This window comes from Lathamus discolor, chromosome 1 (assembly GCF_037157495.1).
Source record: "Lathamus discolor isolate bLatDis1 chromosome 1, bLatDis1.hap1, whole genome shotgun sequence".
Classification (NCBI taxonomy): Eukaryota; Metazoa; Chordata; class Aves; order Psittaciformes; family Psittacidae; genus Lathamus; species Lathamus discolor.
Window position 1 is genome coordinate 47,092,848 of NC_088884.1, and position 144,179 is coordinate 47,237,026.

The following is a 144,179-nucleotide window of genomic DNA, read 5'->3' on the forward strand; positions in this document are numbered from 1 at the left end:
AACTAACGTTATTCCCTTAACATGAAGTGGTAACATACTGTCAGTATGTCATTCCTGATGCAAATTCAGTTCTAATTAGATTTTGTGTTGGAGGTAATTAAAGTCCACAGATTATAAGTACGGATAGGAGCATTGTGCGAATCCAATCTGATCTCCTATAAAACATAGGCTATGGATTTTTTTTTATTAACTCTTGTTCTGTATTGGGACACATCCGAAGAACACTCCATTTCAAGTAAAATGTTTGTAACACTGGAGAACCTATAACAGACCATAGTAAAGTGGTCTATTTACATTATTCTCAGTGTTTAAAATTAATTCCTTAGTTCATGTATGAATTTTTCTTGCTTTGGTTGTATGTCATTAGATGCTTTTTTCTTCATTTCTATGAAGAAAACACAGTTTTTAAAAAAGTCTAGGTGAATAATGGGGAAAAATACAGTTTTGTGAGTTCACTTGCAGGTCTATCTATGTGACATCGTGATATCAAATTTTTTTTCAGCATTTCTTTTACTCCATAAAACATGAGCTACATATGAAAAGAAATATGGTAGGTCTCCTTTCAGATAATACACAGACTCAAAACAAAAATTGTTTTGTAAACTTTTTTTACCTCACAGTTAAAAACTTTTCAGTTTGCATTTAGTGTAAGATCATAAAGCAACAAAGCTTTACTAGAACACATTGTCTTTTTGTGAGCATAATAAAGTGAGCCTTTATGTCAGGAATGGAAACTACAGCATCCAAAATATTTAAAAAAAATTTCTGTGAAGCATCCATATGCTGTGTTTTCCTGAGATAGTCCCAGATGAAATCCTGATTCTTGACAATACTGGGTTTTATGAAAGTTTGAATCAGAGAATAATGTTGTGGTTCTGAGAATAGCATTTATCTATTTTGTAACTAGCTTAGTTTTTACTAAAGGTTCCAAGAGATGCAATATCTCTCAAGAGTACCTTACTTTAAATTTATCTTGCTGAACAGATCCAGTAGTATTAATGGGGTTATATTTAGGGACAGATAATTTGATTTAACTTTAATACTGCTTAACAGATCAAGTTTAGCACTGCTGTAGTTTCTTAAAGTCATGAAGTTTATACTGCTTTTATTTGAATTACTAAGTATTTAATGAAGGTTCTTTAAAAAAAAAAAAAGAAGAAAGAAAAAATGTAAGAAAAGGTTCAGGTTTGAGGCTGAATTTTAATTCTAATTTTAATAATTTTAACACAATTTAAAATCAATTATCATTAATGAATCACTACTTCCATTAGTAATAAAAGCTCAAAAATTCTCACAATCTGTGCAACACGTTTTAAAAAGATAGTTCTGTACTAGTAAGATCTCAGAATATCAAGTATTAACTCACATTCTTCACAGACATCCTGAATGTTTATTTGTATACCAGAACAATGAAGTCAATTAGAATTTTGAGAGCAATTTTAATAAATATAAAAGAAGGCTCTTTATCTGTCACTTCATGATACCTCAAAAGATACCAGCACTGTATTATAAACTTTAAACTATTATTACTGAACAAGAGAAACTACAGGAGCACACACTACCCAAGAAGTATACACTGCTACACTTTGCCAAAGACAGTAAAAGCAGAACGATCATTTCCAAATTGTATGAGCAGAGAAAATCACTATTGATTTGATATGGAGAAAATATTTTGTTGGAACTCAAAAACGAGTGACTGGAGTGTAGAGCAAGACACCCTAGCCAAGCAGCAGAGAGCTTTTTCAACACCACCAAAACCACCAGCTTGCCTAGTCCAGTATCACTTCTCCAGCAGTAGCATATCTCAGTGGTTCAGAGGATGGTGGGAGCAACCAGGAGGCCCTGATGCATGGAATTAATTACCAACAGAATAAATCAAATTAAACAGTGAATAAGTTTCTTTCTTAGCCATCTGCTGCTTTCATTCCTAAACAGCAAATGTATTCACAAATTAAATACTTAGCAGAAAAACAGCCTGTAGTCGCAGCAGTGAATATTGCTGATACACTCATGTAATTGCTGCAGGACATGATGTGTCATGCACTGGTTTATATCTTGCTTTATTTATGGCTTTCATTTTTACTTAAAAAGCAGTAAACAAGGAAAGGAGTCAACTGTAATTTTTCAAATATCAGATATATAATTTAAAAAAACATATAGCAACAAAGCATTCCAGTTGCTTCACATATTGTGAGACTAACAACACACATGCTCAGGACTGATGTTGAAAGCTGAAGGGCTCCAGATAACAGTATAATGAAAATCTGTATGACAAACACTGTATCCCATTTCATAGTAATCACAGAAAATATATTATTTCAGTGATTTTTTTTCCCTATAATATTTGCAGCATTGTAGAAGTTATGGAACCTTGAAGACAGTGAATTTGAAATGAATGTGGATTCAAAAACTGAACAGCTGATCAGTACCTAAAAGTCATTTACTGTTATACATAGGCCTTTCTTACTATTTGGTTACTAAAGAACTTTTTGCTAGCACAAGTTTGGCTTCTTTTGGGTTTGGACCATCTTCCACTACACAGGGGCAAGGCTCTGTTCAGATATTGTCCTATTCTGAAACTTTCCAATGATTCTTAAATCTATTCTCTTGGTTTCTATGGAAACTTTACAAAATTACACAAATTTGCTGCAAGTCACTCTTCAAAGCACGATTAGAAACAAAGTAAAAAAGCCTCAAATTTGGTTATTCCTGGCCAAAAAAAAAAAAAAAAAAAAAAAGAGTTGAAGCTGAATATGATTCAATAAACCCCAGTGAATATTATATATCATTCTTTCAGATCACTGATTTAAAAAAGATTATATAACTCTCCTACTTACCAATTATTCTTCCCCCTCTTGTATCTGAAATCTGAAAATGAAAACACCTAATTCTTACCATGACATCAGATTCTTCATCAAATTTTCTTTAAAATAATCACTCAAAATTTACTTTCTCTGCCACATTTTATGAATAACAATACATTTATAGGTGTATCAGCAGCACCTAAATATGGAGTAAAAATACTGACAATAGCAGAGCTCTACATCCATAACTTTATGTCAGAATTTTCTCAGTTCTAAGAAACATCTAAGAAAAGTCACAGATTTCAACAAGTGGACCCTGAATTCCCCATCATAAGCATGGGAAACCCTTCGCATAAAGTGTAAAGAAGCTTCTTTTCTTCCATTGTCTTCTTCAATAGAAAGATTACATTATCATATCCTGTTTGTTTCTCAGACTGGTTCACATCTTCATTCCAGGACTGTGCTTTATCACATTTTCATTACATTCATTATTTTTTTTCCTTCATCATTTACATAAAATAAAATACTACACTAACAATCTCAGTGTGATGATTATTCTATTGTGAAGAAATATTAACACAATTTAGTTCCTTGCCAAATATTAAAATTCACTTTTTAAGTAAGAACAATTAAAGGAAAAGTTTGCATTTCTAGCTTCATTGCCCAAATTTTAGTTTTGATGCAGTGGATGTCTGGATCCGGTGGAGTAAGGAAAACAAGATGACATCAAAAGGCATAATATCAAAATACTATAATTCTAATGGCTGTAGCAAGTTAAAGAATATGTATTAAATAATGAGGGGTTCAACACTAAATTATTATATTTTAAATTCTACAACAACGAAGTAGGCATCTCCTGCATAATTTTTGTCACTGTAATGAAAACTATCTCACCACTATTTACTTTCTGAAGCTCTTGCAAAGATCTGAGCTAATATGAAGATACATAAACTAAAAGGAAGAAAATCTTAAGAAATGGGGAAAAAAGTAAACTATTGTGGAGACTTTTTTTTTTTCCTGCTGTAGAAGTATGCATAAATAAGGTGCACAATTTGTATATAGGCCATGCTAATAGATATGTGAGCATATATTGTCTCTTTTGCTACAGTATGAGGGAGAGCTTACAGTCATCAAAGTGGAACATTCTAGTCAGGTTTTTATCAATATGCTTCAGCATCACAATTTTTCCACTGAGTCTGAATATTTTAGAAAATTGGGCAAAGGCATTAAAGTTGATTAATTTTTTATGGGGACAATAAAGCTAACATTGAAGAACATGAGTTTGGGATCTCATTGCTCTGCCATTGCTCCTGCTCACCAATTCCTCACTGAGACATATAACCATTCTGACATTTAACATAGTGTTTGGCTTAAAGGAATTTAACAGCATTGCAGAAGAAAACCAGTGTGAGTTTGAAAATTATCAACTATGAATAACCAAGTATTTGGAATCAGTAACAAGGCTTGTTTGGAATGTAATTTCCAGACATTCCATTGATGCTACTGTTATTTTCATTCCCATGAGCTTTCACTGGTATGAAAATCCATTAAAAAGATGAAAATAGCTTTCGTGGCTTCATCTGTTGGCTTAGTTTTGCTTTCTTAATAGTGAAATTTCTTTTACAAATATTAATCACATGTATGTGTGTTAAAATCAGTATAAATTAGCTTGTGACTTCCGTGGGAGTAAGATCTGGCCCTACCAGACAAAAAAGATTTTGATTCAAGAACAAAGTACATACTGTGCTTTTCAAGTAGAAGCTGTTTTTTTCCAGTATATCAGACAGTGAATAGTCTCTTGATGTATATTTGCTTGCAATGACAGGTCAGAGCCAAGAATTTTGAGTGGAGAGAAAGTTTTATTAAGAAGGTAGCTGCTGAAGTGAGGTTCCACTTGACCAAGTCTCAGTCATTCTGGGCCAACTTTTGAAATTTAGGTGGGTGGGTGTTTGACGTTTTAGAGTAAACCAAGCTCTATAAGAAACTAAGAAACATAGTTGCACTGAGAAAAATGGCACTGGGATAAGACAGCAGAGGTCATATTATGAAGTCAGATAGTGATTTATGCATTACTTTTGAAAAGTGGTTTAGCCTGTTAGAGCTCATGGTGGAGCAGGTTTGCTGGTAGGACTTGTGAACCTGCGGGTTACCAGGCTGCAGCAGTCTGCTCCTGAAGGACTACTTCCCACGGAAGGGACCCATGTTGGAGGAGGGGAAGTACATGAGGAAGAATGAGCAATAGAGACAACATGTGATGAACAGACCACAACCAATACTCCCTACCCCCCTGTGCCACTGTGTAGAGAAAATTGGGAGTAAAATTAAGCCCATGAACAAGGGAGGGGTTTAGGGAAGATGTTTTAAGATTTATGTTTTATTTCTCATTATACTACTCTGATTTGATTGGTAATAAATTAAATTAATTTTCCCAAGTTGAGTCTGATTTGCCCATAATGGTAGTGGTTGAGTGATCTCTTCCTGTCTCTGTGTTGATCCATTGTATATTCTCCCCTCTGTGCAGCTGAGGAGGGGAGTGATAAAGTGGATTTGATGAGCACTTGGTATCTAGGCAAGGTCAACCTGGTGCACAGATCAAGTGCAGAAGAGGCTGGAAGAAAAAAGTACAAACACAAGGGAAGCTGCATTACTCCATCCCGCTAATCTGAGTCAATGAACAAGATCGAACATGTGTAATTTCATTATGCTACTGAGTAGATATAGTTATTTTATAGTCATTCCTTTAGAATATTTGTTTCTGAGAAACATAAAATTTAATTTTAGTTATTACCCTAAATATATATTGAGACATTTATAAATATTCTCATTTTGTATTGATATATGCCTAAGAAAATAATTTTCTGTCCGCTTTTAGTTATAGTTCTACAACTTCTGCAGCATTAATCTGTAGTGAATATATTTTCAAAAACCACAATTCAGTTTTCTTTACTGCTGATTATTTAAGGAACAGTTATGGGTAAAATATTTGTAACACCTGATTTGATTTCTATTAAGAAATCATTGTATTTGAACTTGTTAATTCCCCCAGATAAAGCTGCTCAGAGTAACGACTGAAAAAGCATTCTGTTCTTCAACAAACCTACAAAAATACATGCCTGTCAAAGTAGGTCTTTTTTCAAATATCAGTGTACTGTTCCCAGGGTACTTACCAATTATTATTTCACTCACCTACACCTCTAAAGAACTAGAAATATCTATATTGTTCACACTGCAACTGCCATCTAATTAATGAATATTTACCTTTATATTTGAGCATTACAGAAACATAAAATCTATGCTCAAAATATTTAGATAGAAGAGAATTAAAAAATATAGGCAGACATACCAGTTTTTCTTTCCATGTACCTTTACATTCTCCGTTGATCCATGGCACATGGATTTACTCCAGTAATCTAACCCCTTACATTTGATGGCTTATATTTTATCTTTAACAGTTGTACTTGTTCTTTTTACTTTTAAAAAATGATTTTATATACTTACATGTTTTCAAATCAATTAATTAAATATAACGAGAAAATGCAGAAAAGAAAAAATATGAGCTAATTCACAAAACCGCATAGGAGACCTGGGTAAGAAGTAATATTCAAATAAACAAGTAGTAAATTCACTATATAGACAAGTAACAAGGGACACAGTCAGAAAGGAGGTAGCCTACAGTGAGGTGCTAACTTTGTTCATTGTAGACAAAAAAATCTATTCCGTGTTCCTTTCTGAGTGACTTGGAGCTAAAAGAGAGAAAAAATAGGCATAGCTCTTGGTGAAGTGAGCTCTCAGTAGAGGTTGTAAGCAAAATAAACTCCATTCCACTTGAAAGACCAATGCAACATATATTTTCCATGAGTTCTTTTTACCTTACTGAAATACAATTGTGAAAAGACCATGGAAAATTATGCTTTTACAAACTAAATGTTAACTCAGAAGCCATGCATTAACAAAGTCTACAGAAGGCCCCAGTTACAAACAAGTAGGAGAAAAACTAGGCACAGCTAAATACTTCTTCAGAATCTTCAATCTACTATCAACAAAAGTCTTTCAAGATTATCATTGGAAAAGTATTGTCACTGATTAAAAAAAAAAAAAAGTACGCCTCAGAGTTCAGTAATATGCTATTTTTAGCAGCCACGTCATATTTTTATAAAGACTTCTCAAATACTTGCTTGCTGTTAAGCTATGTAACACTTCAGAACTGAATCAACAGCAGTGTTGTAACATACAGGCAGGCCTTTATTTTCAAGTTCTTAATATCTCTCTGTGATCACCTTCTTTGCCTTGCTTGTGATCCTCAGAATACAGGCTGTAGGGATCCTGATTGTGAGTACTGTGCCTGGAGTGGGTGACCTACAGCACATCTAACCTGACCAACCTGTGCTGCGCTGCATGTAAGGTGTGCTGTGCTGTGTCACAACCAGCTCATTGAAATGGGAGAACCTGCAGTCAGCTCCTGCTCAGCACTGATTGTGCCTCCTCCATGACCTTGCCTTTTAAACAGTGCAGTAAGAAGTTCTCATGGGAAAATCTTTTTTATTTGACTGTAGAAATGGTGAAGATAGTTGTTTCCTCATGAGAAAATCCTATAATATCTTGAAAGGCCAAAAGGGGATAATCTCTGCCATAGAGAGCATCTGCATGGTGTGCTGCACGTGGATCAGAGTCTTGTTGCATGCTACATTACTCATGGCTCTCTTTCTAAGGGGACATAAGATTATCCACGCTATTCTCTTCTTCTAGTGTTAACTCTAATGAACAGCCTTTAAAATGATACTTTAAATCATACTTAAATCATAATGGGCAGCACCTCCTGGGGCAAAATTGACCTACCTAGACATTTTTTAATTTCAGTATTTCAAAATGTGATTGCCCATAGGATGTCTTTTGTCTTTTCCTGCAAACATTTTGAAAGCCCTGGGTCAACAGAATTTGTTCTGATTCAGAGTCCAGGTGAATAATCCAAGGTTTGTTGGGTTTGTGTTGATGTCCTGGCAAAGCAGAGCTATTCTTCTGCCAGCTGTAAAGGTGATCTCTTTCCATTAACATTTCCAACTAACTGTTTTTAATCTGTATAATACCTTATCAAAGCCAAAGCTGAGTTTGTGCTTGATTTAAAGTATAAAATAAATCTCTTATTGGCATGGTTTATATTCATTTCACAAAGCACACAGAAGGATATTTTTATCTTATATACTTACATGAACCCTGTTCCAGGCCTGCTTGAATCCCTCATAGCTAACCAGTATAAAATGCTGTGGCATCCCCCTTATACAAATTAAGAAACAAATCACAGTGGCTAGGTTTTATCCCACCGAACCTCTAGTATCCAAAAGACATGGTTCATTTAAAAGTTGTGCCAGTTTTGACTCCCTCTATAGTCACTGGAAAGAGAAAACTGAGAGAAAAGATATCTGTTCAGAAGAAAAGACACAGCTTAGGGGAAGCAAGACTAAGCTAGCAAGACTGCGAGGATGTAGGCACTGCAGGCTTCCCACTGTATCATGCAGATAGCATCACTGTACTGAACAGTGTACAGAACTCTGCATGAAGACACAGAATCTCCATACCACGATTAATAGCTTGAGGTCCAAGAGTGGATTCCACGTCAAACAGCTTATTCTCCCTTTAGCAAATAATGAATGCTTACGAAACTTGCTGCCTCACTCATCTTTGGATTCATAACCATCATCAGAGTAAGATCTTTTGGAACCAGCAGCCTAAAATTTTCTGTTTTAAACAACTATAAGACTAAGTGAGAAAACCAGAGCTTAAAGAGCTCTGAAGAGCTGGATAGTGCCTTAATTATCAGCTTTCAGGTTTATAAGGATTTTTTTATTCAATCTTTATTTGTAAAGTCATTCCATTATATATTACTTTGCATGTTTCATGTACCAAGGTAGAAAGGAAAGGAAGGACAGAAGCATGGGAACGTGTGGATAGAATGTCCTGAATAGGCAAAGAACTTCACTTCAGAACCTATTCCAAAAAATAGCATATACAGAATGGATAGATTGAAGAGCATGAAATCCTCTCTGTCTTCATTGGTATTCTCTTGATAAATGAGAGTTCAGGTGTTCTTAGGAAGCATCAAGAACTGTTTCCATTAGCTTTGGTGATTAATTTAAATATCATTTTGTTTGTCTGAAGAAAAACCTGCTCCTTGATGTGGATCAAAGCTGTTACTTAGAGATTTCTGAGAGGTTGAGTCACATAGGTTTACTCAATACAGGTTTTGGAAATGAAGGAAATTCTGAGTAAAACCATTTGAAGTCAAATAAGTAATCCAAGCAAAACATTAAGTTAGTCCCATTTGGTCTTGATGCTATTAAACTACATATAATATCTTAGAGTCTCTAGAATAGTTAATGTCAAATAGCAAGATATAGAACCACAGTTACTATTTGGTGGAATCATCATGAAGTTTTCAGGTTACATAGGCTTCATTATTTTACACAGAAAAGATTCTCTTTGGATGGAGGTTCTTATTCCCAGAAGGATTTGAGTGCTATTTTCTTCTCAGCTGAGTGAAAACAGTACCTTAGCTGTTACATCTGCAGGAAACAACAGATGAATAACCATGTATCCTGAACATGTTGCATTGCACACTGATTTTTTAGTAATGTCTTTTCATTTAATGTTCTCTTTCCATATACATAAGTGATATTTAGCCTTTTCAGACTAAATATGTTTCAGATGAAGACTATATTTATCTGTGAAAATTTTATTAAATTCAATGTTACATTATTTTTGCTTCAAATTGCTATGCAATGAATTCTCACCAGGAAGAAACTTATTCTGGTTTTGTCTGCACCCATCCCCTCACCCTGACTGTAATTATTAGGAAATTACCACAACATACATGATAGCCTTGACTAACTCTTCTGTCCCTAAGATGGAATTTGTTGGCATAACAGTGTGGCAAGTGTTCCTGAATTAGATACACATGCAGAAATCCGTGGTGTTCAAACCATTCATGATCAGGAAAGGGCTAATCATTTAACCAAAATATTCTTCCAGCTGCAGTTGTAATTTCATTTTCAGGTTACTATTTAATTACTGTTAAAAGTAATTAAGAAAATTTGTCTGAAGGATGCCATATCAAAGTCTGCTATAGTTGATGATAAGCATTGCAAAAATAGCTGACTTTTCAAAGGTGCTGGAAACCAGAATTTTCATTAATATGGGTGGAAGACCCTGAATTTAGTTCAGTTTAAGACTGTGTGAGCAGTTTTATAACTTCTAGATGGATCTATATTGAGCTTAATATCCTCCTGTTTCTAGATCAATTATCTATATTAGTGTTGCTCAGGGTCCTGATATGTTTGACTTTAAACTTAACTTCAGACATTTCCAGGAGAAAAAGTAATGTATTTGTTGATTAATTAAGTACTTTTATCTCTTTGGAAGTGGATGGAAGTCTGTAGAAAATTATTCTGTGATGGTTAAGCAAAACCATTAATTCCATCAATCAAACCCTTTATTCTGGGTATGCCGCTACTAGTGTGTTTGTTTAGAAGATAGATAATAGAGCAAGACTTTCTAATAGTCAATGATGCCTACAGATGATGCCTCATCCAAAAAAAGTCTAATATTTTGCTAGAATTTTATACAGTGGCTTGGACAATAGGACAAGCATTTTCAGACAATAGTGCAATATACTTGATCTATCAGTTTATGTTGTTCTACCACTTCAAACTCATTTGTTTGAAGGCATGTTTAGACATAGATGTAAGCATTTTATTCAGAGAATTCTGAGACTGTATAAAGCAAAAATTCTGAAATACATAAAAAGGGAGGAAAATATGTGCCTCGTTGCTTCCAGCAAGGAAGGCACAGAAGGAAGCTTTGTCTCTTGTATGAGGCTTTCTCATTATTATCTTTCAAGGGAATAGCTGGACATTCCTGATGCCACTAAAAAAAACATTTTTTTTTTTTTTCTTTTCTTCTTTAATGAACCTCAAAGGATAAGCAGGACACATTCCAGCAGAAAATTAGAATTGCAGCTGAGGCTATGGACACTTTGACATACCAGTGCCAGTGAGGGACTTACTACAGCTGCTGAACTACCTGCTCTCATGAAGCCAGACCTGAGTGCTGCAGTGCAATTATAGAATCATAGAATAGTTGGGGTTGGAGCGGACCTTAAGATCATCTAGTTCTACTCCCCCTGCCATGGGCAGGGACACCTCCCACTAAACCATGTCACCCAAAATGAGCATTCTGGTTCATTTTGTATAATACCATTTATACATGCAATAAATTAGTCATACAAATAGAGCACTGCATTTTTTTTTTGGTCACTATTTTTGTCTTATTAATACTTTTCTTGATTGCTGTGCATCATGGGTGATTTAGGCTTATTTGTTTGGCCACCATAGCATTTCTGCCCATAGCCAAAGATGGTTGTAGTGAAGAGTCTTTCTGCACTTTGGTCTCTATAAGCTCTCTTTATCACTGTCTGCTAGAAACTGCTTTTAACTGTTCACTTGAACCGTTCTTCCTCTCAGGAAAACATCTGTATGTGGATACTTGAAACAGTCAGTAAAAGACTTTTTTTGCCTCTCTTTAAATATGATACTTACCTCTCTTTGTGAAAGAGCATACCATTGAACACTTAACTTTTTGTATTGTATTTCTTATGCAGGGAGAGTTAAGTTGTTTATTTCCCGTTACTGTCAGTTATTTATAATGTGAAGAAAAAAAAAAGGAAAATTAATTTCTGGATTTTATATAAAAGTAATTGATCTCAATATAAGGTTGTCTGTCCAGTTGTAGTTATCCAATTCTAAAGTTCTCCAAATGAATAAATAAATAAGTAAACTGAATAGACATTGACGGGCATGGCAAATGTCTCTATGTCATGCCAAATCTTGCAGGGCTTAACTCAAAACTTTTTGTTGAAGTTCATAAAAGTCTAGAATAAGTCTTGAAAATCAGCCTGTTTGGAATGTGAATACCTTAATCACTGTCAAAAAGTTAGTGTTCTATCATTTAAAAAGGAGTCAGCTTTACTGTGGGGAAAGACAACACACATCCTGGAGTGACAGCTACAGAAACCTGCATCTTAAATAATACTGATCGAATTATAAATCAAACTAATTGTTTATGAAGATAAGGAAGATGAGGAAGAACAATCTTGTGACAGAAAAAGGATGTTGATGAGAAGCAGATACACTTAGAATGTTCATTTAAGGAGAATAAAGAGAAAGAAAAAATAAATAAAAATAAAAATGTTGTTTTTCTATTCTCAAACCAAAAAATAGTTGACATCCTCATAGAGGTAACTTGAATTTTCCATATAAATTACTCTTATTCATGCCCACTTTTAGAAGGGAAATAAAATATTAAATATTCTATTTCATTTTTATGGGGGAAAAAAGAAAAAAAAACCTCTAAAGCATCCAGATGTCCTTGTGGCACCTAAGCTGCTAGTAGGCTACTTTTATGTGCTTTCTAGTATTTTACTAAGTTGTTAATCAATGATCCAGCAGCTTGGTATGAATCCCTCGAAACATTCAGATATCTTTACATTAAAGAAACATAGAAATTCCCATCAGATCTGAATACTGATCTCGTGGTCGAAAAAGGCTGGATAAACAAGATTCTGGCTGGCCTCATCCTGTGCTGGTGCAGTGCTGCTGGGAGAGGGGCCAGTCAGAAGGCAGGCTGTGCTGGTGTTCCTTTGGAAGGCTGTGGTAGGAGTGAGCATGGATGAATGGTGAGCACAGCAAGAGGTTGGGGTTTACCTGGACTGGATCTGATGTATAAGTTCTTGGTGGACAGCATCCCACCAGCTTCAGATCCTCACCTGGGACTGTTTTTTCCAGGAATTACTTAGTGGGAAAGAGCTGCTGAGCTGCTCTCCATGGGGAAGTGATAGGCTTTGCCTTCCTTATGGCCTGGATCGTGGGAAGCTGACATGGAATTGATTGAGTGTCCCCGCCCATGGCGGGGGGTTGGAACTAGATGATCTTAAGGTCCTTTCCAACCCTAACTATTCTATGATTCTATGATTCTAAATTGAAATAAGTAGAACAGTAGAAGCTTAGCTAAGGTCCAGATATATAGCTTGACCAGATCAAAGAATAAAGCAAATAAGATGGCTTAATTCCAGTGATTTGCTGTCAAACACCTAAGTCTAAACATTTATCAGCTTCAAAAAACAATTCAAACACTTCAGCCCTAACCATGGAATGAGGGGTGGATGTCATCCTATTGAAGAGAAGAAACTGAATGCTTTTGCCTTATGTATTCTTAGAGACTTTACTGACCCTCAAGGGAACAGGAGGATTGACTATACAGGAGTCATTTGACTCTGAATCAACTTTCCAAAATTATCATCCTAAAGAAGGATTGAAAAGTTTTTAAACTGGAATTACAGGACAGAAAAGTTAGGCATCTGTCTCTTTGCTGTGTACCTGTTATCTGGGCACAACACTAAATGTCTGCTCACAGTTTGCTTCTGAGAGAGAGTGTCCTGTTCCATTAAAGGCATTTTTGCGAAGCTGAGTCTGAAGGAAGAACACCTGAGCTGAAACTTAAAAGCTACAAATGGCTGTTTCAGACATTTCTAACTAGCTCTTAGTCTTACACAGTCCTACTAGTAGATAAAACAGCATTTATGTTTGCAAGGTGGCTTTGTCATCACGGAAGACCATTAAGAGTTGCTTTTTCTTCAGCTTTGGTAATGGTATATCAACAAATCATTTTCCTTTCTGTCTTAGCTCTTTAAAGGCAGCAGAAGATGGTCCTGTTTTCCTTACAACCAAATGTGTCACAAAAGAGGTGAAAAAAATAGCTAGTAAACAAGTCATACACTGCAGATTTCTACCTGAGTGGCTTCAAAGCTTTCAAGTCTGGTATACAGTGATACAAAGATTGGAAACTATAGAATTAAAAAGGATTGAGAAGATATCATTATTGGATTCCTTATCTCTGTAAGTAAAAAACAAGCCTCAAATTGGTAATTTAAATTGCTCTCCAATGTATGTGTAGGAAATATTTTGCAGAATTAATGATGTAGAAAATTGTTCGGATCTGATAACTAATGATAAAAGGAAATTATTAGTCATAAATAGTCAGAATAGAGAATAACTGAAATTTTGTTTCAGGAGAGAGAAATCACCGCAGCTGAAGCTCTGCAGTTGAGAAACAGCATAAAGCAAAAATCTAAATTTTATTCAGTCTCATTCATTGCTTTAATCAAAAGTTTTATATTAAGATTTGCATATTAAGTAACTTCAATTGTCCAAAATTTGGGCATACTGAAGTTATTTATACTAGCTCACCAAATGAAATAATTTATTTCAGGCTTAAAGAGCATTTTTAAGATGTATTTGCTATTTTGCCTTGGTGAAATGATCTGATTTATAGTATTATTACCCCATGGAACAGTTGCATAGATGCATATTGCAGTCCAGTTCACAATGAAGCAGGTATATAAACCAGTTTTGCCACTGGACAAAAAGTTTATAAAATTACATCCTGAGGTTCTGAAAGCTATGAAGCACCCCTAACCTGTGTACCCACTAATCCAGCCATGTACAGACATGAGCCTTGTCAGTTCAGAACAATGTGTTGTATAAAGCAATTTTAACTAGGACACTTCTCCAATTTTTTTCTGTGTTCACCTACAATTTATAGTTTTTCCCTTTTGTGGTCTTGTTAGGTGCAGTAAGATTCTCCAGACAAATGCAGTGGGGTAGCTGTTGAAATGCTATATTTTTGCACAAGATATCTCCTAAAGACAACATCACTTTAAATATTTTTTTTAACTAAAATATGACTTCATAGTAACCTAACCTTGAATCTTAAGTGAATATCATTACTTGAAAGCATCAAGGAGAGAAAACTAAAGGTTTTAAAGTTACATATAAAACTAGAAAGTGTTAATGGTTTAAGATCAAATAAAAAGTCTTTAAGAGAAGATGGCACAAAAGTAATTTGTGCAGTTTATTCATATTCTGCTGGTCCCTTTACAGAAGACTGTAATGATAATGGTCCAATACTGGCTTTGTGAATAATTGACTTTTGGTTATTAAACTAAGTTATGCCTGCTTAAAATGTATCAGAGATTTTTCAGAAGACCTTCATATTCATGTAGAAGTTTGGCCACATATCACTCATAGTACAGGTCAATCAGCTTCTGAGATGACCACAAAAATCATAAACCACAAAACACTTCTCAGGTACATGACTTTTTTTTTTTTTTTTAACATCATCATAGCAACTTTTTATTTTTTCCTAATTTTTTTCCTAAGAAACAGCTAGCTGCTGAAAATTCTTACAAAATAAAAGGCTGGATAATTAAATTTTAGCAAATCTTCAGAAAAATTAAAATAGAGACTTAAAATGGAAGATATTTGACAACTTATTCTTCTAGTGTCCTTTCCAGTTTCACCTCTGTAAAGGCAAAAATAGGGGCAGGTTAGCAAACTTTTCTCTTACCCTAGTTTTATTTTCTGATTCTTTTATAAACTTTCTTACCATCAAGTAGATAAACATTACAACTTATCAGGTTCCCAATTACTTTAAATCTGGAGACTGGCACTTTTATTCTACGTAAATAAGTATGCCTTGTGTGGGATGGTTTAGTGTGAGGTGTCCCTGTCCATGGCAGGGGGGTTGGAACTAGATGATCTTGAGGTCCTTTCCAACCCTAACTATTCTATGGTTCTATGATTCTATGCGGTTTTGACAAGGAGTTTAAAATGCATGTCAGTCAAACAAGAGGATGGTATTTTTCTCAGTTACTTCCACTGTTGACATATGGCATGGGAAAAACAGATGTAGTACTTGTCATAAGGCTGCACATACGAGTGTTATCTGCTAAGTAACAGGGCCACAAACATAACTTCCAAAATACCGTGAATTTTCTTTGTTTCTCTTTTTGGACTGGGTGATCACACAGCTGTCGTGCTGTATATTTTACTCAGATTAATGTATACCCAAAATATGGCTAGTAATGTAGTAAAGAAAAACCTGACTTCATTAGAAAGAAATAAAAATTCCCTGTAAGTTAATTGGGATCAGTAGTCTATCTAAAAATTATTTGATTAACTTTTTGTACATATTAATTGTGTCTGGGAATGCAATCATATGCTGTACCTCTGCTGAAAGAAAAATAATAAAAAAATTTCCTAAGAAGCTTATTATCTAAAGATGTTCATTAGAGAAGTCTTTTCATAACTAAGTCAGTCTTAACCAATAACAAATTTTCATCTAAGAAAACCTGTACTGTAAGAAACTTACAGAATGACTCAGCTTGTCTTGGCCACTCTTTTATCTTGGACAGTGACCAATGGTGTATATTTAGAGAAAATGCAGAAAAATAAGCATGTACAGAGTGATTACTCAGCTCTTTGTAATCAGCAATTCAGGCACTTTCAAAGTCAGAATTTAAATCCATCTATGCTCTACTAACTTCTACAGACCTATTTTGAGTTCATATTTTTTTGTGTGTTCATTGCAACCTGTGGCAATACCCCATAAGTTTATTTGTTTCATAATTGACTCCTTTAGATTTCTATTTCTTGCAATAAATCTATCACAACACCTGATTAAATGAGCAGCTTGCTGTTTTGAAATAGTTTATCCTTTTCATGTCATCGTTTGTACAGATTTAACGATTTAATAAATGTCTGCCATAACCCTCTCCATTATATGTTTTGGGAGTCCTAACCTATTTAATCTCAACATAGATGGAAGCCGTTCCTTATTTTTGAATATACTGCATACTCACCCTTCTCTACTCTGTCTTCTTGAAATGAGGGGGAAAAAAGTATTCCTGTACAACTATTCTTTCTATCAGGCAAATGGAAAGATAAGGTGGATACAAACTATAGTGGTAAAAGAAATAATCACAGCAATACTGGACAGCACCTTGCTGTGATTCTCCCCATGTTTTCACAATTTCCCTTCTGTCTCCTATAAAACTAATAACATTTATAATTGTTAGATACATTCTTGCTCTTGGAGTTAGAAGTTACTTACGTGTGCTTTTGATATATTGCTTACTCTTTTGAAGGACTAAATATCTTCTCTTTTCCTGAAAAAAAAAAAAAAAATAACAGTCCTAAGGAACTTATTTTTGTAGCTGCAGAACAGCAGAACAGTTTTCAGGACTGGGAATACACAGAGGCAGTCAAACCTCTGTGGCTATTGTCAGATACATACATTTTTTTTCATGCATATAGATGTCCAAGGCCCTTAACTTGTGAGTGCAACTTGATTTAATTATAATAACTGCTTTCATTTGTATTGGAAATTCAAGAAGACAAGGGACCACCTAGTTCAAGAATACAGGAAGAAAAAACTATTTTTTCCTGCATTTTTTTAATTTTTATGCCAAATGTGGATAAACCAGAACAGATACTTTATCTAATTAGATATATTTAAAGAAATGCTTTTCTTTATTAAAGTCTTTAGAGCTAAGCACATAATTAGTGTATGCTGTAATTAAGCCTCCAGTGACTTATAGATCAGTTGGCCTAGAGCTAAGAGTGTTAAAAGTAGACTTAAAAACTAAACTTAAAAAAATGTAGAGAGGCTGAAAAGCTGAAGAACCTCTTTCTTGACTAATTTAATTGGATTTTAGTCAAATTAGAGTTGTCTATAGTCAACTGAGAATCTGAGGGGCAAGATTCTCAGTTGACCAAATGAGCATGTAATAGATGGATGTCCTTTGACATCAGATAACATGTTGGGTCAGATGCCTAGGACATTTGTAATGTAAGCCAAGTTCTGTTTTGTGTTTCATGGGTTGTGAGCAACTGCAAAATTATTTCCTGATTTAACATTACTGATTGAAGTAAAGGCACAAAAAGAAGGAACTTGCTACATGATCCTGAAGTATGCATAGTTTTATGTTACATAAAAAAAAAAAAGAAGAAAAAAAGAAAGAATGTAAGATTTAATGTAATAAACATTCATATTAAAGACAAAAATAGTCTTGGAAGCTGAAGCCATATTCAAGGTCTTCCAAAGTATTCTGCACACCGGAGTACAAAGTCACATTCACCCTCTAGTGCTTCCTCTCTGGTCCAGTATACCCTGCACATTTATCTGCCTGAGAACATCTTCACAAGACACACGCAGATTGTCTTCCCACACTTCAGGAGACTATTGTCTGGTGACTAGGACATGAGCTTTGAATGACGCAGATCATTGTTTTCAGTGAAAGGATAGAATTGAATCTGGGAGTCCAACCTGCTTAGTGGGTGCACTAAGTCAGCAAGCAATATGCAGTATAGGAAAAAAGGGAGAGGCTTCTCTTTGTCTGTGGTCTAAATCTGACCTACTTTATATATGTAGTGTGTGAAGAGAGTGGTCCTGCTATGTTCTATGGCCTCTGGGAGTGTTTACTGGGTTGAGTTTTTGGCATGATTCAGACTTCACTCCTCCTAGTTTCTCAATCTAAACTGAGCTCAGACATGATCTAAGTGCTGAGCTGCTTAAGCCTGCCAACTATAGGACAGTTCTGGGCACGTGCAGTGACTTAATAGGCACCTGAAGAGATTTAGCATCAAATGTTGAAGAGTTTATAGAGATTAGGTGTCTCCAGCTCAGAAGGTGAGTCAGGACTTAGCAATTACAATTTCCCCTCAGCAGCTCAAACTTATTTTATTTTAGTATCTAAATCTTGTACTGGAACTTGCCTTGAATGCCCTCTACATTTAAAATAAAACAAATACAATCTATCACTATAAAGTTGTAGGGTTCCTTGTTTACAGTAGTTAACTGCAGAAACATCTTTTTTTAGTGAACAAACCTTAGAAACACATTAAATGCTCATCAGTAGATGAAAACCTCATAAGCCAGGTTTCTGCACCTATGACCCCTCTGATCTAGGGAATAGCGATACTTACTCAATCTTTTTAAGAAGAGAAAACGTGCGCAGAATCAAGAACACATGAAGCACATGGCATTGAGAACAAATTTGTCTGGTAGTTTAAACAGCATTACTGACAATTAAACCCAAAGTTCCTCATCTAAATGCCATTCTTTTCTGAAATAATTATGACATGTTATAATGTAGATCTTGTCTGAAATTAGGTGAAATGAGTGCTGATCATCACCACTATGCATATGTAAAGGATTTAGTTGAAGGTATTTGAATTTTTATGTCACCAAGACATAGCCAAAGACAAGTTTCTGACTTGTAGCAGGTTAGGCCACTCGATCCTTAAAATCTATTTAGAAAAATTTACTTTCTAAATCAACTCCAAGTTAGCTGGAATATCTTTGAATGTTAGTTCATATGATCCAGAGGATGCAGGTAAAATGACTTTTATTGTTACCTCTGGTTAGGCACTAAAGATGAAACAAGCAAACAAACAAAACCCCAAAAATGTGTGTCTCTAAATTCTTTTGCTGTTTTTGAATGTCTTTTCCTTCTAAAAAAAACCATAAATGTGCCATTCTCTGTTGTGCTGAGTTCTTGCCACTGCCACTGGTTTCACTTCTATCCTGAAATCCATATATCTAAGTGGTTTATTCTGAGGTCACTGATATTTGGAAATGGTCAAGCTCTCTTTTGTGAAAAATTTACAAGAAAGACATCAAAATTAAACTGTTTAAATGAGTCGACAAGCCTTTATTAGTCGGTTTTTAGGGATCATACTTACTATTCTAGATATTATTGTACAAGAAGAGGGGTTTCTTCAAGCACTGAAGTTATCAGACAAAGCAGAGTCCCAGACAAAATCAGTGTTTATGTGCTTTTGAGTTTCTGGATTCTTGTCACTGAAACAAAGCTCAAATAGATAGGATATTGTTCCCATCACAGGTTCCTAAAGTGTCCTGGATCAAGAACATGTTGATTTAACTAATTGCATCATATAGGGAGTGCACTTTGGATAGCGTTCTTTGTTTAAGCTACACTTATCTGAGTCCAATAATACCTGTGATTCTTATAATTGATGGTATAAAATTTTAAAACGTGCTAACTCTTCTTTGACTCTTTTGTCACGTTGTTAGTTACCTTGGGATTATTTGGCTATAGTTTTTTCCATCCTTATTCAAGTTGAAGTCCACTGGGAAGGGAAAATGAAGAGCTGAGAAATCAAAAGGATCTGAATGCAGATAAAATAACATTTTCTTTTTAAGGTGTGTTTCTTTTTGTCTTCTTTTTAAGATCTTTACCACAGACTGATGGTCTCAAGCCACAGGCTATTGAACTTTCTAGTACAAAGATCCACCTGGTGCTGAATAATCACACACAACTTTTGTGTTTGATCTGTTCAACATGAAGCTTTTAAGTCAGGCTGCTGAGACCATTGCCTATCATGCTGACCAATACTGTGTCAGTTCCTTGTACTTCCCTGCCGGTATGCATTCATCTGGTGCCTCTTACCTTACCTTACATTCAATTACAAACTTTTTTGAGGCAGTAACTGTGTTTCACGGTTGTACTATATATATATATCTGAAGCCATCTCCTAAGTATTATTACAGTGCAAATACGGATTAATATCTATGTAAAGTAATTTATATTAATTTACTGCTTCCTTTTTTGCAAGAATAAAAAAAATGTATATCATGCTTCTGGCAGTGCACTTCAAGACCATAGATCTGCATTTGAAAGTAATTTCAATTATGCATTTTTTGAATATAATAATCTAAGCTCTTTAAATATTCAGCTCAGTGAGAGTTGGAATCAAATGGGTTTATTTTGTATGTGAAACTCTCAAAGATCAGTGAGTTGAGAAATTCAAACACAGAAATTAGAATCATAGAATAGAATCATAGAATAGTTAGGGTTGGAAATGACCACGAGATCATCTAGTTCCAACCCCTCTGCCATGGGCAGGGACACCTCACACTAAACCATCCCACCCAAGGCTTCATCCAACATGGCCTTGAACACTGCTGGGGATGGAGGACTCACAACCTCCCTGCACAACACATTCCACTGCCTCAGCACCCTAACAGAAAAGAATTTCCTCCTTATCTCCAATCTAAACTTCCCCTGTTTAAGTTTTAACCCGTTACCCCTTGTCCTGTCACTACAGTCCCTGATGAAGAGTCCCTCCCCAGCATCCTTATAGGGCCTCTTCAGGTACTGGAAGGCTGCTATGGGGTCCCCACGCAGCCTTCTCTTCTCCAGGCTGAACAGCCCCAACTTCCTCAGCCTATCTTCGTATGGGAGGTGCTCCAGTCCCTTGATCATCCTCGTGGCCCTCCTCTGGACATGTTCCAACAGTTCCATGTCCTTTTTATGTTGAGGACACCAGAACTGCACACAATACTCCAGGTGAGGTCTCACAAGAGCAGAGTAGAGGGGCAGGATCAGATCTTTCGCCCTGCTGGTCACGCTCCTTTTGATGCAGCCCAGGATACGGTTGGCTTTCTGGGCTGCGAGTGCACACTGCCGGCTCATGTTCATTTTCTCATTAACCAACACCCCCAAATCGTTCTCCACAGGGCTGCTCTGAATGTCTTCTCTGCCCAACCTGCAGCTGTGCCTGGGATTGCTCCGACCCAGGTGTAGGACCTTGCACTTGTCATGGTTGAACTTCATAAGTCTGGCATCAGCCCACCTCACAAGCATGTCAAGGTCCCTCTGGATGGCATCCCTTCCCTCCAGCGTATCAACTGAACCACACAGCTTGGTGTCATTGGCAAACTTGCTGAGGGTGCACTCAATCCCACTGTCCATGTCTGCGATGAAGATGTTAAATAAGACCAGTCCCAACACCGATCCCTGAGGGACACCACTCGTTACTGGTCTCCAGAAATGAAATTCTTTCATTGCTAAGTGATTCTGAAAAGTGACTACAGTTCAGGAAGTAGTAATATCTGTTTCTTATATAGTAAGGTTCCATAGGACTACCTTTCCTCAACACATGCCTCATGCCCTTCATTCTGACTCTTCCAGCAACCAGGTAGTCGCTTACTCAAGTGCAATCTATATTTTGAAGAAATGCTTCTCCTTGTTTCTAGAAAAAAACAGATATATGGTTAGGTTTTAAAAGCACTGCAAATATATATAATTGCTAGTTGTTGTGGATCAGACTAGAACATATGAAGAGTTACATTCTTTATAACGTGAGCTTAATCTGCTAGATAAAACAAAATTATTAATTGACGCTTGAAAAAAGACTGAGAAGAATCCCTTCTTTTCAAGTCATCTGCCACTCCACCAAATACATCTGGAATTCGGTATCCCAAAGGTTAATTATACCTGCAGAAAAATTAACCATTTATACACAATCTCCAGAAATTCTAATTCTGTTCTTCTATGGACGTGACTATAGAGCTTCATTAAATGGAATTATGGTCAAAAGAATTTCTCCTAAGCCACTTATTTTCAGTTAGAATAATTAGCAACATTAGTTTTATTAATACACACACGTGAGATTCTACTGGTATATATAAAGAGATCTATAAAGCGGTTATGTCAATTTACTATAATTTTCTCTTTAACTTATTGTGTATTCACTCTTTAAAAAGTTGTGGGTTTACAATCTTCATGAAGACTCAAACCTGCAACCTGAACATGAGATGTAGACTCAAATTGAAGGTAAGATGAAGTTGGTTTGTGTTGATGGAAAATGTTACAACATTAAAGAGAAGTTTTCTACAAAAGTTTTCACATATTCTACTTCTTATGCATTCACTCATATTCTTGTAATGCATAAAGGAATAAAGGAAATTATTCACTCAGTTTAACATACTTAGCATTAGTAGTTGTGCCTGAAACCTCAGACCACAAGCTGTGAACATTCACACAGACACATTAAGCTTTTTACCTACTTAAATAAAAGGAAGTCCCAGAGCCGGTTTGTGTCTCAAGATAAGAAAGCAAGGAAGGCCACTACCTCCTCAGAAGAAGCTGCAACCTTAGAAATAAGAGGAGAAACAGCCCACCAAGAGACAGTGAAGAGACCCAGAACACAGCAAGAAGACCCCAGACACTGTTATTATTGGACTGAACTGCAGTGTGAAGGGCAAGAATCTTAGATTATTATGATATAATTGTCCAGTGTTTTTTTGTTCAGGATCCTTCTTCAGAGGCACCTAATTCCTACGGCTATATCATTTGAATAAATTACATCATCAGATTTAAAGCATGGGACTCTGCTATGGAATACCTGGGTGAAAGAAGCATTGTTAACAAATGTTCTCTAAAAGAATGGCACTCAAGGGTGATCTTTCTATGTTCACAGATGTCCATATGCCTATACTTCTCCTATTAATTATGCCTGAAAACTAACAGTTCCAATCAGGAGCATTTATCTGTGTGCAGAGAAGGCTCCAGAGGATGGCAATTGACAATGCATATTACTAATATATGCTTGTTATTCAAAGGCAAAACAACAAATAATTAAATTAAGTAGCATGGCATTTCATCACACAATTGTTCTAAGGAGACAACTGTACGTGTTCTCTCTTCCATCAAACATCCCCTGGACTCTAAGAACAGTTAAATAGTTGTAGAAGAATATCCCGGTAGAGTCATTAGTTACACTATTCCTTTTCTTTGCAGCTACGTGGTCTGATCAAAAGGAAAGAGGATTAGCTACGCTTTCTGTATCCTGGCTGTGTTAATAGTTGAACTTTGTTACTGGCAATCAGAAAAATGGAACTAAACTGTACATTGGGTGGTAAAAGAGTAAGACAAAAAGAAGTGAGGTTGCTTAAAACTTCATTCTCTTTTTATTAGTTTTTATTATATTTATTATACCTTATTTAGACATTTCTCTCCTCACAGCTTCATTCATTTAATCCTCTGTTTTTCTTACATTTTCTAATACAATTTAATTCCATATTATTTTAGCCACAGGCTTTCATTTCTGTCCTATAGTTGTTAAGCTATGGCATTAGTTATTTATTTGAAATTAAGTCAGTCATTTTGAGTCAGATGGTTTATAACTCCAAAATGCAAAGTGGCTGTTGGATTTTGTACTATATACATGTATCAATTATTTTGGTAAAGTGGATACTGTTTATACTGTTAGAAGCAAAGGAAACACATATTTAATATGACATTCACATTCTCTATCTTCAGCCATTTAAAAGGGAGATATTCTTTTACCTTGTAGTCTTTCTCTCCAGATACTATTTTACCTTCTAGCCTTTCTCTACAGCATCTAGAGTGATGCCTCTGGAATATTATTCCCTCCACTGTAAAGTTCACATCTAATGTGGGTGGGCATAATGAATCATGCTTATTCCTGTTCATTGAGAAAACCTGGGTGATTAGGTAGGTTGGTGTTTACATTTTAGATGACTAAAATAAGGACTGATGATTTTCACCATTTTGATGTGAACCCAGCAAGAATATAAAGACAATCCTTAATATTACTATCTCTTGCTTTTAAGTAGGTGCCTACACTGGAGATATTCAAGGCCCGCCTGGACAAGTTCCTGTGTGATGTACTGTAGGTTACCCTGCTCTTGCAGGGGGGTTGGACTAGATGATCTTTTTAGGTCCCTTCCAACCCTTGGGATTCTGTGATTCTGTGTAATTATGATATTGTTTTACTAAGATTGGCTTCAAATACTCAATTTGGTTTCCCTTTTGTTCTATCAGTCCCAATTTTTGTCAAATGACAAGATATATGAAACATAGCTCGCCTTTATTCTTTCACCCCTGTGACCTCACTTTAAAAAGTGGCTACAAAAAATATTGTTTTGCTGTTCATTGTTTTCTAAGCAGTAAAGTCTGTGGAATATAAAACTCATAAAATGTTGTTTTATTCTTGCATTTGATGAGATGAGGACATTTAGCTCTTTCACTGATATTATGATGCTCTCCCTATTCTCAACAGTGTTATCTAAGTTTATCAAATAGTTCAGTTGTTTACCTTTTAGAGTCTTCAGTTTGCAAAAAACGAGCATAAAGTTGAATTAATGACACCAAATTTTAAACTAATCTGTGTGATTAAACTGTATATCTTGACGCCATATAACTTAAGGGAGACGAAGGGCTTTGAAGAGTTTGGTTCAGTCATTAGCAATTTAGCTGGGGAAGAAGAACCTGCATTGCCTGTTGCTGCTCAGAAATGGTATGTCTTTGTTGGTGGTAGTAGTATACAGAATTCTCTTGCATTACTTCCAGCCCATGAATAAAGAACTTTTCAAACCAGCTAAATGATTTTTTTAGTGTTTATGGTTTACTCATTATTTTATATTGCAGTGGTGTGCATAAAGGATCACCAGTTATTATATTTGATGACTAAATAGTACATTGCAGCCCTTACAGTTCATATCATTGTAAACCCATCACTTCAGTAGCATGAAATAGCAAAATGGCATTTTAAAAGTAGAGGTGAGAATAAACAGCACCCACCCTCCTTGTTTATACTTCAGCAGTCAGAGCTTATTATTGTTCTGTGTAAAATGCTAAGAAAACAATCATTTCCAGGCTGGATAAAAGCAATGTAAATATCAGCTAGTGTGTTAAGTGCTATTAACCCAGCTGTAAAGAGCTTATTTGCACAAAATGTTCAGGAAGAAACTCTTATTACTTGGCAATATTACTGGACCGTAATCTTTAAACAAACTCTGAAGCCACTAGCTAAAACCATAGACGTGTTGAAGTGGAAGCGAGTCTCTATGTACAAGAGCGCTAAAAAGCCTAGTAAAACAGCCTGAACAGAAACAAGCACCTTTCTGTTGCTCAGTTATAGCAAAAGTTAGAAACCTGTGTTGTGCAAAGTAAGTTTCTTTTGATGAAAGCTACACTATGGAGTTTCTTAGAGACATGAAAATATAGAGGCCTCTGAATACAAATCTGTTTCACAGCAAGGCACTTCATAAACTGAAGCATAGCTGGAAATTGAAGGAGTGAAATCAGAGTCATCAGATAGCTATCACTACCACTCTGAATTACTGATTGTCAAACTTATCTCTACTGAAATCAATAACAACAGGTTCACAAATAACATTTCTCACTGTCTGTATTTATACAGATGGAACTGGCCATAACTGAGTAACTCCATCTTGTGTAATTCCACTGTTGCTGCATAAGAAGTTCAGAGATAACCAACAGAGAATGCAGATAGAGAGCAACTGAGATTTTTCAAAGAACAGTGAACTGTTGTCCTGGGTTTACCAGGAGCCGTTTTGCTCCTTCTTAGTAACTAATGCAAGCTCTGTGTTTTGACTTCCAGGCTAGGAAGAGAGCTGATAACACCGATTGTTTTTAATAGTTGTTAAGTAATATTTATTCTGGCCAAGGACTTTGTGACTCTCATGCTCTGCCAGGGACGGGGTGGGGGAGGCCGGGAGGAAGCAGAGGCGGGACACCTGACCTAAGCTAGCCAAAGAGGTATTCCATACCACAGCACGTCATGCCCAGGGAGGTAACTGGGAGTTACCCGAAAGGGCACGGTCTCTCTTCGGGGGGGTCGAACTCTTTCAGTGGTGGTATCGTATTCTCTTCTCTTGTTATTTTCTCTTATCAATATTATCATTGGTAGTAGCAGTAGTGATTTGTTTTATACCTTAGTTACTGGGCTGTTCTTATCTCAGCCCATGGGAGTTACATTCTCTTCATTCTTCTCCCCGTCCCTGCGGGAGTGGGGAGGGTTGGCGGGGGCGGAAGGAAAGAAAGAGCGAGAAAGAGAAAGGTGGGGGGGGGGGGAGTGAGTGAATGAGCTTTTGTGGTTGGGTTTAAACCACAACAACTGAAGCAATATCTTTTTTTTGTTTGTTAGTTTCCTGTGGGAATGATCAGCTCTCTTATTAGTGGCCTTAACTGAAGGAAAGAAACAAAAAAGGAAGTATTGACTAAATGCGGTTCAGATTCCAGAACTTCTGGGGAAAAAAAAACAAACCAACAAACCCAACAAAAAAACATTTGAAGACATCACTGTGAGGAATGATGGAGAAATATATGTAACACTAATTGTACCAACATGCATATTAGCCATAACCAGTAGGCAAACGGCTCAACAACAGGGTAAACATACAAGACACTGAGAACAAATCTTTCCTCACAGATAGCAGAAATAAATGTTCACTTGGTATAGGTAACTCATATTTTTCCATTTGTATTATTTTGATACAATTTTTTTAAAGATTAAAAAAGTTAAGAAAAAATGAATTTAGCACAAATTATTCAATCTTGAACCTGTTCATTTACATTTTAATAAGATGCTTGAACAAACTACTCCTGAGTCAACCCTAAATCAAATATAAAGAATGACTGAAGTAGTAAATGTGACTGAGTGATGAAATTTCATCTTCTGCTTAAATATAATGAAATAGCATAAGGAATTACAAAACTCTTAATAGAGTGAAATTAAACTGTAGGTAGACATTGGGAACTGTAAATAGATGAAAATAGATTAAGAAAAAGACATTTAAAATCAATTTATATTCAAACTGTAATCCATTTATATTGAGATGAAACCTAGAGTCAAAACTTGCATGTTGCCGAATACAAGAAAAAGGAAAACAAAAGCCAAGAATAAAATGGATGAATGGGTAATGATGAGAAACCTGAGGTTTATATCTTGCTTCTGGAAAATAAAAAGGCAGCCAAAGGAAATACAAAATACTTCAACCTGAAATCTGACACACCATATTCCCTCTCAAAAAAAAATTTCAAAGTCAAAACAACCACAACCCCCCCTGAACTTGCAAACTGGAAACACATCTGTGAATATTAGAATTCATTCACTGTGTTTTGTATTTTTTTAATTAAAAAAAAAAATATTTCCGTTAGACAGCCTTTTATTTACAAAGGGTAGTTAAAGCAAGTCAATGCCCACTTCCAGCCACAGATTTCTTCATTGTTGCATTTTTTTTTTAAGCTATGTTGTCAGCTATAATTATATCAATTATCAGGCAGCTGTAAATAATTATAGAAAACCTGGAAAACTTCATAGGAAGACTTATAAGCAGGTCAAAGTTGATCTTTACCTGCTAGCTTCAACCATTTTAATCCACAAGATTTGACCATAAATTTTATAAGAGCAAGTACTTTCACAATAGTTGAAACAATAAATAAGTTAACAGAAATTATAATTAAGATCTTTGGTTTCTCTGAGTAATGTCTTTAAATTCCAACTTCAGACTTTGGAAATGGATTTTTCTTTTTTACTTTCCCCAACTTGCAAATAAGAAAAATGATCTTGAGTTGAAGCACAAAAATTCATGCATCTAAACTATCAGGCCCATTAGAAAAACCTTTTACCTAACAACAATAACATCTACTTTAAGAACAGGTAACTGTAAAGAGCACAAAACATAGGACTATATTTGTCATCAGCAAAAATAAGAGGAAACTGCAAAAGGCCAATTCCTTGTCTTTCTTTAGGAGTCAAGTAGAACATCTTAAGGTCAAAGGTTCTATAAAAGATATAGTTTAGATATTGTTACATCTTGACCCCCAGTACACCCAATTCTTCAAAATAGCAGGAGATAATTTTGACATGCAATTACCTACAAGAATTTGCTTAAGCAGTTAAATGTGGTTAGAAGCTATTTCCTATCATTAAAGCATCCACACTTGTGACTCCAGGAGGAATTTGAAAAATAAAACCTCTGTGAAATGATAGAAGCTAAAAGGATGCTTCAGAATCTCAGTGAAACTTTTTCTCTAATTTAGTTTAACAAGGAGCTGACAGTGACCTGAACTGGTTTCATCCATCTTTAGCTGCAAGAATATTTTTGTGCAGTATAATGTGCTCCTTTCAGTGCTGTTTTTCCCTTTCACTGACAAAAAAAACCCACCAAACCATTACTTTTTAAATGCATTTTGCAGAGCTATTGAAAACAACATATGAATGTAGAAAAGAAAAAAAAGTAGGACATTTCTATATATTTCTATATGTAAGCACATGATAAGACATTTCTGTTAGAAGAGGGCTTAAGATGGAAGGATTAAACTTGATCTGATACATATGACAATAAGAGGTTTGGTGTTTTTTTTGCTAGACTAGGGCTTTTTTATGACACTTTTAGCTAAGTCTGGCTCATATCTATATTACCTTAGTGTTCAGAAGACAAGCTAATAAAAGACAGATTGCTAGTAGGAAGGATACATATGGAGGAAAATTAGGGAAATAATAAATTTATTTCCTCTATCTGTAGTAAATAAACTTTTTTTCTGTTTAAAATTCCTGTGATATTCCTGTCTACATACAGAAATCTGCTTCCAGTCAATCATATGTAGGAGGTGCATTTATTGTAGTAAGATTTACTGATATTCTAAGAAAGAAATGAGAAAGGATTAATTCATATTTAAGTATTTGTTCTAGTCAATTACACTTTGGCATATTTGATATGATTATCAATGTTTTTACTAAATCAAGTCCATTATTGAGCTAGTAAAAAATCAGGCTTGATATTCTGGCTTTCCTGCTTAAAAACACATGTATTTTCTGAGTAGCAACATGCAAGAATTTGTTTTTCAGAGGTTCATATCTTTGTGGTAGCAAGGCTATTAGTTTTACCTCTTGATATAGCTAAGCACATGAATACACAAAGAAGCTAGAGAACTTGTTGCCTGCTTTACTGTAAAAACAACTCCCTTCAGCAAAGATGACACAGCCTTTCAGTAAAATATTTGTGTATATATTTTATTGTCTTAAAAATGTTAATTTCTTGCTTTGTAGAATAGAAGGAAGAATGAACAATCTCCATTTCGAAGTTTGTCTCATTCTGGCAATGGAAATGAGACTTGCAACATACCTGTTCTAAATGACATTAAACCACTGCACAAACACATAATTATAAATAGAAGCTTTCTTTTCTTGCAGTCAAGTGAAATCTTTATGTTAAACAAATGCACCTGTAATTCACATGAAATGTGACGGAGATGGGACCAAGATCTCACATTAAGGCAACAAGAACAACATGAGTATTATACAAAAAACAACTACTGCTCTATTAAAATTAAGTATTTAAACAACAACCAAAAAAAAAATAAAAAGGAAATTAAGTTATAAGAATTGCTGAAACTTTGCAGTGATCTGAATAAAAGTCTCTCCTCAGGTATGCAGAATCTTAAGTTCTAGTGTACAGAGGCAAGAAAATAACTCAGACAATTTTGGCTCATGATAAGAACAAACCAGCTCAAAAGAATTTCATTTTCTCTGTGCAGAAAGGACAATCTTTAATGGAAAGTGGACAAAGTGTATGCAATATATATATTGTCATGGTTTAAGCCCAGCCGGTAACTCAAAACCACGCAGCCACTCACTCACTCGTCTCCCTTCTTCCTCCCCCTGCTCCTGGAGGGATGGAGAGGGGAATCAAAAGAATGTAACTCCCACTGGTTGAGATAAGAACAGTCTGGTAACTAAGGTATAACACAAAGCTACTACTACTGCTACCACCAATAATAATAATGATAAGGGAAATAACAGGGGAAGAGAACACAACCGCTCACCACCCACCGACAGACACCCAGCCCAACCTGAGCAGCAATCTAGTCCTTTCGGGTAGCAGCTCCCAGTTTATATACTGGGCATGACGTGCTGTGGTATGGGATATCCCTTTGGTTAGTTTGGGTCAGTTGTCCTGTTTCTGCTTCCTCCCAGCTTCCCCTCCTCCCTGGCAGAGCGTGACTCAAAAAATCCTTGGCCGAAGTAAACATTATTTAGCAACAGCTAAAAACATTGGTGTTAGCAGCATTGTTCTCAAGCTGAAAGTCAAAAACACAGCACTGCACCAGCTACTAAGAAGGAAAAAAATGACTGCTACTGCTGAACCCAGGACACTCATAAACTTTTAGGTTTCTCTTGCATAACACTTTCTTAAGAGAGAAACATGCTATAGATAAGAAAACATTAAGCTGGATGGAAAACTAGTTTGAAAAGGAAAATTTTGATACATATTAAACCAATAGTTATTCACAGCATATTACAAAATTGGAGTCAGTTATCTGATAAGTGATTCAGAGCAGCCCTGTAGAAAAGGACTTGGAGGTGTTTGCAGATGAGAAACTGAACATGATATGGCAGTGTGCACTTGTAGCCCAGGAAACCAGCTGTACACCGGGCTGCATCAAAAGAAGTGTGACCAGCAGGTTGAAGGATGTGATCCTGCCCCTCTATCTGCTCTCTTGAGACCTTACTTGGAGTATTGTGTGCAGTTCTGGTGTCCTCAGCATAACAAGGACATGGAACTGTTAGAACAAGTCCAGAGGATGGCCATAAAGATAATAAGGGGGCTGGAGCACTTCCTGTATGAAGACAGACTGAGAAAGTTGGGGCTGTTCAGCCTGGAGAAGGGAAAGCTACTTGGAGACCTCATAGCAGCCTTCCAGTATCTGAAGGGGGCCTCAAGGATGTTAGAGAGGGACTCTTCATCAAAGACTGTAGTGATAGGACAAGGGGTAATGGGTTAAAACTTAAACAGGGAAAGTTCAGATTGGATATAAGGAAGTTCTTTACTGTGAGGGTAGTAAGGCACTGGAACGAGTAGACCAAAGTGGTAAATGCTCCATCCTTGGCAGTGTTCAATGCCAGGTTGGACAGAGCCTTGGGTGACATAATCTGATGTAAAGTGTCCCTGCTCATGAAAGGGGTTTGGAACTAGATGATCTTAAGGTCTTTTGCAGCCCAAACTATTCTATGATGCTATGATTCTATGACAACCACTGAAGTTTGTCTTGGACCAATACCATTAATGTTGTTAATGATTGTAGCAAAGAGATTTTTTGCAACATCAGTACAGAATGTTTTGCAACCAAATCACATAGCAAAATTTGAATGAGAATGATGAAAGCTAAGGCCCAGTTAGAATTAAACTTGTCTAGGGATGTTAAGGATAACAGAAAGGGATTCTATAGGTACGTAGCGAATAAAAGACAGACTAGGGACAATGTAGGCCCCTCGGGAGAGCTGGCTACCCTGGATTTGGAGAAGGCTGAGGTTCTTAATGACTTCTTTGCCTTGGTCTTCACTGGCAAAGGCTCTGACCACACCACCCAAGTCTTGGAAGGCAGACGCAGGGACTGGTAGGATGAAGACCCTAGGACCACTGTAGGAGAGGATGTGGTTCAAGACCATATTAGGAGCCTGAATGTACACAAGTCCATGGGACCTGATGAAATCCATCCGCGGGTCCTGAAGAAGCTGACAAATGAAGTTGCTAAGCCACTGGCCATCGTAATTGAAAAGCCATGGCAGTCAGGTGAAGTTCCTAATGACTGGAAAAAGGGAAATATAACCCCCATTTTCAAGAAGCGAAAAATGGATGATCCAGGGAATTACAGACCAGTCAGTCTCACCTCTGTGCCTGGCAGAATCTTGGAGCAGCTTCTCCTGGAAGGCATGCTAAGGCACATGAAAAACAGCAAGGTGCTTGGTGACAGCCAGCATGGCTTCACTAAGGGGAAATCCTGCCTGACCAATTTGGTGGTATTCTGTGATGGGGTTACGGAACTGATGGACAGGGGTAGAGCAGTTGATTTCATCTACCTGGACTTATGCAAAGCGTTTGACACTGTCCCACATGACATCCTTGTCTCTAAATTGGAGAGACATCATTTTGATAGGTGGAGAACTCAGTGGATAAAGCACTGACTGGATGGCCGCACGCAAAGAGTTGTGGTCAACGGCTCAATGTCCGGCTGGAGACAAGTAATGAGTGGTGTCCCTCAGGGACTGGTGTTGGGAATGGTCTTGTTCAATATCTTTGTCGCTGACAGAGACAGTGGGATTGAGTGCGCCCTCAGCAAATTTGCCGATGACACCAAGCTGTGTGCTTCAGTTGATATGCTGGAGGGAAGGGATGCCATCCAGACGGACCTTGACACGCTTGTGAGGTGGGCTGATGCCAACCTCATGAAGTTTAACTGTGCAAAGTACATGTTCCTACACCTGGGTCAGAGCAATCCCAGGCACAGCTACAGGCTGGGCAAAGAAGAGATTCAGAGCAGCCCTGCAGAGAAGGACTTGGGGGTGCTGGTCGATGAGAAAATGAACGTGAGCCAGCAGTGTGCGCTCGCAGCCCAGAAAGCCAACCATATCCTGGGCTGCATCAAGAGGAGTGTGACCAACAGGTCGAAGGAGGTGATCCTGCCCCTCTACTCTGCTCTTGTGAGACCTCACCTGGAGTATTGTGTGCAGTTCTGATGTCCTCAACATAAAAAGGACATGGAACTGCTGGAACAAGTCCAGAGGAGGGCCACGAGGATGATCAGGGGACTGGAGCACCTCCCGTATGAAGGCAGGCTGAGGAAGTTGGGGCTGTTCAGCCTGGAGAAGAGAAGGCTGCGTGGGGACCTCATAGCAGCCTTCCAGTATCTGAAGGGGGCCTATAGGGATGCTGGGGAGGGACTCTTCATCAGGGACTGTAGTGACAGGACAAGGGGTAATGGGTTAAAACTTAAACAGGGGAAGTTTAGATTGGATATAAGGAGGAAATTCTTTCCTGTTAGGGTGGTGAGACACTGGAATGGGTTGCCCAGGGAAGTTGTGAGTGCTCCATCCCTGGCGGTGTTCAAGGCCAGGTTGGATGAAGCCTTGTGTAGGATGGTCTAGTGTCCCTGTCCATGGCAGGGGGTTTGCAACTAGATGATCTTGAGGTCTTTTCCAACCCTAACTATTCTATGATTCTATGATTCTATGAACTTCAATATCATTCAATATTTAATTTGTAAAAAAAAAAAAAAAAAAAAATTAAGCCCTAATGGTAATTAAATGAAAATTCAGACTTCACATGGGAACACAGTAAAGTAGTGTCCCAGTACAATTGAAATGTTGTTTTCATACAATAACTGAGAATTTTCTTCTCTCTATTATTGAACACAGCTCTATGGTTTTTATTATATTTTTTTCTCTTATTATGTTAGTAAAATCTCTTTTTATTTTTTTCTATGCTGGCATTCCATACTCTCAGATGTCGGACCAGACATGGTATGTTTCTTCTGCATCATATCTCTGCTTGCTAACAACCGAATGTTTATCTATTGAATTAGAAATCATCTGTGTACAGGAAGTCAGCTAAACATAATTGTATTCATCACATTACAATTATATCATAGTTATTACCTCAGCCGTCACTAAATACATGTAACAGTATATAAGCTGAAACTACTAAATCTTCATAAAAGACTTTTTTTTTGAGCAATTGACATCCAGCCAGCCAGCATACTTACAGGCTTCTCAATCTCCATGTCTTCTTGTACTGAACAGCATTTAAAAAACAAAAAAGTAAATGAGCACTTAATTTAGAGGAGATTAGTTCTCCTCTACAGTTTCATTTTAAAATGTTGTGGAATAGTAGCTTTCTTTGTTTCTTATTACTTCTATAAAAGTTTTTTCTCAGTCCCGTAAGTATGGAAAATCTTATGCCAGAAACAGCGAGCTAAACCCCACCTTGACATTTGTGCACTGATACAAATCAAGGCTAATCAGGATTGTCCCGGTACCACATAGCAACATAATAGTTTTTCTAAATACAATTACATCCTACAGGTCTTAATTCATTCTTTTAGAGACATAAAACATTGAGTTCAACTAGTTATGCATTTCTCAGTTTGGTTTCTACAAATTGAAATTTTATAACAAACTGAATAAAAACCATGGTTACCTTAATTAATCTTGTCCTATTTCCCTTTGCTTTTCCAATGAGGATAAGTATTTTGTTTGATCTCATGAAGAGCAGTCACTAGTGAAAACCACTTCTTGACATTTTTTTTCCACCATGTCTATGATCTACTTTGTGTGTTCACCAGTCTTTAGTCAGATGACAAATACAGGACTAGCCTTTTCTCAGACATCTTATGGAAGCAACTTGTTGCACAGAATGAATGCTTCTTGAGAATCTTTTACAAGAGTCTCAGTACTGATTTTATGGTGATGTGTCAGTGCAGCATTATGCTTACTTTTCTGAAGCATGGTTTCAAAATTTTTTGGGCTATTCTTTCTATGCAGCCAGTTTATATTACAAAGTATGAGGAAATTCATGGTAGGTAGCACTACACATCTTCCATATTTACTATAAGCATTACCTACTCAAATTTGCTACCATATATAATCATCCTATGTGTTAGATAATGATGCTGAGCAATAGAAACATCTGAGGATTTTTTAAGAGGGGTTTCACTACGCAAAATGCTCGGAAGAAGTTATAACTATTTTGTTTCTTTTTTAATAGCAAGTTTATACATTTACCTTGATTGTGTGCAGCAGTTTTGAACATTGTTTATTCTATAAATATTGTTTCACTGAGATGACCACAATGTACATCTAAGTTAAACAGCCTCTGTTATTTTCAGGGAAATCTGGAAAGGTGTACCCAATACTCTGTATGGAGAGCTCGGACGTCACTTTCCATGGAACTTGTGACAAGGTGGTGGAAAATTTTAGCCATATTTTGTCTGTTAAATTAAGGGAAAAGATTATCTTTGCCAAAAACAATTCACTTTGTGATTCTTTACCTCAATATCTGCAGCATTCTGCCTGTTATCTGTTTTCTCTCCTCATTGTCCTGATTGGCAAGGGAAGTACAGGTCACCCTGCAGTGCCACCTGAACACAGCTGCACAAGCTGCTCCTTGTAATGACAAGCTTATTATACAATAGCAAGAAATCAAAATGCACGTTTCCTGGCAAGCTGAAAGCTATCACTTTCAACAGAAGGGTAACTAATGTAAAAGGGAAAAAGAATCCTTTGCATTCATATCTCTTTGTAAAAGGAGCTATTGCACAAGTTGTGTCTGTGGCAAAATATGCTGAGGCCTGATTAATAAGGAAGCTGAGACAATGGGAGGAAAAACATTTTATTAAATACAAAAAGTGTTCCGATCAAACAAAATACAAGCCCCATCAATAATGGCTTGAAAGAGACTATCTTACTGCCTGCACCAAATGTGTCTGTTTTTTGGAGACTGCTTAGGTAAAAGTGAATTATACTGCTCATGCATTTAATGCTATATTTTTCTGTGCACCACTTGTTAATAGATTACAATAGTGGACTGAAAACACAGATAGAGTGGTGTGAGGGATACTTGTTATAATTTTCTGGCTAGATCATCCGAATTTGTTTCCCAAGAAGGTGGTTTCTATGGAATTAAAGAAGCAGAAAATTGTTTCTGCAAATTGGAATTGATGAAATGTCTTTTTCTAAGGCACAAATGCAAGTAATTGCTGATGAAATTATGTGTTAAAATAATTAAGGTGAATTATTTGCTCACTGCTTTTGTACATTTTTTGTGGGTTTACTTATACTTTATAGACAAACTGAGTGACATGCTTCACTCCTGAGTATTTATAATCATACTGTTTAATTGAGCTGTCAATTCCATGAAGAAATACACTACAAAAATCCCCTAAAAACCGGTCAAAGATTAGGATTTAACTGAAAGATCCCATTTCAGAAACAAATGGAGAATTATATTCAGAGTTTTGTGAGGCAATTTTTTCAATTTTGTAAAATCAGATTGGTTAAAGTAGAAATAGGTTTGGTCTTGGGCAGTTATGGTGGTTTTCTCTTGAAATTCTCCAAATCAAATCTGACTAAATTTTGACATTCTCATAAGGTAAAGACCAAATTTTTCTGAGGCTCTTACATCTTCTCAAAACTGTTACTTTTAAAGATATTTACTACAACTCTAAAACTATTTGCTGATCTTTCCCAAATCTTCATTCATATTTGGACCTGGTCTCCCAAGGAAACTTCCTTGAGATTTTGAATTGTCTAGACATTTCTTGTCAAACATTTTTCAACCTTTCTTGTCAGCTCAGTTTTTCAATTTAAACAGGACCCAGAAGCTAGAGATGCTAAGAGAAAACTTATTTCCTTCGAAGTCCAGAATGGATCATTACAGGAAACTCTTGAAATTTTCCAGATATAAAGGTGTCAAAGGTAATACAGAGAAAATAGTACCAAGAAAATCTCTTCTGTGCTTAACTACTCCAACAACATAAGTGGGCAACTGGCTCGAAGATCCAGGTTCATCATGAAATGAATTGTTTCTCTCTCAGAATCAAAATCGATATGCTTATCTTGGTCATTACATCTGCTTATGAACGCAAGAGAGAGGGTAGACAGGCAAGTGACACAAGCAGATTTTAAGCCTCAGAGTGAGAAAGTTCTCATGAAACAATATTGCATTATGTTTTCAGAGGTTATATGAAAATCATTTAGTCATTTAATCTGACTTTACTTTTTCTTCTTAACATTGTCTTTTCATAAGATTTTGGTTGAGGTAAAAGAATCAAACTTTTCAGAGTTATTTTTGCTTTTATTTGCCTCACATGACCCTTGTCTCTTCCTTTCTGTCTTGTGGCTTAAAAAAAAAACCTAAAACTGAGCTTAAAAAAATATACATGTTGTTTATGAGCAATAAATTTCCTTTCTTTTTTTTTTTTAATTATTTTCTGCTTCTCACATATGCCCTTGCCTCACATATTCCTTTACATTCAGGAGGAAATAACAGAAAATTCCTGATTAGCAGAAGCATTTCAGCTTCTAAAGTATTGCATTGCATACTTCTCAACAGATTATTAAAAGTTTTCCGGTTGTATTGGGTCAGAGTCCATCGGGAAAATGCCTCATGTGAAAGACATGGCTAGGAATTTCATTTCAGTTTACGTAACCTAAAATTAGGTGTCTTCAAAATGAACTGATGTCTAATTTCCCTCCAAGTTAATACAACTCTAGGGCTTGATGCAGATGGCTAGGCATAGGCATTCAATACCATCTGCAGTGCACCAGAGTTTGGAGCTCCAGCTGTTAGCTGAAAGACATCACACTTTAGGTCCTATGACTTACCAGTGCTGACCTCTGAGATGGCACCATGGGTGGAAACTTGTGTTCAGACTACACAATCAACATCCCAAACAATGTAACTAGTAAAATCTCAAAACTGTTCAGCTAACTAATCCCTGTATATTCACTTGAATTGAGCTGTTCTGTAAGTTTTGTTTGGTAGTTCTCTAATAGAAACTTAAACATATCAGTACACATGCAAATGTCTACATTTATATGTCTTCATTGCAACCTCATTTCCATTCAGATTATTTGTCATATATCAAATTTGAGATACCTCTGGTTTTCCTTCTAAAAGTTGAAATTAAATCCTTGTTTAAGTTTTAACCCGTTACCTCTTGTCCTGTCACTACAGTCCCTGACGAAGAGTCACTCCTCAGCGTACTTATAGGCCCCCTTCTGTTACTGGAAGGTTGCTATGAAGTCTCCACGCAGCCTTCTCTTCTCCAGGCTGAACAGCCCCAACTTCCTCAGCCTGTCTTCATACGGGAGGTGCTCCAGTCCCCTGATCATCCTTGTGGCCCTCCTCTGGACTTGTTCCAACAGTTCCATGTCCTTTTTATGTTGAGGACACCACAACTGTACACAATACTCCAAGTGAGGTTTCACGAGAGCAGAGTAGAGGGGCAGGATCACCTCCTTTGACCTGCTGGTCACGCTCCTTTTGATGCAGCCCAGGATACAGTCAGCTTTTTGGGCTGAGACCACACTGAAGCCGGATCATGTTCATTTTCTCATTGACCAGCACCCCCAAGTCCTTCTCTGCAGGGCCGCTCTGAATCTCTTCTTTGCCCCGTCTGTAGCCGTGCCTGGGATTGCTCCGACCCAGGTGTAGGAACATGTACTTTGCACAGTTAAACTTCATGAGGTTGGCATCAGCGCACCTCACAAGCGTGTCAAGGTCCGTCTGGATGGCATCCCTTCCCTCCAGCATATCAACTGAAGCACACAGCTTGGTGTCATCGGCAAATTTGCTGAGGGCGCACTCAATCCCACTGTCTCTGTCAGCGACAAAGATATTGAACAAGACCATTCCCAACACCAGTCCCTGAGGGACACCACTCATTACTTGTCTCCAGCCGGACACTGAGCCGTTGACCACAACTCTTTTTTTGTTGGCGTGCGGCCATCCAGTCAGTGCTTTATCCACCGAGTTCTCCACCTCGGAGACAAGGATGTCATGTGGGACAGTGTCAAACGCTTTGCATAAGTCCAGGTAGATTAAATCAACTGCTCTACCCCTGTCCATCAGTTCCATAACCCCATCACAGAATACCACCAAATTGGTCAGGCAGGATTTCCCCTTAGTGAAGCCATGCTGGCTGTCACCAAGCACCTTGCTTGTTTTCATGTGCCTTAGTAATGCAGTTCTTCAATGTTTTTATCTTGTAATGAGAAGAGAAGAATCAGGTCATTCCATGAGACTTCAAGGAATTAGGAATACAGAATTGGAAGGTTCTATACCTGAAAATCTTCCAATCTGATTACATATCCAAAGACTCTAACCTGGACTGAATTAACAAGCTTTCTAAAATAGTATACCATTGCAACAGGATTTTTTCACTAAATATATTGAAAACCTAAACTTCCTATAGCTGCATCAAAACATTTTAAAAATTAGATTTAAGCCTTTTGTCTTTTAAATTATGAACTTTTCCTCTTTACTTTCATATGAGTTGTGTGTGGCTATCTGAAGTAAAATAGTGAAATATGTGAACAGAAAATAATATTAATCTTCCAACAATAAGACAAAATGATTGGCTTCGTCCTTATATTTGCAGAATTATACTTAAAAGTGCATAAAGTCTCATTGATCAGCAACGAAGCTTGATTAGGTGAACATTCTAATCAGCAAAACAGCTAGGCAGACTGCCTAAATCCATAAAGCGCTTGTAATAGTGTTCTATTTCAAGTCATGTCTCAGACTCTTACTGTGATGTGTAATAGACCAAGATAAAAATTTAACTTTACCATCTTGCAGAGATTACTTCCACAAGGTTGAAATTGGAGGTAAAATAGATTTAAGCAGCATCCTGAACAGACACTAGCTGATCATTGACTTAATTGGAAGTGCTGAAACTATTTTATGTGGTAGAAAAACTAATCAAGATTTATTAACTTCAGGTAACAAACCAGTTTGAGAGGGCTCTGGAGAGGTAGGATAATCTAATTTGATACTTTCTTGGACAGGAAAACTATCACTCACAACAAATGTTCTGCTCGCAGTTCTCATTTATGTTCCACATTACATTTGTTGCTGATTTGTAGAAGTTCTGTGATGTGTCAGACTCCACTCCTTCATCTGGACTATGTAATTCTCAAATAAACAAACTTACTATGGTAAATTCTAATTTAACTCTGTCATTAGAGAACAGGCATATTAGACTATCCATATTTATCAAACTTCTCATATCCTCTCATTACTGTTAATAACGTGTAACACTCTAAATGCTCAAACATACAAGATTAGTGAAAAGCCAATTACAGAAGATGTTCCAGAGACACTCTCAAAACACTGCCACTCTCAAGGCCTTTTTCAAAAGGTGTCTCTATCATGTGACTCTCACCTAAGAGCTCCTGTTCCTTCCATCTGTAGAGAAGTGGCTATTTTTTTTATCATAGCACACTGTTACCCTTGATGTTTAAATATTACAAGGAGATAAAAAAATGTAGCCACCCTATTCTATTGTCCAGTGCTCATATCACTATGGTTTTTTTTATGTGGTTTTTCTATTTAGTTGTATTAAAAGACTTCTGGAAGTCCTTTAGACTTTAGTGGCTTTTTTGCTGCTGCTTTTGCAATAAGCGTATAACTTCCGGCCGGCCTTCAGTTCTCCCTCTAAAACCACACATATTTGAATAAAACTACAGCCACTACATCAGAAGTCACAGACAAAGAGCAAGAAATGGATTGAAGGATGAATAAGGTGGTTCTTCTGAAGTCAGTGAAAAGTTTCTCATTGGCACCATAATACAGCTGCAGATAATATGCTTTTATATCTTTAATATTTCAATATCTATAATAACTATTTCAAATTAGGTGCAAGAAAAATATGAAACAAATTTCAGGAAAGGGGAAAATTATGAGGGCTTTCACATTTCCTTATGGTTAACCCTATTTATCATGATCTTCCACACTAATTTAGTGCTTTCCATAGTACTAAATCTACCACGAATATATGATTACCTGGACAACTAGTTATCATCAATATCAAGAAATTAACTTAGTTACTTCCACAGTGCACTGACTGATTTTCAGACAGAAAAGGCAGTCTTTTCAGTGAGATGCTCAGGGTCTATAGACAGGCAATCTGCACATATTTTACACTGCAACAGGTAGAGTTAATTAGTTCTGTAGAGTTTTATGAAGATATGGGTACACTTTCTAAATTTGGTTTAGATTTAAGTGGTATTATTCTTGTTATTACTATGATTTCAGTTATCAGTGCAATGATGTACTACACTACTGAGCCTGAGTTGTGTTCACACAAGGTGATTTTGGTCTTAAGATATATTCTGAGTACCCTCTAACTTTATTTACTTTTCCATGAGTTTTTTGCTGATGCTGTAAAATTTTAAATTCTTCCTGCCTTATCAGATTGACTTGTATACTGTGAACATGACTGCTAGGCTCTTGCATAAATGTTCTTGGCAGCTCCTAACAAAATCTTTGTGCAAATGTTTATCTTCTTGAAGATGGTATGCACAAACCATATATTGCAGGCTGATTTTTATTTTTTGCATAGTGCCATGTGGGTTTTTTGGAGTTAAATAAAGAAAATCTATCTTGTTTATAATTTCCTTATAGAAAGGAACCTCTTTATGAGGTCAAGTTATACAATGAAAAAATAGACAGATACAGCCAACTAAAAGGTTGGACTTAAAAAAATCGAAAGAGGAGATAGTCTAATTTATACCACACTGAATGCAGCGAGTCTTTGCATTGTTTTACAGAATCCTCAAACTGAATTTTTAAGATGGGGAGCTAAAGCAGTACTTTTTCGAACAGCAGGTACTGCAGCACACACATAAAGAGACACACACACACAGAGGAGGTTTTTGATATATATTGAGTTAAAAAGATGTTAAATAGCTAGAAACTTTGAAAGCAAGACTTGAAATGTGACAAGTTCAGGAGAAAACACCAAAAACACATGCAATGGGATATGTGGAGGGCAAAGTGAAAATAGCAGATCAGTTTACTAAGAAAGAGACAGAAAGAGCTGCCAAAACACAAGTGAAAACAAGACTTGAGGAATCAGTCAAGGATGAAAGATATGGGGAGGGTCATAAGTCTCTGATTAGAATTTTTAATCAGGGATTTCTTCTGTGTTGTGAAACATACTGTAATTTGTCTAAATTTAAATTAGTCTGGTATTTTTTTCTTTCAGGCAGAATTGTTCAAAATACCATCACGAAAAGCACGATTGATAAATCCAGGGAGTGGCTTTGTGTAAAAAAGCTATACATCTCATACTTGGGGCTTATCTTTAATTTAGACTTATGCAAATTAGAAAATATTCTTTCAAATTCTGAAAAGATACTAGCTGACCTCTATTACTATGAAGCTTTCTTAATAAACATTTTTATCTTCTCTGGATTTTCAGATCATTCTAATATGTTATACACTTTTTGTTCAGCATTAAAAACTGTAATGTAATATTGATTTAGAGACAGACACATAAATGAAATATTGAAGAGATAAAGACCTAATTAATACCATCTTTGCTCATAACTTATTATAAGTGAAGTTATGAACAATTGTTTACACAAATTAAGTTCCTGTGCATTTGAATAAGATGAATTTATAGCTTTAAAATTATAGCTTTTCTTTCAAATACTTAATTTTTAGAAATCTCCTTCATCATTATAAAAATACATACAATTTCTGGGGATCTTTAGAATAACAGCATTTGGATCTCAGAGAATAAATGCATAACAATATTTTTTAAAAGTGAGTTGCAGAACCTAATAAAAAAGAAATGTGGAAATAATCCAATTGATTATTTTAATAACTAAGAAGGCCCATTAATATCTGATTATGAGCCCACATAATTGTCCTAGTTGCCTCAGTATTAAATAAAGATGAAATTCTACATTATAAAATTGGTATTTTCAGTTGCTGACAGTTGTGATTATAGCCATAATAATGGCTACAGTTATTCCACTGTAGAATTGTGGCCATGGCTAAACCAAGAATTACTCAATACAGTTTTTGTACACTGAAAAAAATATTTAGATTAACCTTGAGGTTTTAGCAAGGATTTTTTAAGCATTTGTTTTACAAACAAAATTTCTGAAAGCCTAATTTGAATTGTTTGAACTTCTTTGAACATGCTTTTTAAAAGATGTCAGTACAGAAAAGATAATGCTGTATTATAAGTTAATGTTAATCAAGTTAAACTTGTTCTTAAACCTTAAGCATGTGAGTAGTCCTGGCATGTAATCATTAATTCTATAATAAATTAGGCTTAATACAACACAATTTCTACTATCTATGGTGAATTTCAAGTACTTTGCACTGGAAAAGAAAAAAGGGAGAGGCACTATTGGACACAGCCATAGATTTCAGATGATCATCTTACCATCTTGTACACTTCAGAGAAGAACAATAAATCTGCAACAAAGATAATCACAAGATGAGTGGTTGAGAAATTATTCCAGGTGGTTTGAAAACACATCAGGTGAGACAATAAACATCTGAATAAGAGCATTCATACTACTAGAAGTTCAAGCATTTGATTATTCAGTTTCTCAGCTGGCATAAATATTTGAGGCATAAAAGTGCAGAAGTTAAAATAGTGTGAGACAAGCCCTGGGGATTTTTTTTTTTTTGTTTTGTTTTACTTCAAAATTAAATGGCAAAAATTTCCTTAATTCCAAAATTAAACTTTCATTTTTCACATTTTCCCATCTTAAAATGTTGATGAATAAATTACGGTCTCCTTAACTAATATTTTTTAGTGAACTTGAATTATGACCAAATTTATTCAGCCAGCCTTTGCTTGAAAATATCAAATAAAATGACTGATGAGTATCACAGAATCATAGAATGGTTTGGGTTGGAAGGGACCTTAAAGATCATCTAGCTCCAAGCTCTCAGCCATCTAGAAGGGCAGGGACGCCTTCCACTAAATCAGGTTGCTCAAAGCCCTATCTAGCCTGGCCTTGAACACATCCAGGGGTCATCCACAACTTCTCTGGGCAGTCTGTTCCAGTGTATCAAAAAATCTGTCTCCAAACCTCATCACTTTACTTGGTTTCCACTTTGTTGTACTGTATAGCCAGTCACCTCATGGCTGTATGAACTTGAGGCTTGAAGTTATACATTGCTACACTGTGAACACAACAGGATGGCAGCAGGTTCTCTGAAGTGCACTTCAAGGAAGAATATTGTGTGGAAAAGTAGCATTAGAGCTACTAAACAACACAACACTGAGCAGTCATGGTTACCTTTTCCCTTTTTGCACCTTAGATAACAGCTTTAGCTATTGTTTAGAAAGATATTAGGTTTGTTTGGGTTTTTTAAAACTTTATTTCCTTTACAGTATATGAAGAAATGTCTTTCCATGAAGTTACAGTGAACAGAAATAATTTTCACTAGAATTTCCCTCAATTTCTGAGGAAAAGTCAAAATGTTAAAAGTTTACTTTTTCAGACTTACAAAATGGTGCACTGGACTATAGTAGCTTACGATTTCTTATTTCCTCAAAGGCATAAAACTTCAAGTGAATTAATGTCAATGTGCACTATGTGCCAAGTGCTTCATTAGCTCATGTAGTCATCCTTTGTGGGGTCAACCGCTCATGAGTTCAGCCTCCTGTGCTTACTGTAGGAAGTAGGTGAACTTCCTTTTCCTGGTGTTTACTTGTAAAATTATAACATCAGTGTAGGCCAGTCAAGCCGGCTTTCACAAATTGCAGGCATGAAACTCTGCTGTTGTCTGACCTGTCTAGGCTACAGCTATCCTCATGACCTGTGCCCATGAACCTTATGAAGCTTCCAGTTAATCTTTGGTGTCCCCAAACCTGTAAAATGGCACCATGGTGTATTTTGCAGCTCAGATCTACCCATGCACATACTATTTATAAGCCTGGCATGGTCTGTCAAGATCATATATTGAAATTCTGCTACTTTTGTATTCTGGTTTTATTAGGACAATAAATACTGTCTTCAAAAATTTCTGACAGCTCTCTGGTTGACTTGAAAGCATTACCCAATAGTGGGTACTCACTTGACCCGGTGACAGTGTGAACGCATGAGCAATCTAGTGTCATCCCAGAACTGAAGGACTTAAGTTCTTCTTACTGTTTGCGGGAATGTGTTGGAATTTTCTGAACTTTCTGCTGATCATTCCAAAGGAACTTAATTGAGGACTGATTATCTGCCCAAAGAGATTGAAGTAATCTGGAACTAAGCATCAACAATTTTCACTTCAAGTATATTACAACATCTCTGTTTTCTTTGTAGTTTCTTTACAGAAAGATGACACTTCTTAGAATGGCAAGCATCCTTTTAGCTATACATATTACAATCTTGATTAATTTTTTCTTGTGTTTTAAATGGGTTCTCTTCATATTATAATTTCAGATCATCCACAATTGGGGCTTCTAATTTTTCACACCAGGATGAAAACAATCTGCACTGGGTGTCACAATTTAGTATGTCACTATTTACATTAGAAATAACATGTCTGAAAAATTGCCAGCTATGTCCATTGCAAGTTCAAGTGGTCACATCCCACCTTTCTGCCTTCGGTAAAGGGTAGAACATGTTCTCAGAAAGGAAGCACCTGTTAGGAAACACCTGTCCCTTTTTCAGTCCTTTGAGATCCCTAGTAAAAGACTATTGGGAAAGGTCATATATCTCATTAGGTTTATCAAATTTAACCAGGAGTGACTTTTAAAGAGCTGATAGATCCTGTCAGTTGTTTAGAAATAGAAGGAAAAAAAAGTCAGAGGAATGCCATGCATAGGATAACCTCCTTAAATTTAAAGCTTTGGTAATCATCATGTCTATTGTATTTAAAAATCAATGAGCATACAAAATATGCAGCTTCCACTTTACAGTCTTTTATTTAACTGTTAGATTTCACATCATTTTCTTCTTCCAGAAAACACTGGAGCTGTGCAGGCACAGCAAGGACTTATTTTCCACTGCTTATCACAGAAAAGAAACTTTACAGAAGCATGAAGAGGTATTAATGATTTCAGATGATAATTGAATTCATATACAGAGAGCAGTAAATGCTTTTATTAAACAGAACAACTCACTTGAATGCTCCAAATCACCTAAAATTAAGCTTTTTATGTTTTCTGCACTGTATTACACACTCCCTTATACAAGATATTTCTTTTGGAGCAATGAAAGCTTTTTGACTACATTAGTCATTTTTTTATAAGTTCAACTTTTGGACATTCTTAAGAAAAATTTCTGTGAATTCCGTATGGAGACAGGCTGAGAAAGTTGCGGCTGTTCAGCCTGGAGAAGGGAAAGCTGCTTGGAGACCTCATAGCAGCCTTCCAGTATCTGAAGGGGGCCTGAAGGGGGCCTGAAGGGGGCCTAAAGGATGCTAGAGAGGGACTCTTCATCAGGGACTGTAGTGATAGGACAAGGGGTAATTGGTTCAAACTTCTACAGAGAAGTTCAGGTAAGATGTAAAGAAGTTATTTACTGTGAAGGTGGTGAGGCACTAAAACAGGTTGCCCAAAGAAGTGGTAAATGCTCCACCCCTGGAAGCGTTCAAGACCATGTTGAACAGAGCCTTGGGTGATGTCATCTAGTACGAGGCATCCCTCCCCATGGCAGGGGGGTTGGAACTAGATGATCCTAAGGTCATTTCCAACTCAAACTATTCTATGATTCTACGATTCTCTAAATCTTAGGGAATTACTCAAATGCAATAATGTGCAAATAGCCCAGTGATGGATTTTTGGGTACCAGCTCCCCACTGTCATTAGTTGAAATGTAATGCCTTAACTTTTAAAGAGGTAACACATTCAAAGACTGGTGATTACTAATCACTAAATACTTCAGAAAAAGGAAGAATTCATTCAGTGAGGAGCAATTAAAATGCATTTCCAGAAGAATAAAACTAGTTTAAAACAAAAGAGTAAGTTGCCAGAAATCAAAAGCATTTTAGATCCTTCTAACTAAACAAGCTGCAAGTAACTCACACAGAGGTTTTTTAAAAGGCAAACTTGTGAGAAAGATGCTATGCTGGGAAGTAAGTCTAACTGATGCTATGTTCACAGTCACAGGATAACTGGATGTGGAGGAAACATCTCCTAAACTAAATTACCATTACAGTAAGGCTAAGACAAGAACCACCAAGAACCACCTGTAGTTACTGAGATCCCTTTAAAACTGATTTTGGATAGAAAATGATTGCAATCAGCACAATTTTTTTTTTCTTTTAACTGATATTCCTAAAATTATATGAAAGCTTCTTTAGATCACAGGAAACCCTGTAAGTACCAGAAGCACAACAAGAATTGAGGTGTGCCAGGGTTGTAAGCTCTAATGATATGAAGCTTTTCATTATTTATTATATGACAACAATTTTGTCAGGTTATAGATGAAGCACATGAGCTTTGCATTTGAGACATGACTTTTCATTTCCTAATATTGGAAACCTGGGATTTTCTTAGGCATGAAGTGACTACACATGAGGCTTACAGGCTTGTGCATGTTGGTCTCCCTCTTTGACTAAATTCCATTTCAAGAATTCTGTAGCTACATGATTATCTCACAAGAAAACACAAGGAAAGATAAAGAGTAACTTCTCTTCAAAAAAGAAACAGAAAAATTGCATCTAGAAGAAAACATCCACTAGTTTGTGCCAGGGTTACTTAGCATTAAGTATGAGATGGCTGAATAGTCAATATGTTTATTTACTGGTTGTTAAATGCATTCAAATAAAGTTGTTGCTTCTTAATGTCAACACCTAAGGCATTTATTAGCAACAGGTAACCAGTATGTTATTATTGTTACCTTTCTGATGTTAACTTTCTATTACCTAATGGTACCTAATTCTGATCAGCTTCTTACATTTCATAAGTTGGTACAGAACAGAAACTTATCTTGAAAAGAAAAAGCCAAAGCACTTGCTGAAAACTGCTTTTTTATTCCATAATATATTTTGGAAAAATATGTAATAAATTTCAGGCATCTTGCTTGGGTTTTTCTTTCTGGGTACTTGAGAAGTCCACTTCTGTTTATACTACAATGACTATTTGCATTATTTATGCAGTCTTCCATGAAGAAGCCTTTCATCAGCAAAAACACCATCAAGCAACTTTAAATGCACAAAATATCCTTTGGCTACTGGAGTGATTTATAACCTTCTAATATTAACACCACCACCACCAATAGATACTCAAACACTATGTATTTCTGTGTTTAAATAAAAAATACAGCTGAAATATAGTGATTCAAAATGTCAGCGATCCTTCAAGCAACCCATATTTAAGCAAATGATTTTTTTTCCACGGCAAATCCTGTCATGTAACTCTAACTGCCCTTCCTTCACATTTCTTGTCCAACTGAAATGTCTTCACAATGACAAGGAGAAAATCTGAAGTATATTATAAAAGAACATAACGTTCTTGTTTACAAAAGCAAAATACATTTTTTAAAATAAAAAATGGCAAAGTCATTTTTGAGCATCATGCTTCCTATTTTTATCAGATGAGCAGAGCTGGTTTTCAATCCTATCTTGGCAGGCTGTTAAGAAGAATGACCGTAACACTGATCTTTCAATAGGTGGCAGTCTTATTCATTGCAGACTCCAGCAATACATACGGTAGGACAGAAGACGCATATTAAGATGGTTTTCCTTTTTTAATCAAAGCCAGTAGCAACCCCAGAAGAATAAAAACATGCACTAGTAAACAGTGTGCTAAGCTGGCAATTGAGAGAACTGGGTCTTAGCTTCAACTCTGCCACTTCTCCTGGTGTATGGCTGCTACTTTAGTCTTTCTGAAAGGGATTAATTCAAATAATCTAATCTGAAACACAGTTTAAGTATCAGGAACTGTCAGAAACCTATGGTTAAACATGTAATCCTAGGCTCCCTTTCTTATCAAGTGAATTAAACAAGCATTTCTGGAGTGCATCTGAATCAGACTGCAGCCTCTAGAAGTGACTAATTCTTGCCATTGGCTATAAAGCAGACTACACAGAGACATTTAATTTTTAATTAGGTAAACAAGATGAACATATTCCACCTTTTATTTCTCAGCGTCTATATTATTTATCCTGTCTCTAGACTTTAGAGTAAATACTGTTCACTTGCTATGCATACAATGCTTAGTTTAACAGGTTTTTCACTGTACCTATAGCCCATGAAGACTGCTTTCTAGGGCATAGTTATATTGTTAGAAGCATTTTTTCTGAATATAAACTTAGGTCAGTGACAACAATAAAACCTGGGGGTTGCTTCACAGTATCCCTACAGCATTTACGTTTCAGAAGCAAGCTAGCCATTTTTTATGCACACAGGATATAGCCTTCAAGAAATGCAAATCTGTCCATAAGGACACAATGGGCAGGTGAAAGTTTTATTTTCTAGTAGTAAATTGGACTTTTAGATTTTCAAGAATATCAGTAATGTAGTTTCTATGTTAATAAAAATCTATTTTCTTTGAGTTTGGAAGATCCTAAATGTGGTGTGAAAGGTACACTATACGGGAAAGATGTTAGCAGCTTCACCTTCAAGTTCTGGCCAACACATTCATGTCTAATCACATTACTTTAGAGAAAGTCATTAGTACCTACTTTACAGTAAATACTAAAAATCAGCAAATTAAAAAGACTGCAAGATATGAGAATGAAGTTTCTAAATTATACTATTCCTTTAGTTTCCTGAGATTTTATTCCACTGCCCTGGGGCAAGTATAGCTGAAATTTTTTTTTCCAAACATTAAATTTCATTTCGTGTGAAGCTTAATACAGAAAATGTACATGAGATGTAGATCATATCTGGGACTTAACCTTGGTGTATCTTCGTGCTGTGAAAACAAGCATCTGAAGTCATCTTGATATCAAGCTTTTTAATTTTAAATTCCCTGACATCTCATAAACTTCGTGCAGTCAAGAAAAAAATATTGAAAATATAGCTGAATTATACTGATTAGCCATAAACAGCATCTTATCTTCAAGCAGATCTGATTACAGGTTCTATTGGCACATGATTGGTGTCATTGCATGGTACTGCAGATAGCAAGTATTTCAGTACTGGATCAAAGGCATGTCTTACTTTAGAAAGAGCAATTATAATTATTAACAGGATTTAAAATTGAAAAATAAATATCAATAAAACCTTAAATAGTGTTTAAATGTAGAGAACGTATTTCTATTATTATGTAATTGCCAGACTTAAGTGAATATGGATTTACCAGTCACTGACCACACAGTTCATTAAATTTCACTGTTCCTAATCTGAAATACCTATTAAACAGTCATTGATTTAAACAAACAAACAAAAAACCAAGCAAAACTTCAATTATGAACATAATACCAATTTCATATGAATTTTAGAAAATAAATGCTGGTTTACTTGGCTTATTTTAGCTACTCTTGTCACTTAATACTGCAGTGGGTCAGAAGAAATTACATGGTAACTGTTTCAAAGGCTTCCTGGTTTCAAAAGGTTTTTTGGGGGGGGTGGTTCTTTGGGGTTTTATTTGTAAACTTTTTTTTTGGGTTTTTTTGTTTGTTTGTTTGTTTGTTTTGTTGTTTTTTTTTTATTTAAAGTTATGATTTACATTGGTAGAATAGTTTAAAGCAAAAATAAAAAATAAAGCAAAAATAAAAAACAAAGCAATACGATGGTTTTGAAATAACATGTTTTCTTAGGAAAATGTAATGCCAGGCACTAAGGTGTCATTGTTAACTTTACCTCTGTCTTTTTATAAAGAAAACAGTTTAAAACAGAAATGCCTTAAGGATATAAAGCTAACAAAAAGGATTAAAATATTAATCTGTTACCTTGCTGAGATGAAGGAGATGGACAAGATCAACATTGAAAGAGAATATTGAAATAACCTTTTATTTATAACATCCAGATAATGTTGTTTCTTAATCCTTTTAGACATTTATCCTTAAATTAAGCTTGCATCTTATAATTGTACAGAATTTGCCATAGAGAACTTTCCTTGGTACAAATCCTTGCAGGCAGTATATGTGCAAAAGCATAATGAATATCTGATGCTGAATTAGAACAAGTGAATCAGAACACTTTGAGAAGGCATAATGACAATTTTCTGGCAGGACTTTAGAAGTGCTACAGTAATTCAAAAATATATTAAATTACCCATAAGAAAATACAATTACAGTCAAATGTTCCATCAGTGAAATAAAAATTTTATGATTTGATTGTCTCAGTAAGAATGAAGAGATAAGAAAGAGGCTATAATCTCATAATTTTAAAAAACAAGATACTGGTTCTGCCTTCATCACTTTTGACCCCTCTAATAGCTTTTTGTTTTCCTAAATGTGCCTTTGGCTTAAATCTTCATCTCCAAATAAAAAGCAGTTTCATTCCTACATACTCGGACTTTTCAACTTTCATTGACAGTACTCACTTATGAGACTAATAATACTCAAGTAAGTTGAAATGCTACTTAAAAATAGCCTCAGAATCTATGCGATTGTAGTTATCTTTTATCAATGATAGAGCCTGCCTTAGGTCAAGTATCAATTTGCTTAATCCCCAATCCAATGCCCATTTCAGCAGAGTCTTTTGACAGAACAATTTATTCACTTAAGAGAACCTCATATCTAATCCTACCTTTCATTCATCCTCCAAGAATATTACAGATATGTCTCTACTACATCATGCAAACATTATCTTACTCACTTGACTCCCCTTTTGATCTACCTCAAATCAGATGAATTCTCCTTTTCTCTTAAAGATCACTATTTTCGCAGTGCTGTTTTTACAAGTCAACTTATCATCACTATCTTCTTACTTTTGGTTCTGCCCAAGACAGTCACTGAGAAGTGACTACAGATTATTTTGTTTGTTGTATCTATACATTGCAGCAAACTGAATATAGACATAGTCTAAAAGTTTCAGTTTTGTAAGTAATGTGATAATTGAAAGCAAACAAAGCATCAACCATTTCTATATGCAGTTTAGAAAAGAATTAAAGCAATGAAATGAAAAGCTTTGGAGAAGCTATATAGACTCAAAGCCTTGTAATTGCTTAAAACATTTTACCACGAGAACATTAGTTCGGTTTGATATTAGCTATTAGTTTAGGAAAAGACTCTTTAATCATATTCAATGTAATTTAGAAGTATTATAAGAAGAAAGATGATATGGCTCATTGAGATATACCACAGAGTGATTTCAATAAGATTTTAAAGCTAGTTAAAAACAGTCACATTACAAAATGATTATTTACAGGGCCAAAAATATACTTTAACATCCTAAGTGTCTAAAATCAAAACTAAAATAAGATCTAGATTATACAGCCTATGCAATCATTGCAATTCTTTCAAAGCAGAAGCCCAGCACAAACCAACAAATCAAATCATATCCTGCCTTTTTTTTGTCACTTGTGATGTGGATTTGCATATAACATTTGTATATGACAAGAAATTGCTGTGTTTTCATTACCAGTTCCCTGTCCCAGAGGTACTGTCTTTCCTGTGCAGCTTTATTTCAGTTTAAGAAACCCTGCCAGCAATCATTTTGAATTAAGACAAAAGAGTCAATTGCCTTTGAAAATTGGACATTAATGTCAAATTCATAATGACATTTGCCAACAAAATATTCAGAATACTTATACAACCGATGTTTTCTGGCTTCCTCTGTGCATACAGAGGTAAATAAGGGATAGGTATTTTACCTTTCATAGTTGGAATTCAGATCAAGATGCAATTACCTTTACGGCCTGACTTATATATAAAGTCTGATTTTAAGCTAACAGTTGGAAAAATTTCCCACCTCTACTTTAATAGCTTTGGTCTCAGGCACAAATCACCAATAAGAAATGGTTACTGTGTATCTGATGGGAGTCATTATTTCTGTAACAGACAAAGGGCTGGGTTTTTCTGAATGTGTTGCTTAACTTTGTCTCCTAAATTTTTCATCAAGCATTAGCTGTGTCAGATGAAAAAAGAAACATCATCTTTTGTAAAGTGTGTGTGCAACTGTAATTACATGTTCATGACATGCAGCTTTAAAACAATAAGAATTAAGGAATTAACAGATGTTAGTATATTCTTAGATTTAAATGAAATCTGAGCTTTTAACTAATGTAATTAGTTCTTTAAAATCTGAATTTGTTGAGCCAGTGGTACAAGGTCTTACTATTTTGCCCCCCTCCACTCTGAATTCTCACTGGCTATATTTGCATGAACATGTGGTGCAGTTATTACAGGAGTAGCTTGTGCCGCATAAGATATGTGGCTGAGGACCTGATGCTACACAATTATCTGGGGGTTTAATCTTGTTATAGGTACTGAATGTCCATGCCTACAGGTAAATCATGGTATTAGGAATTTTTCAGTGGTAAATTCATAGTGAGTTTCCAAAGCCAAATTTGTCAAACAGTAATTTCTAATGAATATGAAACTTCACTACTATCGCTTGCATTTACTAGCATCCGTTGATGCTACCATCAAAAGCAAAGATTATCTAGTCCATTAGTAAAGTAGCAGGGAAGAGCTAAAAACTCGTGTTTTTCTTAAAGCCCAATGAACATTCAGATTAAATATACAAAGTACTCTTAAGCTGATAAATATAGCTGCTTATATATCGCTTAGAGTAAAGAGCACATATCTGACAGTTCAAGGATTCTCAGAAGCATTCTTAATATTTTTTCACCCAACATTGAACAAATTACTTCATTATAATTTAAAGCAGGAAAACTACTTTCCTGCAGGTTCTATTTGAAGCAGGGTTCTTTGATCTTTTCATGTCAAGTTGAGAAGAGAGTTTTCCATCTAATTTGGAAGATGTCATATAAAAATTATTGCCCCAGTGAGTTAATAAACATTGAGTAAAGAAAGCATTCAACTTCAAAAAATCCCAGATTTTCAACTTCAAAAAAACATTAAATTTATGAAATGCTGACATGTTTCAGCCTCTCTCTTCCCTTAACCACAAAGAATTCAAATTGTTTCAGAAGATTTTGGCATCACCATCTGAAAATAGATAAATATATGAATAGACTTTTTTTCTGAATATCTTTATTGCTACAGAAGATAACATTAAATTCTTTTACTTGTTAATATATAATTTCTTAATAAGAAATAATCATTGATTTACCTTTAAAATTTTTGTATGGTATCTGGAAATAACTATGACAACAGAACGCCACCAATAATACTCTGGTAGCAAATAACTACTCTTTTATTCAAGGTTCTCTGTTATTTTACTTGCCAAATTAATATCCACTAAGACCATTGGTGGTTGAGATAATCCTTGTGTGTGTCTTCACTACCACAAGCCCAAACTTGATGAAAAGTTTTGCTTGCACCCACAGTCACTTTTTGTAGGAGTTGTGTGCCATCATTATTAGAAGCCTGTGGAGGTCTTTACCTAACCAGGGGTTTTAATATTTTGTCACTTTCTCCCCTTTCATTACCTGGTAGGTGTTTGGAGTATTTTTGTTCCATGTTTTTTCAAATGTTCCTCTGAATATTTTGGCTTGCCAGACATCCACTCATGAGTTACTTTAGCTGGTAGCCATGTTCCTAATGCCACAAAACTACTCTGTGCATTGCCCCTAGGATTTCTGGTTTTTCTACATGTGAAAAACTGGACTCTGCACAAATGGAGATAGGTATCAAGTGGGTTTCAAGTATCTCCAGTAGGTATTTCAGGTAGCTATCTTCCCTTTAATATTTCTGACAATGATTATTCTTTCAGCACCTTAGCAAATATGATACAGTTAACATCCAGCTAGCTTTTCATCTGCTAGTTTCAGTCTGCAACTGGTTTCAGTCACAGAGACTTATCAAAGACTGTTTCCTAAGTCGACGTATTAATGAAGTGTTTGTAAAAAAAAGAATATTCCTTAGCTTAAAGGCCAAGTAGCTCAATCTGGTTTACTTCCATACCATTTCACCGCAGTACTGCTTCACAGTGTTTCCTTATTTGCATGAAAGTCATGTGATCCAAGCTATATAGAAGAATTTATTTAGGAAAACCCAATACTTACCTTATTTAGCCTTATAAATGACTCAAGCTTCCTATTCCCATGAATCTGCTATTTCTGTTTATTTGAACTTCAAGTTTGTTTTTTTCTTTTTCTTCCTTTGTCTTTTCCAAAGACAGCTTAAAAATTCAAAACAGTATCTAATTTTAAAATTATATTCCACTGTGATGGTTTTACCTTGGGTGGATGCCAGGTGCCCAACAAGCTGCTCTATCACTTTTCTCTGGGGGGGGGAGGGGGGTGGTGGGGAGGGCGGAAGGTAGAAACAAACCTCATAGGTCAAGATAAAGGCAGTTTAACAAAGCAAAAGCAAAGGCTATGCACAGAAGCAAAGGAAAACAAAATATTTATTTTCTATTTGCTGTCAGCTGGTGACATTCAGCCCCATCCCAGAGAGCAGGGCTTCAGTACTCATAGCAGTTGCTTCAAAAGAAGAATGTCATAATAACAAATGCCCCCCTCTTCATCTCTCTTAGCTTTTATAGCCAAGCAAATATCATATGGTTTGGAATACCCCTTTGGTCAGTTAGGGTCAGCTGTCCTGGCTGTGTCCTCTCCCAAGACCTTGCCTACCCCCTGGTCTACTGCTTGGGAAAATTTTGGAGAGTCAGCCTTGATACCCTGCGAGTTCTGCTCAGCAGTAGGCAAAGCTCTAGTGTATCACTAATACCTCTGCAGCTACCAGTACAAAGCACAGCACTACAAAGGCTACTATGAGCAAAATTAACTCCAGCTCATCCACAAACAGACCCATAAAGCCTCTGATGGAAAACAGTATCTCATAATCTTTCATCACACTTAGAAGCTGACCAGGGAAACTTGCTGCTTCATGCCTGCAAAATATTGCTAAAGCACTTGCTGGAGTCAAAACATGTTCCCCAAAAGATATGCATCAGCAGTGACCTCAGAGAATGAAACATGAGGAAAGATCTAAGGTGTATTATCAGTATAAAACCAAAAGGATACATTTACATACCTCTCTTCAAAAAGTTCTCATAACTGGTTGTATGAAGCAGTCCAGAGAAAGCTGACAGCATGTAATAAATTTGGAAATCTTTATTCTGCTTCTTAGAAGATAAATTTTTGTTTGCCTGAGGCTTACTATAAGCGTGTATACATGAACTAAGCATACAAGTGCTCTCAGCATTAAAGTCACCTGCTGCATAGATGAGTTTAATGTTCAGTGTTGTGTTAAATACTCCTGACAAATGAGACAGATTTATTTGCACTAATAATATTTAGTTAATAAAGCTTCATAATATTTTAAATTTTATGTAACTTGTTTGAAAACAGAAAAAATTTGCAATATGAAATTTTTTCCACTTTATGGCAAAGCAACCATCTTAAAAAAGGCCAATAATTGAAATAGTTTCTATTGATTTCTCTAGTTTCTTTTAGATCACATGTGAAGAAAACATGCACTCACATGCAAGACATAGAGTTATGAATTATTGAGGAAAAATTGCCAGTATTAACCTTGTGATATAAATTATTTATCTAGTGTAATGCAAGCTAGAGCTTACATTTAAATAAAATAGTATTAGATTACAGTTGAAATGTGCTAATAATTTGTTTCTATTATTTTGAGAGACTAAGAACTTTAACATTAAAGCATCTTACAAAACTTTCTTCTAAATCAAAAATATCTTCTGCATTAAAATAGTTATATTTATTGTGCTTTTTTATTTGAAAAAAGGTCTTTGTTTTGGGATTATGATTCAATCCATGCTTGGTGTTTCATGACGTAAAAGAGTTATGAGTTTTTTCACTAAAGTGAAATCCTGCCTGACCAATTTGGTGGCCTCCTATGATGGGGCTACGGAACTGATGGACAGGAGAAGAGCAGCTGACATCATCTACCTGGACTTGTGCAAAGGGTTCGACACTCACATCCTTGTCTCTAAATTGGAGAGACATCAATTTGATAGATGGACCAGTCAGTGGATAAAGAACTGGCTGGATGGCTGCACACAAAGAGTTGTGGTCAATGGCTCAATGTCCAGATGGAGACAAGTAATGAGTGGTGTTCCTCAGGGATCAGTGTTGGGACCGGTCTTGTTCAACATCTTTGTCGGTGGCATGGAAAGTGGGATTGAGTGCGCCCTCAGCAAGTTTGCTGATGACACCAAGCTGTGTGCTTCAGTTGAGACGCTGGAGGGAAGGGATGCCATCCAGAGGGACTTTGACACGCTTGTGAGGTGGGCTGATGCCAACCTCATGAAGTTTAACCATGCCAAGTGCAAGGTCCTACACCTGGGTCAGAGCAATCCCAGGCACAGCTACAGGTTGGGCAGAGAAGACATTCAGAGCAGCCCTGAGGAGAAGGACTTGGGAGTGTTGGTCAATGAGAAACTGAACATGAGCCGGCAGTATGTGCTTGCAGCCCAGAAAGCCAACCATATCCTGGGCTGCATCAAAAGGAGCGTGATCAGCAGGATGAAGGAGGTGATCCTGCCCCTCTACTCTGCTCTCGTGAGACCTCACCTGGAGTACTGTGTGCAGTTCTGGTGTCCTTAACATAAAAAGGACATGGAACTGTTGGAACAAGTCCAGAGGAGGGCTACGAGTATGATCAGGAGACTGGAACACTTCCCATATGAAGACAGGATGAGAAAGTTGGGGCTTTTCAGCCTGGAGAAGAGAAGGCTGCGTGGAGATCTCATAGCAGCCTTCCAGTATCCAAAGGGGGCCTAAAAGGGTGCTGGGGAGGGACTCTTCATTAAGGACTGTATTGATAGGACAAGGGGTAACGGGTTAAAACTTAAACAGGGGAAGTTTAGATTTAAGGATATAAGGAGGAAGTTCTTTACTCTATGGGTGGTGAGGCATTGGAATAGGTTGCCCAAGAAAGTTGTGAATGCTCCATCCCTGGCGGTGTTCAAAGCCAGCTTGTACAGAGCCTTGGGTGGCTTGGTTTAGTGTGAGGTGCCCCTGCCCATGGCAGGGGGGTTGGAACTAGATGATCTTGAGGTCCTTTCCAACCCTAACTATTCTATGATTCTATGATTCTATATATAATGGCTTTCATATAATATTCATGTATTTTATCTTAACATATCTTAATTCTTTGAAGTTTTATAAGATCAACCTGAAAAACCTTAAATGCATTCAGTCTTCAGTAGGTGGAAAGGTGGCAACCATAAAAGCAAAACCAGACACAATTTGACCTAGGAGCTGCTGTAAAAGAAAATCAGCATGATTTCCCATCTTATATGTCTTGGGGGAGTGGTAGGAGGTGAGGGAGAGAAGGGGTATTAGAATAATTCTTTGATATTATAGGTGTGGGTTGAGTGTTTAATAAACATATACATTACATTTATACAGTGATTTCTCACACAAATTGATTGCTAGAATGAGCTCAGCTCTGTAGTGTCAGTAGAGGCTTTGATGACAAGATGTAGGTAGCAGTGTGCTACCTATTTGAGGAAAATTAAGAATAAGTTTTTTACTGCCAAGGTTTTTTGATACATTGATAAAAAATTGTATTTGTTACACCTAGGGCCATGTCTTTTAAATAGAAAAATATTCAGCATAGTATAGAGTGTAGAATCTGAACTCAGAATGTAACAGTGCTGGAAATATTAAAGCCGAGAGTAGGCATGAAAAAAATTTTTATATTTCTTACAGTCATTAAAATAAGAATGGTTCCCTGTACAGTCTACATCTGTTTCATTACAACAAATATTTTGGTGCTTGCTCTCTGACACTGAGGTTACCTTGAATACTTTGACCCACACATACTTTTCAATTTGCTCACTCTGCAAATTGATCTGTCCTAGCTCCCAGTTCTTTCAATGGGGAAATCATTAACTGATCAGGGGCAAAAGCAAGCAGAGGATGCTTGACCAATTTTATGTGATGAAAAAATGCGATCAGAGGTAATGCAAGAAGTTAGTATGAATAATGAAACGGCAAAAAGTAATAATCTAATTACACTAATTTTCTGTATCATCATCCCATCGACTGAAAATTTCAAAAGTCAACTTGCAGACAGATTTTCCATGACCTATCTTCCTTCTTAAGCCACCCTGTTGGAAGCCACATCATTTGGAAAGTGAGTGCTCATGGAGTTTTCTTAATCTAGAGAGAACAGTGAAGCAGATTAACAAAAAAGGCTTCATCTTTGTGACAGATAATGTCAGAACACTTCCTTTTTAACACTAAGTATTTAACCAGTGGAAATTTTATAGCTCTCAGTTAGCACAGTACTGTTGAAAGCACAAAGATCCTTATATTATCGCTAATAATTGTTTCCTTTAAAATTGATCTATTGCTTCCAAACACATGTATCAGTTCACTTTTACTGTAATTCGTCCAAAAGAAAATAACTGTTATTCAGAACAAAATCTGAACTGGGGACTCCATCATGGAATATCTCAATAGATAAGTGATTTTTTTTTTTTTTTTAACAAATACCTTTAGACAGTAAAAGCACATGTGCTACATAACAATAGAAAATACATCAGTTTTGCTACAATCTTTACAACATCAACCATTTGAGATAAATATTCTGTCTCTGTATAGAACTACTGAGCTGAATAATATTTTTAATAGTACTATTTCAAACTGTAGAACAGGGGCCTTTTAAAGAGGAACACCAACTCCATTTTATTAGTTAAATTAATCAAGTACAAGGAAGGAAGTGGAATAGATGGAAGATTACCACTGATTAAATGAGTCTTCTCTGACAGGATCCTTTCTATGATAAATTCACAAGTGTGCTCACTGTCCAGACCCGCTTATGGAATCAATTAAAAAAAAAACAAAGAGGATATGAGGAACGAAATAAAGCAAAATTACAAAAGCCAAGTATGAAAACGGAAACTCTTTTTCATGTCAGAAAGTAAACAGCAAATATTAAACTTTTCCAGAAGATATTTAAGAATTTTCTATTTTAACTTCACTCTTTTTTAAAAAGAAATTTTAATTTGGGAAAAAATAATGAAAAAAAAGTGTTTATAGTTCTACAGGGTTGCAAATTCTGTAATTATGATTACAAAAACCCACATAACTTTATAAGCATAATTACAAAAAGGCAGCCATAGGTGGAAATGTGAAAACTCGCTACTGGAAGCCAAAATAGGCAACCTTCATTAGGAGTTTCAATTATAAAAGCAGGCCAATTAAACTAATCCCAGTGCCAATAAAGTTTTCCAAATTTTCAGCAACAAAAGTAATTTAGTCAATCCTACCGAGTAAAATAAGTAGAATTTATTCAGTAGGTGCTGTCCATGTAATTAGAAAAGGTTAATCAATTTTTTTTACATAGTAAGACACATGAAACAAGATATGTGCAGGAAAGCAGGACTTTACAACTTCAGAAAGACCTTTCATTACAAGTAGTAACTTTCCAAATAATTTTGTATAGAGTATGTATACTTTCTTTTTTCCATTTTGTTTTCCTAATGAGTTGTTGTCATTCTTTTTCTGAACCATATTTCAGCAATTCTGTTTTTATTGACCACTCAATTTTAGTAAACCACACTCAAAATAAAGATATAAAGAATCCTCTATACCATGCATGACAAAAGAAATAGGGTCAGTTTTAGCAGTGTGGGCCCTGTGTGAATTCATTATATATATGAGAAATTATACAGAAGGAAAATTAGGTGATTGAGATCTAGTATAAGAAAGTAGTAAGTACATTAGTGTTCTTTTAGAACTTAAAATCTTATTTTAGAATAAAATATATATACCGTAGCCTGCCAAGTGGTCCCTAAATGTATATTTCTAAATCAGAGGGCCATATATGAAAAATATAAAGCACATGAAGTGTATAACTCAGCTTACTTAAAAATCTTTCCAATTATGTTTGTTTCGAAAGATTTGGTTTGTATACCATGTCAACAGAAAACAGGATCATAAAAATGCTTTTACTGGTAAAATCCCTATGAATTGCTGTGCTTTGTCATTTGTGCATTATAAATTTTAAGGCAGGATGCAGAGACTTTTTTATTTTTTTTTTTTTTTTTTTTTTTATGATCTGCTTGTTCCTGGATTAGCATGGATCCCAAGCCCCAAAAAAATTTCTTGAGCAACGATTTATTTCTTGAAAAAACTTCTGCCTTTGTAAATGGTTTATTCCATCCAGTATTGTGTTTTTAGTCAGATTAGACAATCAGTATAGTGAACAAGTTATTTTAACTTAGAATCATAGACACACAGAATAGTTAGGGTTGGAAAGGACCTCAAGATCATCTAGTTCCAATTCCCCTGCCATGGGCAGGGACACCTCACACTAAACCATGCCACCCAAGGCTCTGTACAGCCTGGCCTTGAACACTGCCAGGGATGGAGCATTCAGATCTTACCTGGGCAACCCATTCCAGTGCCTCACCACCCATAGAGTAAAGAACTTCCTCCTTTTATCCTTAAATCTAAACTTCCCCTGTTTAAGTTTTAACCCGTTACCCCTTGTCCTGTCACTACAGTCCCTGACGAAGAGTCCCTTCCCAGCATCCTAATAGTCCCCTTCAGATACTGGAAGGCTACTATGAGATCTCCACGCAGCCTTCTCTTCTCCAGGCTGAACAGACCCAACTTTCTCAGCCTATCTTCATATGAGAGGTGCTCCAGTCCCCTGATCGTCCTCGTGGCCCTCCTCTGGACTTGTTCCAGCAGTTTCGTGTCCTTTTTATGTTGAGGACACCAAACTGTACACAATACTCCCAGTAAATTCACAGCAATACATATAATCTTTTTTTTTTTTTTCTTTTTCTGGAGAAGAGCAAATCTACATGCTCATAGTGTTATAAACTGGATCAAATGAAAGATGCAGACACCTAAAGTAGGTCTTAGGCAAAGATTGTAAGTTTAAGATTTTCATGTCTGTATTTAATATGTCATAAATGCAAATGGTGCAACAGTTTTCACTCATTACCTTGTTTCATTCTAAGCTTGAGGAACTTTGGGTTCTCTCATCCCTCATTTCAAAAACTTTGTCTTTTTCTGAAGGAGATCCTAGCATTATGAAATGCAGAGAATACATTGTCATCATCAAGATCATCACAAAATGTTCTTGTCATTGCTGTATTTTAACTAAGACACAGCCATCAAAGGATGGTTGCGGTCACTTTTACATCAATCCAGATGATCCTGGGTCATCTCCATCCTTCCTGATATAGCTGTGTCACTTCACACACACACAAAGGACAAGATTTTTAAGGCTAACAGCCCATCTAAGAGACTAAGTGATGCTGCTTTTCCTTATATGTTGACATAATAGTTTCTCTTCCTTTCACCCTAACCTCTGCAAGTGTGAGGGAGCAGTAAGATCCAGTGAGTCCCTCAAGGAGCGTAAAATGAAAACAACTCCGGTCAGATGAATACATACAACAGTGTCTGAGCACGGTAAGCAAAGACAGATACTAGCAACTGAGTCCTCAACAGCCCCAGACATAGCAAGCAACAAACTAGATCCATTGAGAGAGCCCAGTCAGAAGCAAAAGGACACAGGGACACAGACAAGCTGTAAAATAAAACCAAAGCATCCATATAAAATCCAACATAAACCCAAAAAAGCAAACAAAAAGCTGAAGACCAGTGCTCTTACACTGGAGGTAAGGCAGGCCTAAGCTTTCAAGGGGTCCTAGGCTGAAGGATAGGTGGTGTAGGTCTAGGAGAGATGGAGGTCCAGATGAGGCTAGTCATGGTCATTAAGGCACCTCCTAAGGTGCCCTCAGGAACATGACTGAAACTATTTCCTCTAATTTCTCTTAGATTATTGTGATAGAAGTGGTTTATCAAGCTGTTATGCTGCAATTGAAAGTTCTCATTTGTCATCCTATAATTACATAGGGCTATAAAAATACCCTAGATCAGTAATTTGTTTAGTTAGGTCATTGAGCTTGACTTAGAAACTCTGGATTTGTACTCCAAGGCTTTTTTTCCTCTCTGATTTAAGTGCACTTGGCACTAAGTTGACTGTTCTAAATCTCATTTCAGTGGCCACACCTAAAGGTTTCCTTTTGTGCAGAAAGGAAGACAATCCTTAAAGTTTCTATCCTGCTGTTTAGGATACTCTCCTGCCAGCTGGACTAGGTATTGCTACTTGTTCAGGCTCAGGTGGTTAAGTTTTTTAACAAGAATATTGAATAAAATACAGATGGCATCATCCTCCAGGATCCAAGGTACAGAAAAAGCAAGATCTACTCAGGTTTTGTTTGGTTTTGTTAGTTTTTTTTTTTTTTGTTACTTTTGCCTTTTGGATATTTGTTTGTTTCTTTGTTTTGTGGGAGGGGTTCTGTTTTGGTTGGTTGGTTGGTTGGGTTTGGTTTGCGTTTTGGTTCGAGTTTTGGTTGTTTGGTTGGTTGGGTTTTTCTGAGCAATAATAGGCAAACACGCTATTACTAAGAGGGCATTTTGGATTCAGGAACTAGTTTGCATGGAACTCAGCAGTATGGAGTGGAGTTAAGCTCCTGAAGTCCAGACAGATAATTAATTAATATATGCATGAAATTTTCTCCTTAAGCACAGCATGGTTTTGGATCCTCCCCTCACTCCCTTTTCCCTTCTAGCTCTCCGTGTGCACTCTATCAGGACTTAATACTTAACCCTGGATTCTGCTCTGAATGTCAACTGAGTGCAAACCTTGAAGCAGCTCAATTTATAGTGTCCAATGGACATTATGCAGTGTCCAAAGTCCAGTGGACTCCAGCACCTTGCTGGCATGTGCATGTACATCTCAGTGTAATTACATGCTTTTTTCATAACCTGTACACTCAGTAGCCCTTACAATTACATTTACAGGATCTCACCTGATTATTAGTAACCTGATCAATAAATCTTTATCTATCAAACCAATGGTCAGTGCAAAATTAACCTAAGTTGAGTGTAATATGTGGTTCATGGTAGAATCTATGTCTAGTACAGTTTTCTTAGCATAACTAAGTTACTGTAGTGATACCTCTGCAATAAGAAAATGAAGTGGGTGTAAGGAACAGTTAATAAAAAATATAGCTTACTTCTTTTGTTCTTTGTTTACATGGAGAAAGTAACAGCTGTCCACAACAGCTGACAGTGCTCTAATTTTTGAACAGATGTATTTTCCATCTAATTTTAAGTTCACAAAGACCAGATGCTTCCCATAGTTGCTCTAACCAGTTTCTCCATGTTCAGTACTCTGTGATTTGCTTTGAACTAAGGCTTTTGCTTTTCTCCCAAATCTTCCATTATTTGTATTTCCTAAGTTGACAGACAAGGCAAGAGATATTAAGGTCAAAAATTGATTATTTTTGGCAACAAATCACTGCTCTCAAAGTATTTTCTTTTTAGATTCAAAGGTTAAATTATCATACATGGCAAAATATATATCACTATATAGTATGGTGTGCATATCTTTTCAGAGAGAAATTAAAGCTACAAAATTCAATGTTTCCTGTAAACTCTTGCTAAATAAAATTAGAAATTAATTTCTTTTATAAAGATCCATGCTCCCAGTTACATTCATATTGAAGGAAATTTGAGTATAGCCAATTTCTTGCATGAAGGTTGGACTAATTCCTAGAATTGTTCTGGAAAACTGGAAAAGAAAACAAACTTCAAGATTGAGTTCTAAAATTTTCTGGATCAAATCTGGATATTACAAAATGCTAAGCATGCTCTCACTAATCCCACAGAATAATTAGGCCCAGCAATTACAACAACTGTTTAGCCTCAAGGATGAGGAGGATGTCTCATTGGATTCATCTGGACAGTTCCAGTGTTTATTTCTCAGTCCACAAGTAGTTGCTCTGCTAGAGTGTGTCCAGAGCACTTAGCATATTGTTAGATAAACACTTAAATGAGCCACATATTGATCTAGTCCTCACGCTTAGGGCTGTGCAACTCATCATTTTTCAGCACAGGCTAAAGTGATGACAGATAATTAAAGAAAGGTAATTGCAACGAACTCAGTGTATTTCATATGTGATGGGATGTAAGGAGGAGCTGAGTTCCCAAATCTGTTGCCAGAGTCCTGGCATAGAGGTAGTTAAGAAAGAAAATGTCAAACCACACCCTTCTCAGTGAGAACAGCACATCCATACACAATTATTTTGGCTGTGCTGAAGGAAGAATTAAACACAATCTTTCGCCTACATAGAAAAGGAAGTGAAGATTAAACAATTTATTATTTTATGTGTACGTTTTATTCAATTACTCATTCTGTCCAAGAAATATAAAGCATGTACATCCTCAACTGTTAATAATATTTTATCTATCTGGTCAGGGTATATAATAAGAATGACAAGAGATAATTAAAATACCTCAGATTTTAAATGTTTAATGCTCATACCTGATGAAGAACACCTGCTTCATACTGTTTGCAAGAAATATATTTGCACTGCTAAAATAATGGAGGCATTTGACTACGTAAGCCTTGTATACATATACATATAAAGTTCCTAACTTTTCCTCAAACTATTTTTGCTTCTACTACTTTCAGGTGTAACCTTAATTCTTAAATGGATTTTAGCATATACACCTAACCTGTGTCCCTGTGACCTGTGTATAGTATCTTGATATTTTTAATTTGCTGTTATCTCCTGGAGGTGACTGCTTGCTTATGTATTTTGTATCTTGCACTGTCTTCTTAGCTTGGAGGAATGGGGTGTCCTATAATTTTAGTCAATTCTGTGTATCTTTGGATCTCAGGAATTTTGTTGTTAAAGTAAAATCATAGATAATCCCTCATACTTTGCAAGAACTGGTTAGAAAGTGTTTTAGTTTCTTTTTGTACAAAGTGTCATCTTTTCATAAAAATGCATAAGTTCAACAAAAAAAAAATTGAATCGCTGTTTCTTAAATCATTAATAGAAGAACAACTTTTTAAAGACAACCTAGTATCAGGAACTCAGTCTTTCTACGTGTTTTGACAATATACAACTCTTTTTCCCCCACTTTTTTTCCTGGTTGAGCTACACTGAATATTGTGACAGATTTAATCTCTCTGGAGAAACTAGTTCATAGAAAAGAATGGAATGATGCGATATCCACATTATGTGAAGCAACATGTCAATACCAAGTTTAAATACATTTGCATTTGTTTCTTTTTAATATACCCTTTTTATTTGTATTCATTGCATTTTTCTATTATATACATTATGGTTTTATGTGTCTAAGAGTAGAAGTATAGGGAAAACATTAATTAAATAAAATGACACTTTGATGGAAACACAGAACAAAAAAAGAAATCATTTAGGGATTCATCATCCAATTTTGAGAAACTGGAATTTAACTAAAATAGTTAGCTAAGGCAAGCTAACTATTTTATTCTTATCTGGCTAAGAACAGAGTTTAACACTGGAGGACTGGGAATTCTAAGGATCATGATCATAGCCAGATACAGCTATCCAAATGAAGTCAACCTTTATTTTTATTAGAACTTTCTGTAGTTTAAATATGTTTTTCTAAAATTAAAAAGGGACCTTTATGACATAAATTGACTCTGCTTTTTTCATCTTTTTGTAAACTGAACAGCAGGAGAAAATGGAGAAATCCGTATGTTTTTTAAAGGAATGAAGGAGTTACAAATAATATCACTAATACTTTTAGCTTTAAGTAGGAGCAGTAGTAACAAGGAAATCGGAAGCATTTATGAAATGTTAAGGGGGCTACAGACATCTCATCAACTTCACTTAATGTTGTCTCCATGTTACAAATCAAGTGACATTACCGTGAATATCTAACTCCTTCCATCATTTAAGTTTTTCTTTTCACTTCTCTTAGAATAGCACAATGTCTTTCTGTGCTTGCCTTTTCTTTCTTTCTTCCTATCTTTTTTTTTAGTATATTAACTGAGAATAGTCCATTAGACAAAAATAACTAAGTACACTTTGACTTAATATATCTAAGTGTTCTATGTATTTAAATTGCAATATGAACTGCATGTCCTTATGGCCCATACTGTAGACTTTTTTTTACAAGCACTAAAGAGTATTGAACCACTAGGTCAATGTTCCACAGATGTAGAACATTAGGTTACTGTTTCAAAAAGCATTACCAACATTACCTACCATTTGGTATGCTCAGACAGCTGTGTGTGCATTGGTAACTAGTGTTTGGCTCAGTTTACAAATGTAATCAAACTTTGCTCATTCAACCCATTTCCTGGCAACTACAGTGATTCACTAGTAAATTGTCTGCCTATGAGCAATCTGCAAGCATTGCCTCTTCCCCAAATTGTTTGCATTATCTGTATTACCTTCAAACTTTAATAGGCATTTTGTGAGATACCAAGAAATGGTGTAGTCAGAGATATTAGGTTTATCATATGATAGAATTTTTTATGGCTGCATATTCCAAGTAATCAAATGTATGACCCAATTTAAGCAACTTCAGAGAAAAAGAGGAATCATAAGGTGCTCTTCCATGAATCTAGAAAACTCTTTCTCTGGATAGAAGATAAAGCTAATAAATCATTCCCTACTGACACTTCCAGCTGAAGAGGGAAGGCTTATAAACTCATAGACATTCATTAGCACAGGGGTCTCCAGTAGGCTAAAAACTCTGGAAGTCTTCATGGTTTTAAGAAACATTGCTCCTAACTACTGTGATAATAAGTATTTCAATATTGTTTGCTCAGAATCACTTCTAATGGGTCCTCATGGTTAAGTTTAAATAGGTCACAAATAGGAGTGCTTATGAACCATTAATCAAAAATCTGATTTCTTTTCAAAGACATCCTTGATACAATGAAAAATTCTGTGGTATGCAGTTACAGAAAAAAAATCAAGACATTGAGAAGAATTTAAAGGAAAAGGAAATGATCAGCTACATAAAGTCTATGTGTAAGACAGCCTAGCCAAACACCTGAGGTTTGTATGATCTAGATTTAACCATGATACATGAACAGGAGTGACAGAAAGACAAGCCCAAAGATCTGTCTTAGGCTACCTGGGGTGACCTGGCTAGGATAGGGACAGGTTTTCCATTCAACATTCCCCTTATTTCCATTCCCAACAAAAAATGTTCTGGCAACAGAGCTGGGTTTTGTGGTTTCTTTTGTAGTTTGTTTCCGGGTGGGCTTTTTTGGTGGGGTTTTTTTGTTTGTTTGTTTGTTTGTTTGTTGGGTTTTTTGTTTGTTTGTTTGTTTTGGGTTTTTTTTTTCTTTTCAGTTAAATTGCAAACTTCTTGGAACTTTCCCTACAGTGGTGATGTCTTTATGTAAATGAGGCACAGATACTAAACTTGTCATATCTGAGGAAAGTTAAGCTTCTGAAAATGTACTTCAGTCCCTGTGTAGACATGTCCTTTGAAATTCAGAGTGCCTTGTCCGAATGTTTATGTTTGTTTTAGTCAATAAAACAGTCCAGTATCTGTCGTGTGATCCTGAGGCCAAATGCAATGGCCAAACCTTGCATTCAGATAACAGAACTCTCCAAAACAGGGTGTTGTCTTCTGGAAAGGACTGTCCTGCTCTTGCATGGGCTCAATACCATGTACAGGCATTGCCTAGGAGAGCATTTGTGGCCCTGGGCCAGATAATGCCAGGAACTGTGCACTCAAACACTAGGCTGTTTGCAGAATGTTAACAGTTTATTGTATGTCAGTGCTGCTAATACATACAGCTACTTATGTGCAAGCGTTCAAGACTGTTCCCTTGCCCAAATAATTTATTAGGGCACATATAACCAGTGCAGCGAGGATTTGGGATGTGTTGGATTGCTTGTTTGTATGTTTTGCTTTTAGACACCAGCAGAGCAACAAATTCTGAAATATTTCAAACTGAAGATGGTGGATTTAAGTTGGATGCTTATATTTTGGCTTAGAAGGCATGTAATAATTTCCCAGTCTATCAGACTTTCTGTAAGAGCACCAAATTACTTGGCCTCTCTGTGTTTCAATCCCACACCTGCAAAGCTGCACTTCCCATTCTTCCCAGGAGTCCTGTTAAAAATTATAAGGCTGGCTGACTTTCTGGCAATTGTAACCTTGTCACAGTGCACAAACAAATAGAGAACAATTGCGTCTAGCTGATTGTTAGAACAAATTTAGTCTATAACTGCCTTGAGTATTCTGGAGCTCAACAGCTATTACCATAGCAACTTGTTTTAATAACATCCAAAGTGCACAAAATACGCTAGAATTAGGTTAATTCTGTGGTTAGACACTGTACATAATACGCAACTATCTGGATCCCCATGGAGACTAAAAGGAATGCGCATTCCAAACAGAAGCTTAACCAACAGATCAAAGCACCATACCTGCCAATGAAAGAAGATTCCCCCCCCCTTTTTAACAAAATGCCTTTATTATCTGCAACATTTGTTTAAAGGGATTTTTTTTGTTTTTAACTACATGATCTTAGCGGAAACTATACTGTGTATAGAAAATCTTATCATTAACTAACCTAACTCTGGAAAATACTATGCTTCAGAAGTAAGGAGAAGGTTATCCTTTTTCTACACATTTATGTGCCACTGAATACTAAATCATTGTGAGAATATGCTCTTTCTGATGACTCTTTAAAAAGTTTGCTCATGTACAAAAGAATAAATTCTTCAATTTCAGTTCAGCTTCCATTTAACTCAAGTAAGCTTTTAGATAATTGTTTTCTTTTAAAACCCATTATCTTTTCATTTGGATCACTGATATTTAAGATCACAAGCGATTGGTACAGATAAGTAATATACTGGGAAGAATTACTTTAATGATTATGCACCATGAGAAAAGTCCAAGAAAAATCCCATTTACTTGCAATTCATCTCTTTTGAAAATAAGACAGTAAGACATTCATAATGTAGCATCAGCCTTCTGTATGCAACTGTCTTGACAGCCTTTGGATATCATACAAAGAAAACACACTCAGAATGCTGAGGATAAATGAAATAAAATTTCATAGAAGTAGATTTAAAGGCTTTCTTCCCCTCCATTTACACAAATTCATATAAAATACATATTTCTACACTTCCCCTTCTCTTTATATGACTTTGTAGAATTCAGTTTCATGTGTTCTTTCTAGCTATTTAGATGTTTGGGTTTTTTTCTTGGAAAAGTTAAAATTGTCTCCTACAGTATCAGACAGGAGCCAGAAATTTAATATTTAATTCATGTAATTAATGTAATTTTGCCAATCCATATAACTAATCCCATGTTCAACTTCAGATTAAAAAACAGCTACATGCATTTCCAAACAAAATGATGGAAGAAATATAACCAATGGGTTGTATCACTGCAGAATGTGTGCAGACACTCTTATTCAAAATTGCTGGTTTGTAATTACTATGTCTTATTGTATCAATAAATATATTATTGATATTTTCATAACAGCTTCACCTTGTAGTATGGCATGTTACTTCTTTCCTTAAAAAGGGACAAAAATATGTCTAGATGAACCTTACATTTAACTGTTTCAACTGCCTCATGCTATCTAGATTCTGTGAAGAAAGGCTTAAGGACTTGCCTCACCAGTTCTTCTGCTATGCCAAAGAGCAGTCATATGGATTTTTATGCCAGTTGTAGCTAAATAGTCTGCAAGGTGATATTACAAGGAAGAAAACATTGCCATGAACACCTCTTGAGAGTTACAGCTTTCAACTGAAATGTCAGTGGACCATGGATATTTTTAATTTGTATGTTTGAACTTAATTGGGGGGGAGGGGGCTGAAATCAGGAGGGTTGGGAGGAAACCCAGAACTCAGAATATTAAGTACTGCATTGTATCATATATAAATAAAGTATAAATATTGAATTATTTTTCAATAATAACAACTACATACTTAAATGTTAACATTGACATGTTAGAAATATATATATTGAGTACAAATATATACTGTAGTCACTGGTGTTATACGAATTTCTTTACAAATAAATAAAAACTTCCAAGAACAGCCCAGCTGCTGAGAAGGATTCAAATGTGCATCTGGTCAGTGTTATGCCACATGACTGTGTCTAAATGATACAATTATGAAATAATATTTTTCTTTTAATGAATTTGATCAAGATTTCCATGAAAATACAAGCTTGACAAGCCATAACAACACCAAAATTTCCTAAGCTAGTGCACCACCCACTAAGAATATTGCTCTATATCTGAATCAGACATGAGTCAACCTCTAGCAATTATTTAGAAGTGGATAAGGTGGCATAATATAAAACAAAGCTCTTTTTCCCCCCATTGACTACAGAATTAAAATTTTTTTTAGATCATTGCTATTTGCTTTTCACTTTGTTGTGACCTCAGGGACTAGAGGATGTGGTGCACAATTATTTTTGTTTATTTGCAATCATCAAAGTTTGATTAGCCAGCACAGTTCCCATCATCAGTCAGCAATGACCCTGAGGTTTTGTTGCCTCACCCAAGCAGGTGTAGACTAGAATATTTGTTCTTACCTTTGAAAACACTTCAGAAGATGATATTAGGCAATTACTGTAACTCTGGCCTGTAGAAGTCCACTGAACTTATAATCGGCCACCCATCATTCCATAGCTTTTAGGCGCCTGAACTCAGGCTGTAAAGAAGAAATATTGCTGTTTCTTCTTTTATTCAACTCTAATAGTGCAGCCTTTGTTCTTTCATAAATGCTGTTTGAAAATGCAGCTTGGATTAAGGTTTGATCCAGAAGAACTCCTGACAGAAAAAAGAACAGGAAATTAAAGAGTTGATGTGCATTCATAAGATTCAAAGGCTTTTAAATCCTTTTCTTCCTTCTCTTGCTTTCTTTCTAGTAATATCAGGAAGGTCTGTGCTTCAAACTTCCTTCTCCTCCAGAGGTGATAAAAATTTTAAATTCATGCTGAGTTGTACCAGTAGGTATTACAGTGTGAGCTGAATTTTATCTTCTTTTTCCCCACAGATTTGAGAACATCCCCATATGCCTCCAATACTAATAAACTTTTATTTTCATTGCATTGGTATGATGTTCAAGATTTAAATTAAAAATTAAAAATGTTGGGTTTGCATGTATACATAATTTAAACCTATATACAGTCAAAATAATTTTTATACAGCTTGCTTGATACAGCTGTTTTTTACTTATTTTCTCAGATCCACCTGAACACAGCTCTTGACTTTCAGAGTGGTTATATAAAAATATATTCCAACCTTCTTTTTTAAATCAGTTTTCTGCCACATTAGTGATATTTAAGATTATTGCTTTGCAGAAAATTATGGGGGGGGGGGGGTGAAGACTGGACAGATTAATTTGTATATTAATATACTTGAAACCTAAGAAAAATGGATGAACTTCATCGGCGTAGTACATCAAGTTATATAAAGACACACTAACAAGACATTTTAAAATTAGGTTAATCTTCAGTGGGAAGAGATAAACGAAATGAGAGGTTAAATTTCTCAGGCGAATAAGAGGTAGAAACAGAGAAGTGTACATTTTAAAAGTCATGGATAAGTGTTGATCTGTCATACCATACACTTCAGGAAATATGAATGCGTAATGAAACTAGTATAGGAAAAAGGCACTAAAGTGGTCAAAGCAAAGAAGGATACGTCTGTAGGAGGCAACTAAATCAGCTTGTTTTACTGAGCTTATCAGCACTGAAAGGACTAGAAAGTATAATACATACATATAATCTATATGTGAATATGCAACATATGTGCAACATAAATATGTACATTCTATATATAAATATGAAAGACATGTATAAAAGCTGTAAAAAGGCCACACTGAAATGTAACATTATGAGATAAAAAAGGTAACAATATGTTTAGTCTCAAAATGAATTAAAGAAGAAAGAGATTTTTGGAATAACTGTCTTAGAATGAAAGAGAGAGAGGAAACAATTGATTTTTAAGAGGCTTGGTGTGTTTATGGTACAATTATGAGACATGGTTCCCTGACAGAGTACTAGGCACAATGACCTCCACAATATTTGCAGCTGCCTGAGTTGCTGACCTCTTAATGCTGCCAAGCAACATCTTTCACCACGTTTATGGTTCATGATCACTTTGAATTTGAATTGCCCACTGCCAGAAAAAGCCTAAAGATTTGGTAAACATGTTTGGCATAAATATCACCCATTTAAATATACATAACTTTAGGAAAACTGCCAGAAGGAAGTAATAATGAAAGTCCATATTTTTCATTCAGTCAACAAATCACTCATGCTCCAGGATATCAAATTTAAGTATGTTTGTAAGGTTATTTCTCTCCCAACCCAGTTGAGACACAACTAACCATATGTAAGAGCTTAGTTAAAATAAGCTGTAAAAGGGCTAACTTTACCGTCTGCAATTAAAATGTCCATTAATAGAGCATATTGTGAAACATTACTATTAAACATTTATTTCTGGCAAGCCTATGGCTGATTTAGTAAAGAAGTAAGATTTATTTTTTTTATAAATAACAGGTAGTGAAAAAGTATTTTTTATGCCTATGCAATACTGACTTGCATCATCATACTGATTATGATGTCCAAGGGGGAAAAAAGACAAAGCAGTTTTCCTTTGTATCTATAAAGTAGAATAGAAAGGTCTTAATATATAGTAAAAGCCTCTGTAAATTCTAACTCTGTAGAATAAAATTAAGATAATGTTAACATGCAAAATAGACATTTTTTAAATCCTAGGTACCTGTCATATATATTTCTATTGCAGAGAAAACATATCAAAGGACCATATAGTCACATACAAGAATATGTTCTTAACAGTTCTGGTCATCTCAAAGACAATTTGGCTCAAACAAGGTCATGTCCTCAGGTGAAGATAACAATTTTCTGCCATTAAAGAACTGAAAAAAAAACCCAAACCCAAACCAGAATTTTCTTCCCAAGAGTAAATGTTATTTTTAATTGGTGAAAAATAGAGCATACTAATTCTATCTAATCCGTGAGTGAACTACATATGTGGCTATGTTCACTTGATTAGGGTAATGCTTATGAAGACAGTTTTGGGAAGGAAAATGTATAAATAAACATCTAAGGAAATTTTGTCAGTATAGCCCTATTTGCAGAGTGGACTATAAGAACTATACTCTCCTACCTTTGGAAAGTTTCTCTTATCAGTTTTCTATAGCTTTTAAACAGCTTAAATAGTTGAAGAATTTACCTTTTTTTTTTATTAAAATATTAATGATTAAGAAATGGTCTGTGCCTCTAGATTAGATTGGTTATAAGGAGGAAATTCTTTCCTGTTAGGGTGGTGAGACACTGGAATCGGTTGCCCAGGGAGGTTGTAAGTGCTCCATCCCTGGCGGTGTTCAAGGCCAGGTTGGATGAAGCCTTGTGTGGGATGGTTTAGTGTGAGGTGTCCCTGCCCATGTCAGGGGGGTTGGAACTAGATGATCTTGAGGTCTTTTCCAACCCTAACTATTCTATGATTCTATGATTCTATGATTCTCTATTTGCAGTCAAGTTAAATTCTGTAGACCCTGTTTTAAGACTTTTTGGTAGAGAAAGATAGATTAACTTTTTTTTTTTTTTTTTTTTAGTAGGAAAGAAGCAATGGGCATAAGTTAAAAAGCAAAGAAAAACAAAACAAAAGCCAAACAACCAAATATAAAATTCTGCCTGGTCACAATAAACCACTTTTTTACTATGAGGATGACCAACACTGGCGAAGGTTCCCCAGAGACTTTGTAGAATCTTTCAACTCGGAGATACTCAAAAGTGATTCAGACATAGTCATGGGCAGCCTGCTCTAGGAGGCCTTTCTTGAGCAGGAGGGTTGGACAAGACAATCTCAAGAGATCCCTGCCAACCTCAACTATTCTGTGATTTTTGTGATTCTGTGATAATTCCGTATATTTTTCTCAGACAGTCTTACTGCCTATGTATTTGCTTATCTAAACCTGTTATTGCTTAAAAAGTCATGTGGTGGAAAGGATTCAACCTTTTGGCATAATATTTTCAGTAGCATTCAGAATTAGTCTTATTCTTCACTTACTATAACCATGCCAGAGACTTAATACAGGCAAAAGATGGTATTAAAAACCAAAACAAATCAAAAGCAAAAACAAACCCAAGAGATTAACATTATCAATTAAAAATACTTCTAGAAGTATAATACAAAAGTATATAACAAATCATAATGTCACCTTGATTCTTCTTTGAACTAATTCTAGGTGCTACAGTCTACGGTTTCTGAGCAACTCTAAACTGCCTGTTTAAGTTAATGTGCAAATGGCTATTCATGCTTCAGTGCTTCTATATCAGCTTTTACTGATGGCTGTTTTCCGAACTATTTTTATTATGTTTGCTGATTGATTAATATTTCACTTCTTAGCAGCAATTGAAAGAAAACTTGGGATGATAAAACAAATTAAATGGTAAGCCTTCACCATACTTGGATCGCTGCCCAAGATGATAAAAGTCGAACCAATCACCAGCATATGATATGGGCAGATTTTAATGTGTGTTTTGTGGAAAGAACTTTATTTTACATGAATGCTAAGATTTTTACTTATAAGCACAAAAACCTAACAGTAATTTAATCATATGTTCAAAACTAACATCTGTAACATCAAACACAATATCAGAAGAAATCTTGTATTTGTGACAGTGTATGTTTGTTCTCTTTAACAAAACAAGAACTTTATAAAAATATGTCTGAGAAGTACTACATGCTACACTGACCTTCACAATAGCGGACCCCTGAATTTCCAAGCATTGGGCTTCTGTATCCAAATTTAAAGGCAATGGTTGCTTTAGTGAACAATGGGTAGACCATATCAAACACCAACAGACAATTCTGCTTCCATTCACAAGGTGCTGGATGGTTCACTTCATTATAATATGCCATTATAATACACCATTTAAAATGCAGAGCAGGGCACAGCTCTAATTTGAACAGGGTAAGCAGATGTTATGTGTATATGGTGCATTGTGTGATTAGGAGTGTTTATCCACTCTGGGCAGTTGCCCTGAGAAAGAAGGAAACCCACTGTCTGCTTAAACATTTTGTCCCCAGTGAATTACAATGTACAGATCAGTTCTTACAGAAAGGTCCAACTGAAAAAAAGTAGTAGCTAGATAAACAGAAACCAGACGTGCTATTAAATATTATATACACATACATACACAGATAAGATGACTTGAGCTATCTTGACAGAGAATCATAGAATCATAGAACGGTTTGGGTTGGAAGGAAACTTAAAGATCATCCAGTTCCAAAACCCCTGCCATGGGCAGGGACACTTTCCACTAGACCAGGTTGCTCAAAGCCACACCCAGCCTGGCCTTGAAGACTGCCAAGGATGGGGCACCCACAGCTTCTCTGGGCAACTTGCTCCAGTGACTCACCACCCTCATAGTGAAGAATTTTTCCTTAATATCACCTAAATAAATCTCACCTCTAGCAGCTTAAAGCCATTCCACTTGTCCTGTCCTTATATGCCCTTGTAAAATGTCCCTCTGCAGATTTCTTGAAAGCCCATATATTATGTCCATGCATGATATATACATGTATAGATTTAGAAGAACACGTATAAAAGATCACAGATGAGATAAAATGTGATTTTGAACGACTATTTCTCTTATGCCTGCATTAACAGAATAATTTAATGGAAGAAAATGTGTCTTTTACTCAAATGTTCCTTCAATAAAAATCATGAAATGTCCATAGAACTGACTCAAATTCTTCATAAGACTATTGACTATCATGCATCAGCTTATCCATACTGAATGCATTATTACTGGTATTCTGGCCCTTATTAGTTTCTGAGATAGTGCAGTATAATGTTCTGTATGAGGATGAGTGTATCAAAGCAATAAGCATTATGCAAACCATTCTTGAATTATACTTTGGTTGAGAAAGACATTAATATAGTAAAATGTTTTAGAGAGATGTTTTACCTCTCTATGTCAGAGGAAGAAGAGAAGAATTAATACTAAAATAAACTCTGTGGAATGGGTCTCCTGCTCTGTGGAGGAAATGATTCAACCTTTTTTATATAGTCAAAGTGTAAGGTTTGGACAGAATATAAATACTCATAACTGAAACTGTCATTCTGAAAATTCCTGTTCTTCTGGCACTGAGCCTTGGAGGAACTTAAACTCTATGAAAGATTCAGATTTGTATCTGAAAATTCCTCAGGATCCTGAAGTTCTGCTCTTGTACATGTCCAGAAATGTCTGGGGCTTGTACAGTTCAACAGATTGTGCAAATTTCACATCAAAGCCTGACCAGTATCCCAATGTGAACAGCTTTTTATCTTCTGAGCTCTGTTTCTGCTGAAACCTTGCCACTCTAAGGAAACATGGAAGAAACATTAAGCTAGGAACACAAAGGAAAGAGAGACAGAGGGTGGGGGCAGTTTTGCCTTGAATTAGATGAGAAAATGATAACTTGTGATTCTAGTAGGAACTTATTTTCGGAGGTATTTCTATATAAGGGAAGTCAAGGGAAACAGGAATTAACATCTGATTGATTGTCTCAAGTGCTGCAATGACTCTTTACAGAATCCCACTTTTTGACTTTTTTTCTCAAGACAAGGCTGATGGCACATTTCTACCCCCAGTATTTCATACTAGCTTGCTCAGCTGAAGGCTTCGGACACCATTTCTAGGTGCTTGGCTTTCCCTGAGCCCGTTATAAAGCCTTGCTGTGAGGTTCCTGGCTTGCCTATGGAGACCAGCACCAGGAAGTGGGAATTTTGGTATTCCAGGGATAGATTTTTACAGGGTTTGAGATTTTTTGGATCCAAAAGCACCATTTATTTATATATTCATTGTGCTTCATTTAACAGACAGAATATGAAGCACAAATCAAATGCCCAAATTTATGCAAGTGATCTGTGGCACATCTTGACCTTTTATCCAAACTGTCCTGACTCTTTTTGTTGTCATGTTAGAAGCCTTAAAATAAAAAATAAGACAGAATAATCTATCTGTGCCCATTCTTCTAATGATTTATTATCATTAAATTCACAAGAAACGTATTACTGGAGTAACACATTTACAACACATTGTTGCATGTTTAGCTCATGACAGAGACTGACTTCATAACATTTTCATGCTAGCATACACTTTCTTTGTAATTTTTGTTGTTGCTTTCTCTCCTCCCCCCCCGAAAGCTGACAAAATATCATATTAAGATACTGTATTAATAATGTTTTGAACAAGGCATTAAAATGGAATATAAACCAAACGATCAATGTTATAATCCTTTAGACTTTCAATTAGTCACAAGTTAACTACATCTTTACATAGGTAGAGATTTGATACACTGAATGAAACTGGTGTTGATTTCATGCTTTGCAGATGTATGCTATGAGCTGTAACTATTTGGATTCCGTTTTCTGTTATCTTTTTACATTCTGTTACATGAAATTTCAATATAATAGCCGCTCCTGCATACGTTATTCAAATGGCAGGAATTATGGTTTTATACAGTACTATCAAATGTAATTTGATTTGATCTTCATTTCTTCCCTAATCACGCCTAAACTTCTGCTTTCCATCAGATTTGCCAATGAACATCAAGTATTTCAGACAGCTATCTGCAATATCCTATTTCCCATATCATCCTGATAAAAACAAATCAAATCCTAGTGTAGTGTGTTTCTATTACTTACCTTGAAATATTCTAATCTATTATCTAAACAGAACAGAGATATTTTTGACTCTTTATAACAATCTTTCTCCTAAAATTAAGTTCAGTCTATGATTTTCTGACTCAAAAATCCTGAACTACACAGTTTTACAGACAGTTAAAAATTGTTAATGCATTTTAAAAGTAGAAAAACTATAAATAGCTTAACTCATTATGAACTTTGCTATTTTAATAATTTTAATTTGCTATTTTAATAATTTGCTATTTTAATCCATTTTTTGCAATAGATATTGGAATATTATATGCACATCTGGGGCAGCACTGCTGCAGACAACTTGAAATGGAATCTGCAAAAATAATGCTGCTGCTGAAATGTTAATAGTTGAGTGTTGTTTATATCATAAAGACTGGAATTAGGGTTTCTAATGATCCACATTTAAGGGTGAAAAATAACACCTTCAAGTCCTGGAGTAGAAACATGTTTTCAATGGGCACAGTTTAAGTGAAGAGCAATATTTCTAGAAACATAATAACTCTACAGGAAGTGGAGTAAATTCATTATAATGATTGGCATTAGCATGTTCCATCTTTGGTGAGCATTTACCCCAGAGAGAATGTTGAGCATAACTGAATAAGAATATGGGATAATTTGGTCTGGAGAAAGCCATTTCATTTAAAATATCTATTTTAATAAAGGCAAGCTGTAAAATTAATGGTGTTAAAGAGAATAAACAAATCCCCTAATAACTATTTGAAACATTCTAGTACCCCTTGCTGGAAGGGTTTTTGGTTGTTTTTTTTTTTTTATATTTATTAAGTAAACTAAATCAGAAAAAATAAATAAGCCTTTTAAATGGGAGCTCTGCCTGAGGGAAGGCTACATAAACAGGTTTTAAATAAGCATGGAAGAGTATCTCAGCTGACATAACCCAGCACAGTTTTACGGATTCAGAAGAGCTACTCCAATTAACTGTTGCTGAAGTTCTGGCAGAGGGAGTTTATTTCACAGAATAGGGTCTCAACTTTGCATTTTAGAAGTCGAATATGCTCTCTAGCTAGATATGTTTCATAAAAGACTGGAATAAGGATCCTTTTAGGGTGATTTATTCTGTAGTATGAAGAATACCAAATGACCTCTGTTCTAGGATAAGTAATAACCTGTGATTTCATAAGCTCTTAGAATAAGAAGAATATATAAAGGCCATTATGAATCATGCTGCTTGACCTCTTGTTTAGCACATGCCAGAGAACTATGTCAATTGAAATACAGTGATAAGCAACCTCCATTGCTCTCTGTTTAAATGCTTGTGACGCTTGTGTTGCTGAAGACTGCAGATGCCAAGCTGTAAGAGCAGATAGACTGAGGATGCAAGATGCAATTACTCAGGATCTTTTCCCTCTCCCACTGTAGCAGAACAGAATTGCAAATGTTCTGCTGTAAGCATCTTTCTCTTGGGCAAAAATAAAAGGGCATAATTTCTTTTGTTTACCTCCCCAGGGTCTTTATTAACACACGTACTTGGAAGACATTATGTTATTAGCTGATTAGTAATGCAGAAATAGTTTCCAACATGAAGTTGAATTTCACATATGTCAATGATGAGCTTTCATTATTCACTCCTTATGGTCTTGTTTTGTCTTTCTAGACAGTTCCTTGACAACAGTAATGCTTTCCTTTTGAGAAATTCTGACAATTTGATTTGAAGAACTTCCCTGTAAGAAGATACTGTGCAGGGAATCAGCACAATGGTGCGTTACAGAAATAGGAATCATCCCACTGACTCTGGGGCTCTGCACGGGTTGTGCATATATTGCTGGCTTCCTGCAGACAACCCAACTGGGCTTCCAGCATAATTAAATTCTCTAATGAGGGAGCTAATCTTCATATTACGCTTTTTACTGCCAAAGTAAAAGGGGTGACCAATGCAAGGAGAATACAGACAGCATTGCCCAACACAAAGCTAATGCCAGCTGTTGTTTCAGCCCTGGAGGACATATGTAGCGGAGTAATTTTGAGCAGCCTTTTTTTTTTTAACAGGCCTGAACAACTCAGACATAGTTTTGAGAGCACAACACTTGCAAAGATGAGCTTTCCTCATTCTCTGTGCCTATGACTATGTCTAAATATTCCTTAACCATAACTAAGGACTCAGCTCTTTATTTACAAATAATTTCTGCCCAACAGAGCAAGCAGTCATGGAGTCAAACCATATAAGAAAGCAGCTCCTGCTTCTGAAGCATTTATCTTCAGAAGCACGGATAAAAGTCATATGTTGAAAAATGCATAATCAGACAAGCAATATCACATGATTATATCCCAGAATAAGGAATGCCCAGTGTTCTGTCTTTAACAAACCCCTTATTCTACAGCGTGATAATTTGTATCAGACTGTTTTAATAGTTTCTTGATTTAATGAAATTGTTCCTGATTCCTATAAAGAAAGTGCTGCCTCTGTGGTATAGATTTTCACCAGAGCTCCTTTGTAAAACACCTCTCATTCTTAAAGCAACATTCTATTATTCTGAGTAATTTTTTATTCTATTTATTACATTTCATCATTCCATCATATTATTAACTGTGAATATTTCAATTATTTGCAAAGATCTGTCAGTGCATTCATTAAGTTTCTGACAATTAATCCTTTGTAAAAACAAAGATATTTACCTGTCCTTAAAACATACAGTAGTGTATAAAAAAAGCCTCTTGAGACAAGTGTTAACATATACCATATAAATGAACTTTCCCTTTAAATGACAGGCAGCTCTGCTAAAATTACTCCGGTAGTTCTTAATTCTCCTGTTGCAGTCCAATAGCCCACACTTTAGTGGGAATTCAGTTGGAGGCTAGAACAGTGATAAATGTAGAACTATTTATGCTGAGAAGCTAATGGATATCTGATTCTTTATCTCTTTTTCAAGCATGTAGACATACACATATAGAAGCATAAATAATTGCTCCTAACACGTATATAGTAATCTGCATTAATTACAAGTAAGGGCTAAAATGTCTCAGATATTTTTCTTGAATAAACAAAGAAAGGATATTATTGTTTAAATTATTTTTAAAATTCTGCATTCGAAAAAAATATAGCAAAAACAACAACAAAACCTCAAAGTCTGAGCACAAAAGATTTTTATAAAGAGCTGCTCCAGAAAAGATATTCACCTCATTCATAAAAATAAAACTAAATATATCCAAAAAAGCTAGGAATAATAACTTCAATAACTGATGTCCACTGAAGTCAGGCCAGGTTTGATTTCATATAACGGATTTGATCTCCATCAGCATGGATAGCTCCATTAGTGCTAAAAGGTTAATCTGACAAAGTAACTGTGAAACCTATAATCCCTCTTCCAAATTAAAATTAATTTTGTTCATGGTTTAGGTCTACTATTTGTAATACCTTAACTTCTGGGGAAAAACATGACTTGAGATGGGTTGTAAAAATGCTTTAAGATTTTTTATTTGTAGATATTAGATCTCCTTTTTTTTTTTACTAGATTTTTATAAGTATGTAATTACAATACACTGTTTATCATTTTTTTTATGAATAATGTTTCAGTGACCAGCCTGTGTGTGCAGGAGATATGATGGGATGTGTTTCTTAGACAGATAACTTAAATACATAAACTATTCCTCCCATCTGTCATTTACCATTTAAAATTTGCCTTTCTATGCTCTATTCATTGCTTAGCATATGATGATTTGATCACAGATTAGTGAGGTCTCCAGGAAATAGCTTGTTAATTCAGAATTTTGAAAAGTGAATTGCATGTCTAGATTTCTCGATTTTCAGGTGTTCCAAGTCCAGTGACAGGTCCAAATTCTCAAAGTGAATCTTTCAAGAAATGATCCTTCTTAAGAGTCTGTAAATTCCTGAAATGCTCCAGAGGACTACTGCTGTCCAGAAATATTGGATAAGTTACATTTCTTTACCATTTGTAAAATATAAACTTTGAAGACAGAGATGCAACTGTTAATTAATTAAAATCACAGAATCAACTAGCTTGATTATCAAGTTCAACCTATATCCTAGGACTGCCAAGTCTACCACTAAGCCAAAGTCACAGACCCTCATTTGCACAATTTTTGAACATCTCCAGGAACAGTAATTCCACCACTTTTCTGGGCAGCCTGTTCCAACATCTGATCACACTCTCTGTGAAGAAATTTTTCTCAATAGCCAATCTAAACCTCCCCTGGAGCAGCTTGAGGCTATTGCCTCTTGTCCTATAATTTGTCACTTGGGAAAAGAGACCAGCCTTCACCTCACTACAAGCTCCTTTCAGGTAGCTGTAGAGAGCTATAAGGTCCTCCCTGAGCCTTCTCTTCTCCAGACTAAACAACCCCAGTTCTCTTGGCTGTTCCTCATAAAACTTCTATCCCAGTCTCTTCAGCTTTGTTGCCCTTCTCTGGACCCAGTCCTGCAACTCAGTCTCTCTCTTGTGGACCAGAACTGAATGCATATTGAAGGTGCAGCCTCACCAGTGCCAAATATGTAGCCAAGGGTCATATAAATTCATTACTATGAGACATGGTATCATCCAGAACAACTTGATCATGATATTCCAACCATTTTGCTTACTACATTATTTTTTTTCCTTTTTTTGGCCTTTTTTTTTTTTTTTTCAGATTTTTAATGTGGCTGAATGATTTTAACACAGATAAAACCTGTCTTTCTACTTAATGGGACTACCCAAATTCATAAGTCTACATCTGCATCTGCAGGTACTAGTAAAGCAGATGACAGTACTTTCATCAAAATTGTAATGTATACATTGTGGACACACAAAAAGGTTCTCACTGCCTTCATGTTTATGGGTTTTGCACATAGAATTATTAATGTTATCTGCCTCACAGCCATGTTTATAGAGATATCTGATGGAGTTGATAAATTCTACCAAATTCTAGATGATGGTAATGATTTAATGATTTCTTTTTCTATGGGATTTATTCTTAAATTTGTTGAAAGCTAGGCTGTTTTTCTTACTACTAGCTGTTGTTCATCTGCTGACATTTTTATTAAAGCTGTGACTTGTGGAATTATTTTTCATGAGAAAGGTAATGAAAACCAGGCCAAATTACCTGTTTCTGAAGTTTACTTTCTGTATTTCCTTTATTTTGCAAATAAAACCTCCCATGCAACTACTGACTCCTCGAGTAGTTATGTGGAATGTAACTTGCAGTATTGCATCCCTCTCAGCTGGTACCACACTACATTAGAGCCCCATTTCGTGCATAACATCTAGGGACAGCATAGAATATTCTGACTCAGAAATGTCTTTTGAGCCCCAGAGCTTCTGCTCCTCCTCCAAAGAGAATGGAATCATGCAAAGAATGCTGGAAGGGACTTCAAGAGAGCACTTAGACATTCTCCTTTTCCTCCCTCAACCAATTATGTCTAGGGCTAGCTTGAAAGATGTTTGTGTAAGATATAAAATTTCCAATGTGTAAAGCAACTCTCTCTTGCTGCAATTTAAGCAATTTTTTTATATTGACTGTTAACATGAGAAAGGGATTATTCACTTTCTTTTTGAAGCAGTTCTTATGTACTTGAATTCCATTAACATATTTCTCTTCTGCCTTTGTCTGTAGCTAGAAAACAACCCAATTAATTCACTCTTTTCTAATAATTCATGTTTTTTAAACCTTCAATTATTCTTATGTATATTTTTATCCACTTTTTCCAAATGGTTCACATTATGCTTGAAATGCAAAGATTGAATCTCAAGAGATTACAAATGACATACTATCTATGACAGCAAATATAGTATTTTGTTGCCTTATGTATAAGCATGAAATTGGTCACTCACAAGTAGCATGTAAATTCAAACCAGAAATTTGTTCTGATGGTCTAGTAGCATCCTCCCCAAACTGTACTTCTTCTATGAAATACCACCTACATGCAGATTCTTACATATGCTTTACTATGTGTAGCTTGGTCTCATTGTATTTGCATGCAAATTTATACATAAATAATAAAAGCAGTTATTATTAATTAAAATATTAGCCAGTATATCTCCAGGACTGATTTCTGTTAGAGGTTAATTCACTTCAGGTATTATGGGGGATGTTATCGTTCTCTACAACTACCTGAAAGGAGGATGGAGAGAGGATATGGCTGGTCTATTTTCCCAAGAAGTGATAGGACAAGAGGCAACAGCCTCAAGCTGCACCAGGGGAGGTTTACACTGGATATTAGGAAAAGTTTCTTCATCGAAAGATGAGGCATTGGAACAGGCTGCCCAGGGATGGAGCATTTACCACTTCTTTGGGCAACCTGTTCCAGTGCGTCACCACACTCACAGTAAAGAACTTCTCCCCTATATCTCCTTTTATATTCCTTATATTCCCCTGTTTAAGTTTGAACCCATTACCCCTTGTCCTATTGCTACAGTTTCTGAAGAAGAATCTCTCACTGGCATCCTTTTATTCTCCCTTCAGATACTGGAAGGCTACTATGAAGTCTCCACGCAACCTTCTCTTCTCCAGGCTGAACAGCCCCAACTTTCTCAGCCTGTCTTCATATGGGAGGTGCTCCAGCCCCATGGCCCCCTCCTCTGGACTTGATCTGACAGCTCCATGTCCATCTTAAGTTGAGGACATCAGATCTACACACAGTTCTCCAGGAGAAGTCTCACGAGAGCAGAGTAGAGGAGCAGGATCACATCCTTCGACCTGATGGTCACACTTCTTTTGGTGCAGCCCAGGATACAGTTGGTTTCTGGGCTGTGACAGCACACTGCTGGTTCATGTTCAGTTTCTTGTCAACCAACACCCCCAAGTCCCCTGCAGGGCTACTCTGAATCCCATCTCTGCCCAGCCTGTAGCTTGTTTGTCTAGGAACTTAAAAATGCTTTGATTATTTTCTGGTATTTTTCTCTGCTCAGCTTACAGCTTTTTGCTCCTCCCTTATCCCACTTTCTAAAGAAGAGAATATATTTTACTTTTCCAGCTTCCAAAACAACATTGTTCATCACTTTGTTCCTAAAAAATAATCACTATTATCTCTGAGATTGTTTCAGGCAGATTTCTGTGATCTTGAGATGAATTTTATCTAGGTTCTGGTCTGTAAATCATTGTTTGCTGGTTTGTTGTGGGTTTTTTTTTATTTGTTTGGGTTTGGTTTTGTTTTTTGTTTGTTTGGGGAGTTTTTTGTTCGTGGTGTGGTGTTTGGTTTTTTTTTTTTTTTTGCTTTGTTGCTATGTTGGTTTGTTTTTTTGTTGTTTTTTTTTTTTGTCCTTAATTGCATTAGTCACTTCTCTATAATCAAAATAGTTTTAGTGAAGATTGACTGAAAAGAGGCATAAAACTTTTTAACCTCTTCAGCATTATCTACTCCCCAATGCATCCTTCCTGATTTTTTCTTCCTGTTTGTATTACTGTTTTATGTTTGTCCTCACTGTTTGAGATTGCAGTGAATGAAAAGCTTGTGACTCAGTGTTTCACTACTAAATTGATCTCATGTTAAACTCCTATATTTTCCTTGTATTTAAATATCAGTTGTCAAGTAGAAATTTCTATCAAGATTTTATGAATCTTTGTTGAAGTCAATTCAGTTCTGTTTTAAAACTCAAGTATTTTGAATTGGACACTAAAAAAACTTTAAAAATTTGTGTTCTTAGCTGAAAATCGAAGTTAGCAATCAGATTTCTGCTTGAAACCTAAATGTGGATTCATCTCAAGAAATAAATCACTTTTAATGAACTTTCTTGAATTTTTTTAAATGCTTAACAAATTGAGACAATGCAAATCAAAATTTACTTCATATCTTAATTTTGATACAGTTGTTGTTTATTTTATCATTTGTGTGATTTAGATGCTTCACAAAGCCTTGTATATCCTAATTAATTTCAGACAGCAGAGAAAAAAAAATCTGGATGTTTAATATGTTGTCTAAAGCTCAAGAATGCCTTGATAATCCTCAGAAACAGGCATTACAATTTAAGTGGGTAATTTTGTGGACACATTTTAATGGAAAAGGTTAGAGAAACACACATTATTGTATTCAATAGGCTAGGTACATCCACTTTTTGCTAGTTTCAGCTTATGAATTTTCATCTATATTTCATTTTCTCTTCTCATGCTCTATCAGTCATTCAAATATTGCAGTCAATTAATTGTGTGATAAAGCTGATATCACCTTTTAGTTTCTAATCTTAACAGCAATGAAGTAATCAAGAAAGGTATTAAAAACAGAATTAATAATGGAATAGCTCTACAAAACAAACAGCACTGTGACAGCTCAAAAATGCTGATAAAGTCCCATCAGGAACAGCATGCACAGTACTGATAACAATCCCACAGGAAGGAAGTTACCTCAGAGAAGGCAAGGCACAAGGAAACACATCACTATATTCCAGAAGCCTGATTTGACTTTCCTAAAGTTGGAGCTGAGTTTTCAGAAAGCGGATTTTTTCTTTATAATGATATAAAAGAAAAAAATATGTGAATGGTTTGTACATCTTTGCTTATTCATTCAATCTAGTAAGAACAAAAGTACATGCCATATTAGTAAAGTGCATTATGGGAGTGAGGTCCCCGATGATCCTATTAGCAAAATTCAGGATTGCCATATGAGCCAGGAAGAAAATCAGAAGATAGAGAACTGTTTGAAAAGTTAACTAACAAACTTAGAGAGCACACTGCAGCTTAATAGGGATAATTACCCTAGATATGCTAATTAAAACAAATTTTGTTCACAAATAAGGTTTAATGCATTAAGTGGGTAAACTCTTCTTGTGAGCTTTCAATTCAGTACTGTCAGCCACAGACACTCAAAAGTTATTTTAGTACCACACCTTGTGACCACACCACTGAAACAATGAGATTAGAAGTTGCGCACATGTAGGGATTAGTGAGTGTGCTTAGTTTTGGACCTCACCGGGAATGTTTAACCTCCAAAAGGCTGTAGGGCTAGAAGCTTTCATAGTTTTAAATGAAGATTGAAGTTTCAAGTGACAAAAGAACTAAAGAAGACAAACCCTGTAAAGAAAACGCCACCTATTATATGATTGATAAGAAAAAAAACCTTATATCACAAAATTTGCCAATGCTACTAGTGCCTTCCATATAGGCATCAAATAGAGAAAATATGTAGAACTTGCAGACTTTACTAAATCTATGCAGCAAAGACAGTGCTTGTACTTTTCCCCAAAAGCATAAGGCATGGCACAATAAGCAAACCACACAATTCTTCAAATATCAGGCAGAAAATGGGTATCTAGGTAAGGATTTTTGTTCTGAGGTTCTCAGTGACTTCTATGCCTCGGTCTTCACTGGCAAATGCTCTGACCACACCACCCAAGTCATGGAAGGCAGACACAGGGACTCTGAGAATGATGACCCTAGGCCCACTGTAGGAGAGGATCTGGTTTGAGATTATCTTAAGAACCTGAACGCACACAAGTCCATGGGACATGACGAAATCCATCCGCGGGTCCTGAATGAGCTCCCGAATGAAGTTGCTAAGCCACTGGCCATCATATTTAAAAGATCATGGCAGTCAGGTGAAGTTCCTGACAACTGGAAAAAGGGTAATATAACTCCCATTTTCAAGAAGGGGAAAATGGATGATCCAGGGAATTATAGACCAGTCAGTCTCACCTCCATGCCTGGAAAAATCTTGGAGCACATTCTCCTGGAAAGCATGCTAAGGCACATGAAAGACAACAAGGTGCTTGGTGACAGCCAGCATGGCTTCACTAAGGGGAAATCCTGCCTGACCAATTTGGTGGCCTTTTATGATGGGGCTACGGAGCTGATGGACAGGGGTAGAGCAGTTGATGTCATCTACCTGCACTTGTGCAAAGGGTTCGACACTGTCCCACACGACATCCTTCTCTGTAAATTGGAGAGATATCAATTTGATGGATGGACCACTCGGTGGATAAAGAACTGGTCAGATGGCCACACACAAAGAGTTGTGGTCAATGGATCAGTGTCCGGCTGGAGACCAGTAACAAGTGGTGTCCCTCAGGGATCAGTGTTGGGACCCCTCCTGTTCAACACCTTTGTTGGTGACATGGACAGTGGGATTGAATGCGCCCTCAGCAAGTTTGCCAATGACACCAAGCTGTGTGATTCAGTTGATATGCTGGAGGGAAGGAATGCCATCCAGAGGAACCTTGACATGCTTGTGAGGTGCACTGATGCCAACCTCATGAAGTTTAACCATACCAAGTGCAAGGTCCTACACCTGGGTCGGAGCAATCCCAGGCACAGCTACAGGTTGGGCAAAGAGACTCAGAGCAGCCCTGTGGAGAAGGACTTGGGGGTGTTGGTTAATGAGAAAATGAACATAAGCCGGCAGTGTGCGCTCGCAGCCCAAAAAGCCAACCGTATCCTGGGCTGCATCAAAAGGAGCGTGACCAGCAGGTCGAAGGAGGTGATCCTGCCCCTCTACTCTGCTCTTGTGAGACCTCACCTGGAGTACTGTGTGCAGTTCTGCTGTCCTCAACATAAAAAGGACATGGAACTGCTGGAACAAGTCCAGAGGAGGGCCACGAGGATGATCAGGGGACTGGAGCACCTCCCATATGAAGACAGTCTGAGGAAGTTGGGGCTGTTCAGCCTGGAGAAGAGAAGGCTGCGGGGGGACCTCATAGCAGCCTTCCAGTAACTGAAGGGGGCCTACAGGGATGCTGGGAAGGGACTCTTCATCAGGGACTGTAGTGACAGGACAAGGGGTAACGGGTTAAAACTTAAACAGGGGAAGCTTAGATTGGGTATATGGAGGAAATTCTTTCCTGTTAGGGTGGTGAGACACTGGAATGGGTTGGCCAGGGAGGTTGTGAGTGCTCCATCCCTGGCGGTGTTCAAGGCCATGTTGGATGAAGCCTCGGGTGGGATGGTTTAGTGTGAGGCGTCCCTGCCCATGGCAGGGGGTTGGAACTAGATGATCTTGAGGTCCTTTCCAACCCTAACTATTCTATGATTCTATGATTCCATTTTTACCTTTTTGAAAGGGACATCATGTTTCCTGCATACTTATAACAATCCAGGAGGACTCTACTACATTCTGAACAGCAAATAAAAGAGGGATGAATAGCATTTTGCACAACCCGATTTTCCCTGTTGTCTTTTGGGAATCCCATTCTGAAATCTTAACCTGGGCGCAAATTATTTATAAGTTGGCTACCCATCTACAAGTTATAACTTTATCACCTGTACTGTTTGGGGCTTGGATAAAGTTAATTTTTTTGTGTCACTCTTGATGCCTGTTTAAAAGAAATTTATATTCAGTGGAGACTGAGAAGTTAAGCCTTTGTAAAAATTTCAAATTTATGAAAAAACTTGTAATTGAGTATAACAACATGTGTTATATTGATGCAGTTAGTTATTACTTTGGTGATTAGTTCAGAAATTTATTTTTTTCTCCTTTCTAAATCAGATGTATCTTTTGTTATTTGTTCTTTATTAACTTCAATATGACTTTAAAAAAGTAGAACGGTCTTGGTCTTTCAGAATTGCTGCTAAAGTAAGACAGTTTTGCAAAACATTTTAGTGTGTTCAGTCTCTTTTCAAATAAACCCTGTGTATATCACTCACAAAATGTGTCAGCTTTCTTGGATTAAAAAAATATTCTTCCTTCTTAAACTTGAACAGTAAATTTCTCTCTTCAAACATGTAATACTTTCAGTGTCCAAGTTCTATTTTAGTTATACTAGTATAATGTTGTTATATTAACAACATGGAACTGTATAATTGGTTAAATGTGTTTTCATGCAACATTGTAAATTAATATAAAAAATTTGGCTTGGCTAATATGAAATCTGGGATTCCACCAAGAATTCCACTCAAACTCAAATCATATGTACAGTAGAAAAGAGTGCAAGAGAAATAAATCACTCTTTATAATGTAAATATAAGGTCTTGCTATGGTGAAGAGATATTTAAAAGAAAAATACATTAGACACAATAAACTGCAAGTCACATTCCATGTTTTCTCAAGACCAGGCAACAAATGAGAGTGGTAAACTGGTTTAGTTTTTATTTCTAGCCTCTCATAGCCCCAAGTATGTTCTGAATTGAGTGAACTTTCAATAACTGCTCATGCATATCTATGCCAACAATATTCCTGGCGTATTTTTTATTATGACTACATCTCTTACAATGGATAGGAGGCAAAGCAGACAAGAGTGTTTCACACACACACTAAATTCACAGCAACTAAAATAACACTTCACCATCTTAGGTCGGAGATTTTAAGAAGCCATTTTCACTCCCTCAGACTTCTCTATACAGTTTAAGGATCACAAAGAGACAGCAATCAACATCCACATCCATTTTCACTAAAAGTGCTTAGATGAACATGAACAAGGGAGGACTAGGATTTAATATTTCTTGTTCTACTACGAAGAAAATAACAGCTGTTTTGGTTAATTCTGTTCTTATGAACAGTTTATTTATATTTTATTACTGGCAAAATTCTATGATAAAATTATAATATTATATAATATAGTTATGCATTTTTTTAAGTTCTTTGAGGAAAATTGCCAGGTAATAAGGATACTTGTGTTTCTGAAAATATACAGAGGTATGTATGGACGTGTATATGCGGGGTAAAGCTGAAGACAGCTATCTTGCTGCCAAGTGATTTAATGTACTTAAGAAGAGGATTTCAGAGCTCTTCTCTAGGGCAATACTGTGAAGTTTTGAAGCTTGGCATTTTTAGCACAAGCATATAAAAGAAGTTTATTCTTCTACTCTTCCTTTTAAACAAATCTTGGAAGTGTTTCATAAAGTTCTATTTTATAAGCACTGTCAGAATAAGTGAGAATAATGGTATGAAACTAGGAAAAAGTAAATTTAGGCTGAGCATCAGAACAAATGAGTGGTGAGGAAATAACCAGAACTCCCAGTCGGAAAGGATAAAGCACTTTCATTTAAGTGATTTAGAACTTGGAAATTCACTTCAGAGAAAAATCCAGCACTTGGCAAAGAATGACCCAGATGAGTATTGGTTGCTTAAAGTATTTTCTAAGCTGATTGTGTGATTCGTATGATAGACTATCATTCTATCTATTTATTTCTTATTGCTCCTTTATGATAATGTAGTTGGTATCATATAACATTACAGATTCATCTCTGCAGCATTTTTACAGAGCTCCTCAGGCAGGCAGTTTTTAATAGGACCATAATCCCAGCTGAAGAGAAACCAAATATGACCATTACTCAAAGGGTAAAAGGAAGCTGTGCATTATTTTATAAAAGTTTCAGTAATCTCCTGGTATTTATTTGAATCATGTAACTGAGAATAATTGTACTAAACTACATCATTGTAATAAGAATAGGGTTAAAATTAAAGTTGTATTATGCATTTCTCTACTTTTCAATTTGATATCGTGATATTACCCATGACAGACTATGACATTGCACATGTTTGATTTTTATTAAAATAATCTGTAATGAAATATCCTACACATCTTTATGTGTGCAAAGTAAGTGCTCAGATTATTTTTATTATTATTATTATTATTATTATTATTATTATACATACGCTCCCAATTCACACTGAGGATCAAATACTTTGACATTATTCAGAGCTTCTAAGATACTGCTTTGGCTGCAAATTTTGGAGGATAACACAGACACACACATATACTTTGTCCAAAGATTTTCTAAATATATTTTTATTTGTCAAAAGAAGGTACACAAGTCAAAAGGAGAACTGAAAGTTTATAAAGAGCTAAATTATCTTCCAGAGTAGCTGAGATATGACTGCAAACAGGTAGCACTCAGCAGGCAGGGCTCTGAGAGAGTTTTCTGTATCACAGGTTCATTTGATATCTCAGGAATTCCACTGCCCTCAGTGGGGTCTTGATGTTTACCACAACTATTTCAAATTCCTAAATAAGAGCTTCATCTTGCCCTCACTCTTTGCACACCTGTAGTTGACTCTAGCCAACTGAAACTGTCAGGTAAATCTACATAACTGAGAAATGAGCCACGGTATGATACAGCTGTCTTTCCAAATTAAAACCAAAACAAACAAGCAAATAAAAAATGAGAACTTTCAATCAGAAGATGAAAAGCATGTGAGCTGGCTTGTAGATTTGTTGTAATATTCAAGTATTATTTCCTTCTTCCAAGAAACTATGTCAGATTGATAACCACAGCCATAATGAGTAATGTTAACTTTTTCTCATATATTTTCAGCATTTTCCCTTGGACAAATCAGTTCGAATTGCATGGTTTTCAAAACAATATTATCCGACATCAGAGAAGCAGAATATCTTCAGAATCTGAACAATCAAAGTTTAAGCATGTGATGATCTTTCTAAATTTATAGATTTGGCTTGAACTTTGAAAGAAAGGAAATATAACAAAAATGAATTAATTTTCAAAAGCAATTCTCTTCAAAAGACAAGAACAAGGATTAAAGAAATATGACTGTAACTTTGGAAGCTTTTGGACCCACTGACAATCAGGAATACCAAATGTTCTCTCAGTTAAAATAGATTTGATAAGTCATTTCTTCAAGCACCAGTAACAGATGCTGAAGTGTATGTTGGGAGTGAAATAAATTACATTCTAATTTACATACTTCTGTGGGATTTAAAATTTGGAATCAATAGATGATTTCTGGGTGCTTTCTGATGTGTTTTTCCACACCTTTTGCTACGGCTTGATAAAAGTACTTAACATTGATGAAGAAATAGTTGATTTAAAGGCTAAGTATTGTTCACCTTAAATTTAAAGCACTTGACTCATCTTTCTCAGAACATCTCCTGAATTAGAGGATTACTAATACAAAGCCATGGTTTAGCCACAGTTTTTCATCTCTTACTGATCTCTTTCATACTACTTTAATTTCACAGTTATTATTCTCCAATTATTTTAGCTTTACTGATAAATCCTTAAGATGTGGATATTGATACTTGTACACCAATTTTCCAGTATCACATTGCAGCTGGATGTAACAAAGTATGACCATCACAAAAAAATACCTGAAATATATTCATCCTTACTTTAATTTAGCTAAATAATTGCAGTGATAAGTGCTGCTTGGACTGACAGACTATTAATTTTTTCACTAAATTGTTTTTTATCAAAGTGAATTCGTAAGATATTAATAAATAGACATGTACAAGTGCAAATGGATTAGTAATGAAATGTGGTAGTAGAACTCTATCCTTTTATAAACTTTATTTCAATAATGTAATATTTAAGTATAAAAATGTTAGAAGTTAGTAGTCTTTCTAGTCTCATTCATCTTTTGACTCTATTTGGAAATTAAAAAGAACATTTTGTCCTTTTGAACTATTCATCAAATAAATAATGCAAAACTGAACAGGAAGTAAAACATTTGAATCAGTGGAGTGTAACCAGATCTATATCCTTTTAAATAATGTTGTGCTTGAGTATTCTTATTAACCAGTAAGTGTGCATTAGCTACATTTTTAATGCATTAGAGCACCAACTAGGTTCCTATACCCCAATAAAATATATTTTGCATGGTGGGAGCCTATTTCCATGATGAGTCTTTAGCACTGAAAATGGTGAAAACATCAAGACAAGAATAGATGACATATTTCACACTTACCACTGTGTCACAGCCTTTTTATATGCTTATTCTAGGAGAAAAATGTCTAACTGCCAGTGAGATTCTCTAAAAAAGCCCTAAAAACTGATTAGGCAAAGAATTAACATTTCTCTCAGAATGTTTATGTCTCATTCCAAGGTGGATAAAGCATTCACTGAGCCAAGAAGACCAGTGAGAAACAAATCAAAACCCATCAGAGATCACTTCAGGTAGCTACTCATGTGTTTTCATGTTTGTCCTTCAGACTGTATGGGTTGCTCTGTATTTTCTAGAACTTTAATGCTGCTTTCTGAAAGCTGCAAATTATGAGAAGGTCAGATGTCCTCCTTAGGACTTGTTTGACCTGTTGCTGTTCATTTTTGGAAATGAGCATGTTATAAGGGTCTGATTATACAGTGTGCTGCCTACCTACAAGCAAATGGAGTGTCTGCTTCAGAGCCAGCCGTTGCTTTAAGATGAAATTTTCTTTTCACCTGAGTTTCCTTGAAGTGACCAGCCAAACAACATCAAGTTTTCCCACCTGTATGACTATTTCTCTGTAGAAAACACACCCACATATTTGGCTACACCATATATAAAGAAAAAAAAATAATCAGATCTGCTGAGTGGGACAAGATAGATGACTTGAAAGAATTCTTCCCCTGCTACTTAACTCTGTCCCTCCCTCTGCAACTACAGTGTCTTTGTCTTTTTTGCAGTTAATCTTCCTCTAATTACCCCTAAAATTTGTTGCAGCTCCTTTTTGCAGACTCCTCTCATATCAGAGGATGCTTCCTGGCTATGTCTCTTAGTTTTTATCTGCACTGTAGAAAATTTTCCCAGCTGAGTATACTCACTTTTCTCAGAGACAGAGTAATTTTTCCCTGTCTCCAGGAGACTCTTCATTGCCCACCCACAGCCAGAACACATAAACTGGCAGCCCTCCTCTCTGCTGCCCAACCACACCTTCTTAAACAAAGCATACAGGAAACGACACGTATACACTGGACAAAGAACAGATTTAAAATTTCTGACATGTTTCACTTAGTTCACACCCTCCTTATACCTTAATTGCTGGATCTGGGATTGTGCCAAGGGCTAACTGCTGAATTGTCTTGTATATTCTGGGATGGATTTTAAACAACATGAAATAAATAACATGAAATTGGGAGATTCCTTGTTTACTTGTTTCCATACCACCCTGGTGATTTAAGTAACAGATTAAAAAATCTGGCAGATTACAGCATGACTGGTTGAATTACTAGAGTGAAATTAATAGTTTAGGAGTTACAGCTACCTGTGTTTTGTGTCCTTTTAGTTCCAAGTCTATACCAGGGAAAGTAGACCAACACTGAGCCTTTTAAAAATGTTTAATGGATATATTTTTTCTGTTGAATATTATAACTTCATTCCAACTGAAATGTAAAGAAAATTATATTCAGAAATACTTGATTGCTCTCCAGAATTTTTAAAGATCGTCTGTGGGGCTGGTTGTTTTGCTTCAGACTTTGCTTTGGAGGCTTCTATGATCATATTTCAGAAGTTCTGAATATTTAAATAAAAAAGGGCACTTTCCCAAGTATAAGAGCTACCTTTGTGCTTCTGATTAGGACATATTTTTGGCAAGTACTCACACCTGTTACACTTGTTAACTACAGGTGATATGATATCTCGTATTGTTGAGCTGACATTTTCAGGTCAATTAATATTACCTGACAAGGGAAAAAAAAAAAGATTGCCCAGAGGAAGCCAAATGTAATACCTGATTAAAACCATTTGGAACATTTTGTAGAAGAAGCATTTCGCGAAACACAGGATTTCATCAAAGCAGAAAAAAATTTACATGCATACATCTGTTACAACTAAATTTTTAATGAGAAATCCCTGGTTTGAAACACATCCAGAAAGTGAAGAGGTGATGCTTGCTTTCTCAGTATCTCTGCATACTAGCTGAATTCCTACCCAGCAGCATATAGACTGTGACTGACACGTGTAACCTCTGGATGATATCCAGTTTTACATAGTCAAGAAAAACAAACAAGCAAACCATATTTTTTATCATTGTAGTATGACAGTGAAAAAGAAAGTAAACATTGAGAGGTGCTCACAAACTAAATCATTTGTTAGTGCCAATCCTTTTTTTCATGGATGGACTAAACTTCCTATCAGTAAAAGAAATTATGCAAGGAAAGTAATTACAGTTTTAGAAAAGTTTTAATTATATTAATATTTAGATTTCAATTATATCTATACATGTTCTCATGTTTCCATCAGGAAAAAACATTTTACCTTCTGTATTTTGTATTTGTGTCCCCAGGTAGCCTGGACATTTCCATAAATACTCAGCTAATAACAAATAAAAAGGATAAATTTGCTTGACCTAAAGTTGAAAGGCTTTTTTCTTTTAAATGCAATTCTCATTTTCAGTTTAGTTTAAGTCATGTTAGCAGGTATTTTTTAATTATGCTGGAAGGAGCTTCTTCCAAAACTAGTGCCCTCATACAAAGCTATGTTCTTATAGCTTGAGCAGCTGAACAGTGTGGAATAATTCTAGTGCTCTAACTTTCTTGGAAACACTGCAGATTCTGAAGATTTAGTATGGTTTCTTAATATTCCAGTCCTCTCACTGTGTACACGAAATTCAATTTCTCTTTGCAGTTTGCCCCATCTAAAGCATCTAAAAGTGTATTAGACTTTCTCATCTTGTCTAGTTGTCTTGGAAACTGTCACAGGAGGAAAGTAGCTCTGATTTTCTACATTTATTTTGCTTTTTAGAATTCTCTACCTTAGATTGCAAGTGAATTACTGAACATTACTGCAATATTAAAATTAAATGCTTACTGGCAAACAAAAACCGAGGGTCTTTTTGCAACTTGGTGATTAATGAGAAAAAGCTGCAACCCAAAGAAAGAATTAAAGAATTAAAAGAAAACTTGGATGCCTTGAGTCAAGAAGATGAGGACAATATTTTGTCAATAGGCACGAATTTAAATATCCAAGTTTAATATTTTAGGGCAGATTTAATTAGTAACGCTAATTAGTTAATTGAAATTCTCGAGGATCAAAATAGGGAAGCTTCACAATCAAATTTTCATTAAAACGTAAGCTTCTAAAGAGTTTGGTTACAGTCTGGTATTTGTGTTTAATGTACATGTTTTCTAATTTAAAATGCACAAATGTTCACTTTCTTAAACAAAATCTCAAATACGGTCAAAATCCAGTTCAACTACTAAGTTGTTTATTTCTATATTCTATGTTTATGATTGATAAGTGGGGTAGCATAATTTGTAAAATTATGAAAAATTTGGCATTTTGCTATCCATTCTAGTGTCCCTATCTCTCCACTATCAGCACTAAGGTTGGCAATCTTATTAGCCCAGAAGAATAAATAATTATCCATAACTGGTTTCTTTAATTTAATTTTGCTAGATGCTACAGTTAAAAGTAACTAAAAGTTTCTTCAGAACATACTGCAAGGAAAGAATCATCATCTATCCCCTTTTTATTTCATTTTTAAGTAAGTGTCAGACTAGTAAGGACAAAAAAGAAAATGAGGGCTGGAGATGGAGCTGAATGACACCAGTAAATGTGTTTGCAGTCTCCTCCCAGCCTAAACATTTTGGTAAAAGTGACAGATGTACATAATGTCTCATACAGTGGCATGAATAGGTCTTGAATACTGTCATTGCTCCTGTCAGCAGGACTTCAAATTTGTATCACAGTAACACAGCACTTGTTTTAAGTGGTCACAGCTTCTACCTTAAAGTCCAGAATTAAAGTACTTTTGGACTTGTTAAATTCCAGTAAGAATTTGGGACCCAATGTGCTCAGTGGGTTACCTCAGTTAAACACTCCAGCTTTTTGTTCTGTAATGAACTCTGACAGGTAACAAGCTAGTAGAGTTACCAGTGCATACATACAGAGTTTGAAAGATGACTGCAGTTTTTAACTTGTAATTGAGAAAGCTCAGCATGTTTTCATTAAAATGATAATATTTCACACATGTACATTAGTGAAAATGAATTCAATTATTAACACATGAACACATTTCATGTCATAGAATCATAGAATCATAGAATAGTTAGGATTGGAAAGGACCTCAAGATCATCTAGTTCCAACCCCACCTCAATGGTCAGGGACACCTCACACTAAACCATGCCTCACAAGGCTCTGTCCGACCTGGACTTGTCTGTCTGACTGTTTCCTTATATGAAACATGTTGCTACAATTTCCAATATTGTCCATATTCATGGGGAATATTTAAGCAAATATAACTTAAACACTTCTAGACAAACATGTTTGTGTTTCCTCTTATCAAATGAGGAAGCATGCTCTTCTGAAATGCACAGATTTTTTTTTTTTTTTTGAAAGGGCACATGATCAAGCCCCTGCGGAATCCCCTTCTTTGTGGCTGCAGTACGAGTAAGCCTGTTCATGACACAGAAGAGCAAAGCATGGAAGGGCTATGAGAGCAGGTCCTTCAGACAACTGGACATGGGACAAAGAACGAACGAGATCAAAAGCAGCAGTCTCATATTCCAAGGGAAAATATCTAGATATATAGAAATACATGTACTATCCGTATTTACAAATTGACTGTCCATGAAAGGAAGAGACTCAATAACCTTGCTCAGTGCCAAATATTACCTCTATGGACAGTGAGAAGTTTTCCCACCTCACAGTTTTATTACACTTTGATTATTAGAGAGATTTTTTTTTTTTTTTTGCCACTTTTCTTTAAGGGAAAATAATTCATAGTTTTACAGTTCTGGGACACAATGACCTGTGATACAGGACAGGCAATGATATTCTGCCTGATGAAATTTTTACACTAGCTTTTAGTTGCTATGTTTTTTTGTAGGCATGTAATTCATAGCAACTAGTAAAAACACTGATTAGGCATTAACCCAGGCAGTTCCCCGACAGGCAGTATTGGCTTGAAAAGCTAGTATAGCAAAGAAGTGGGAAAAGAAACATGGATATTTTAGTTGCCTTCTCGAGATTGATTCAATAGGCTAGTTGAAGAGCTAATAGTAAAAGGTTATTGTACTCTTGAACGGCAGTTCAATACCCCATATCTATCAGACCAGAATCACACAATCACAGAATGACTGAGGTTGGAAGCAGCCTCTGGAGGTCACCTGGTCCAACTACCCTGCTTAAGCAGGGACACTGGCTCTAGTCAGTTGCCCAGGCATTTGGCTTTCTCCAACGAGAGATATTCCACAACAGCTCTGGGCGTCCTGTGCCAGTGCTCAGTCACCCTCGCAGAAAAAAGTGTTTCCTGATGTTCAGACAGAACCTCCTGTTATTCAGTTTGTGACCATTGCCTCTTCTGCTGTCACTGAGCACCAGTGAAGAAAGCTCTCTCTCCTTTACACCTCCTGTCAGGTGTTTGTACACATTTATGAGATACCCCTGAGATTTCCCTCCTTCAGGCTGGACAGTCCCAGCTCTCAGCCTTTCCTCATAGGAGGGATGATCCACTCCCCTAATCATCTTAGTGTCTCGTCACAGGACTCTTTCTAGTATGTCCCTCTTTTACTGGAGAGCCAGAATTGGACACAGTACTACTGCACGTGTGGAATCATCAGTACTGAATAAGGGAGGATCACCTCAACCTGGTGTCCACCATGACCCCTAGGTCCTTTTCTGATTTCCAACTGGGTGGCCCTCACCATCTGCTGATGCATGGTGCTGTTCCTTCCCAGGTACAGGACTTTGTACTTGTGCTTGTTGAACTTCATGAGGTTCCTGTCAGCCTATATCTCCAGCCTGTCAAGGTCCCTCTGAATGGCACAATAACTTTCTGGTGTTATCAGCCACTCTTAGTCTGTGGACTTGCTGACAGTATACTCTATCCCATTATCCAGACCACTGAAGAACTGAGCAGGACTGGATCCAGACTGTCCCCTGGGGTACCCACTAGCTACTGGCCTCCAGCTAGATTTTGCATTACTGATCACCACTCTATGGACCTGATCATTCAGCCAGTTTTCAGACCACCTCACTGTCTCCTCATCCAGCACAAACTTTATGAACTCTCTATGAGGATCTTATGGAAGATAGTGTTGAAAGCCTTACTGAAGTCAAGGTAGATGATATCCATTGCTCTTCTGCTATTTATCAAGCTAGCCATTTCATAATAGGAGGTCACCAAGTTGGTCAAAAGATGTAGAACATTTCTTTATAAGTAAGTTCATCATAATTCTCTTCTAATCTATAGTGTTAGGTTCACGTCTCTGAAGCTAAAAAGTTAAAATAACAATCAAAGAGAGAATACCATGAAAGTTCTAAGGACAAAAATTAAACACCACTGCAATATAAAACAAACAAATAAAAAAAAAAAACCCTCTTTTTTTTCTCATTAAGTACTGAAAATGAGAGAAAAGGCTTCCTCAAGAAAACACCATGACTGGAACCTGATTCTGATGTATGTGAAACAGAGTTTTCAGATTTATGAGTTCCACCAGCAAACTCAAGCTATAATATCTCAAGTATTCCAAATATTGGATTTCTTTTATTGCTTTTTTAATTCCCCACAAATGATTCACTAATTCGTCCCCAGTGTTCAACAAGCATATTCTTAAGTTTGGGTGATACTCCCGAACAAAAGTTCATTGTTCTTCTTGCTGCTTTTACATCTACACTTAAAGCAAACCATATCATTTCAGACTTTAGCAATCCTTAGATCAATAGTACTGCCATCTGCAGCACTATAAGTTCAAAGTATAAATTCAGTAATGGAGAAATGAAGTACAGTTGTTCTGGTAAGATTACAGAAAATGAGATAGAAATGGTGCAAACAGGTGCAAACAAAACAAAAACCTTGATGCTGTACTTAATTTTTATGTCCTACGTTGTTGTTTTCCCTTAGTTACTGATAAAACATGGCAGGACATCAGTCTAGTAATCAGTTGTTGGATTTAACTTGTGATGGAGAAATATACATTAATATCTAGTTTTTGTTACCTGAAAGGTTTTACATATGAAGCAGTGAAAGATAGTAGCACTTTGTTTACAGTCATTCTAATTTATCTAATAGGTTTTATTATATGCCAGGCACATAGTTTTGGAATATGAGTCAGTCCTTGAAAGTGGCCAAAATTCATCCTTTTTATTTCATTCTGTTCCTCCTTGTGGACTCTATGTTATAGTAACCGTTGCTTTTCCAGTGTACTTTCATAGAATCATAGAATAGTTAGGGTTGGAAAGGACCTCAAGATCATCTAGTTCCAACCCCCCTGACATGGGCAGGGACACCTCACACTAAACCATCCCATACAAGGCTTCATCCAACATGGCCTTGAACACCGCCAGGGATGGAGCACTCACAACCTCCCTGGGCAACCCATTCCAGTGCCTCAGCACCCTAACAGGAAAGAATTTCCTCCTTATATCCAATTTAAACTTCCCCTGTTTAAGTTTTAACCCGTTACCCCTTGTCCTGTCACTACAGTCCGTGATGAAGAGTCCATCCCCAGCATCCCTATAGGCCCCCTTCAGTTACTGGAAGGCTGCTACTGGGTCTCCACGCAGCCTTCTCTTCTCCAGGCTGAAAAGCCCCAACTTCCTCAGCCTGTCTTCATACGGGAGGTGCTCCAGTCCCCTGATCATCCTCGTGGCCCTCCTCTGGACTTGTTCCAGCAGTTCCATGTCCTTTTTATGTTGAGGACACCAGAACTGCACACAATACTCCAGGTGAGGTCTCACAAGAGCAGAGTAGAGGGGCAGGATCACCTCCTTCGACCTGCTGGTCACACTCCTCTTGATGCAGCCCAGGATACGGTTGGCTTTCTGGGCTGCGAGCTCACACTGCCGGCTTATGTTCATTTTCTCATCGACCAGCACCCCCAAGTCCTTCTCCGCAGGGCCGCTCTGAATCTCTTCTTTGCCCAATCTGTAGCTGTGCCTGGGATTGCTCCGACCCAGGTGTAGGACCTTGAACTTGTCGTGGTTGAACTTCATAAGGTTGGCATCAGCCCACCTCACAAGTGTGTCAGGGTCCCTCTGGATGGCATCCCTTCCTTCCAGCATATCAACCGGACCACACAGCTTGGTGTCATCGGCAAACTTGCTGAGGGCGCACTCAATCCCACTGTCCATGTCAGTGACAAAGATATTAAACAAGACCGGTCCCAACACTGAGCCCTGAGGGACACCACTCGTTACCGGTCTCCAGCCGAACATTGAGCCATTGACCACAACTCTTTGTGTGCGGCCATCCAGCCAGTTCTTTATCCATCGAGTGGTCCATCCATCAAACTGATATCTCTCCAATTTAGAGAGAAGGATGTCGTGTGGGACAGTGTCAAACACTTTGCACAAGTCCAGGTAGATGACATCGACTGCTTTGCCCTTGTCCATCAGTTCTGTAGCCCCACCATAGAAGACCACCAAATTGGTCAGGCAGGATTTCCCCTTAGTGAAGCCATGCTGGCTGTCACCAAGCACCTTGTTGTACTTTATGTTCCCTTCATCATAATCAAATCCAGGAAGTAAGATAACTCTTACTTAGGAGCATTGCTCTCATTCCTCAAAAACTTATAAAAGTGGTAACTATAGATAGAATCATAGAATCATAGAATGGTTAGGGTTGGAAAGGACCTTAAGACTATCTAGTTCTAACCCCCTGCCATGGGCAGGGATGCCTCACAGTAGACCATGTCACCCAAGGCTCTGTCCAACCTGGCCTTGAACACTGCAAGGGTGCAGCATTTACCATTTCTTTGGGCAACTTTTTCCAGTGCCTCACCACCCTCACAGTAAAAAACTTCTTCCTTATATCTAACCCGAGCTTCCCCTGGTTTAGTTTGAACCCATTACCCTTGTCTATCTATACAGTCCCTGGTGAAGAGTGCCTCCTTGAAGGCACCCTTCAGATATTGAATGTCAGATGTCAGGTTACAGTTATTAACACTTATTCTATATTTTTATATTTATATTCTAGTGGGGTTGGTTTTTTTCTGTAATTTTGAGGCATGTGTTCTACTTTTCTTCATTGCTGTACTTTGCAACTGTTTTATATATAGAGAAGACACATGGGGAAAATGCTTTTACTGACAGCTTCCAAGAAAGCAGGAAATCAAGCCTGTGTCTCCCAAGATCCTAGATCTTAAAGGTCCTTTTCAACATAAAGATTCTATGGTTCTATGATTCTATATATGTCATTTCCATTTATTTAAAAAAAAATATCTAAAGGTTTTGTATTTATGGTGGGATTGTTACATTATCCATTCCCAAACAGCATTATGACAAACACATGCTTAGTGACACTGTGTATTGGTGTTCATGTTAGGTCATCAAAGCAATACTATTCAAATAACTTTAAAAGGTGAAGTACACGTGGTACAGCCCTCCCCACACTGAGATACTCTCCAATAAAAACTAAGCATTCTTTGCTTGAGAGTTATATCCATAAGTAAATCTTTCCAGGGTGGAACACGTTACAGTGTTTATAATTTCTAACATATTTCAGCTCACCTTGTAATTTAGAGGGTTCATTTCATCTCCTTTAGCCACCACTGAAACATTTCATTACATGTCTGAGGATTTGAGGTCAACAGTGTTCCTTTAATTTGCACAGCAGCTTTGCTATTAATAGTCATCAATAAACTCAACAGCAGTAAAAATGTTTTGCACCATTTTGTCAACTCTTAATTTAATTTTCCTTTTTCCACTCCAGAAGTTTTTAAAACAACCACATCTTACAGGAGACATATGTTTCTGCTTATCTGAAAATAATGAAAACCTCCTCCAGCCACATCCAGCAAGGGACTTTACAGTGTGCTAGGGATTTTGTATTTTGACCAATTAAGTCACCTCAAATTGCTTTCTTTACCTGAAGGAAATGCTTCAGGTATTCCCACCAGGTATTTTTAATGATTATAACCTTTACAGAAAGTCTGAAGGAAAATCAAAACTATATTGATAGCAACTGCACAGGAGGGTAAAATTAGCTCCAAATGCTATCAGAAAGTTTAGAGTTATAAGGTCTGGAGGTAAAAAAAGGGAAATTCCTTACTAATAAGTTAAGGCCTAAATTTCAGGAGGGGATATTACAAAAACAAAAAAACCCAAACCAATAAACAAAAAACACCCCCCTCCCAAGAAAACCCAACAACAAAAACCACAAAATCAAAACCAAACAAACCCCCCCTCAAAAAAAAACCCAACACCAAGCCTAAAGCATAAACAACCAGCTGCAACTGTTAGGTCATAAAGTTTGGGGGTTTGGGGTTTTTTGTTAATCGTTTCATCTCTGATACTGAACTCAGAATTATGATATTGTTTTCCTAAAACAAGAGCTCCCTTTTCTCATCTGTTAGAACTATTATGGAAGCCTTTCTCTTGAGTTTAAATTGGTCAGAGCTGTAGTTCACCAACTTTCATGCACTCAGATTTGCAATCAAGTTATGGCTGACTTGCTCTATCTGTCTTCACAGATGTCCTTAAGACATAAAATATGAAAAAATTGAACCAAATTGTATCATCCTGTGTTTGCCACAGGCTAAAAGGGTACCCACAGTCAGATACTGTGACTCAGTTGATGTGTCATAACTTGTCCATTATTCTCACTGATCTAGTAAAAATAAAGTTTCACTTGGTGGGTCTGCAAACTCCTTTAGGCATTTTGACTCCATTTAAACAATTTGTTTACAATACCAGCTGAGCTCTTTGACTCTGGCACTTTTAATATTCAAATGCTGAAGGAAAATTGTGAATTTTAAATTTTCATACAGTAAGTGGAAAATCACGTAGTTTAGAATGAAACATGAAATACTCAGAACACAAAGCATGAGAATATAAGTGAGCACTTTATTTTCAAATGAAATCACTAAAAACTTTCTATGCATTAAATTTAGAACTGTGTACAAGAGAGGTTGAGGTGTTTGAGATGTCTTGTTATTCTTGGGAACCTTAGGCTGAAAGTTTGTCTTTCAGAACATAGTCCTTTATTACTTTCTTTCAAAACCGACACTAGTCATTCCAACTTTTTTCAAGGCACCTTAGCATGGTGTTTCAAGGCATGGTGTGCTGAGGTAGTAGGAGATGAAGATTCAGCAGGTATTTTTCTTGTAAATGTTTCTTGCAGAAAGAAAATAGTGTTACATAGAATAGTCATAGCCTTCCCGGGTGAATTTCCTTAGCAGAGAAACATACAGTCTGGTATCTTTTCTGTTCTCGAAAAAGGGAGAGGTGTAGATTTAAAATACCTCAGGCCAAGGAAGACACTGAATTTAGCTGGTGGATACCTTCAGCACCAATCCTTATCCTCCAGTCCTCTACAGATACTACTATGTTACCACATGAAATATCTTCCGGCTAATGCGGGTAATCTAACTAGGCCAGTTTTTTAACTTGTGTGGTCTAAAACCATACTGAATAAAAGACAACAGAATCCATGCATAGTAAAATACAGGCACCCTGAGGCCAGTAATTGGACACTGAGATGGTGGAGCACAAATCTTGTGCTTTGCATAGTTCTCTCTCCTAGCATCCACCAAACAACCTTTTTAAATAAAGAGAAAAGAACATTAGTGTGATACAGCATTTAGTATGATAATAACAAAGGCCTTTCATTAATATAGAAGAGTCACCACCCAGCACTACGCACCTCATGACTAGTTTACAAGCATCTTGTTTCAGAAATACAAGCAACTCTTCCTGTTTCAAATGTCAGTCAAATGATGTTAACATATGGTCTTCTTTCATACTTTGATAATTCTGCCAACAGTATTGTGGATATCAGAAACCATTATTTTGGAGAAAATTACCCTTCGATTTTCCTATCCAATTCAAATCTCTTCCACAGTACAGTAATCTATCCCAGTTTTTGGCGTTAGTTTAATTGCATGCATAGCGATCGTACAGAACTGTACCAGTTTTTCAGCATGACTAATTATCTCAAGCAGGCAGAGAGAGACAGCCACACCAACAACACACCCACCATCTTTTTGCATAATGTGTACTTTACACTCACCAATCTGTTCACATATAAAGATTTTTTTTTTTTTTCAGCCATTGTACCCAAGAATTTTAAAGAAATATATAGAGAAAAAGACTGGCAATAAGAAAAACAAGCTGGACAAAACTTCCTTCAGCAAATACAGTAAGTCCAAACTATATCTGTTCAGAGCTATTGAAAAATTAATCCAGAAAGGATGAGGACACTTTTCATGTTCACACAATTGTGCATTTCCTGACTGCATCTATTTTAAGAGACATAAACCTACATACCATAAAGTAATAAATTCGCACCATTTAGTCAAAGATAAACTGGAATTTTTCAGAAATAATTTGTACAATATATAATACATAATATAAAATAGATAATGTATACTATACATTATACAGTATATACTATATAGTATATACTATACAGTGTGTGTATTTTTTTTAAAGAATGAATAAGCACTTGGACTTCATGAAGCTCATCAGAACACATTCTTTGCCCTCTTCCTACAATTCAGCACTAAGTCATAAAAATAGCATTCACCAGTAATACACATCCTTCTCTGGAGTAAGAGCTGTGCTACAGCCTCACAGAGGAGCTGTGTAGAGCAATGTGTCAAGGGGGAGGCCAGAATGCAGTGATTCCACCTACTCATGACCCCTAAAGGACAGTGCTTCTGTGCTGAGTTACAGCATATGGCTCTGCAAAGAGGAGTCAGTCACGAATGGTTTCTGAGACTCTCAGAAGTTCTTTGAACTTTCCTCTTTACCATAAACTACTTTTATTTCCTCATTAAAGGAGAGAATCAGAGGGAACTCGTTCAGTGGTATAATTAAATGTAGATGGAGTTAATCTGTGTTGAATTTGGGCAGCATTTTCTCTTCTCATTGTTTTTCCTGGAATAGTAGGGAGATAACTTTACCCAGTCACCTAATTTTACACATTGCCATTGTGCCCCTTCCTTCATGTTTAGGAAATTCAGTCACAGAATCACAAAGTGGTTTTTAATTTATATAAGGCTGGGGAATTTGAAAATTGATTTGAAACATTTCCTTACTTCAGCAAGCCAACACTGCAGTATGTACATAAGAAATCAGTGATTAAGGTGTAAAAATAAATAAATACTGCAAATATCTACTGTAGTTTTCTGTCTCTGATTCTCAGAGAGAAGGGAGCAAACACTGCCCAAAGTGCTAGTGGGAGTCATTATAACCCAAGCCCAAGGCAGATCCACTTGTAGGAGTACAAAAATATATGCTTCAGCCAGGTAAATTCAGGCTTCATTTACTGCCCAGACTGCCCTGATGGCAACTGAGGTTACCTTTCTGGATGTGCAGATTGCATGTGACTGGAAAACTGTAAGAGACATATTGTTTGAAAATCAGAGCATGAAACTTACTGAGAGGAGTGACAGGTCTCTCTGTTTAAGCACCTATTCCCTTCTGAGCTTTTGCACTGAACAGAAATAACCATCTGTGCTCAATTGCTAGTTATGGTTTTGTAACATCAGCATCTGCTGATAAAGAAAATAAGGGAATGTGTGCCTGCAACAGATGAAGCCTCATTTACCACATCAGAATTCACTTCCTAATTAATCAGTTTTATTTTAGTCAGAGTACAGATGTTGTCACTTCTTCTGTTGTTGGAAATTATTTAGTGTAAGATTCATCCTTAGAATGCTGTAATTGTTAGGGGTTTGTGCTTATTTTTTGTTGTGGTTTAGTTTTTTTAAATTTTACTCTGGATTTTTATACACAAATAAAAAGTATATATTTTGTTCTGCATGCCTCAAATAAATTAAAAGAAAAAATGAAAGAATAAAAGCTTTCTCAAGGTTGTTTTTCTGTGTAACCAGATGCTGTCAATCTAAAATGATAGTTTTTAGATGTAGAAAAGATGAAAGTAAAATCTTCTGAAAGATCACAGACCATATGTCCCTCCTGTACCAGCTGTAATATATTAGTCCAGGATGTCTGCCTGTCTGCTACTGAGAATTCTTGACAAATTTTAATGTTGCAACACATTAAATATTGTCACAAAAAATCAGTCTCACTCAAGATTGGCACATAGCCCCACACCTGCACTAAAAACAGTCTGCATGCATGCCATTTTGATATGACGTACCAATTTGATATGAAGTAGTGTATTTCAGTCAAAATCCCTGTTAGGTTTGCAGACAGCAGTGTAAATGCAGTGAATGACTAAACAGAGGATGGTGGGATATATTCTCAGTGCCTGAAGTACTGGGAACTGTAGTATCTTCTATCAGCAGAACTTCTAAGCCACTGGAATTTGCACGGTTGGAGCAAGTCAGCCTATGTCTTGTGGGCTTAATAGATGGGGCTCATACCCAGCCATGCCAGACCTGCAATGGTTACATGAAGAGTGATCCACTCATCTATGTATTGTGATTCCAGGAGCCATAATAATTGAAACACTCTTTGAAAAGAGCTAAACTGTCTTACGTCAGACTTGTTAGCTAGAGCTCCACATGGTAGGAGAGCATCTGTGTTTCTTCAAGGTCCAAGCAGTCATCAAAATGTTGTACCCGTACTTGTGCAATGCTGCCTATAAGCACCTGTACCCCAGTGGGCAGTATACACAGCAAATCTGAAACAGAATAAACCATCAATGGGTAATTGAGTTTATTTAAGGAACATTCTAAAAGGAAATAGGGATAAATTTTACATCAACAAGAAGCTGAAATTCAAGAAGGAGCTGGAATCATGATTAGACTGGCTCTACAGCAGTCACTTCCCATCATTTGTATTTGACAAAACAAACATAAACTAGCTTGCAGGCAGTGTTCTGGGATGTCTGAGTTTTATAGGTTGGCTCCTCCAGTCATGAGATAGGGACCTGGCTTCCCCTTCCAAGAACTGCAGAGGAGTACCACTCCTACTTTCACCTCAGCAAGTAAGCCCTTATGAAGGTGTTGATTCATTTTGGTCATGGTCCTTTCCTGAGAAACTGGGAGTCTAAGCTGATAGATATTGTGACACTCAGCACCCTAGAGGGTCCCAATCCTGTTCTTCCTCAAGGCATACTAGGTTTGAGCTATGTGCAAAAACTTTTCCTTGCAAGTCTACAAAGGACATAATTGAACCATAAAGTAAATTGTGGTTTTACTATTGGAAACAAGGAGATGGTTTCTCTCTACCTGAAGCAAAGAACTGATCATGTTTTAGATCCTTTGGCTAGTACATATCTCCACTGGCTTATTTACAGAAAATCTACAATATTCCTATACATTTTTTCACAAAACCCCCTAAATTCTGTATGTCGTTAAAGTGGTAAATGTGTACTGCAGGCATTATGCAAATTTTTAAAGACAAACATTACCAATAATTTTATTGTTAAAGTATGAAAATATGACAATTGTAAAAATAATCCTTTAATATGACCTATAATCAAATTTATTATTTTACAGCTTGATCACCTAATAAAGTTTTAGCTTCAAATGTCAATTTGACTGTCTCGTGAGGCTCAGGGGTGACACAATGTAGTGACACCTGCCACCTGCCAATACAGTCACTAACATACACAATGACATAGACCTAAATTATGACTGTCTGGGAAAATTACATCTTAATTTTACATATGTTATTACTCTATATTTGCCTCCCAAAAAAAATCACAGCATTTTGGTATAAACTAACAATTTCCAGTAGACAAAACAATAAACACTGGTCAACTTATGTGGAAAAGCAAGAATAAACCTCCTTAATTATATATGACAGTCATTAAGGTAGATGTCAGGTCAGATTCTAAGCTTAATTTAATGTTGTTTTTTTTTTAATATATATAAGAAAAAATAACTTTACAATAAATTAAATACTTAAAGGTTTTGTGGGGGTTAATTTCCCAAATGTTTGAAGATGAAACAAAGCATACATGGTAATAATGAAGAAAAAGATAAATTGTATTGTTAAGTTATCAGCAAAGGGAGCAACTGGTTTCTAGGAAGTTAAGTAGTAACCTAAAATATCATTTCATGAGAAGGAAGATTAATGCATACATCAAAGAGACAGGATAATTTAGAACATAACAAGAAAATTTGAGTTTTATATGATGGCATGAATACAGCCATGTGAAACTCCCTGATAAAAAAAAAAAAAAAAATAACTTGGTCAGTGCTACAAATGCAAATCTGTGAGGACTTTGAGATTTATGTCCCTAAATACGAGTTGAAAGAAGATCTGAAGTGAAAGAGCTGAATAGATTAGATAATTGTAGCAGACTTTTCACTTTCAGATCTCTATTTCAAGTCACAACCAAAAAAAGTTATTACAATGTGAAAGCTGTAATAAACTTGCTTTTCTTAGACCAGTTGCTCCAAGTGAACATTTATCCACATCACACTTATTGTGAGCAGAAAGGATCAAACTGGCTTTGTTCCTGGATTACTTTATAACTGCAAGAAAATGTTTCCTCTAGGATGGGATGTGCTTTACCTCTACGAATACAACTTTTCACATGAAAAATATCATTAAATATGATCTTACAAAAAAAAATAGAAAAAAACAAAGAAGAGAATTGAAGGTTGAAATCAAAGTTCAAAAAGTAAAGGACTCAACGTAGTTCAATTTAACACAAGATAAAGATAAAACTTATACACAGGTATATAATTGGTTTCAGGAGCATCTCTACAAAGAGTAGGATTTTTATAGCTGAACATAAGGACAAGAAGGTCATAGACACTTTGAGGAAATTTACTTCTTACAGAAATAACACAATAAAAAAGGAACTGCCCATGCAATAATAGACTGAATTGCAGTAGTTTGGAACATTATAGTAGTATTCATCTCTTCCTTATTCTCAGTTTGGTTTTAGCTGGAGGTCAGTAATATTTTAACTGGACACAGCTCTTCTCCCCCTCCCCCCCCTCCAGCTTAAGGTCCAAAAATAACTGAAATAAGTGTATCAAAAGTGTACCAAAAATAAATTAAACTAAAATGAAGTGTGTCATTGTTGATTGCATATTCATAGCCAGTCAAAAACTTTGTTAAACTGAAATGTTTCACTTATTAATACACAGGTGAAAACTATGTGCAACCTTTAACTTGTTTTTGCCAGTATTTGTATTTTTAGTCCACATATTCTTGCTAAAGTTTCAAGCTATGAAACCCAGAAGAATAAAATGAATCTGAAAGGGTAGTCCTGACATATAAATAGAAATCAGAATCGGAGTTAATCAAAGAAAATGGTAAGAAGTATAAGTGACTTCCCAATGACACCAGAAAGTCATTAACAATAGAACAATAGAAGAACAACAGAAGGTCTGACTGACAGATACAGAATACATAAATTAAATACAAATAATACAGAATATAATTTACAATAATTCTTTCCCACATGCACACTGTGTTTTGTGGTAAATCTCTCCTAGCTTCTATCTTTGACAAATGTTTTCACAGTACATCTGCTGGCTGGCTTAGATCAAATGATCTGCTTATCTCCCATTGTAAACAAATGCTTTCAAGGCCCTTAAACTGGGCCTCTAGTGAAAGCATGCTGCTCTACGTTTCAGGATATACATATTCTTATACCCGCATTGGACTGTCCTTCCTTATCAGGTCTGAATCTCTACACAACAGGCAACTGCAGTGCTTACTCTGAGACAAACCTTACAAGACTCCCCACTATGCCTCCTCTCTGAAGTGCAAATGCAACCACTGCTACACCAATAAGTGGCTGACTGTGATGAACACAGTTGAGAACAACCATAAGTAGCAACAACTGAGCAGTTTTGACTGACTTACTGTGCAGATGAAACAATACTAAGAATTGAATGCTAAACTTCTGTCTGATCAGACCTTCAGCTGCAGCCTAAGAATAATTAGCTTATATCCCTACATCTGCTACTAAAGAATATGCTAAAGCTACTAAAAAGAATATGCTATCTGCCTTAAAGCTGGGAATAACAAGAATTAGAAACATGTACCCAGCCACAGGAACGTTACAAGCTCAGTCTTTTATCTAAGGGATACCAGTGCTGCAGTTACTCAACTCAGCCACATCTAAAGGACTTGCAACACCACACACAAACACATAATCTTAGAAAGGCACATTGAGAAAATGAAGAAAGGATTCTTAGTATGGAGAAGAGATTCAAATGTACACTGCAAATGAAGAAAGGATTCTTAGTATGGAGAAGAGATTCAAATGTACACTGCAAATGCTTCAAAATCAAAGAAACAAACTTTGTAAGAAGTGTGGTTTAGGTTCATCCTGAGATGAAGACTGCTTGTCTCAGATGAGAGGAAGGATAGAAAAGTTAAAACCCAACATGAGAAAAAAAAAAAAAAATAAAGAAATGCGTCTGGGATTGTGGTCCAATTTTGAAAATGAGGATCTTAATGAGAATACAGAATTGCTAATAGTGACTGCTGCTCCCCACTCTAATTGAGATACCCATTTGTTCTGATCAGCTGCACAAAACAGTCTGTAAATAAGAGGTTCTGAGATGTGAGAGGCTTGTGGAGTTGCAAAATTTGGGCACAGGCTGTAGAATATGTGACATGTACACTTGGCTGAAAAACTGTAACTATTCCAGAATATGGGTTTTGGGATATTTTAGATAGCTGAAAAGCATCTGAGGATCGAGTGTAGAGCCTTACTGTATCTTTTATCATAACCTAAATTCTTAATTCCACCTTAGTTTGGCCTTCTGTGCCATTTCAAACTGTCCAGCAGTCCCTGTAAAGGTTGAGACTATTTTTCTACCTGTTCCCTACTATGCTGGACATACACAGTTAAGATCACTTCCAGCTCCATGAATGATGACTTCTACATATTGCAAATTGCTTGAGGTGTTGCACGTGAGGTTTTCTGGTAGGTCTGGCAATCAGTGACATGACAACCACTGCTCATGGGTAAGCATCCCGAATTAAAGAAAGTGACAATTATCACCTAAAGTTTGTCTGAATGTCAGATAGGAACATATGTCCCCATGGAAGAAAAAATAAAAATGTAGAATTACACAATTGAATGAGACAATTAGTCCTAACATTTAATAGAGCATCTTCTGGAAGCTTTATGGATTAACAGGCTCATAAGAAGTTCCTTTATGCATTAGAAATTTCAAAATAACACGTCAATATTTAGCATCTATCTTCACCGACCTGAAAAGAATCTTCAAATTAAATGCACAGTTGTCCTCAGATAAAATTTTCCTGGTTTATTTTGTTTGTTTCTGTCTCTCAGAAAACTTAAGAAATTAAATTTTCTGAAGAGATGCTGAGGATTGCTGATTATTTGAACTTAGGATCTTATTTTCTAAGAATATGAACTATGATCCTCATTTCAGCCCAATAGAAATACAGTTTTGCTTACAAAATATTACATTTTATGTGAATTTTCTGGAAACAGACACTGTTAAGAACTGTTAGCATTTAGACCAGTTCCATGCAATGTATTTTTCTAGTGTATTTTTTTTTCCAGTAAAATTACCATGCTTTCACAACAATCCTAAAAAACTCCCGCTTATTCCATTGAACTTTTTTTATCCCTTTTTAGTTACATATGTAGAAGATTTGATTTTGGTCCAAGAAATAGGAAGCTGAGTCCTGACCAAAAGGGCAAATAAATCAGTATGAATTATAGATATTATGACAGTCTTTGTCCATATAGTAATTTCAGAATTAATTTTTATTCACTAAATTTAAGAAATTATTCTCAAATAGTTTTTAGAAACCTTTGCTCTTCAGAAATTGATCGACTCACATATTTGGCATGTGAATTTACATAATAGCTTATTTTCATCATTAATTATTGTTTGTATTCCTAAATTAGTGCTTCTAATAGTTTTAATATAAAAATGCTTAATAACAAAATTAGCATAATAATTTCTATTTAAATTACTTAAACTTTCAGACTTAACTAAAACTTGCATGGCAATAACTAGTCATGAGTGACGAGATTAAAATCTATAGGCAAAAAAAGGATCCTTACAACTCCTTATAAATAAAGTTGCATGCTTTTGCCAAAAGCTAAAATGTTTCTGGGGGAATTCTGAATTAAGCTTGTTTTTTATTACTGCAGTTAGAGGAAGAAAAACAGCTTTGGGATTGGTGGAGTTTCTGTAAGAATATACAAACTTTAAATTTATAATAGGACTGGGAAATATTTTTCTATTGAAAAAATGGTGGAAACTAATAGTTCCTGGTTCACTGTAATTTTCTTTGCAAATGTTTAAAGTTTGTTTGATGAAAAGCCAGAACACTGCAAAAGGGGTTTTGCCAAAGTGTTACATTCTGTCTGAAAAGCTTTGTTAAAATTATTTTAGCCAGCAGTAGTAGTACAAATTTGTCTAAGGTGAAGGAATGTATGTAGTTTCTATACTACTATAGTTCTATCTTACTACTACAGCTAGTAAAAAATGTGTATTTTAGACATTTGATCAGAAAGGTTTAGGCTGGAGTTGCTGACATTGTTTAACCCAAAGAAAAACAGCTTCAAACATATTTCAGCACAGTCAGATCTGAGAATTAAGCATGTGCTTACAAGATATATTAAGTGGGGCCTCCGTTTTTATATCATGCCTGTCCTAGTTTTCTCCATCTTTTTAATTTCCTCAGAAGTATGGAATGCCCACAAAATGTTCTTGTAGAACATTGATACATATCATCAGCAACCACAATATAAAAAATACTTGCAAATGAAAATGATGAAAGCAAAATCTGAGTGCTCTATATAATTTGCCTTAGGACATGCTTAGAGAGTTTTGGATCTCAGACTTCATCACAAAACTTTTCGGTGAGGCTGAGGAACAGTCATTAATATTAAAAGTGGTATTTTCAAGTAATGCTAATTCACCTCTTCTGTTTTCAGTAACAGACATACACTCAGATAAAGAATGACTTTTACACCCTGAGTACATAGATGTGTGGATGCTATCATATTGGATGCCTCAGTATCTAATAGTTTGACAGACATATAAAGGAGTAAGATCATAAATATCAAGATCTTGAGGTAGGCTGTATGCACAGTGTGAGGGTTTTTTAAGTGAAAGCTTGGGGCTTTTAGGCTGTTACAGTGCAACTTCTATGATCAATGTGTAACATTTTTTTTTTTTTGACAGTCTGGAACAGTGAACAATTATATATTTGTATCAGAGTTATAGCTAAAGATGAGACATGGAGCTATGCCCACCACAGAATGCTTAAAACATTGCATAGATTAAGCAGTATTTGTCTTCCGAACAGAGGTTTCACTCCTAGAGTGGGTATTGTAAGTATTTGGAAATGTACCAGCTGAGATGTTTAGACTGTCTGCTTTGGATGCCAGGCTTACTTCAACAAGAATGCTTTGAAACAGCTTGGAGATTGAATGAAATGTAAAGGAGAATACAAAATTAGTGGAACAAACATATAATTTATGGGATATACAGAGAGAAATACCAGGAAGCAGCATATAGAAGTGATATATTCAACAGAAAAAGACATCAGGGAATCACGAAATTTCCAAAGTTTTGTCAGATATGGTAGCAAGTAAAGTTAATGATTTTTAAATAGTCAGCTCATATATATGCTGAAAAAAAAATTAGTAATATACACACCTGAGCTTTTAGTTTCTCAATAACAGACTTAGTCTATGTTAATTTCATTTTGTTAGTTAAATGCCTTAGGCTTTTACTTAGTCAAAAATTCCAATTAATCTAAACCACCATGAGATAGCATCAGGGTGGAAGATCTTGGCAGGAATCTAGTTTAGCATGATATGAGCTGCACACATTAATGAGTCAGTGGGAAACTTACCAGCTAGATAAAACATGTAATACTGACAGGCAGGCAAATGGAAAATGAGTTGTGAATGTCCTCTTTGGTACATTATTACAAATTACTGATTCAGCTCAGAAAAAGGCCAAAACACTTTGCCAAAAAGGGCAAAATAGTAGCTTTCTTGAAATTCTTATAGACAAAGAGAGGTAATGGAAAAAGAAAACAAACTAACAAACTAAACAACAACAGGAAAAAAAAAAAAAAAAAACCCAAACAGTTGTTTATGCAGATACGGGGTATAGTGTAATTATTGGAAAGAAAATAAAGGTAAGAAAGGATTCAGAACAGTTGCCTAGAGATCTAAAGGCTGAAGAAAGATGGAGTGGATGTAGACTGTGCTATGTATAGGTTCCATGGTGAAGGAATATGTGAAAAAGGGTGTGAGAGAAGAGGAACAGAGAAGCAATACATTTTGCAGAACATCCTCAACAGTAAAAATAAAATCATAGCATCAGCTAGGCTGAAGAAAACTTCTAAGATCACCAAGTCCAATCGTTACCCCAGGACTGCCAGGTCCACCACTAAACCAAAGTCACTAAGGTCTTGACCTGCACAATTTTTTAACACTTTCAGGGTAGGCAATTCCACCAGTTTTCTGGGTAGCCTGTTCCAGCACCTGATCGCACTCTCTGCGCAGAAATTGTTTCTAATATCTAATCTAAACCTCCCTGGTGCAGCTTAAGGCCAATACCTCTTGTCCTATTGCTTGTCACTTGGGAGAAGAGACAGACCTTCACATCACTACAACCTCCTTTCAGGTAGCTGTAGAGAGCTGTAAGGTCCTCCCTGAGCCTTCTCTTCTCCAAAGTAAACAACCCCAGTTCCATCAGCCATTCCTCATAAAACTTGTGCTCCAGACCCTTCACCAGCTTTGTTGCCCTTCTCCAGCCCCGCTCCAGCACCTCAATGTCTTTCTTGTAGTGAGGGGCCAAAACTGAACACAGTATTTGAGGTGCAGCCTCGCCAGTGCTGAGTACAGGGGAACAATCACTGCGCTGGCCCTGCTGGTCACACTAGCTCTGATACAAGCCAGGATGCTGTTGGCCTTCCTGGCTGTCTGCGCACAAGCGGGCTTATGTTCAGTCGGCCGTCAATCAGCACCCCCAGGTCCTTTTCAACCAAGCAACTTTCCAGCCACTCTTCCTCAAGGCTATAGCACTGCATGGGGTTGTTGTGACCCAAGTGCAGGACCTGGCACTTTGCCTTGTTGAATCTCATGCGACTCATCAAAGCCCATCAATCCAGCCTGTCCAGATCCCTTTGCAGAACTTTCCTACCCTCAAGCATATCCACACTCCTGTCCATCTTGGTGTCTCCAAATTTACTAAAGGTACACCTTATCTCCTCATACATTACCTCCTATTGCAACATAACAGGAACATACCAAAGTCAAAACTTCAATATAATCATCTCTCTCTTTCTCATAACTCACCTCTTGAAACTGTTGTACTTTATTTGGATGGATAGATTTTGGACCATAGAAACACCTGCACATTCACAGATTTCTAAACTGTGATTACACACTATGTACTATGTAAACTGTGGATACACACTATGTTTACTTCATGGAGCAAAACCTGTGAGTGCATTATTTCTCATTTCCTCTATACCTCTCCTTGCTGCACTTCCTAAGCTGATGTGGAGCTGGAGGTCATGGTGGGACTGAGTGGACCTCTTCAGAGGTCAGGAAGCCAGGCCCAGCAGCTTACGGTTGTGGGCATCTGAAATAAAAGAGAAGAAATGAAAGCCTTCTCCTGTGCTTCTGCTTTGATTAGAGTAACCACAGTGTCTTCTGAAACAGGCAAAAGCCTGCTTCCCATACTTGTCAGTCCTGCTTTTGTCTCTATAATCTTTGCCTTCTGGACTGCAGTACAGGTTTATATCCCTTTTCACAGTTTCATACTGCTCCTAAAGACATTTCAGGTGGAGATGTGCCAGCTCCTCATACTTGTGGGCTTGCTTATGCTGTCTTCAGAACCACTTCTACTGAAATTGAAGCTGATTCTCCAGCAGTGTCATGTAATGTAGATCTGGGACAGGATGCTTTCTAGTAATTCGTATTTGTGCATTGTTCTGTGGTCCTATTTGGTGTGCAGGGAATATGGTAGGTTGCAAGGAGGGCCAGATCTCCATCCAGTCAGTCTGGAGTCAATGACAGAAAACAGTGTTCTCTCAAGGGGTTTGACCAGAAGGGCCAAAGAGAACTGCCATGGTTTGAGCCCAGCTGGTAACTCAGAATCGCGCAGCCACTCACTCACTCCCCACTCACTTCCTTCCCCGGCTCCTGGAAGGATGGGGAGGAGAATCGAAAGAATGTAACTCCCACAGGTTGAGATAAGAACAGTCCAGTAACTAAAGCATAACACAAAGCCACTGCTGCTACCACCAATAATAATAATGATAAGGGAAATAGCAAGGGGAGAGAATACAACTGCTCACCACCCGCCGACCAATACCCAGCCCAACCCGAGCAGAGATCTAGCCCTTCCAGGTAACTGCCCCCAGTTTGTATACTGAGCATGACATGCTGTGGTATGGAATACCCCTTTGGCTAGTCTGGGTCAGGTGTCCTGGCTTCTTATGCCCCTCCTCACTGGCAGAGCACAAGACTGAAAAGTCCTTGGTCAGAATAAACATTTCTTAGCAACAACTGAAAACATCAGTGTTATCAGCGTTGTTCCCAGGCTGAAAGTCAAAAACACAGCACTGTACCAGCTACTAAGAAGGAGAAAAATGACTGCTACTGCTGAACCCAGGAGAGTATCATGTCTGTAGCCATTCTCGCTCTGAAATAAATGACCCACATTTTCCACTACAAAATAACATGCCCAGGCTAGAAGAACTCTTTCACAGATTTTGTCAAAGTAGGACTTCTACTAAAGCAACTTCATAGAAAATGTCCCACCTGTAACCTGGGTGTCTACCTAAACCTTCAAGGAAAGATGGGATCTTGAGGTTAGCTCCAGTGACCTGCAACTTTACAGCAATCTGTGCTCAACATTTCAGCAAAATCTGTTTGGCAAGTACAGATAAACAAGTGAAGGACAGACACAGAGTGATCCTTTCCGGATCTTTGTGACCTCCTCTGAGTGGTGATTAGGAATGTTACAGTGCCTAAAGTGCCTCTGTAAAGAAGATGAGATGTGTGAGAGCTGCTTCACCATGTTCTAGCATGTAAGTAGAAACACTTTTGTAAGTGAGAAACATGCAAGAGGAGTCTGGGGATGTTTTTTTACCAACAAAATGCCTCACAAATATAATTCCTTCTTATTATAGCTGTTCTGGTTAGAGCATTTACAGTGCTGCTTTTGCAGCCTTATCATGTAATCTGTTTTCTGCAGGAATAATGGCAGGAGTTTACTAGGCCCCATTTTCCTTGCCATCCATGGCTGCAGCAAAAAATGCATCATGACTATGTTTATTGGTCTTGGTTGGAGGGAAGTCAAGCAGTGACACAGTTGTCACTGTGCGGGAGCATTGCTTGGCTGAAGCTGAGCTATCAGCGAATAAAGCTTGGAGAGGTGCCAGTTAAAGAGCCTTCTCCTCCTGACTGCAGATCACACTGGCAGGGACAAGCAGGGCAGGATGCCTGCAAGAGCAGGGAGCTGAATCACACAGCTTTATTCCTAAAATACAGCTTTTTTCCTTTCCAGAAAATCTGTCCTCTGGTGGTGAAGCAGGAATCATCACTACAAGATGCCCAACAGACCTCCTGTTGTATCAAAGAGTCTAGGATTTAGTAAAAGCTGTGGACAGGGAGAAGCACTGGAAGATAGCCTGTCAAGAATTTTATCAACCTCAAACTCAGAAAATGATGTTGAAACAGCAGCCCTAATGTTTATCTTATTCTGCCAAGATTCACATATTACAACAGGGTATGAACGCATGATTACATGATATTAGCAGCTATTCACTCAATATGAACAGGTATTTTCCTGGCAAAACCATGGATTCAGCTAGATATTGTGTTAACACAATGGTTGCTTTGTAATTTTCATGCAGATGGACTTCATCTTAAACTCAAATTTCCTCAGGTCTTGTTTTGCCTGGAAGTGGCATGCAACCTCCTGACCCTGCTGGTGGGAGATTTTTCAAGGAGCAAAATACTGTTTTCTCTCCTAGTGTAGTTGGTTGAACAGTACTCAGCACAATGTTCCAGATACTTGTCAATGCCACAACCTTGGGGACATAGCACATATTCTTTAGCAGTTTTGGCTCTCTTTGTCTGACTACATAACACTGGATGTATTTATGAGATTTGTTATGAAAAAAATTTTTCATATGGTATGCTTCACCAACTGCAGTAAAATCATCCATTATTTTTTCTCCTATGTACAATGCCACAGGAATGCTCTCCTGCCTAGCTAAATGTTGCATTTGCATAACTGCAGTTTGTAAATGAGGCCTCTTGAGGTTTTAACAAGGCTATGAACTGAAAGTAGATATCATCACATTTTATAGGTAAAAACATATTTTGGGTAATAATTTCAGATGGATTAATTTCTTATAATAATTAGTACTTAGGTTAGGATCCTCATTTTTATACTTCTTTTTTTACTTTCTTAGAAATCAACATGTGTATAAATAACACTGCAGCCCTATTTCATCTTATGTGAAAAGTATACTGTCTGAATTATTTCACTGATCTAAGATGATCTTCTGCTCTTTGTAAATTAAACACAAACTTGAAATAACTTTTATCACATCCCAGCGAGGAATTTGAACTGCTATTAAACTAACCGACTAAGCCTGAAAATCAGGCTTTTATAAAAAAGCTTTCTTTATTTTCACTGAAACCGATAAAAAATATAATTAAGAATTTAAGAATTATTTAAGACTTTTATATCATCTTTGCTTTAGGGATAATATATTGATAATTAAAACCACACTATATCAGATTATAAAATATAATGGAAATTAATGGGTCAAGAAAAAAGTAAATAGCATAATCTTTCAAATGTTTGTAAATAAGTACTCCTTTCTGATGGATTTTCTTTGATAGAACTTGGTTCTTTCACAATGCTTTATTTTAACTGCAAGGGTAAAATGAAAGTTTCCATTCTCCTCACTGAAAAAAAGAACCTAAGTGATTTTCAGGGTGCACATTTACCATTGCATTTATCTCTTCAGGAGACTTACATTAGCTAGTCACTTCCACTAGCAATATTACAGAGTTGTATTTGTCCCTTAGCAGAGACATGCAAGTCCACTGTGGTCTGCAAGGCTTCATGGATTTGACACTTACATCTTAAAATATTTGACACCTCACTAAGCAAGTGTTTCTAAAAGCTGGTGCACAAAGGCATAGCGAGGTCTGTTCTTCCCAGACTCAAGAATGGTTTTGGATAATTGCTGTTAGTATCTCAGGCACTCCCATATCTGGCATATGTAGAGAAAAAGCTTGGGTCCTCTAGAGACTTGATCTATGAGTCTGGTTTGTATATGGAATAGGTGTGCTGATTGATTAAAGACTAATCTCTGTGAAAACCTAAGAGCTAAAGGAACATGAGCAGGCAGAAGAACCACAGAAATGTCACCCTGAAAAAATGCCACCCTGAAAAAATGTCAACCCCAAAAAATGTCACCCCTGCAAAATTTACAGCAGAGGGTTGCATAAAATCAATTTTTAAAAAAGAGCCATTTTGTAACTGTTCAGCAAGAGCATACTTTAACGTAATTATCAATGCAGTTTCTGTGATGCAATCAATCTCCCTCATGCCTCAGCAGATGAAACTAAACCTTGATATTTAAGCATCTGGCAGGCTCCAAGTTGCATTAATGATCATAAGACACAGCTGACGTGTGCTTTTCACATGCAAAGGAAAACTATTTAGATGTTCTGAAACAAAGTGAGGTGTATTAACCTGACTTACCATGCCCTACATAGCTAAATAGAGTAATTTTGCACAGGCTGGTATCAATAAACTGCTGACTGCAAGCCTTGTCTGTCTGATCACAAACTGCTGTAATAAAAGCAGATGTCTCAGGGAGAGGAGAGTTATAAATACTTTTTTTTTTTTTCTTTACAAAAAGATTTGCAGAAATGCAGTTACAGTAAAAACACCTACAAATATTGTTAGACGTTGTTTCAACATTATTTCAGTCAAGGCAAGTCCTGAAGTACTAATCTACTTGCAGTGTTCAGAAATTTTTCGTCTTCCAGGACATGAAGAAGATGCACCAAGTAGTGTGAAAAGGTGGTTAGATTAGGACTAAAGGAAGATGAGTCATGTGAAAAGAGGATGTTTTCTGTGTTTACATTCTTGCATCACAGTGACTTGGCTGAGGAACAAGGGCAAATCAGGCTGGGGAAGGGAAATGTAACATGTTCAGCTGTGGCATACACGTCTTTCAATGGTGGCAACCACTGGGAGCTACCTTCGCTGAGGAACCTCCTGAGCTACCACACTGCCCTGTTCTGGGAATGGCCCCTCCTGCCAGGAGGGCAGAGTGGTGGCCAGAACATGGTGGTTCTGGACCAGTGGAAATCACACTGAAGGTCCATCTGGAAAGAAGTGTAACTAGCAACACTTCTGCTGCCTCTGTGGATTCTGTGAATGATTAGGGATGGAGTTACCAATTCAAGATTGTTCTTTATGACTTGAAAACAGAAAGTGAGAATGTTGTGTTTGGGTAAACACATGCTTAGCTGTCCATTTGAGTTTGTTGTGCAAATAGTTTTGGGGTACAGCCAATACACACAGCAAATCTGTAAGAACAAGATCTGGCAGCATTCCCTTTCAATACCCTTTTATGGGGCTCAGAGCTGACACTGTAACCCCTATGTCCTCATAGTCAGGATGTTAAATGAAGGGACTGGAGTTTAAAAAACAAAGTAATTTTTAAAAAATTATTAGAGAATTCTGGTTAAAATCTCATTTTACCAGGAGTTCCCAAATCAGACTATCTCTAAAGTCAAGGCTAGCTCAGTCTTCTGTTTCCCTTTCACATTGAGAAAGCTCCTCGGTTTTATTGTGTTCTGGAGGTGACAAATGGGCCTTTCTAACCTTCCACTTGAAGCAGGAATTGCAGACAAAGCTAGGCCTCCTTCCCCAACGATTAAAAGTAAAGTTTTTGTCCTAAAATCAGTGATGCGAGGTTGAAAGTCTAGTAAGGCTTGCAAACAAACGGCAAGTCCTAGGGGCTTCAAACTGTATTTTTAGAAGAAACATATGCTAATCAAGATATGCCACACATAGTTGAAACAGCATGATTCACAAGGGGACTTCATTAGCCCCAGAGCTGAGTAGTATTACAACTCATGGGAGATCCAATAAAATAGGTGATTTAAAAAAATAAAATAAAATTGCATTTTCCTAGTTAATCCCCCTGGGCTTCTAATATTTTTTTTTTTTGTTCTGTTTTTTTCCATTGCTACTTTGCTGTCACACGGACCATAGATTGCATCTAGGAAAAGAACAGCAGTACTCTCCATTCTGTCTAGAATAGACAGGAAGATCATTAATACTGTGCAACAGCAGACTGAATATGTTCAGTAAAACAAACAGGCAAGTAGCTCATTATCCAAAGAGAACTAGACAGGTAGGGTCATAAAATGCATCTAAACCCAGCAGATTTACTAGAATAAACTTAGTTGACAGTTTGCAGGTAATTTTCAATATCGTGCATTGATAAAATAAGTCCTGCCATCTCTGAACAATGATTAATGCAAAATATTAATATTAATTTTGTTCAGACTCCATTTTTAAAAGAGCAATGATTGATAATTTGCAAACTGCAATAGCTATTGTATTCGCGTTGACACATGATGGCAGTTATGACTGACACTTTAAAATACAATTTTTTGCTTTTTTTTCTATATAAAGGGGCATTTTTAGAAAATGAAAATGCAATAGAAAGGAATAACAGCCAGAAGAATATTAGCATTGTGTCAGACTATGTACAACCTGTGAGTTTGGTCTTGAACAGAGAAGCCAAGGAGCAAAGGGGTTGCTGTCAATTTACAGGCTTTATTTAAATCCTAAATCAACCTCTATGACAGGAACAAATTCTGAGATACCAGAGCAAATTCACTCCTGGCAAAGTTTCAGAGAACAGCCTCGGGGCATCAGTGGTGATTCATTCCTGCACCTGAAGTGTGAGTAAGGACACATGAAAGCTGCTGAAGAATGGTTGGAAGTAGGGCAAAGCTGCTGTAGCTTCACTGTCAGTTCTGAAGTCTGACTGACTGACTGCCCATAATCCGTTTACCTCCCAGAGCTCATTAAGGCCAAGATGAGAATATTTTCAATTCCTAGCTTTCACAAGAGCACCCATGTGCTGAGGCAGAGAGGATTTGATCTGAAGCCTCTCTTTGGTGTGAGAGGTTGGCTGGGCTTTGGGCCAGAATCCCCCAGCACAGGAATGCTACATTTGAAGCCAGTCTGGCTTCTGGCAGTAAGAAATTGTCATGTGTCCACGGACCATTAGTTTCATTAATCCAATCCTCCTTAGCACTAACTAAAGAATTCATCTGTTTTCAGGCATTCAGGAAGTAGCTTTTCTGTGTGTCTATTAGGGAATTAGCAAGGCCTTTCCCTTTAAAATAATTAGAAAGACCTACTGGAAATATTTGAAGTTTCCACATGGCTGTTTCTTCAAAGGTATGTTCAAATAATTGTAAAACAGGAAAGAAATCATCAACTTTGTTGATTTCTTTGTGTTAACTTATTTTATTTTTTTTCCCTAGCTGTATTATTTTCCTTATTGTGTGATTGAAGATTTGTTTGGAAGATTTTGGATTACAATACTCTTGAAAAGTTAGCTCCATTAGCTGCAGATAACAGCAACTGCTGCTATGTTTACATGTACATTGAAATAAAGGATGGGGTTTCATGTTGTAGATTATGTATCCAGCCTTTGTTAAACAAAGGAAGCTCCTTTCCCTGGTATCTTACTTGAGATCTGATCAAAATATTTCAGGCAGTCTCTAAGATTGGATACAGCTGTACTGACAGTCATTTTTGGCAGATTTCTTCAGGGGCTCCTGGGAATGTTAGTCTTCAAGTAGTAACTGCAAAGGCTGCAGTGCTAAGGGCTCATGTGGATCCTTTCAGCTTTTTGCCTCTGTGCAGCTTCCCTGACCCCCATCAGCTTACAGCTCACATGGCCAGAAATGAAAGCCAGAGTACACCAGGGTGTCTTCACCTAGGTCACTCTGTCCTGTAAAAATGGCCATGTATGAAAACTCTTAATATTTTTATACATATATATATACATGTGCTATATTTATACTACCTTTTCTAGAAGATGAAGCCTTGGCTATTTTTCTCCATATTAGAATCATAGAATCATAGAATAGTTAGGTTTGGAATGGACCTTAAGCTCATCTAGTTCCAACCACTCTGCCATGGGCAGGGACACCTCACACTAAACCATGTCACCCAAGGCTCTCTCCAACCTGGCCTTGAACACCGCCAGGGATGGAGCATTCACAGCTTCCTTGGACAACCAATTCCAGTGCCTCACCACTCTCACAGTAAACAGCTTCCTCCTTGTATCCAATCCAAACTTCCCCTGTTTAAGTTTTAACCCGTTATCCTTTGTCCTTTCACTATAGTCCCTAATGAAGAGTCCCTCCCCAGCATCCTTATAGGCCCCTGATTATTGTACAGACAATAAGCAGCTTGCAACATAGCATTAGGAAAATTCATGTGGTACTTTCACTTTTTTATACAAGAATGTCAGAGGAAGGGCAAAACCTAACTAGAGTGCTTTGAATATAGTCTACTGACTTTCCAGGAATTCTTCCATCTAACACAGCTGAAAACGTTCTTAAAAAAGGATTTTTTTTTTTTCTTTCTGTTTTTGTTACTGCTATCAGAACTTGATACTGAATATTTTAGGGTACCACAAAACTTCTGACTCTCAAATAAGAAATACTGTATACAAACAGCATAATTATTTATACCAAACCTCCCTGTTAAACAATTATACTTAACATCATTTTAACCCCACTGTTAAATAATGACATGTAAGGGGAATTTTAAAATACATATCAAGAAAAATAACTGTTAGACTGTAGATGCATTTGGTCAATGATTGAAACAGCTATTGACCAATTTAAATCCATACCACTATTTTCAGTTTGATTTTAAATAATTAGAATTCACTTCATCTGGAAGTCCATTTTCATCCTGTCCATTTTCAATCCCGATTTCTATATTAGATTTTTCTTTGAAGGTGTTATTTTTTTTAGTTCTTTCATTTTCTGTTAGTATATTTGCATTCATGACATTTTAATTTAATATATTCCATTCCTTTTCAACTCTTTCAACTTCATACATTGCACTGTAACAGCAGAATATGACACTGCAAAATGCTATGTTATTTTGACATGAAACAAATAACTTGATTCAAACTAGCAGAGCTTTATTGTTAGCATTGTTTTTAAATGAAACACGATAGAAGTTTTTTGAGGGCTTTTTTTTTTTTTTTTTTTTTTAATCTGACATAAAATCATAGAATGGTTAGTGTTGGAAATAACCTTAAGATCATCTAGCTCCAACCCCTCTGCAATGGGCAGGGACATCTCACCCTAAACCATGTTGCACAAGGCTCTTTCCAACCTGGCCTTGAACACTGCAAGGGATGGAGCATTTACCACTTCTTTGAGCAACCTGTTCCAGGCCTGCCAGGTAAATGAGCTACAACAGACAGCAATACAAGAACTCCACAGGTAGAAAAGATCTCAGTCACCTGAGAATACATCCATAAACTCTACACCTTTTCTTAGTGAGAAATTTTAAATTTGCTTCTTTCTTCCTTGTCTTTGATTTACTGCCTATGGTACCATTTCAGCTCTTGTTCCTGGTTCTGTCGTATATGTATTTTTCAGTTTCTATTACTTTGTATTCTGGAAACATAACCAAGATCAAACATGGTTCTGTTGTATATGTATTTTTCAGTTTCTATTACTTTGTATTCTGGAAACACAACCAAGATCAAACATGGTCCAAAACCAATTTTGTGTCCCTGTCTATATGATACATTTTCAGAGTTATATCGTTAAAATGACTTTCCAATTTACAAATGTAAACTTAAAAAATATTTTTAAGGCTCACATAACTGAAGGAAAAAGTTTGGGGGTTGTTTCTTCTTTTTTTCTTTTTTGTTTTTCCTGTGGTGTCTTTTTTCGCACCAGAAAGCACCTCCAATAAGGAAAATGCTCAAACACATATTAAGATCTAAATGTGTATCAACCTCCCATAAAGAAGAATTGTGCAGATATTTCTGTTCTATTAGAATAACAGTTATTTTAATGTTTTCAGCAGTCATCTTTACATATGCCAGTACTATCTTATTAAAACTGAGAGCTCCCAGGCCATGATCTCTCTCAGCCTGCTTTTCATGGGTCTGCTTCTCTGACAAGTCTGCATGTACCTTATTGTATATAGATGGCTATCAATCAGAAAAATGCTTGGAAATGTAAGAGATCTGTCCTGTAGGCTTAACTTCCCAGAGGTGCTTGTACATATATTGAAAGTGAAGTCAGTTGGGTATGTAATCACCAGTAGCTAACATGAACAGTATTTCGGGATCTAATTTCCATCACTTTAAGGCCTTATATATCTTTCAGGATCTGGGCTATGAATACTTGCAAATTATTTTGTTTCACCGCTGTCTTAAACAGTCTCAGTTGCATGAGTTCACTGTGAGATCAAGTTACCTGTCTTGCAAGCAATAAAAAACTCTGTTTTTAAGCTTTATTGAGCACATTAATTTACTAGAGATTTTATAAGAGTTTTTCCCTTTTAAAAATCCTAACATGAAATACGGTCTTTGAGCCATCCTGGGCCTTTTTTTTGCTTCTGGAGGAGTGAATTTCAGAACCCTGGTAAGCTTCATTATATGCTAGAGCAGTCCTATAGTAATGTTTCAGGCCAAAGGGAAGATGTCTTTTAAATATCTATGACAGAATGTGTATACTCTGCTTAACAGCACTGTAATAAATGTCCTGTATTCTCTGCTTAACGGCACTGTAATAAATGTCCTGCAAATTAACAAGACACCAGCATGTGAGATACATTCCTATATATTTGCATGCATTTGTGTTGCTGTGTTTCGAAATTAGTGATATTTCCTCGTTGTATAACTACATAACATTGTATAATAAGATAAAATTAAGGATGTCCCATTTACAATTGCCATGATAATGAATTGTTCAGCTTTATCTGTTACTTGGACAGGCTTTTCATAAAAGGCACGCTTCCCCTATATGCTATACTACCATGAAGAGCACTACCTCTTTCCACTATGAATCACATAATCAGAAGGCAGTGTTAGCCCTGCAACATTGAAGCATAAGAAAGGCAGGCCTCTTCCTGTGCAGGAAAAGACACATGCAGAATCAGGGCAATTTGAGAAGATCACAGTGGCTGGGAAAAAGCTTCAGGGCAAAAGAAATGAGTGGAAAGAGGAGAGAAGATGAGCTTACAGAAATGAACTCACATGGTTTGAGGGGTTTTTTTTTTAGCCACTCTATTTAATTCTATTACAGAAGCAAATGATGACTGAAAAGTCTTCCCCAAGCTACTGTTGCCTAAACAGTGTTGGCACTGTTGGGAACAATATTGAAAGTGAGCACTTTTGAATTTCAATAAGGCCTTTACAAAGAGCAGAATAACAGCCCTGTACATTGTGTAACCTTGGACCAGACACCATATGAGGGGAGCTACTACACGGCTAGGAAAATAATCTAAAGCCTATTACAGAACAAGAGAGCAACTGTTTGTGGGAATATGAAAGTACTGGCAATGAAAAACAGAACAGAGAAAACAGTCCTTTAGAGAAGCAGAAAAGGAAATTTACATATATTAAAAAAATATGTGCAAATGTCAGAAATTAGCTGATCAGTTTATAGAAGGTAAGTAATAATTTGATTTGTATCCTGATACTTGAGAAACTGGAACAAGAAAATTAATTAACAATTTGTCTAATATAATTAGGTCAACTTAACCTGGAAACAATTTAATTTGGCAGAAAGAAGTAAACCAATATTGTATTGAGGAGAGGTCTAGAGAGGTTTGTGTTTTGATTAATGAGAAACTGAGACGTTACAACAAGCAGCAAAAGCTTTGGACCCAGTTCTGGTTTTAATTGCATCAATATGAAGAAGACTAACCTTGCTAATGGGTTTTCCAGTGTAAAAATCAGATCACAAACAAGTCGTTCAAAAGTCAAGGTCTACCGGGTAGTCAGAAGCTAATTACTTATAATTTAGGATACTCAGGAGAGACACTAATGTGGAATAAAAAATAAAGGCATCACAGAAACTGAATTTCCTATCAGGAAAAAAAAAAAAAAACCAAACAAAAAAAGAAGTTAGATACTATTTATACTGTTTTCATGTCCACATAATTTATTTCTCATGGTGACCTTGATTATGGCATGTTAACTTGCATACAGCAAAAAAATATATCTGAGGTGTGATAAAAGCAAAATTAAGAGCTTTCTGTTTTGTTTGGGTTTTCTTTAATTAGAAAGTTCCAAAACAGCCTAAAGCGATGTTGCTCACAGAATTATCTTCTAGGTAATACAGTACAAACTCTGTAGATAGTACAGCTAGAGATCACTGCATTAAAAAGGGGAAATTTTGACTGCTACTGTCCATGGTCTCTGAGTTACATTTTAGGAAATAGGAGGTGTACAGAGGATTGTAGGGTTGAGGGATTGCTCCTCAGAAGAAGACTCTGCATCTACATAATCCACACAGGTCTGCCTGTGTTTTGAAGTATGAACAGCCCATGTGTCACAACCTTACAACATCACCACTGCCTTTTTTTTTTTCATATCATCAATTATTTTCTTTAATTTTTTATTTTTTCTGCGAGGCCTTGCACCCTGGACACATTGCCAAAGGCTACAAGACTCTAACTTACTCTGTATGAGAATTTCAAAAGCATTGTACTCCATAGAAAAAACATGAAAGAATCCTTCATGTTATTTGGAATAACAAATGAAAACAAAGGCAAAAGATCACATTCCTCTCTCCCATGCTACTTTGAACACATGCTCAAAATGCTTACAAACTAAAATGCTGCTACCCAATACAGCCACAACAAAGAACAGTACATTTTAAAGTGCAGTGGAAAGCCATTTAGAGTGTTATATGCAGAAACATCAGTAAACAAGTTTTCTTCATTTTCCATGAGTTTGGAAGTACAGCACATGTAACTACATTATTCAGTGAGAAATTTCAAAGAGAAATTTCACACATTTCATTGGATATTTTCATAAAACGGAAGTGAAAGTAGTAAATGCAAATAATACATTCATGTGTATAGTAACTAAAGGTACAATCTCATTTTTAATTGCTTACATTCCACAAAAGCACTTTAAGCAGGTACTTACTTGCTTTACTGTATTACACAGTATTAACATTAATGGCTCCATTGGGACTTTTACCATTGACTTCAAAGGGAGCCAGATTAGGATTCATACAGATTTGGCTAGTAGCACTGCTTATTATTAAAAACCTGCTTTTATGTTGTATAAAACTTTGCCAGACTTTAACCATTTAGGCTGGAATTCCATATGCTTCATGGCTGCCCAAGGCTGAATTCTTCTGGAAAACTCCAAACAATACAATTCAGGTGTTTTCAAAAGCTAGGACTGACTGAGCAAAAGACTGGAACAGGGAAACAAAGGAATGTGGGTCGAGTTGAGAATGTCTGGAAGAAGAAACTTGAACTGCAGGAGGCAAAAGTAACCTAGGACTACAAGGAAAAGTTAAAAGACAGAATCAAGAAATATACATTAAAAAAGACAAGCCTGAGGAGCTGGGAATAAAATATTATGGATAGAGCAATGTGACTGGCATAAGAAAACATGAGTGGGAAAGATACAGAACTGGGAAACAGATATTAGGTTAGAAAAGCTGGAACATGAGAACGGGTTATAATGCTGAAGCAACATGTGCTGTGCAACCTTCTCTGGAGCTTGGAGCAGAGCCCTGAGCTCTGTAATCTCATTTTTCATTCTTTCTGTGGGCAAATAACCATAAAAGCCACTCATCCTCCTCCATGGCTTGTCCATGCAGAGGATAAAATTTTTTTCATTATTCCTTTGACTTCATTAGCATTGATAAGCTTAAATCCTACCTTCTATTTTGTTGGTTTAAATGAGGCATAGAAATATTACAACTTCAATCACCCATACAGGTGTCAATATGAAACCACATCACAAAACTTCATTTTTCCCCTTCTTCAAAAAATTTTCACCTGCCTCCTGACTTACCTAATAAAACTGCATTATTTCACCTGTGAAATATCAGATTTAGAGACAGGGCTAGGAAATTGTCTGTTTGTGACCAAACAATTCATGCTGCTAACTAAACTTTTTCTGGTGAGGAGTAGAAATGATATGTTAAAGAGAGATCAACAACAAAACAACAAAAAGACTTTGCAAACCAAATAAGAAACCTCAGGAAAACAATAGAGAACTGAATTTTTGGATCATAGCCCAGATTATTTCTTGAAGTTCCTGCCTGACTCTGAAGAAAAGTGTGTGACTGATTCATTTGCTTCCAACTTGCATGTTACCTTCCCTATCATAGTGTTAGAGGGTCAGGTCAACTCCTCAGGAAGGTAAGAGGTTGCTCCTTAGATCATGGGCAAGGAAAAAGTTTCACAGAGACTGCAGAGAAGAGCAAACTAGAAAAAAAAGGGAGCAACAGCAAGAAACTGGGAGCATGAACCACTATGAAGATCAAGGAATGGACATACATGCCTTTAAGACAATGGAAAGAGAAAATACCTAGGGACCAACAGGGACCTTTCTTCAAGGACACAGTGGATAAAGCAAATGTGGCTTATTTCTATTCTGTTTCTATGTCTATTTCTTTTTTCCTTTTCTTATTTTTTTTAATATACATTGTAGTATCTAATCATAAAGTAGCTATAGATTTGATGGGGTTGCTTTGATTCTTTTTTATTTGGTTAGGTTTGGGGTTTTTTTTCTTTAGAAACCTCGGAAAGCCCGCCATAAGCAGAAGATCTAAGCAGTTGGTTGACAGATCAGATTCTGACATGATGATGAAACAGGCGTTTCAAGGACAGCTACTGATTTCACATTCCTTGACTCCTAAACAGACATAGATTCCACAAGAAGATTGATAGATCTTGTTGACAAACAGTATCATCCCATGTTATCCCTGATCCCTGCACTATTCATCACAGCAAGTGCTGCAACTGCACTGCTTTTCTCCTGCTTAAGCTGGACCACTCTTTCTAATGAGAATCCAGTGTCTAATTAAGGGGCAACCTGAAGACTCATTGAAATCTAAATGAAATCAATAGAAGCTAGGACTGAACTCGTACTTGTCATCAAGGCTGTACATTAATTAAATGAGTCAAGTGCTAGAGAATTCTTGTTAAATATGCAATACTCATGGAAATGTTCGACCTTACACTCCTTCTGCTTCAGCTTCCCCTCTTCTGAGAAATGTGTGCTTCTTTGTGAATCTTTTGTGCCTTTGAGTCCATGGATGCTTCCCACAATGAAATCCAGACAGGAATTAATGTTATCTCGATGTCAGAATAGCGTTCAATGCATAGAGCAGAAGAACACAAAGGGAACGAGAGATAATAATACCTGAAACAGCAGTCCATTATGTGATAAGAACTTTTTCTGCACTGCATAAAGGATGGTCTTCCTGAAAAACAGCATATGTTAATGTGATTGGTACCTGCATATTATAATACATGAAGTCAAAAGAAGTGAGCTCTTCTTGTGAAAAAAAAACTTATGCTGACGTTTGACTGCTTAAAATCACAGTTAAATTATACAATTTTAAAGTATTCTTGGACACTATATTTTAAAATTAAAACTATGCCTCTGCAATCTCCATGAAGAAATAACAAAAATATGAAAAAAATAGCAAGCTATTTCAATACCCCAAATGTTAATAATTGAAGAATTATTTCCTTTATATGAAGGGCAATGTCACTTTAAAAGTTACAAATCTTTTTCCATATACAGTAGTTGCACATCAACAAAGGGAAAAGGCAACCCCGTATTTATTATTTTTTTATATAAATACTCTAAATTGCTAAAAATACACAAAATTATTTAACACCCCCCCCCAAAAAAAAAAACAACCAAAAAACAACCAAAAAACAAACAACAAAGAAAACAAACAAAAAAATAAAACCAAAGCCCAAAAAACTTTAATGTTTGAAATCCTGGGATTCTTTACAGACAACTCTTTCTTATTTTTCATAATCCCAGAAATAAAAAAAAAAAAAAAAAGAGCTATTATTCTGTTTGCCATTAACCATGTCTCTGGATTAGAAGACAAAATTCTTGTAGAAAGAAGGCAGAGTTAAAACCCTCTTGTCCCAGCAATAACTGTTACTGTGAATATTTTTATCCATCTAAATGGGAACTGTTAGACAATAATGGACAGAGCACTATTCTAGGACTCAGTGATCTCATTAAAAATATTGACTCTACCACTGACTGGCTAAGTGATCTTAGCCAATTTCATTTTCTTCTTCTGCTGTGTTTTACCTTGGAAATAATAATACTAAAATATTTCATAAAATGTTTTAAGATCCCAGGATTAAAATTATTAGAAGAGCTTTTCTAAGAAAATCTGATATCGTCAGATGTAATTAAATTGCTGCTGCATGTTATGTTAAAACCCAGTTATTCTCCTTTTACTTTTTTTTTTCCTCATTCCTCCTCCTTAATGTACACCTACACATAATTTTTGCATGGCTGCAAACATGTTTATGAATACATCCCACACTTCTGTGGGTCAAATGGCTCCCTAGTACATATCTACAAAAGAAAGCTCTTAGCAGGCACTTGAACAATGGGATTTTTTTTTTTTTCAACTAGTATATGAGAAAAAGTTTTCAGAACATGTCCCCTGGAGTCACTGCTTAATAGACCCAGTCATGGTCACAGGTGGCAATGACTCTAACACTAGTAACTTTGTCTCTTGCTTTTGCTTTGAAAATGTTTCTAGATGTGATACTATGGTGATAAGAAAAGCCATGAGATCCTTTTATATTTAGAAGCAGTGACAGACCAAATGTCATTTGTTGCCACAGCAGGAAACTCCTAACCATGCTCCAGATGATGCATCATAAGACAGAAAATTCTAAGTGAACCCTACATCCTATTCCTAACTCATACATGCAGCATGTCATTTGCAGTGTGAAACTAAGCAGTTCTACAAATATTATAAAGAGGCTGCTGCATAACTTCTGCACACTTGGTAAAAACCCTGTCATTGTTTTTGGAAAATGACTGTTGGTAAACATTGAAAATTTTTGTGCAATGGCACCTTCGGCATGAAGAAGCTATGACCTGCTGTAAAGCTAAGAGTTGTTTTATACCGTACTTAAACAGTAGTTAATGCACAGCTTTCCTGGGGCCCATGATCAGTTGTGGTGCAGGTATTAGACCCCATGCGTACAGAAATGCCAGCTCGAGCTGTAGGAAGAAACTAGACAACAGAGTGATTCTTCTTCCTCTGAACCAGAGTTGCTGCTGGGCACATTACAGAGAAATCTCACAGTTTCTCAGGCTCTTGTGAGCTGAGGGAGTCTGTTTTTAAAGAAATAAACCTATGTGCAACTTATTTATTCTCCCTTCATCTCCAATATTCTAGTGTTAGCAGGAGAGTATAATGCGGATTTCAATAATTTCATTACCGGTGCATCTTCCCTCATCTCTCCTTGTCATTTCTTCTTTGTGGTTCAAAATCCATTCCCAGCAGAGGCATGCTCTGCTTAATGTCTGGGTTATAACTGATGCATATTTTGTTAAAGAAACCTTTGCACAGTTCCTTGTTATTAAACAATTTCCTTCTATGAGATGATTATGTCTAAAGGGAGTAGCAACAGAAGAGGTTAGATACACTTGAAAGAGTATTTTTCAGTATCTTGCCATTTTTACTTCTTTCACTTGTGAAAGGTTTTTTTCTTAGAAATCTGCATTGCCATAATTAGTTTTGAATTGTTATTCAGGGACCACTTTTCTCTCTAGCACCTCCTCCCTTTTATGTATTTATAAAATACCTTATGCTCCTTAATTCTTTTGCCTGGCAGCAATAGTTTGCTATGAATTACTTCTCTGTCAACGTTTCTGCAAAATTTTACACTTCTAAGCCATATACAAATTTTCTGACATGCATAATAATAATTAAAAAAAAGTCTATGCAAATAAAAAGAACTCATTATTGAAGAAACCAGAGTTTTCCATTTGTAGTAAAAAAGTCCACACAATAGATCTGCAAATGACACAAATTTTCAGATGTGAGAGGCTACTTGCATTCTGAACTGGAAGAGAGTTGTGTTGCATCCTGCACAAACATGTGATGCTTTCACACAGAATAACAGAGAAATTGCTTCTTGATGCTAGTAGCATCATATAGCATTCATCATGACTGCATTTGCTGCATCAGCCTTGAACTTGCTTTAAGACGCAGCATAATGTTTGCTGAAGATTCAGCCCTGCTTATTTGAGAACTAAGTGTACCAAGTTCCCTGCCAGCTATGTGGCGTCAGATCACTATTTCCATCTTGACAACCCTTGAGCAATTCTTCATTTTTTTCAATGCCTCCTGGCTTTCACAGGCCTCATGGTATGTTTTCCAAGTACATCTAGGCTTTGAGAGACTATCAAAGCAGCAATTCCAGTTCTTCTTTTGGTCTCTACTTGTCTGATCCCAAGAATATTGTATCATTTGCCAAGTTAGGTGAGGAAAGGTGTGTTTAACTTACTAGAGAGGAAAGTAATGCAATTCCATGTGAAATAGCTATTCATTTAAGGAATAAATTGAGCTTGAATTGCAGATGTTCTTATACTTTCACATATAATTTGCTTCTCAGCATGGGTGTGTATATTCAGAGATCCACACGCTTCTGTGGGGAAGCAGTCTGTTTTCAAAAACCTTTATTTTATAAAAAGGTATTTGAAAAATTATTTTCTGGAGGCCACTATCAAAAAAGCATATTTGCACCAATAGTTTATCAACTTTGTTATACAGTAAATTATTCAATTCCTATTACAACATATGGAGTGCAGCAATTAGATGATGTCTCATATAGGACCATATGAATTTTATTAGCGGATGCCTTTTCTGAAACTAAAGCTGAAGAATGCACAGGAGCATTTCTACTTAGTGCGATCTCACACCTTAAATGAGATCCTTCATCTTACTTTTGTCAATCAGGGTAAAATACAATTGTACTGAAAACTTCTTCTACTGAACTGGCATTGTATTGAATCTTTTGTGTGCTAGAACCCGAACAACACATGAAGAATTGTGGTTCAGTGCACTGGCATAAACAGAAATTGCACATCAGTGTTTACTAAAACCTGCTGTCTCAATGAAGTTCTGGTAACTTAAAGATAGGTAGACTCTGCTAACACCTGTTTCTTGATTTCAAGGAAGTAATACTTTGATGGAAAAGCTTTTACTTTGCTTTGCTTCACTTTGCCTCTTTTAACTACAGGCTTTTTGCTTTCAGTGCAGATATTAGAAATATCAGTAGAGAAGACCAAGAAAGTGAGATCAGGTACTGATGCTAAATGAGTTCCAGTAAAATCACTACTGGTGAAATAATTTTCATTAAATGCTTTTCAAGCCATAAATGAGGAACACCATGTAGGGCAGAATATTTTTGTTTAAAATATTGAGTGACCGATTGATCCTTCTCAATCCTAACTTGTATTACCCATAGTCCCATCAGTTATCTCAAAGCATGATTTTTAGAGGTGTTCAAATTTCACGTTTTTGTGAATGGAGGTTATTAAACATCCCAGATTTCTCTCTTTATAACTTTTTAAAGTTTTTAACTATTTTTCTGCCATTTTTCTTAGTAGAGATCAGTTTTCAGTTGCTGTTATTCTGAAATACACCTTAGATGCCTTTCCAGCCATGACAAGCTTGTGATGTCAAGATAGCTGGAAGGAAATGGAGAAGGGATGGAAGAATGTTTTTCCTACAGTTTTCTGAGGTGGGGTCATCTGAATGGCCCATTGTGTACAAACTTCTGGAAACATTCTGAAAAAGATGGGAAAACCTCTTTTTTCCTTGCTGGCACGAAGTTTCCTTTTTCTGTGTGAGCTCAAGTGAGCAGCAGATCAATAGTTTGTGATTTAAAAGGGTTTATGTCAATGACATGATCTGTGATACTGTGTTCTCATGTTTCTGACATTTTTTCTAAGTACATGTAATGTACCTCTTATTCCTTAATCTTGCAAACAGGTTCTGAGAATTTACTAAAATATGTAACTAGCAGGGCAAGCCTAACATAATTACAGCACTTCTATTTGTGTTCTTCATGATTTACAATGTATAAAGAAAAAAATGCAGAAGTCATCTTTGCAGCTATAGTTTTATAGGAATAGGTTAAAGAGTTTTGACTGCAATTATGATAGAAAGTAGCTTAAACCAGCTCAGATTTTTAACCCTAAGAAAAAGACCAAGAATAATTTTTAGAATTTTACTTCATGCACGCACATGCAGCAGAGCTGTCAAAGCCTAAACTGAAAAATGGAAAATTAAGAATTAAAGTAGAATTAATTTGGAAATTTAAAATTAATCCTAAAAGGGATGTGGCATATAACTAAAAGCTAAAGCAGAAAATAGAATACCTTTGGACTATGGTAATTCCCTTCTTCATATTTTGCACTGATCAGAAATTGCTTTCACTCTTTTGTATGTCAGAATAGCCTCCCTTTGCATTTATCCATTCTCCCCACCTTTTTTTCTGTTGTCAGCTGTTGCACACAGAGTACTCCCACTCTTTGAGCACTGTGTGGTATCAAAGATTCTGAAGGAAGAAGTAGGAAAGATTTACTGTGTGCCAGGGCTTTGTCAGTCTAATTCCTTAGAGCATTTCTGTTTCCTTTCTTTTTCAGTAAAGTGCTCTATGATGTAAGACTGGGTGGTAGAAAACAGATAGAAGGGAAAGTTCCAGCATTAGTAGCATGATAGACCCATGCTTAATTCTCTTTATTCCCTGGCTCTGACAGAAACTTCACAACTTTGAGTGACTGAGTGTCCTGGGTTTAGCAGTAGCAGTCATTTTTTAATCCTTCTTAGTAGCTGATGCAGTGCTGTGTTTTTGACTGATGCAGCGCTGTGTTATCAGCGCTGCTCCCAGGCCGAAAGTCAAAAACACACAGTGCTGCATCAGCTACTAAGAAGGAGAAAAAAAAAATGGCTGCTACTGCTAAACCCAGGACACTCAGTCATTCTGAGCCTTGTTTCTCACATGTAAGAACACACTATAGTTTTGTTAGCTTAAACAGTTACTGCACAGGCAGGTAAACCTCTACATGGCTTGACATGAGAGATGTACACTGTGGAGGTGTAGGCAACACTTCTTTAAACTGTCAGAAGAGAAAGCATTAGAGAACTCAAAGTTTGTTCTTTCCTGTGTATGAAACATTCAGTTAGGCTGTGATTACAAACAAGTCTGGGAACAAAATAACTCCAGAACAAGATTTGCCCATTCTTGTAACATTGGTGCTCATTATAAGGAGAACATTTCAGATTAGTGTTTCAGCTCTTCTCTTTCCCTTCACCATTTTCTGACAAGGTTTTGTTTATGAGCAACTGTAAATTTTAAGGGTAGATTTTAAGACATAAGGATGATCTGGTTTGATCTTTGCCTAACACAGGCCATAAAATTTCACCAATAATTCTTGTAGTGGAACATATCATCTTCCTCCAAAATGTAAGTGAATACTGTCAAGCCCAATAACTTGTGGTTTACCAGAGTATAAAAACATCCTGCATCAATTTAAGGAATCCTGGAGATGATGAATTTCCTTCTTCCTTGGCAAAGGATGATTACCATCACTGCAGAACAGTTGTTTCTTATTTTCATTTTGAACCAGAAACAAATACAGCACTGCCATATGATACAGGTCAGTATGGCCCGAGAGTTTGTCACACCCACAAGGGACAAAATATTTTACTTTATATCTGTGCATATGCCCTTGCTCTGATAGACTTTTATAACTATGTTTTAAGGAGTTTAGATTATGGTTGGCTCCAGTTCAATCCTTACTTTATTTTAATCCTAATTCATGCTAAATTAAACTTAAATTCATTCCTCTCTCAGGCCTCACAAAAGCTGTCCCAGGACACAAAAAAAACAAAGACTTGAATTATCTGGTATGTCATAGGATGTAACAGACAGTGGACTATGTGATGATGGTGCTTTTTACCCATACAAAATTATGTGCTAGGAGAAAAACTATGGTAGCACAATTCAGTTGTGACACTCAGAATTATCTGCCTTGTGATGCAAGCATCTGCCAAGCATAAACTTAGCGACTTCTGCATAAATCACGATGGGATCTCAAGTACCAAATGCAACTGGCCATATCTAAGCCTGCCTGACTGCATCAGGCACATGAGATTGTGGAGTAGGAGTGAGTACTGGTGAGTACCAGAAATACTAGCATTTCAACAGGGAAACTTGAAATTGAAGGAAGATACATACAAATGCACAAGTCATAATAAGTCCATTCCCAGCATATTTCCATACTCTTTTGACTTAAAAAAACCCACCAAAAAACCAAACAAAACCAAAAACTAAAAAAAAGGAACAAACCCTCAACCTTTCCCACAATGAAATCCTACAGTTTCCTTATGCTCTTCATGTTGGTGATTTTCCATTGTCAGTATTAACCTATACTGTAATTGGCAAAATCAGGTATTTGCTTTATAAATATATTTTTCAAAGAATTGATACAAAGTCTATATCAATAATGTAGTAGCTGCACTAACAAACTGACACATCTAGAGTTGTGTGCATTGATTATGGGTCAAAATGCTATTTTGTGAGAGTCATAGACTAAAAAGAAGGAAAAGTAAATGTTAATTAACAAAGTATAGATACAAACTAAGATTATTACTTAGTAACATAAAACATTAGTTAATCCTGTAGTGTATAAAAAATGCAGTATGTTTAAAAAAGAAAAAGGAAGCCATATATATTATATATGACTAGAATACTATAAACCAGTGTAAAATTAACTTTGAATCACACCAAACTGATCTGCTTTTTTGCGGAAATATAAGGATATTAATCTACTTTTAGAAAACAGATAAGAGTATTCTTTCCTGGTTTATTCCACTGAATTTACTTATAGCATAAATTTGAACTACTGCATCAGTCATTCAATATAAGCAGTGTAACGTATTCTTGAGGAATGAATTTAGCTTAAAGCTCTTGACCATGAATTTAGCTTAAAGATCATAAATATCTGTTGGTTTTGAACTAGCTTCTTGTATTTAAGCAAAAATTACATGTTCGTGACTTTTCAGGCAGTTTTCTGCAAAGCTAGAACAGGAAGTTTATTCCCTTCACCTCTCCTAGTGAAAGCGGAGTCCCACATAATCACAAGATTCAAGAAATTACAGTTCGTAAAGCATTCTCTTGCCATCTTCACCAAGACGCAATTGCAAAATACTTGTGTTACAGCAGAGACTGTGAGATGGCTCTGCTTCTACTCTGTAGTCACATATAAATAATTTCTCTTTCCTGAATCTTATGGTATTTTACAGCAATGAAACAGTTACACAAGCACAGGATGTGGTCTTTCTTTAAATGCCTATGTTGCATAGCTCAAATATTGACTTAACTACAAACACTCTCAGCCTGTAATTTTAGAAATCCAAATCAAATATATGAAATATGTCTTGGAAAAGAACACTGAAAGCAGCAAGAGTACTCAAGTGGGCAATCTGTACAGAAAGGAATAATACAATTTTATTCTTTGTTCAACACAGTTGAGCTAAAATTTGTTTATAACATTCCACTTTTGAAAAAAAAAGAAAAATGACTAAATATCTGCTTAATACAATGCCCTTCCCAAAGAAAGGGAGGGTTCAAATTTACAGAACAAAAGTGTTTATACAGTAAAATAATCATCCAGATGGCAAAAATATGCAATCCTGAAATTGGTAAATGTTAAGAGGAAGACTATGCCTCTTGGGGTCATCATCACTAACAGTTTAAAAACAACTGTTCCAAGCTCTCAGCTTTAAACACACCAAAACAGCTTAGTGAACATTAGCTAATCCATGTATTGCTAATCTATTATTCAAAAAATGTGACTGTGCAGTATAGTCTTGGGTTTATCATTGAACTGTACTTGTTTGACACGAAAATACCAGAAAAGAAATACCAGTTCAGATTTTTTTTTAATAACTCCTCTCTTGTCAGAATTCAGTGCAAATCTAAATAATGTAGGAAATATTTTAATCAAGACAATCTTACTACATAAAATCATCTTCTGATCCACTTAATTTTTTTCATACATAAAGAAGAGCAAAAATGAGGGCAATTTACTGTACGCAAATTCTTAAGAGGATATTAAACTTGGTGAACTGAGATTTTAGCAGTAACCTCCTATCCCATGAAAGTATGCATATCTGTTTTATAGATATTTAAGCAAAGTAAAATATAAGTAACACCTACAAAATCTGCAGTTTTAAACAAATACATGTACTCAGAAATAAGAACTTCAAATACAGCTGATCTGAGCAAAAAGGAATGAACTTTAAAGAGTGTGATATTTGATGTTGGAAAAAAATAAAATTAAATAAAATCTGATCTAACCAGTGAATAACTCAAAAAAGTGCAGATAGGAACATAATGGAAATTGCATGGAGTTGCAAATACAGAAGGTAAATTATGGAGCTGAGTCAAATCAGAAGTGGAAAAAATAATCAAGTTTCACATTCACACAGTTTGTGGCAACCTGCAGAAGCATTAAAATTAACATGAACACTGCTTATTTTTCTGTTGCTATGATCTAATACAAAAAGGAGTCCACACTACTTATATGTCAAAACAACAAAAAGTCTCTATATCAAAAGGTACCTCTCTATGTCTAGCAAAAACTATGAATACAGACAAGTCAGGAATTAACAGCTACTTCCTCATTCAAATAATTTTCTTTCTCCCTATAATCTGTAACAGAGTTTCTGACATAGTATTCTCAGGAATGCACTCGTGCACTCGCAAAGTGCTCAGACACTTTTCTATATTGTATAGTCCTCTAATGCTTTGCATTGTGGATCCACACACACTTTTTTATCATAGCAAATAGCTGCATGACTTTCTCCAAAATTAATATTATATGATCTATCCAACCCTGATACTTTGTAGGGTTAAACTGAACTTCTAGATGACAGTGAACTTTTTGTACCAGCTGTGCTTTTTACTTTATCTTAACTGGGCCCTAGCAAGATGATCTCTGCATTATTCTTTACAAAATTATTCCTCTTTCCCCAGAAACATTTATTATTTCCTGAAAAATGGATGTCAGTGAATGGATTAAATAGAACAAGTTAAGTTTTCAAATATTCAGGTGAATTAAAATCTCAACCAACAGGCTAGCCAAGCCAAATTTGCATACAGTCATCGCAAAAGCAAAAACCTACATTTTCATGCACAAAGATGACATTTTCACACCCTTATATGGGATTCCACTGACAAAGGCAGCATAGTCAAAAATTCTTAATGCAAATATCTTTTTAAATGGAACAATCACTCAGGTTTTGAATTAATCTTTGATGGAAAACCCCTCAAATTTCACATGAATAAGACAGAAAATGAATATAAATTCTAGTCATATTTGAACTTCGAGATCTTTTTGAATATTTTTTTTTTACACATAAAAAAATAATGTAGCGTGAAATGTAAGCACTTAATTAATAATTCAGGAAAAGTGGAATACTGCCAAAATGGTAACTATAGGTTCTGATTTGGGAATGTTTCCTGAATTAAACCTGAAGTTTTGTAAAACATTATTAACAGCTTCCATTGAAATTAGTGACTGGATTCCAGTTAGACCTGATCTGTCGGAGATACAAGGCAGCTACAAATCTGATTCCAGAAAATCGGTCTGTGATCATCTGTCTGAAAAGCAATGTTTGATGAAAGGCATATTAACTAAATATTACGGTCTGTTAAGTATTAGAAATAAAAACTTGATGACTGTATTTTATATGCCAGCAATCTGCTCTTTGGAAGACAATAATTTCAGTCATGGACAGTTTTGTTTAGGAAAGGATTACGAGATTTTGACATAATATAATATATTCTGAGTTGCTTGCTAAATTAAAAAAAAAAAACAAAACCACACCCAAAATCCAAAAAACTTTGGAATGAGTATTGTGTTTCACAAAATACTATATCGAAAAGACAATATAATATTAAAAATAACTATACTATTTGAAATACATTTCAGGAAGAAAATAACAGTTTTAATATATAGAAAAATTATTATATTATGGACACAAAAATGTAGTTTCTTTTTTTTTTTTAAGTGATTTTATGTTAGATAAAGCCCTGAGAAAGACAGCAAACATATTTATTTTCAGAAATTACAAAATCCCAAATAACCTAGTTGTCTTTTAAATGATGTAGTAAAATACCCAGAAGGATAAACACCATGGCTTTAGGAAAAGAAAAATATTATATGTGTAATCATTATGAGCATGATACTGTTGGAAGAAAAGAGTCCTTTATATTCAGTTCAAGCTAACTAAACTGGTGAGACAGGAAGAGGTTGTCTAAGGCAGGTTTAGAAAAATGCCCTTTGAATTAGCGTCTCCTGTTCTTAAGTGCATATTCCACTTGCAATGTTAATGAAAATATTTATCATTACCAAAGCCATTTTTTTGCAAAACCAGTGCTTCATGAGATAAAAATGGAAAATAATAAGTGACTGTTGTTTTAGGTTTCTTTTTTTGGTTTTTAACAGAATGAACAGTCACCAGAATTTCTCAAGGAATGCTCACATATTACTAAATGTAATATGCATCACTGTAGTGCGTTGACCATGCCTGGACACCAGGTGCCCACCAAAGTTGCTCTGTGACTGCCCTCCTCAGCTGCATGGTGAGAGAACATATGAAAGGTACTGGGTTGGCACAAGGACACGGACAGAGATCACTCACCCATTACCATTATGGGCAAAACAGACTCGACTCAGGGAAACTAATGTAATATATTACCAATCAAACCAGGGTAGGGTAAAGGAAATAAAACAAAACCTTATTACACTCTTTCCCAACCTCTCTCTTCTTCCTGGGCTCAACCTCACTCCCTATTTCTCTACTTCTTTTGTGCAAGTGATACAGCATGACGGGGAATAGGGACTATGTTCAGTTCATCACACACTGCCACTCCTTCCTCCTCAGGGGAGGACTTTCATACTTCTTCCAGCATGGGGTCCCTCCCACAGGAGTCAGTTCTCCACAAATTTCTTCAACCTGAGTCCTTCCGATGGGCTGAAGTTCTTCTTGTGGTCCCTTCCACAAGGTCACAAGTCCTGCCAGTAAACCTGCTCCAGCATGGGCTCCTCTCTCAATGGGGCCACAGGTCCTGTGAAAAGCCTGCTCCAGCACAGGCTGCCCACAGGGTCACAGCCTCCTTCAGGCATCCCCCTGCTCCAGCATGGGGTCCTCCACAGACTTCAGGTGGAGATCTGCTCCACCATGGACCAACATGTGCTGCAGAGGCACAGCCTGCCTTCACCATAGGCTGCACCACAGGTTCCGGGGAATCTCTGCTCCAGCACTTGCAACACCTTCTCGTTCTTCACTGACCTTGGTAACTGAAAAGCGCTCACATCTCACTCTTCTCTCTGGGTTCAATTGCTCCCATGCAGTAACTTTTCCCCCTTCTTAATTACGTAATCTCCAGGGCTCTACAACTATCGCTGATGGGCTCAGTCTTGGCCAGCAGCAGGTCTCCTCTTGCAGCCAGCTGGCATTGGCTCTATTGGACATGGGGGAAGCTTCCATCAGCTACTTACAGAAGACACCCCTGTA